Source organism: Lycium ferocissimum, chromosome 9, assembly GCF_029784015.1.
Source record: "Lycium ferocissimum isolate CSIRO_LF1 chromosome 9, AGI_CSIRO_Lferr_CH_V1, whole genome shotgun sequence".
NCBI classification, from domain to species: domain Eukaryota; kingdom Viridiplantae; phylum Streptophyta; class Magnoliopsida; order Solanales; family Solanaceae; genus Lycium; species Lycium ferocissimum.
In genome coordinates, this window is record NC_081350.1 from 17828278 (window position 1) to 17972260 (window position 143983).

Below are 143983 nucleotides of genomic sequence, written 5' to 3' on the forward strand. Positions count from 1 at the left end.
TGTAAAAGGGCAATTTAGGTATTACCTGTACAATTTTCGGACACAAAATCCCAGAACAAGAACAACTTAATTTGCTTTTGAGAATCAATTACACCATTTACTATCACAAATTGTTTTTCATATCTTATAAAGCTTCTGCTAGTTTCAATTCAGAATACTTGTTTGTAGTTGAGAAAATGAATTTTATGCATATATTGATAGAGAATATTACAACAACAACAACATACCCAGTGTAATCCCATAATGTGGGGTCTCGGGGGTAGAGTGTACGCAGACCTTACTCCCACCTTAAAAAGTAGGGATATTGATAGAAAATATTGCAGAATAAAATTTGAAGGAACCATTGAAATATTTGGTATCTAACGTTGGACTCCAAAATTTCATATTTTTTGCTATTTTGCTAGTAACATAATTAGATTCTTTCTCAAATGTTTCTATATATTTTTGGCTACCCAGGAAGTGACAATAAAAAAAAATGAATATCAAAAACAATGAAGGGGACAACACATTGCAACCAGGGGCGGAGGTACATGGTGGTGAGGGTGTTCACCCGAACACCCTCGGCAAAAAATTACAGTGTATATATACGGTAAATTTTTCGTGTTTATGTACATATATTAGCTTTTGAACACCTTGAACAAATGCAAAAGGTCAGCTCAAGCGGTCTAGAGAGTTCAAAATTGTCTCTAGTGTCCTAGGTTCGATCCCCAAAGACAACATATTTTTTCATATTTAGCTTTTGTTATTTTTTTCGATCCCCCTGAGTGAACATCCTGGATCCGCCACTGATTGCAACCCCAAAACTACAAAGAAATGAAAGAAAAAACAGAATTGGCATTGGGTGGAGACTGGAGAGGAGGGCATGCCTTCTCTAGTGGAAAGAATCGAATTGAGAGAACTTCTATTCATAGATTATGGATACAGATGCAACTAATTTAGTTGTGTATATCACGCTTCGAAAATCAAGCTGAAAACTTAAATTCCCGAATTACCCTTCTCAATAGTTAACTATATGTTTGTTTATTTGTGTTTTGTTTTAGTAATTGGACCAAAATCACTCACATCATTAAATTGAAGGTTAAATGTGCTTAGTCGAATATCACGGGGACTAAAACTGGAATATGGTAATAACACAGGGACTAAAAGTGCTATTTCCGCTTTCTTTATTCTTCATATTTTTAATTTTCACTCTTCTCTTTACTCCGATGACCCATTTCCGCCATGTATCCCCAAATGAAATCAGTGCCTACTATTGAAAATCATCCTCAAGATTTGAACATATTATAAATGAAATCACTACCAACAAAGACAATAAATATACATTGCAAGTAAAGCATGGTAACACTGAAAACTAATAACTGCTCACGGAAGACAAAATATTTAGTCATGTTTTTTCCCGTCTTCCGTAAAGTTAGTCCCACGGTTTTGCACTTATGGGGGTACATGGACTACACATCTTTTCTGGATCCTGTAACTCTAGCAATCACTACCGACTGAGAGTATTTTCGTGCCGGATAGTGTATGCACTATTTGACATAATGATAAAGCATGCTAAACAACTTATAAGCAGATATCACATAAGGTACGACGTGCTTTTGTGAACTAAATAAATGACAAGGCAAGCTAATTAAACAGCTGATGAGACCATATCAAGATTTTCATAAACTCATCGAAGCTGAAAGGACGATAAAGCACGCTAAACAACTAAGCAATATCATATTATAACACTGAATCAACTCCAAGTATCTAGTCATGTGAAAGTACACTTTAATTAAGACCCTCATGGTCAACTCTTATATACTTCAAAAATACTCAACCTAGCTCACGCCTGCCCTCTCACGCAGACTAGATGTTTTAAATGCATACAAACAATCACATAATATGCTTCCAAAGAAAAACAAGCAATCTGAGAGGTAACGTCTCACTTGCCTGAAATTCGATAATCAAACCTTACTTGAATCGTCAAAATCAACTAACCAAACTCCAATGACCTCAATATATTCAAATACATTAATGACTGGTCCAAATTAGTCAAACCAATTCCATAATTTTAGGATGCCTACGGGTCAAAACCAACTCTTGATCAATTCAAACCCACCCCTCGAATCAACGGTCCGATATCCGAAATTGATTGCATGAATGCGTAACCCATAAAATAAGAAATTCAATAAAATAATCAAAATTCTATTTTGATATAAAATAGTCAAATCGATAATTTTTCATTTAAAGAGTTAGGGGAAAAAATTCCAAATTAGGCCTCTTAAATCAACACGATTTCATGGTTCAAAATGGTAATTAACATATAAACTAAACTAGTACAAGAAATTATTACTTGCGATCCCGTTGCATATCCCACTAGTGCTTCGCGGCGCGACTGGTGACCTCGCGATCCCGAAGAAGGAACCAGTACCAAAATCTGCTATTTCAAAAGAGGTTTTCATGGTGCCGAAACACTTCTGATCCCCTCGGGTCCAATAAGTCCAAGAACATAATATATATACCTATGTAAAGCTTCAAATCGCATAATGACATACAAACATGCTAAAAGAGTGGTTGCTAAATTAGACCTTAACCTTCCAAAAGAAGATAGTGTTCCAACACCTACTCAAACCCTTCAAGTCTCGATCCGAATCATCCTATGAATTCTCAAAAGGTAAAAACAACATGTCCAAGATATCAAAAAATAAAATAAAGCGCAAATACTCAAAATGAGGGGTTGGATCGTTACATTCTCCCCCACTATAAATAACGTTCATTCTCGAACATGTCTAAATTGTACATGCGGTCTAAAGCATCTACTAGTATCTATCTGGTATGTCCTGCTTTATCTCCCAAATAACTTTCTCGCTTGGATGGTTCCTTCACAACACTTTGACCAAAAAGATGCTTTTTATCTCAACTGGTAGACCTGCCTGTCCAACATAGCTATCGGTGCCTCCACATAGGCCAACTTTAGATCGAGTTGATCCGACTCATAGTCAAGTACCACATTTGCTTTGCCTGAATGATACAATATCATAGTCTTTCAACAACTCAAATCATTTGTGTTGCTCATATTCAGGTGCCTTTGATTGAATATGCATTGCAAACTCTTATGATTTGTGTAAATCCCACATTGCTCACAGTAATTCCGCCATATGTTCAATGGCAAAACCAGCATCACCAACTTCAAATAATGTGTAGCGTATTTCTTTTCATGATTTTTCAATTGTCTCGAAACATAATCTATCACTTTATCATTTTGCATTGATCTTGAGAACTTGTGTCGGCAGCTTTGCACGATTTAGATTAGGTTTTCAAGTCTACTCAATATGCTGCCATCATGTTGTATATATAATGGGAGCATGTGGGATGAATAGAGACCACCCTTCAATTTTGACCTAAAGCATGGGCCAACTCACATTTGTACTTGTGTGTGACAAGTGGCTAACCTAGTTTCTACCGATCTCAAAGCAGTGCAAGGTGCCTGAGTGATTATAAACAGTCTCTATGCGGTTCGAAATGTTTCGACAATCATCAAAACACGAATGCACTTGGGACTATCAGTTTTTTACCTTGTTCATGGATGCATTTATTTTAAAAGACTTGCTCCAAGGGCTATGACAGAGGATTTAGGTCCTTTTGGCTCTTCATATATTATTTTGCGTAAATTCATTTTGTTATCACAGTGCGGATCTTGTATGAGCTATTTATTGTGGAGATTCAATTGAGGTGAACTGACTACACCTGTTATGGTGATATTTTACCTTACTTCCTTATATTTTCATTTGATTTCGGGCCGTATCCCTAAAATCTTGTACTAAACTTAGAGTTGTAACTAGATTGACTCATAAGGAAGTCTAGTTTTAGTGGACAAATGATTGTGACACAAGCCTCCCAGAGTCCCTTGACTATAACTCTAGTTTTGAGACTTCCTGCCAAGCTAGAAGGTTATGTGGTATATTTTGATACTTATCGTATTGGCTTGGGTTGAGAACAAAGTCACCTACAAGTTGAAGAACCTGATCCAGACACAAGTTTTAGTCTAAGTTATTTATCTTTGTGGAGTCTTTGTTCTTTTGTGCTTAAACTGTAAACCTACTCTTACATAAAAAGAAGTTGTTTGTAGGTGTTCTAAATTCTCAAGGTTGCTTCCACAAGCTCTTGAGTGATACACTAGGCTAAAGTTAGCTTAGTTGTATTAGTTTGTGGCTAGAGTTAGTCACTGTGGTGAATTCTCAAAGGATGCCTTTGAGTGATACACTAGGCTGGGGTGAGTCTAGGTGTATTAGTGTGCTTGGCTAGGGGTAGTCAAGTGTAAAGGTTGCATAAGAGTTATTATAAGGGTGAGGGGTTATGGGAGTTAACTTCTAGCTTGTAATAGAGTTGTAACCTGAGTTGCTCAGTTAGTGGAGTTGAAATCCTACTGGGGTAGGTCGTAGTTTTTAATCCCTTCAGCAAGGAGTTTTCCAAGTAAAGAATCTTGTGTTGATTCTTGTACTACATTGCATATGGGAACTGGTACACAATCAGGTCCCTAATATACTGTTTGGTGGACGCACAACCTATATCAATTGGTATCAGAGCGAGTTCTTTCTAAAAGGTTAATTCCTGGTCCCTGAACTGTTTTCAAAGATAAATACACCAAGCAACTAAGGCAAGATATTTATATGGAAAACTCCTTGCTCAAGGGATTAAAAATCACGACCTACCTCAGTAGGATTTCCAACTTCACTAAACGGAACAATGCTTCAGATTATAAGCTTTTGCAACCTAGGAATCAAACCACTAATCCCTGCCCTTACAATAACTATATTGCAAGTACCTTCTTGACTAACTCTAGTCAAGCACCAAACTGATTCAACTAACTATAGCTGAACCTTAACACCACTATGACTAACTCTAGCCAAGTGTTTACAACAAAAGCTTGATAAAAACAAAATACCTACAAAACCCTTCTTGAAGAAGTGTAGGTTTACGATGTGTAGATCAAAGATAAAGACTAGATAACTAGGACTCAAAACATCTTCCATTGTTGAGATCTGGTCCTTGAACTTGTCTTAGCTTTGTTCTTAAAAGCACCAAGAGAACTGTGGCGGCTGCACTTATAACGATCTGGATATTAAGGTTTTCAAGTGATAGGTTAAACAATGCCAACATGTTGTTTAAATATGAACCCAAATGAGAGCATGTGAGGATCATGTGAGATGCATGTGACCTCAATAGAGACATTACACTGGTCTTTAGCTTTTAGCGCATAAATAGGTTCGTATTCATCGTCTTCTGACCGTTATAGCCCGTATTTCGTACGTCAGGACATAGCGAGACAATGGTGAGAAATTAAGGTCAAGACTATGTTCTAAAATAATTTTAATGTCGAGTTATTAGGAATATTATTTATGAATATTGGTATTGTGGGAATATTGAGAAAGGTTGAGGGCGAAAAGGAAATTGGCAAAGTGGCACCATGGTAATATTGTGGAAGTCAAGGGCAAAATGGTAATTTTATAAAAGTTCAAGAAAATTCTTGAAGGGGCCAGAAACTTGCATAAGAAGGAATTTGGTCTTCTTTGCAAATTTTCAAGAAAAGGAAGAAAGTTCTAGAGAAAGAAAGAAAAAGGGCAAAGTGTAAATATAGAGGGACTAAAGTGTACAAAAAGAAGACACTTGGTCTTCTTTGACCAAGTAAGGAAATTCAAGAAAAGAAAAGAAAAATCAAGAAAAAGGAAGAAAAGTCTAGAAGAAAGAAGAAAAGGAACATGAGTCCATACTTGAGGGACTAAGATGTAAATATGGAAAGGTGGTGGAATATATATATATATATATATATATATATATATAAGTTCATCTTTTAATTCAAGATGAATTGGAGAGAAAGACTTGAAGAAAAAAAAAAAGAGAAAGAGCAAGACAAAGGGGCCTATTCGGCCAAGGGGTGGAGAAAAAAAGAGGATCAAAAATCTTGCCCCAAAAAATTGTTTCTCATAGTATTCCCACTAATTCAAGGGTCCTCGTTAACGTGGTATAATTGTTAGAGTGAGGAAACTACTAGTTGTCACAAAGTCATGACCCAAGCCAAGTGAAGAGTTGAAGGAAAAAGGTAAGAATTCATCACCCTTTATATGTTTTGGATGTTTGTATGTGATGTGGTATATGAAAATGGATGGAATTCATGAAAATATGGGTGATTGATTGTAGCCATGCAAAAGTAGTAGTTGGCCGTGTATGAATAGGTGTGTGTAGGGATCATGATTTAATTAATTTTATGTAGTGTGTTGGTTGTTGTTGTAATGTATGGGAAAAGATGAAAAATTCATGAAATATGTTGTTGTTGTGGTGTGGCCGAATGGGGTGTGGTTTGACAAACCATGGTGATTTAATTCTATTTGGTATTTTATTTGTTGTTATTATGGATTCCATGATGAAGAATGTAAGTTTGGTGGTTTGGAACAAAAAGGTAATTGGTATGAGAATGTTGAAGAAGTTAATACAATATTAGTTGGAATTCTTACATTGCATGAATGGTGTAGTTAATGCATGGTTGTTGATATGGTTTATGAATCTAGAATAAGAGGAATGTGTGGCTAATACTTTTGTTGAGATTGAAGGTTTCGGATAAAGTAGTATGTTGTTTGAGTTGTTGGAAGATTATGTGAATTGAATTGAATTGAATTGGATTGAATTGAATATTGAAGCATTGCTAGAATAATTGTTGGTATTGTTGATAATTTCGGGTTGAATTCCCGGATTGTTGTTGATTGAAATTGGCCAAGTTGAACTTGGTGGGATGGAGTATTTACTGGGGAAGTGCTGCCGAAATTTCGGTAGACAGATGTTACTTTAAGGTTCCACTTCTAAATGCTCTAATTAAGGTTTGGTAAATGTGACCAATTTGTAGATTTTGGTGGATTTGGAACTTGAATTTGGAGGAGCGTAAGAAGCGGAAAAAGGTATGTAAGACTTCACTTTCCTTCTTTGGCATGTCTTAGACGTCATAGGCTTGAATACGTGCCTCGGGGACAATTCCTTTCCTAGAAATCCGAGATTGAAATTAGTTACTATTCATTCAGTAGAATTGAATTAAATGCTCATGAATGGTTAAAAAGAATTGTCTAAACACCTAGAACTTGCATGAATAGGATCCGTTTACCCTAAAACTCTCATAAGTCATGTCATGAAACGTATTATATGTAAATTATATACGCCACCTCATTTGACTCGAGGTGGGCCCGCTATTCCCTAATTCCTCCTGTGGCTCCATTTGGCTTATTTCCGTACTACAGTTAAAGGAAACTTTTGGATATCATTCCAAGGCTTGATTTTCTTCCTAAAGGTTCATAAATGTTTTCCAAAATATTCATTTTTCTCCAAATCCAAGTTTTACAAATTTTTGAAAGTTGTTATGACTAAAACCATGACCATGATTCTATGATGACAATGAAGATGTCAGATATGAGAAAATGACTATGACACGACATGATATGCTATGATATGACACGACATGATATGACATGATACGAAATGACATGTTCTACGTTCTCTTAATGTTATTCTCCGTTGGTAGTCTCGCCTTATGATTATCGATCCTTGAGTGAGGCAAAGCGGCCATGATTACTCCCGTAATGCGATCGGAGGTTTCCGACCATTCGTCACTCCGATGGGTACATGACTTTCTTTGGGCTCTCATGCATGCCATACCTGTATATGGGTTGGGGGAATGGGATACATGTATATGTGGGGAATGGGAAGGGAAACATGTCTCATTGCCACACTGGTCGGTGGCGTTATCATCCCGGACGCGGGATGCCGGACGCGGGATATATGGGCGAGCGACGTATTTCGGCGCTATGTGGGTGGCCGGCTTGTTCGGCGCTATGATACCATATGACCGGACAAGCATGCATGGCATCCGCCCCCGGGGGCACTCATATGCACGAGTCACGTTTTACATGATATGATCCATATGTACGGGTTGCGGCTTTACACATGACATGTTCCGTATGCGCGCCTTACTCACTTATACGTGATATGTCTCGTATGTACGGGATATGCTCTACATCTCCATCTTGTTGTTGCACATGATTATGTCTCTTTCTATGTTACCATACATGTCTTACATACTCGGTACATTGCTCGTGACCCTCTTCTTCGGGGGGCGTTTCGTACGCCGCCGCGAGTGAACCCGGATAGATGAGAAAGCTAGCATAGAAGATGTCCGGCGGGGTTGTTAGGCTCCACTTGTCGGAGTCTTTGCCGAGTCGGAGTATATGTGCCATGATGATTTGTTCGAGTTAGAGACTTTGCGAGACGAGTCGTGGGTAATGGGTTGTCGATGCGTAAGCGGCTCAACGACCCGATATGTTATCGCGTCTCGCCTACGAGTTTTATATGATGTCAGACCTTACTTATGGAAAAAAAAATTTCTATGTATTCATTTCTAACTGATTCATAAGTTTATATGTGTAATAAGAGTCAGCGGGTTCGCTCGGCTCCAAATATGGGGTCGGGTGCCCATCACACCCTAGTGAGATCGGGGTGTGACACTGACGGAACAGTGCACACAGCTTTACAGTTGTCATGTGATGTACAGTATTCAGGGGACCTGGCCCTTGGCATGTTTGTCAAATCGTCAAAACTATGAAATGTCATAACTCATCAATTTCCCTCTTTTTAATCATGATAAACTTGTAATTGATGTTCCTTCGGAGAACCAGGTTTCCTCTTCACAGTAAACTCCAGCAGCATAAGAGTATGCAATTTTCATTTGTACCTGTGGGACCAGGTTCCCCCTGCTGATTAGACCCTCAACTTCATGTTGACATTTTTACCTGTTATATAATCAAAACAGCTATCCAACATTCAGCCAACTATATCAAGTTCATTTGGGACTTACTTCCCCCTGAGAATATGGCCCTCAGCATGAACCATATCAATCTCATTTGGGGGACCAGGGTTCCCTTAGTGGATGTGACCGCAGCATTATAGACGAGAAACTTTCATTTGCATCAAACATCAATCATCAAAACTATTTCCCCCTTTTAGCATCATCGAAAAGAGTCACAAGTTTAGCACAAGCTTAAAGAAGTTCAAAGACATTAACTCAGGCCACTTGGGCAGACTCAGAATGAGCACTAACAGAAGCAACCAAAACAATACAAAGGAAAAGCATATGCACAAAACAGAGAGAGTACCATTGAAGTAATTTTAAACAAAAGAACTTAGCAGCCAATTGGTACCACAAACATACAAAATAAAATTGCCATAGTGCCAATGTCATCATTCAGACCAAAAGAATTATTTGCAAAAACAAGGACAGAGTTAGATAGTGAACTAAGAGAATTGAGTCATGGGTTTCCAGGTTTGGTGGGGTTGAGAGCTTTGAACATCATGTCCAGTCTGGCATCTGCAGCTTTGTGGGTATCCAAGTTCTGCTCCTGAATTTTTTCAACCTTTTTCTTCAGCTGAGCATTATCTTCTCTCAACTCAAGAACCTCTTGCCTGCACCCCTTTGACGGAACCGGTCCTTTCTAGCTTTAACTTGGCAATTTCAGCTTTCAACAGAGCATTTTCAACCCGTAGCCCCTCCACTTCAGTCAAGATCTTCTCTTTTGCCTCAATGAGGCTAGATATAGTAGAGGTACATCCTGTTATCCCTTTCTTTTGCACAATATCACACTCCTCTAGGGTGCACACGGAAAACATTTATTTTTTAATTCCTTTGGTGACCTTTCCAGAGGTTACCTTGAAGTGATCAAAGACTTTAGCCAAAAGGAAGCCGTAGGGGAGACCATGCCTGCCATCCTTTGTGTCCACAACTTTCATCATGTTCTCGATCATAATAGAGGGTAAGCTGACCAAATATCCGTCATCCAGTATCTCTATTAGAAACAGGTCCTTCTTAGATGCAATGCACCTCTTTTCAGTCTTAGGCAATACCACTTTGTTGACTAGCTCGAATAGAAGCTACTATTGTGGCTTTATCTATTTCTTGTACAGAGTTTCAGTGGTCAGCCACTCTCCTATTCGGACTATGATACTCTTAAATTCGTCTGAGGCCTTGATGTCCTTGTTATTTCCCAGTTTTTTAATTCCTTCAGTTGGGACATTCAGAATTTCTCCCAACTGAGCTTCATCCAATGTAAAAGCAATTTTTCCAACCTTGCATACCGTAAAAATCCCAAAATATTCGCAAACATGATACTCTGGAACCTTCAGTTCACTAAGTATTTCCGACGTACATCTAGCTTAGCGAGGCCCATTGTGTAGGAAGGAATCAAAACATCAAAATTCGGGTCGGGGACCCAGTCAGACCGCCCCAGCGGTCACGCTCCAGCGATGATGACCTCGCTGAAGTGCAGTTTGGGTGTAGCTTCAGGCCGCTATAGCAGCATGGATAGCGCTGAAGCGGCAGGCTGACCGCTGCAGCGGTGACACACAGTAAAATTCCCTATTTAAGTGTCATTTCGGGATTTGACCTCATTTTCCCAAACCCTATAGAGTCCAGCCGCCTTTGGAGCATTTATGGAGCTAAAAATTATATCTTATTGGAAAAGGTAATCCTTCTAACTTCTCCCATTCATTCTTCACATTAGCGATTCTTATTAAAAGTCCCTAAATCTAGAAACCACAAGAATGGGTATCACAATTTCCTAGACTTAAAAAGAGGATTGGTTATTTGTTCTTAACATGGATTTCATTGAATTTTTCCTTCTTGTTCATCACCCTAGAATGGTTACTAACTTAGTTTCTCATTTCCTTATGAGATTATAAATGGGTCTCTTCCATCCATCTTGAAAATGGATTTCTCAAAGATAAGCTTAAAAATGGTAACTTTACCTAGCTAATAGCTTAAAATAGTTGACCTTATTCATGAAAGGAGGTTGATAAATCACCTAGTATTGTTGTGAATAAAATCTAGAGGTAGGCTAAGTTCCAAATTTACCTTATCAAATTCGAAGCGTTTTTATAAGAATTCTAACAGTGATTCCTATTTTGGGTCTCACGATGGTATCGAGTTACTTCATGCGGATTACGACATGGTGAAGTAATTAAAGGATCAACGGATGCTCGTGGCACCCGCTCGGCCTTGAGGTAGGTTACGGCTTTTCTTTTTGGTAAACTCCGATTAGTTTTCCATATTCATGTATTAGAAGGAACGGAGAATACATATGTAGGAGTTGGAGATTTTGAATGGATCCATAGGATGGTATTGTTACGTGATTTGTGTGTTCGGGCTTGTGGCCTGTAGATTCGTTAGGATGTTTGAATTGGTTTCCTTGAGTATCGTTGGTTCTATTAACTTGGAAAGAGTGGTTGATTCATACTTTTTGATGGTTTGAGTGAGAATTTCTATAAGATGTGCCTAGATTGTGCTATGCTATCATAGTGGACCTAATCGGTATTGGGTCGTGACACATACCAAGGTATGATCATTATTATACTGCATATTCATAAAGAATTCTGCTAGTTCCTTCTCATAGGACAATGCAGCCCTTTAAGAAGATGATCCCAACTTTGAGCTCTCAAGATCTCCATTAAATTGTTGAATCCTTGGTGCCCAATTGCCTCCGGATCAAACACTCTACCAAGCAACACTTTTTGACCTCTCAGATTCTCTTGTCTCAAATTTTCTTCATCCCTTCAGATTTTCCCTTTTTACGGGAACCGAGTCCCTCGAAGAGGTTACTTTTCTTTTCTTAGAGGAGCACGCTTCCAACCTGCGTAGCTCTTTCTTTCTTAGGAGAGGGTGTCACCTCCTTCACCTTTCTTATTTTTCTGTGACTTTCTCCGTTTCTACCTCACCCACATTTTTCCTTTCATCAATCACAGATTTCCTTTTTCCTTTTGAATTTTTTCTTTCTTGAGGAGCATCATCTTCTTCTTCTTCTTCTTCTTCTTCTTCTTCTTCTTCTTCTCCTTTATTAGACACAGTCACAACTTCCTCGTCATCTATCAAACGTCTTAAGTTGGCTGTCTTTGCCAACTTTCTTTTCGTTTCAGTACTCTTCTCTTTGTTACCTTGAAGAGCAGAGTTGAGTTGTGTTATGGCCCTTTGTCTAGTGGTAGGTGGTCCTTTTCCTCGAGCGAATGTGGGTTTACCTTTGCTTTTATTTCCTTTTGACTTAGCATTTCCAGTTCTACGCTTAAAGAAAGTCCCCAGAGCTATATCCTCATCAGATTTTATCTCTTCTCTTTCAAGATTTTCCCTTTTAGATGGTTTTGGGAAACCAGGTTCCTTTTTTGAGGAGCCTTCCCAAGGAATAACAACGGTGGATAAAAATACAAGATCCCAACAATCTTCTTCGAGACCAAGTTCTTTATTCATTACCTTTGTTCCGCTAGAATTTCCCTGTTCCCTTTCACTCTCCACAATTTCCTTCTCAAACTCTTCTTCAATAGAAATTTTCTTAGATTCTCCATCAGCAACATCATTTACAACCTTTCTGACAATGTTATCAAGGTATTCACCAACATTTTCCAAACCAACACTCACATTATCACTTTCCATTAGCAATTCCTGTCCAAAGTCATAATTGATTCCCACATTTTCAACATTTTCTTCTCTTAATTTCTCTATGTTTTCAACCACTACAGAACCCCTTTGTCTTTCTTCACACTCAGCAACTACAACATCCACAGTCTCTTCATTAACAGGAGCACTCAAATTCTCTTCACACCCAGTATTTAGAGGTTCTCTATTAACACATTTCTCTACAACTTTCTCACTATCCAGAGAATTTGAGTTACCTGAGTTTGGAGATGTTTTCTTTGAAACCCCTGATTCCTTTTTGAGTAGGTCCTCTTTCACTCTTGAGTGGTCTTCAGTGATACCCCTGTTTGTCACCTCCATTCTATCATCCTTCTCAACGATTTCCTCAGAGAGATCAAGGTATTGAGAGCTTGACATACTCCCTTATGAGTCAAGCTTTTCTGAAGATTTTGGGGTTATGGCTGAGGAGGTATTTTTCTCATGAGTTAAGCACTGATCAGTAGTAGAGGGACCAGGAACATCTGTTATAGGGGAAGAAGAGATAGGGTTTTGGTCGGACGAGTTTTGAGATGTTGTGGGAGAAGGGATTGACTTTGGGTCTGACGAAATAGACAGTTTGATAGAAGAGGGTGTAGAGTTGGCTTTAGTGGAGGTGGGAGATGAAGATTGTAGGTTAGACATAGTTGATTTTGTGCTAAGAGAGGAGAGATGGAGCGGAACGGGAAGAGGGTTTGAAGGCTTGAATTAGTGAGGAGAGAGAGTGACTTTTTGGCTTAAAGAGAAGAAGAGAAATTAGGTTCTTATTGGTTTTAAAAAAAAATCATTTCAAGCGAGTCGGTTCTAAGAAGATGAAGCAATTTCTCTCATTTTAAAAGAGGCAGGAACTAATAGTGACATGGCACTCAGGCAAAATTAAAAAGTATGTAAATGCTTGAAAAGACTACTAACCTGAGTCATAGGGACTTGGTCCCTTGACACTTTTGACAACAGCTTAGGTAAAAAATTCTGATGAGTGTTATGTCTCCAATGTTAGGTTGTCCTGAGATTTCTATGTGAGCATACCTGTAATGGTATAGGAGTGAGTTAGATATCTCCAAAAAAAACTTCACGCATTGTACCTTTTCTCTTATCATAGCCAGTCACTAAGGAACCATTAGATGATCTTGAACAAAACCAACTCCAACTGATTTTTTTCGATATGCACCCAACTCAAAGCCTTGATGAAGAAGCGTGCAAACTGGTATATGGTGCAGACCCTCATGTAGAATGTCATTCTCTTCACATTATCCCTCAGAAACTGATATTCCACATCATCAAGATTGTTGCCTCTCTTTTGCTCAAATTCTGTAGATTACATACCATTTCAAGGTTTGGTGACATCTCTGATTGCATATTCAACTCATGTCATTTACTTATTTATATCTAAAGGGCCATCCATATTCACTCAAGGTATCTCATTTTATGAGTACTCTTCAAATTCATAAGGGATCTCGTTCAAAAGGCTTCAGCATATCCAACAGGCTGATGTTATCTCTTGAGGAAGAGTAGGGACTAGGTCCTTCCTTCTTTTAAGATATTATTGTCCCCTCTTAGCTATTATCAACGAGAACCCTTTTGAACTTGGTTAAATTTTACCATCCATCTCAGCACTTAGTGCAGGGTTAGAGGTTTCTGGCTGTTTGCATGCAACAGAGATTCACTTGACACTTCAGTGGTCTTAACATCCTTCATCCTGTCCCTTTGAGAAAATCCTTGATTGCACTTGAGTTAACTGATCAAAGTACCTTTCGATGACTACTAATGGCAAACCCAGGAGAAGATTTTTCTTATTTGCCATTCCTTCTTCAGAATTACTGTCCATGAGCTAGATACCCTTCTCTTTTCTCCTCCCATGTCAATTTTAAGAGGAATTTTTTTATGCCCAAAGTGCATTAGAAGTAACATCTTCAGACTTAAGTGGAGCTCAGCTGCAAATCTTTGAAAGAAGCAGGTTCTTTTACATCTTCTGGACACTTTGCTATACCTTCTTCATTTGCTATCCTCAGCTTGAGTCATCATTTCAACTTTTCACTCTGTCCTCCTCTATCATGATGAAAATACCATCTTTCATCAGCAACATCTTGACATATTTTCGGAGTCCTGTCTTTCTTTTCTTAGACACAAACTGTTGTTATTTGCTATTGATCTCATAAGGACTGGGTTCTTCATCATAAGTTGATTTACCATAAGAGAACTTGCATATCTCAGTTCTGGTGATATGCCTTCAGAGCCAGTATCCTTCTCATTTACATTACTAAGAAAGATCAAGTATCTATCTGTTGACAAAATGAGTCTTATCATATTGAACTCCCTGCGGCTGACATAACTCAGCATACTTGTAGTTCAAAACATTAACTTGGTACACACATTCAATTCTATAGGAGAGTGTCTTACCAATTTTTGCTCATTCAAAGAGTACATTATCTTTTCATGATAATACTTGACACGCTCCCACTTTTTAAGGCTTTGAGTGAGAGAAGATTCTCCATTTCTTCAATCATTTGCTCAGAGCAGTCACCATGTACCAACCACTGTTGACTACCCCTCTCTCACTCCAGCTTTTATACATGATCACTTGTTGGACTTAGGAACCCAAACTAACTTGGGTCCCAAGTAATGATAGTCTGTTCTCAACATCCTCTATGTTTCTCTGTACCGACTGAGCTTTTGCTTTACTCAAGTCCTCATAATGAGCCTCATGATCATAATGAGTACACCGCCAGTTTTGAGTCATAGAGGAACATTCACCCTGCATATTGTAGGGATTCTTGACCTTTTTAGCACTAAACTTTATTTTCTATCATCACCATTGTGCGTAGCAGCAGTTTTATCCAAGGACAAGGTCCAAAGGAGTGACTTCTCAAGTTCAGTTTTGACTTGTTTCAACTCCTTTTAAAGTAGTCTATTCTTATCTACTTCATCAGTGAGACTCATCCTGGCCTTTTCAAGTTTGCTTTCAATCTCAAGATGAGTCTCACTGCCCTCCCCCTCTTGTTTTCTCCAAGGCGTGTTTATCCATTTTTTCATTTGGTCATTTTAACGAGCATTATCTCTAGACAATTCCTCAACTTGTTCCCTTAGATCCACTATAGTGACTGCCATAGCATCTCTTGCTTGTTCTAAAACATCAGCTTCCTTATTTAGAGTGTTTTTCTCATTTACAAAGCTATATATGCATCAATCAATACATTTGCAAGAGATATTAACTTCTTTTGAGAGTAGTTTTTTAGATTACTTTGAACATCAACAAGATTTACCTCATTGTCATCCTCATCTTAAGATTTTTCTACAAGTGCAAGGATGGAGTCATATCGTGAAGCTTCACCATTAATATCCATCGTGGATGCCTCCCCAGTATCATTTGCATCTTTAGATTTGTCTGAGGTATCTTCCCAAGCAGCCAGAGCCTCTTCTACCATGATGTCAGCAGCAGTTTTTGAATTGAGTTTGTCGACCGGGACCTAGTTCTTTTCCTTTCCTTCTTGAGCATTTCTTCGTTAAAGATCATATCTTCGACAGTTCTTCAGTAATGAGAGTTAATTCAGACTCCTCATTTCCTGGATTACTTTTGTCCTCATCCTTGGTAACTTTCCTCTTCTTTCTTCTTCGCTTCTTATTTTTCTTCATATTTTTTTTTAGCTCATAGATCCTGAGATCGTGTATAAGCTCATCAAGAGTTATATTTACCAAATCTTCAGATTCAACGATGGTACACACTTTTTTTCCCCATGATATTAGCAATGCCCACAGTAGTTTGTTGTTAAGGGACTCTTCCATATATACTTTACCCAGAGAACGAAGCTCATCAATGATTAAGGAGAATCTAGCATACATATCAAAAATTGACACATCATCCTTCATTTTGAAGAACTCATATTCAGTAGTAAGCATCTCAATCCTGGACTGTTTTGCTCTATTGATTCCTTCATAAGTATTTTGGAGAGCCTTCCAGATGTCTTTAGCATTTTTGTAATGGGAAATAAAATTGTATTCTTATGATCCCAGACTGCTAATAAGTATGTTTTTGGCTTTGATATCCTTTTGAACTACCTCCCTGCCAGCATCATTTTGTTTGTCATTTATCTTTGGATCTGTTACAGCACTAGTCACACAAACATCCATAGGAGAGTGAAAACCATCACAGATGATGTCCCACAGCTCTGAGTCATGTCCTATGATGAAATCTTGTATTCTTGCCTTCCACCATTCATAATGTTGTCCATTGAATCTTGGTGGCCTATTGATATATTCTCCTTTCTCAAGACTTGGTGGATCAGACATAATGAGAGATCATTTCTAGGTATTACCCTTTTAGAAAGCACCCGTTCTGATACCAATTGATATAATCGATGAATCCACCAAAACAGTCTAAGGGGCCTGATCCCTGAACTGTTTTCACAGATAAATACACAAAGTAACTAAGGCAAGATATTTATGTGGAAAACTCCTTGCTCAAGGGATTAAAAATTATAACCTACCTCAGTAAGATTTTCAACTTCACTAAACTGAGCAATGCTTCAAATTATAAGCTTTTGCAACCAAGGAATTAGACCACCAATCTCTGCCCTTACAATAACTCTATTGCAAGTACCTTCTTGACTAACTCTAGTCAAGCACCAAACTGATTCAACTAACTATAGCTGACCTTAACACCACTATGAATAACTCTAGCCAAGTGTTTACAACAAAAGCTTGATAAAAACAAAATACCTACAAAATCCTTCTTGAAGAAGTGTAGGTTTAAAATGTATAGATCATAAAGATAAAGACTAAACAACTTTAGACTCAAAACATCTTCCGTTGTTGAGATCTAGTCCTTGAACTTGTCTTAGCTTTGTTCTTGAAAGCACCAAGAGAACTGTGGCGGCTGCACTTGTAAAGATCTGGATATTAAGGTTGTCAAGTGATAGGTTAAACAATGCCAACATGTTGTTTAAATAGGAACACAAATGAGAGCATGTGAGGATCATGTGAGATGCATGTGACCTCAATAAAGGTGTTACACTGGTTTTTAGCTTTTAATATGCATACGGTACATCTTGTTGTAGTATTAACTTAACGAGAACACGCACACATGCTTTATTTGTCATATGATGTGCAGTCTTCAGGGGACTTCATCAAGGACCTCGTCCTTGGCATGTTTGTCAAATAATCAAAACTATGAAATGTCATAACTCATCAACTATGACTGGTAGAAGGCTAAAATAGAAGAAGTCATCACTGTTGAGGATCCAGAACTGTGGAACATCATTTGTCATGGTCCTTGTGCTTTTGCTCACCAAATCCATACTCTGCGACAAGATCAGAGAGCTAAGCACATTCTTCTTTGAAGCCTTAGATCAAAAGAGCACAATCTGGTTTTTTCCTGTAAAACAACAAAGGGAATCTGGGAAGCTCTTAAAAGAACATATGTTGGAATAAACAAAATCAGCACAAAGCTTAGTTCTATTAGGATGAAGGATGGCAAGGCCACTCAAGATTCAAAAAGAAGAAATAGTCTTAATGATTAGAGCAGAAGTGAGTCAAGTGATGATGACTTAGAAATCGCATATCTCACTCACAGATTTCAAAAAATCGTTCGGAAAAATGCTGAATCTTTGAAGAAAAGGAGTAACAATAAAGATCTCAAGGATAACTCCCATAAGACAGCTACAGGAAGTCAGACATCTATCAAAAAGGTTACGAGATAGAAGGGCGGAGAAATGATGAGTGAGGCCCTAACTCGCATGGAGAGATTCAATGAGGGAATCTAAAGATGAAGTTGACTCAAGTAATACACCTAAGGGTGGAGTCAATTATGAAGCCTCAACGAGTAACTTGAATCCCTATCTCCTAAAAGAATCTAGGACCTATAATGAAGCCAACGAAAAGGAGGCAGATCCTCTTAAAGATCAGGCAGAACTGGAAGGTCACTCTCACAAAAGGTTGATCTCAGTGGTAAAAGGATTGATAAGTGAGCTTCATAGACTCGCTAAAGAAAAGGAGTTAACTGAGAAGCTTGACAGTGCCGAACAAGAGAGTTATCATATGGTTGTCAGCATTGTAGATCTACAAGAACAAGTGGAAGAAATTACCAGGGAGAATCGTATACTTAACAGCCAGATCAAAGAGATGATGAATGTGAATCATGGAAAGAAGGAGATAGCAAAAGGAGATCAGGTGGGGCATAAAGGTAGACAAAATGTGAAACCCAAAAGATCAGCAGTCTCAATCATCCTCAAAATGAAGATACTGCCAAATAAAGGTCAAGAGAGGAGGAATCTGCTCCGCATCAGAAACGTATCAATAATGTACCTGGTTTAGAAAGAGAAAGCTCAATCTTCACTGGTCATCATCCTAAGGGACCCGATCGATACGGTTCCTGGGCAAGCAGCCGTAGTTCGCCTGAGACTCCGGGTGAGAAAAGGACAGTCAAAAGGTAGCAAATGAAATACTATTGCTCAAAATCCTTTTGAAAAAACTTGAAGAATGTTATCTCACTCAAGGAACTCTGAGGAGAGTATGCGTTTTTGAAAAACGCTCTCCTGTTATATTAAATCTGCTTGCTGCTGAAGAAAATGCTACAAGGTTAAGAAAACTCAGGGTGAAGTTGTTTTTTCATGGATGCTTAGTGGGGCAAGCACAAAGGGACCTGGTCCCCTTGACTCAGGTTAGTAGTTTTTTTAATGCTTATATATGCTAAATTGTTGAAATGCCATGTCATTAAAACTCCTCTCGCCCTCTTTTCAAAACTTAAGACCAAGCATTACATCTTCTCCTGAACCAAACCGGTTTGCAAGAAAACCTTGGTGATCCCTCATCTTCCACAAAATCTTGCCCTTATGAATCATGTCTATCAAACGAATTAGCCTCTCAAGCTGTCCCGGACATGAACAGTTCTTCCTGACTCTTCAAGAACGCATTCCCTTTGGAACCCCAGTCACCAAAACTCTCCACACCATCTCTATCTTTGAAAGACCAAAATTTGCCCTTTGTACGCTTAGATTCCCTCATGACTGGTCCCTCTACAACTCAAAATAACCAAACTCATGAAGTGTCAATCCTTAAATCATGTTCCATTTGGTAAACCTGACTCTGACTAGAGCGATCAAACACTCTCTACTTCCAAATTCTTCCAAACCACTGAGATAATCAATGCAAGGGATGATGGAGCAAAGACATCTAGCAAAATAAGGGATTCTGAATATGTAACTACTAAGGTGCAAAGCTCTGCTGCTGAAAAGTCAAGCTGGTAGGGCATGGGTGACTCTAAAAATGCCTCTGCACCACCGAGGGAAACAAAGTTACGGCGGGGAATTTGTGTAACCCCATCTCCTTCTGATTGGGATAAAGACACAAAGGACTCTGTCTAAAATGTAGATGGTAACTTGGCTGAAAAAGGAGTGGGACTGTCAAATATCTTAGAGAGTGAAGTGGAAATTGTGGCTCTGTGTGTTAATGCCTTGCTGGCTGCAAGGGATGATGAAAAGGTTACGAGGGAAAGAATCAAAATTGGAAATGTATAAGAGAGACCTGGTTTCTAAACTCCAGGAGTGTTCGAAATCATTCATTCGTCGGACAACTTCTACCTCAATTGAAACTCCAAACCCCTCTAGGGTGATAAAAGATAGCATCCCTGTGTCTGTGCTCTTAAAAAAACCTTCCTCGGAAAAGGCAAGTGAGTCTAACAACTCCGTTCTTGAAATAGATTATGATGAGAATGTACAGAGTGAACAAGCAGTCAAGGAGAAGAGCATGGGTCGACCTCCTACAAGGTAATTAAAGGAAGCAAAGCAAGCGAGTAACCTTGTTTCCTCTAAAAAGAAGAGAAAGATACAGGACTTGAATAATGAAAAGCAAGTCTCTCTGAGGAATCAAAGGTGCTGTTTGGTAGAGTATTTGACCTAGACATCTCTGAAAAAATTTGACATGAAAGAGCCTCTGGAGATTGTCAAATTTCAAAAGTGGGAACATCTGCTTGTTGGTCCTGCTCCCAGTGTATTTGAACAAGAAGTAGCTGAGCTCCATGACGAACCTGACTTATACTGAGAACTCTACCTCGGCTCTGACAAATCATTCAGAGGAATTTGAGATCACTGAGACAAAGCTTGGATAAAATGTGACAGTCCCAACCTGTGGATTGAAAACTATGAAAAGAAAAGCCTCAGAAGCTTTCAGAAATTCAACTGTCCAGAAGGGTCCTGCGTCTTCTGAAAGATTCCATAAGAAGCAGCTGAGGCCGCAATATCCACTTATGTTTGAATTCGTTAACAAAGTGTTTCTTCCTAAAGTTGAAGGGAGATGCACGACTTCGATTTCAGACCTGGCTATAAATATCAAAGACAGCAAGCATGGGCTTCCTTATGGTCTATTCTCGTCCAGGGTGTTTGAGCAATTCAGTGTCAAGACTGAAAGGCTACTGGGGGGAACAAGGAAGCAGATGATCACTCTAGGGATCTTAGAAGAGTGTGAATGCATACCCAAAAGGAAGGTATGGAGAGCAGCCATGCTATCTCTGACCTAATCAAAACACAGCAGCACGTAACCTTTGACATCAGCAGGGCTGAAGCATGATAGTCTGAGAGCTGAATTTCATAAATTTGGTCCCAACAGTGAGCTTGTCCGTGCAAATGCTGAGCACCAAGCTGAAAATGCTTGCTTAAAGGAGAAAGAGGATAAGCTTAATGCTTGCTTAAAGGAGAAAGAGGATAAGCTTCGTAACCAGTTGATCGAGAATCAGTGTGTTGCTAGAATTAGTCACTAAGGTGAATTCTCAAAGGGTGCCTTTGAGTGGTACACTAGACTGGGGTGAGTCTAGGTGTATTAATGTGCTTGGCTAGGGGTAGTCAAGTGTGAGGATTGCATAAGCGTTATTGTAAGGGTGAGGGGTTATGGGAGTTAACTTCTAACTTGCAATAGAGTTGTAACCTGAGTTGCTCGGTTAGTGGAGTTGAAATCCTACTGGCGTAAGTCGTGGTTTTTAATCCCTTGAGCAAGGACTTTTCCACGTAAAAAATCTTGTGTTGACGCTTGTACTGCATTGCATAAGGAAACTGGTACACAACCAGGTCCCTCATATACTGTTTTGTGAACGCACAGCCTATATCAAACACACATGCATCAAAACACCATAACATGTAAAAATATAAACAAGCAACTCAATATTCTCAATCAATAATCACATCATGGGCCCCTGTAGAGGAACCACTAAACCTACTCATGCGCCCTCGTAGATAGAACTACTAGACTTAAATAATGGGCTTTCGCAATGGTAACTGTTAGACCTAAAATAATGAGCCCTCGCAGACAAATCTTTAGAATTAAAGCATCGTGGCACCGATATCAACTCATGATATCAACTCAATAGCACGTAACACATAAGACACTGCAATTTTAAAAACATCAACAAAGACATAATAAGTCATGTGATTAATCTCAATTACGTATAAAAATGACTGCAATTCATGACATGATCCTCTATTAATGCAAACTAGCATGCCATGTCCAGTTTATCAAATTATAAGTAGAACCTGCTTCAAAATTATTGAACTATCAAATTATGGTCATAAATGAGTATAGCATCAACCCGGCCAAACATCTTAATACTTGGTGTAGGCAAAATTTAGTATCAATGTCCTTATACCCGCTCACTCCACAACGTACTAGGTAGGTCAAATGCATTTATTGAAAATATGCTTTAAGAAAAATAAGGACTTGAGAGGTTTAATGTCTCACTTACCTCGTAACACACAAGCTTCCTAAACCTGAATGTCCATTTCGACCTCCAATGACCTCAACTTATGAAAATATCGATTAACTAGAGAGATGCTATACAAGAAGGAAGAAATAAATGCCCAAGAAAAGAAATAAGAAGACTTAGTCTTATTGCCTGTGGATTTAACGATGTCAATTATACTAGTCGGAGTCAATTTCGTACTTTTAGGTCGAGCCTAGATCAAAGTCAATAGAAAGTTAACCCACATTCAAACTAGTCAAACCCAGGACAAATTATAAAACTAGAATATGCATAAGCTTGATATCCCAATTTTATAATCAAGTATTGACTTTAACTTAGATTGCCAGATCAAAATTAATTAAGCAACTAGGTAAAAAATCTCCAATTTAGATACTTAAATCTTGTGATTTCGTGTTTCAAATTCGCTCAAAACTTAATATAATCATCGTATGGTGTTAGATAGTCATTTTTCAGTGATCTAGGCCAAAATTAATCCAATGGATCATCACCCATGAGCTTCTCTTTTCTCAGATTGCACAAACTAGGTCCGAGGTTCATCAGCATTCATATGTACACCGTTTAGATACTTAGCGCTATCGTGATCCATTTGCACTATCGTAAAGAGGAAAAATTGTCAACCACTAACACGATCCTTCGGCGTCATTGGTGTTGTCCACTGACTTTGTTCAACGTCATTAATTAGCAGTGCCACCAACAAGTCCCGAACATAATATATATTAACTTACTCAAAGTCTCAAACTAAGACTTGAAATAGAAATAATCAAAATGAGGGATCGAGTTGTTACATTTGAAATCTCAGCTACGCAATATATGTCGGATCTCACCATTTATAATCGCTGAGCTTAGTCGGAAAACTTTCAACCATTTATTATCGTTGAGCTTAGTCGGAAATCTATTGAAAAGTTTTCGAAAGAGTCCGTAGAAAAAAATTCTGACATCATAACTACTGGTGATTCTAAAAAATCAATTAAACGTTATGAAATTATTAAACTATAAAATGATCGAATTTCTAGTTGTGCTTATCATAACTACTGGTCATTCTAAACAATCAATTAAACGTTAGGAAATTATTAAACTATAAAGAACCTGGAATATGAGTCAAAACATACAATTGAAAGATCTCTTTACAAAACAACTTGATTTAATATTTGCCCAAACATAAATTGGTCTCATGAACATTGAGCAACTTCCCTAATTCAATAAACACATGTAAGTTATCTTGCACGACTAAAAAGTAAAAGGAAAAAAGAAGAAGTATTATTACTATAATTTTTGAAAAGTGCCTAAGATTATTGGCTGAGGTGGCAAAATTAGCTCATGAAATCATAAATGTTCAAGTTTGGGCTAGTTATTGATCCGCCCATTATCTCAATCCATTTCAGCCTAACCCATTTTAGCTCATCAAAAGTTAGCCGGATATCTAGCCCAAATTGATTCATGAGAAATCTTGTCACAATATTTTCAAAAATACATTTTTTATTCGATATGTTATATATAGTCATAATAAGGAAAAATAATAATTTTATTAGGTACTAAAAAATTAGAAAAGAACAAATAAAGCAATTAAAACTTAGTAAGAATTTGGGAGGTCGGGTTTTGAACCGCTTTTTAGCCTATTTCAACATAAGTAACTTTCATTTTTTTTTTGCATGGATTGCCCTTCAAAGGCACTGGTCTTTAATTTTGTCCCTCAAATTGTTGGTCTAATTTTGCCTTTCGCTTAAAAAAGTGGCCAAATACCCTGAGGTTTCAGGTTCGAGCTCCCGCTCAGTCAAAAATTTAAAAAAAAAAAAAAATCTCAAAGCAGAGTTTGGATTCGCAAGGCAGAGTTTGTCTTGGCAAACTCTGCCTTATAAGGGAGAGTTTCATGCATATTCTGTCTTAAGTTAGAGTTTGCTACCTCAAGAAAAACTTTGTCTCATAAGGTAGAGTTTGCAGGCAACTACTTGCAAAGGTAGTTTGAAAGCAAACTCTATCTTGCGAATTTTTAATTTTTTACCAAGCGGGGTTTGAACCCGGAACCCGGGAGTTTTTAGGCGAAGGGAAAAAATTAAAGACCAGCAATTTGAGGGCCAAAAATTAAAGACCACCCCCGAATAAGGGTAATCGCGCAAATTGCCCAGTAACTTTTGGACAGGTCTCTAACCCCGCCCATTTATTAACTTTTTGTTGCGCAGATTTCCCTTCATTTTGGGTGATCTTTAATTTTTGCCCTTCAAATTGGTGGTCTTTAATTTTCGCCCTTCGCCTGATACCCCAAGGTTCTGGGTTCGAACCCCAGCTCAGTAAAAAAAAAAAAAAAAAGGAATTATCGCAAGGCAAAGTTTTGCCTTAAGGCAGAATTTTGCAAAATTGCATGCAAAATTCTGCCTCCTTCAAAACTCTACCTTGCGAATTTTTTTAAAATTTTTGACTGAGTCGGGGTTCCAACCTGAAACCAAAGGATTTTTAGCAAAGGGCAAAAATTAAAGACCACCCCAGCGAAGGGTAATCCTGCAAATTGCTCGAGTAAATAACTCAGCCTATTTTGACCTTCTCAAATTCAATCCAACCGCCATTTGGCACCTCTAATTACTGAGTGAACTTCCAATTAAAACATCTTAGGAAACAAATTTAACATAAAACTTACATAGGATTCCAAAGCTTTTTGAGCTACCCTCCTTTTCTAAGTTGCGTTCATTGACCTCATGGGGTTGCTCGATAGATGGTACACATTAATATATTGGTCAAAAAGTAACTAGACATTTTTTTCCTTTTTAATCTTTTAAAAAAAGTAACTAAACATTTTTCCTTTTTTTATATCTTTTAAAAAAAGTAGCTAGACATTCATTTGAGTCTCCTACTGTTCTCCATTATTTAGCTTTTAGCAAGATTCTTGTCCCTCTTTAAGCAGGCTTTACGTGCCTTATGTGATTTCTTGATTTATCGTTAAGTTCCCCCACCTCACGTACTGTCATTTCCACCAACATGGGACAATGGTTAAATTTGCTTACTGAAAGAGATTTTCATCTTCTAATTTGTTTCTCATCAATAATTAGAACATTAATTATTTCTACACATGATTCTTTGGTCATAAACATATGTGGTGGACCAAGGAAATCATCATTTATCAGTTTTGCTTGAAATGTGAGGATTAATTAAGGTATGCTCTTTTATTATTCGTCATCCATTATGTTAGTGATCATTTCCAATTATTATTATTTGGTTATAAATAAACAACTGGACCTTGGAAATGACAACCATGTTTTTCAGTTTTCATATGTTCAAATTATACCTCTATCATTCTAAAGACAAGTGATGGACTCCTCTAGTGTCCCATTGAAATTAACTACAGAAAATTTGAATATTTGATCATGACCTTACAGGTATAGAGTACATATGGGACCATAACTCCATGAAAAATATGGTCAAAATTCATTGGATTTAAGTGAAAGCTTTTTGGGAATTTTAATAAGCACTGTGATGGTCAATGATAGCAAAAACAACCTAGCTTTTATCCAATTCTCAGTGCAAGCAAAAGATTGCCTTTAATCCCTTTTGTAGTCTTTGCTCTTCAATCTATCTTTGATGCTTGGAGACACTTTTCGTCTTTTGATGGGCCACGTTGACAATGGCTAAGCGCTCTACCTGGTTGGACCCAATTAAAGTTTGAAATGCCTTAAAGAGTTCATAGCTAAATTAGATGTCTAAAAATCTTTTGATTTCTTTTTGCTATGTACTTTCTTTCCTCACCCCCCCCCCCCCCAAATCCCCTGGCTATATACTAGGAGCAGGGGTGAATCTATGTATTAAAAATGGGTCACGTGAATTCATAGCCACCCGATTAAATTCGGTATATTATGTATATAATCTTTAAAACATATCTAATATTAATTGAAGGAACACATGGTTAAACTAGATCGAGTGGAACACTGGTTAAGTGTTAGATTTAATCCCTTAAAGTTGTGGTATCGAGCCCTACTAAATACACTTTTGCATCTTTTTTAAAATTAAAAAAAAAATCTAAAATGAACTTATCCTCTTGAAATCCTGAATTCGCCTCCGACTAGGAGTACCTTTTTCTTTTTTTGATCTGTTCTTACCTAGGCATGGTAGGGAATAGAGCACTTTCGAAAGGATATCCGTTCTAACTTACACGGAGGAAAGGCCCATATCTTAGCCCACAGAATTGCTAGGACACCCTACTATAACGGGTGATTTACAAGAATGGCCTCAGAAGTCATTGGTCTTGAACTTTTGATTTTGATTGCCTATGGACAAATTCTCAAGTTTAACAAGTTTTGCCCTTTGACATTGAAAGTTTGCGCATGGCGTAATCGCAAGTCAAAAGTTCAAGGCCATCCATTTCCAAGGGCATTGGAGATAATTTTAAATAATTAACGTCATAATTAAACGGAAGGAGTGAACAGATGACCAATTTCAGGACCGCAATTTAAATGATTAGCTTAAGTTTATACATTTTTTTAAGTTAAGAACTTTAAAATAAAATTCAGATTTGCAAGTTCGAAGTTTTAAGAACTTATGAAATAAGAGTCTGAAGTTCACTTGCCAAAGCCTTAACATTTTTCTCCTTTTTTTTTCTATTTTTTAAGGTTGTTTTTTTAGATCCTACCATATTCCTTGACAGTCAAATCTAGATTTAGCTTAAAAATGGAAGTTCAAAACTCTTTTTGAGATAGCATTCTATGCAGTTCTTTTGCTATCTTTTGTTGTGTTTACCTAACTTAGTGAGTGCAAGTGGGACTAATATAAGCCAATTATGTTGTGAGAATAATCTGAAGAAAATATAGTAGAGCTAACAAGGTAAATTTTAGAGAATCAAGCATGCCTAAAGCATCTAAGTTCTACTCTCTCAAATCATACATTTTCTCCCGCTCCATAAAATATTTTCAACATATAGAAGATATTTTGAGGTTATCCAATCCACTCCCACAACTGTCCAAGTTCTTCCTGGGGACGTTTCGGTACCTATCTTCACAATTTTGGTCCATTACATTTATACACCAATGGTGTCAAATGATTTTATCAGTTGGTGAGGAGACAAATTTGAAGATCTCAACTAGCAACATGGAGAGTCATAATAACACTCAAGTCTTATGTATTTAGTACTACAGAATAATCTGTACAAAAAGAGAAGATTGTATAGTGCTTTTTCTCTCCAAACTTGGACAAACTATAGATAAGATAGATGCACATCATCAGAAAAGTTGGAAATGGTTCTTACTGCAGACAATCTCTGTGGTAGGCTTCGTAAGACCTCTATCACCCAATCAGAGATTGTGGACATCTAGTCTGAATCCTCCGATGAACCATTTAGCCTTTGCCTCTTAAAGCAGGGCAAGAAAATCATGACAATCTTCCAACAATCATACTCGAAAATGTTGGTACACTCACTAGCATACCAGTCATCTAGCATTCATGTTACTCAACCATATCATCAACAAAAAATGTGCCCGTCTGATATCTGAACGGTACACTTGTCAAGAAATTAGAAGAGTTTCTAAAAGTTCAGGCAATCGGAAAGCCACATCTATTATACCTTCACTGCCTTTATATCACAATCAATGTCCGCACAGATCTTTGATGACAATGCTTCTAATGGGGCATGAACAGCGAAGCTGTTGTGTGTGCAATGATAGAAAACGGCTTTGCTAGCTGCCTGTGATAGGAAAAAGAAAACGTAATCAGATAGTTCCTGAGGGCAACCCCAATTGGATTAAGAAACCTCTTTCGCCCTATAAATAGATGGGAACCTCCCAGTTTTAATAGAAAAGGCAGAGAGGATAGCAGGCAAACTCAATCATGCTTAAGGTAGAGCGTCTCAGGTAATTCAGAATTACTCCTTCCCCATTTAGATCTCTAAGAGCATAAGAAGGTAATATGCTTCTTCTTCTTTTTTGTGTAGAACGAGGAGATAAATGTCCAATAGACAACACAGGTAAGGGTTATTCCCCACAAAAATAAATAAATAAAATTGTTTTTCTTGTACAACAACTGAACAGCACGCCAGATGTTACACCCAACTTCCAGTTATGCCATTGTCTCTCAATTTTCCAGTTGAGCACAGAATATAGAAGATTTCTTTCTCTAGTTTTAATCACAAGAAATTATTAGCTAATTTTCCTTGTTCTTAAAACGAAGCAATACTCTTCAGAACTGAAGAAAACCGCAAACCCTACCGAAGAAAACCGCAAACCCTCAACAACAACAACATACCCAGTTGAATCCCACAATGTGGGGTCTGGGGAGGGTAAAGTGTACGCAGACCTTACCCCCACCTTGGAAGGTAGGGAGGCTGTTTCCGAAAGACCCTCGGCTCAAAAGAAAACAAGGAAAACAAGGGAAAAGAGTCAGATACGGACAAGCAAATCAAAACAATGCGAAAATGAGAAATAGCAAGAAAACCGCAAACCCTCATTTAACCTAAATAGTACAAGCTAGAACATTGTAGTCATCTCAACTTAATTTTTCCTTCTGCTAGCACAACTCTTTTCCATTTAATACGATGACTTTCGAATCGTAAATTCCTACTTGCAGTAAGAGTTTTAGTTTCAAATTTACGCAGTTACGAAATTATCCTAATGATAAGTAGCTGTGATAAGTAGCTGCAGCCTGCAAGAAGACGAATAATCACTCACCGAAGGCATATTTATGTAAAATATTGGTTTCTTAGCAACATTATTGAAGACGATCTTCAATATCAGATCTTTCAAGAGCAGTGATGTGTTTCCTAAATGAACTAGCTGCTTCTTCTCTGTGGTCCAGCTGTCCCAGCTTGTCATATACAATGGCCATCAAGTAAAAAGCTTCTGCAGCCAATTTATGATACTGCATATGAAAAAGTCATTGTCATGTCAGAATGTATCTTCTACACAAGTGGGAATTAGATTCGTTGTGGAGATAGTTCTGTTCCGATATTATGGTAGTCAATCAAACTTATGTATGCCAAGAACTGGATTCTTCAAGCAGTAAAGTAGGATGAGAACTGATTCTTCAACCATGATTTTCAATTATGACCTGACCCATAGTCCTTAAAAAAGGAATTAAAGAAATGAATGGACCGACCTCACCTATTTGAATCACAAAGAAGGTTCAGTTGAGCTGATCATGTGCCAATTTCAAATTGTTTTCCCTCATTGCTCAAAAAATCAAGTCAGCGCTCAGATGAATAGGTACAAAAGATACATGAAACATGCTCAAAAATCATTGATACCTAATCTCTTTCTTTATTGATTGTTAGGTTAGGCTGCTCATATTCAAATATGATAGTAGAAAAGTCAAGGAACTCCCATTGTTTAATCTGATGAGAATCAACAGTACATAAATCCAGAATATAGCCAAAAAGATGTACCCAAATGATGTATTAGCTCATGTAGACTGGCAATACCTATTATTAAGATAAATAACTTAGAACCTAGCACGCCATTAAAACTGGAAACAATCATGTGTTTAGCAATTTCGTAGCACTCGTCCACTTCAGCCACCAATTGAATTTCTTTTTATATTTTATAATGGTATAAATTAAAATGAAACAGGCATTAGCCACTTATTTTAATTCTTTTTTAGTTTTTAATGGTATAAATTATAATGAAACAGGCATTAGCCCCCTATTTTAATTCTACGTATTACATCTTCATTTATCATGCCATTCTCCTGAAAAACCAACCTAGATACTTGAAATGTATACATTTAGGAAGATGGGAAGAAATCACCTAGTGTTTTTTTGCTTCTGCTTGAATTCGAACCCGAGACCTCATGCTTCTCCTTCCACTTCATTAACCACCAGGCGACACCTTTGGGTGCCATTTAATTCACCTAATTGAATCCTAATCTTAGAGAATTGTTACTTTCCACAGTCACTCCTTTGTTTTCTTTCCACTAACCTCACATAATTGGTAACTACTCCCTCCGGATCAAAAAAAGAGTCCACTTAGCCATTTGCACACCCCTTAAGAAACTACTCACTCCAAGAAAAAAAAATATGTAAATTGACTAAACTACCCCTAATTAAATAGACATTGGGATTTGATCATATAACACTTAATAGAGGCAAATCTGGAAAGATAAGGTTAATTGTTTCTTGATTTAATAAGTGAACACTTTTTTTGACCTAAGAAAAAAAGGCTAAGTGGACACTTTTTTTGATCCGGAGGGAGTACTGTTTAGAGAATTTTACCTTCATTTTCTTCTCTACATTCTCTTTCTAATTTTCCTTCACATCATCCAATTGAAAATTTTAGATAGCTACGCCTTTACTTTTCTCATGTATATTCTACCTTTAACCTATGCCGCTACAACTCTTCAATAATGTCGAACAGTGCATGTCGGATCATCCAGAAGTAGTGCATTTTTAAGGATCCGACACGGGTGCGGCAGCCTTTTTAGAGAGTCCAAGCAATATAGCTTTTAACATGTTATAATTTGGTATAGCAAGTTTGTATCTATTTGTCCATATGCCTAAATGCAGACACCCCCAGTCTAACACATAAGCACGCGCGGACCCACACACACATACTTTTTCTTAGAGTTAAGGTCTTTTTAAACGGTAAAGAGGAAGAAAATTGAATGAAAAAAGGGGAACTGGATGCCATGAAATACAACTTCTGTTTTTTCAAATTATTTCACTGAGCTATAGATGTATATCATTCCCCACAAAGGAATCCAATATACTTCTTTTAGCACATTGATACACTAAAGAATTTCGAATTTCTTGGATTTGTTTCTTTTCCCTTAATTTTTCTTTTCTACACAGGAAAATGTCTTCATATGGAACTTAGAAACAAAACTGAAGTTCTTTAATTATTGTGTAAATGTCACTACTTTGAATACTAAATTGTTCCCGTATTGACTAACCTCTAGAAGTTCCAGGTCTTCGGAAGCCTGCCTTAACGGTTCAAGTACCATCTCTGGTTCTTCAGATACTGAGAACAATAAGGTATCATTAAGTACAGGTTAAGAGCTCAAGAATATAAGAAAACAGCACCAACAAGAAAATCCCCTAGCAAGTTAGCTGTCAATTTTTAAATGATTAGCATGCCTCTGTGCGTGTGCATTAATTGAAGGTAGAGTCTGAAATGAGGTACATGGTAAATCATATCCAAAGAGCGACAAATTAATCATCAAAGAATCTCAAGGTCAAAGGATGTATAAACCCATAGGAAGTGGGAATGGAGCAGCAGCTTGATTGGAAAAGTAAATGGCAAGTCGTGGCTGGATATGAGAGGTTCTCCTGTTCCATTCTGATTCATAAAAATCTTAGGCGTCCACAAGAGCTATAATTTCTACATAAGAAGTCTCACTCAAACAAGTTACCCAAATTTCTCTTAATCTTTTGGCTCTAACTTATGATGGGACAAGAGGAGGTTGCTCAGGTAGTAAGCACCCTCCAGCTCCAACACAAAGGTAGTGGGCGAGCCAAAAAGGGGGGAGCTCCTGGGGGGAGGGGTTAAAAAAATAAAAAAAATAAAAAAACTTATGATGGGTCGTTCAAATCCAGACAAGGGTATCCAATCCTTAAAAAATGAAGTTTGTAAAAAATTAAGGTGTTTGCATCATTTGGGGAATTGGGGGACATGGAGAAGGATTATATCTGAGGTTGAGAACACAGGATGTAGTTATAACTCAAAAACATAATATGATTATACACACACTACTGAAAAGTCCTGTTTAAATAAGTATAGCAATCAGTTGAGCATTGAAATTCTGATAAGGCACCTGAAAAACTTGAGTCAGCAAGATAGCATTTTGCTTCGGTGATAAAGGCCCGAGCTCGAAGCTCCAAACCACCATGACCAAGAAGTACAGGAAATGCTCCATGTATGAGATCCAAAGCTCTTTTTGCATGACTTGATCCAAGTGAGAGCCAAAGCTCCGCAAGCGTCAGTGTAGCAGATGCTTTGAGAAGGTCTAAATTGAAAGATTTACAAAAGGAAAGGCTTGCCAATGCGTACGGAATACCTAAAACAGCATTTCCTGATCTCTGGAATAGAGGAAGAAAGTTCTATTACATCTTGATCATGTCAGGGAAAGGAAGAAGTGTGGGCCTTAATAAGTTCAAGTGTAACAACCCGCTGGTGAAGATGCATAAATTGAAAAAGAAGTTCCATTTCTTCTGACAACGTGATACCTTGTACTCCCTCCGGACCAAAAAGAGTGTCCACTTAGCCTTTTTTTCGTGGGTCAAAAAGAGTGTCCACTTATCAAATCAAGAAAGAATTAACCTTGTTTTTCCAGATTTGCTCCTGTTAAGTGTTATGGGATCAAATCCCAATACCTATTTAATGAGGGGCATTTTAGTCAAATTACCTATTATTTTCTAGGAGTTAGTATTTTCTTAAGGGGTGTGCAAATGGCTAAGTGGACACTCTTTTTGATCCAGAGGGAGTATAAGAAAGTACTTGCGAACAAAAATATTGATTCAACTCTCACTAATCCAATGTAACAGTAAATCACTACCTTGTGTATCTCTGCAAGTAAAAGAAGAACAGTGGCATTCTCGACTTGCAAACTGAATTTGTAGCACATACAGAAGAGAGAGTGTGCAACAGCTGCTGCCTAGGCACATGAATAAGACGGGAAATTAGAGTAACTAATTACCTACACCTTAGGAAATCAGAAGATAATGATAAATACTTCGGCAGCACACCACAATATCAAGTTACTAGATGTAAGAGAAACAAAATACTCCGAGAACTTGGGGTAAAGGGATTCAGACTGGACTTGTCCATATAAACAAATTTGATATTCAAATATCTTAAGGTAACAAGTAGCAACTCATTCAGAATAGTCCCACAGAATGAACATTAATTACCACGTTGGCTGCAAAACCAGAGAGTAGAATGGATGTGGTTATAATCCTTCCCATCACAGGCACAAGCAAACCTGCAAGCGAACTACTCATACTCGGAAAGCATGCTTAATTGGGTGCTTCTTATCCCCAAAGTCAATAAATAGAAGAATGAGGAGGGATTTCGCACTCAAAGGTAGGGCATTTCCCATCTTATAGGAACTTCTACACCAAAAACAATACACTGAATCAAGCAAGATCAAATATTACTCGACTTAAGACCAAGACCAGCTTACTGGTTCAGCCACTTTGAACTAGACCATGGCCTCGTGGTTTTCACAAGAAAAACTGCTCACGCAAAAAACCATGCCAATTTTCAAGAAAATGACCTACTGGCGTAAAGCATAAAGGCAATGAACTAAAGAAAATATATGATCATCAGCACAACCATATTAGGATTTGCTTACACCAACAGCCAAAGCCTTAAAAGTTTAGATAGATAAATAACAAAACCTAAATCATTTCCTGACTAAAGAGCAAACATACAGTGAACTCAGGTGTCCAATTTTCTAAAACAGTTGTATTTCAGGCATCATCAGTTTAGGATGTAATTGATCATATTCCTTTTCATTATTTATTTACCTTCTTTTGGGAGCAAGCGGGAACATTCTCCTATTGATTAAATATGATAGTACATGAGCAAGAAAATCCAATCAATTGCATTATTGTATCATACCCTTTTGTTCAAAGTTCAAAAAATAGAAATAGAACAATCAAAAACGTTAGCAGGTCATGTAGAAATCAGAACATCATCTCCAATATCTACCTTATTGAGTCACCTAGAAAGAGGTCTAATTTAAGGAAAACAGGTTACCTGGCTAAATTGGTTTGCTGCAATCAGTATTCGAGCATGGCGGAGGCTAGCTTCAACCTTTATCTCTATGTCTACACCAGTTACTGAAGAGGCTAAAACACCAAGCTCATCACACAACTGTTGTGCTAATTTTAAATTTCCCCTGAACAGCAACCGACATCCAATTAGACAAGGAAAAAGAAGTTTAAAACCAAGTAAATATTAGAGATGTCGCCTTACGTATGTAAAGCATGATCATGGAGCAATTGTAGTTTTACAAGCTGAATTTGTGACTTTGAAAGAGATAAAAACTTCTCCTCTGCAAGTTCCAGAGCAGCAAAAGCTTCTGAAGGTACATATATAAGCAGCCATTATTGAGTATAAGTAAGAAAAACAAAATTAAAATATAAACTGTATAAATTCATTTTTCCTCTTTGCTTTCCTTTTATTTTCCGAGGTATGTAGGAGAAAAAAGGATAAGTGTTTTTAACAGTAGAAAAGAAAGAAATAGATCTGGCTTTCCAACTCTTGCATATGTATCAACGAAGTCTGAGGCATTATATACAGTTTTGGGCACAGTACACTAAAGCCCAGCTTAAGACTGAAACAATCACGGATCCCTTCCAGGCCATGAGATTGATCAGAATTTACCTGAGAACACTTTGGACATAATTCAGTAGCTACAAGAAAAAGCTAATTAGTTCTGAAATTTTTCCTGCACTACTGCCACAAATGCTTATTGTATATGATCTACATGAGGTTTGTCTGGTATTTACCTAAGAACACTTTGGCCACAACCCATTACCTATAACAATCATAATTCTACTCGACCTACTGCTAAGTTCTATCCTTCTTCTGACCAAATTACACATAAATTTTATCCGCCTCTGGGGAAAAGGAAAAAGAAAAAGCCAATCACTGCCTGTTTCTGTCAAAACACCATTTTTTACATGAGCCGACCTGTATGTCATATGGCTGTCTTCAGTTTTGGCAAATTCTATGGTAAATTTGAAATATCTGGGAGGGAATAGGCTGATGTTCCGACAATTTTTACCATGTCTCCTTCAATGATTTTAAGCAATTTTCACCGCATGAGCTAACTTTCGAGATCGAGTTAGGCCCAAGGTCCACTTTCTTAACATGGTATCATATTCAAATCCATCCCTACTCTTGGTTGGGCTCCTATATTATGTTGTTCATGCTCCACATGTCTAGTTCTGATCATGCAGGGGGAAGGGTGTGCTAGAGTGTCCCAAATAGGTTGAGGGAATAGGTTGTTGTCTTCTCATATGACCTTGGGCAATCCTCACCTAGTGAGCTAACATTTAGAGTTTTGTTGGGCCTAAGGTCCATTTTCTTCGTAGGTACTTTAGGGCTACAGAAAAATTGCAGAGATTAAAGACAGTACCAATACCAAATGGCAATTATGTGTAAAAGCAAGCATTACCTAAAGAGGCGTGGGTTTACCTTACGGGTGTAATAAAAAAATTATATACATCCACTGAGTAAACAAAAAGAATCAAGTAAACAATGCATCAGCAAATAGCTGAAGTATAGTACCGCTCCATGACAATTATTTATGTATCCTAATGCGACGAGCCTATGAATGCATGTAAGCATAGCTATGCCAATTCAAGAATACTTAAGAAGTATTCAGATATTTGTGCAAACCTTTGTATCCCTTAAATACTGCTAGATGCTGGATAAGTTTGCCATGTGCTAACGCCACATCATCCAAACTGCAAGCAGAAAAGGAAGGAAATTTCTGTCAGATGAATATGAAGGCACAATTTCAGACAGCTCAACTACTTAAGAATTCATACAAGTATTACCTGGATGAGTCAGCAAAGCATGTTGCATAAAGAAGTGCATTCATTCGAGCAAGAGGTGCACTAAATTAGCACACACAAGGAGAAGATAAAATCAGTAAAGACATTTGAATTAGAATTGAGTTCATGTAATAAGTAGGCCAGTTAAAGTAAAGGATGTTATGAGAAATACAAGGATTAGAAAAAGCATGTAGTCCAGATGTTAAAGTAGTATGTCTTACCAAGCTATTTAATGCTATACTAAGAAGTCCTACGATGCTTAACAAGTAAATAAAGAGTAGCTTCATTCCAATATATAAGAACAAAGGAAATATTCAAATATGTGTCATATATCGTGGCACTAAACTTATGAGTCATATTATGAAACTTTGGGGAAGAGTGATGGACCATAGACATTTTTCGATCAAAATAAGGCATAGACATATAGATACTACAACATACAGAGAACCAGTTTAGATTTATGCCTAGTAGATCTGCAGCAGAGGTTATAGTCTTGCTATGAAGATTGATGAATATTTAACACCAAAGAAAGAAAGATTTACTTGTTGTGTTCATTGACCTTGAGAAAGCGTATGATAGAGTGCCAAGAAAAGCCCCCTAGTGGGTTTTGGAGAATAAAAAAATTGGTGTTGGAAAATAAACAAGTTCATATTAAACATTAAATGCAATAAAGGATATGTACGAGAGAGCTTCCCCTTTGTGTGAAACTGTGGTGAGTTCCCCATGATCATGGATCTACACCAAGGATTGACTTTGAGCCTATACTTGTTTACCCTAATTATGCTATTTACAGACAATGTTGTGTTATTTGATGGAACTAGTGAAAGTTCCAACCAAAAGTTTGAATTATGGGGAAGTACTCCAGAGAATAATAGGTCATTTGGTTTGAATGAAAGAAAAATTGATCTGAATAAAAATTGTGTTACTTATACAACATTTGGTTTCTGGCTTAAAATCTTGTGGAACTAATCTCAGTATAACCAATACAACATTTTCTCCAATCAGAAGAGTACCAAGTGCCACGTTAGTACTTAAATTTTTGAAATTATTTAATAGGCAAATCCCTTACTTGCGAACCACCTAAAGGGCAGCCCGGTGCACAAAGCATCCCGTGTTAGCAGGGTCCAGGGAAGGGCCGCGCCACAAGGGGTGTGATGTAGACAGCCTAAAATGCTTGAACTATTGAGGTTTAAGGCCTTAATACCTGTCCAGTCAAGGTGAAAACCCTTGAATTCAGAACGAGGGAGTAGTACTTATTATCTGCATTTGAAAGTAGACACTTAGGTATCTTTCTAATTAAGCAGCAACGCAGATTTGTTGCTCTTCCTTAATAACCCTTCCCTGAACATTTATCACAAGTAGTGGCATAGTTTGACTAACCATGCAGTTAGAAAATTTTAACATTGGTAGTGGTCACCCAGGCAGAATATTTTCATGCTTCTGAAACAGCACTTTATCGAAAATTGCACAAGGAACGTATCTCACATAGAAAACAGAGGGGTACTGTATGCAGAAAAAGAATGAGAACCAAGACACCACATCACCTGCCATATACCTCCCAGGCAGTAGCACGGAACAAATATGAAGAGCCTAAAAGTTGCAGCACAGATCCAGGGATGGAACATGGCTGCCCACAGAACTGGAACGCATCGGTATTACTCCTACAATCATTCTCCTGGGAAAAGATAACAGAACCTTTTGGCTTCTTTAAATTCTTAATCCATTGAGTACAGAAAGCCCCATCCGAGATCATCAGTGAAGCCTCATCAGCATATTCATTAATCAGATGAGAACTCAACCTCAGTTCCTGCAAGAATGAATACAATCAGGTCAAAGAAATGGACAACTCAAAATATACTTTACACTTTAAAATATTAAGCAAACATCTAGGATGAATATAACCTTGCAGACATTGCTTGGGCATGTTGCAAGTTTCATGGAAGCCTTTGGACCAAATGAAAGCAAAGGTCGTTGCACTTGCTGCACATTAAATGTCATAAGTTCAGTTTCATTGTAAAACACATATTAAGACATCAACCATATAAAAAGAGCGAAAAGCCTTCTAAGAATACAATGTTCAGCAGCGACTCCCCATGATCAGAGGAATTAACATTCCTAGTGTTAGTGTTAACAAGAAAGTATGGAGAAAATATTCTGGCGCTATATTGCAAATATCCCAGGTAAAACTGTTAAGCATTTACAGCTGGGCAAAGGAATCATATATGTGCAGAACACAGTAAGCGGACTTCTAAAATTGTAGCAGATGACAATTGAGCTCATATCTAGCCAGGTCTTCAAATGGAAAGTGAAGTAGTGACACTTAACCTGCTTCAAAAGCATTTCAGAGAATCACTTAATTCTAAGAAAGCAGGAAATGGATTTGAAAGATTATTTCAATTAAACACTCTCGCTTTATTTCTATAAAATTGAAAGGTATCTTTGATTTGTGGCATCACAGAAACTCTATTATCAGGTCAACATTTGTTCCTCGTATTAAGCCAGTTTTTACTCATGTGAAGTTCAATGTAATCTCCTGGGACAATTCTGTTCATTGATGTTGTGTGAAGGCAACTTTCGTGTTTGGAATGAAGTAAAGTGCAAGAATATGCTGAGAAATGAACACATCCGTAAGGACCAGAACATGAACAACTTTAGCTCTTTGAAGAAGATAATTTCCTAAAAATTAAGCATGAGCCACGCATAAGTTCGATCACTCACATACCCTAAATGTGAAACAGGGGCAACATGACCCTGGCAATTTGGATTCCACTTAGTTTAGAGATTTGAACTTTTCTTCAAACAAACACGAAATGAATTGTAGTTTTTTTCTTGTATAACTTTTCTTCAAACAGATACGAAATGAATTGTAGTTTTTTTTCTTTTATAACAACAAATCCACTAATTCCAGCTCCAAAACTCAGTGCATAATGGGCATGGCCCTATACTTTTCTCCACTTAAATAACAAACCGGGTTCACTAGATGGGATTCGAACTTATGACGCGCACCTATCATATAAACCACATTGTATTAGGTCTACTCTTGAACCAAAGCCTGATGTGTCTCACATTTTAGATATCTCAGATAGGAGAAATAAATCGGATGATGAGAGTTAAAAGTATCCATAGTCTGATTACTTTTTAGAAGGCATAGTCTGATTATTTTTGAGAAGGCATAGTCTGAATGTATGAAGTAAGAGATGCTAATATTATTGCATATTAGAACTATTAAGTTCATGAATTAAACCTGGCACTGGCTATTCTACACACTCTCCAAATCTCAAAAGTTCACCATCCCCCCATTGGATTATCCAGTATCCTATAGAAAAATATCTACGTTACAATTTAAATTTAATAATGAGCACCCAAAAGCAACAAATTCAATTGAGTAATTCGTGCTACATATTCAAAGACACAAACATGAGTAACACCATGCAACATGAATAAGCGAGAATGGGTTCCGCTTCTCTTTCTTGCTGCCTTTACATTTCACCTTTATATAAACACACTGTACTCGTGCAAATGGACTTTTCCCGTGGTGTATGCTATGACTGAAATCACCTTAGGTTATTAGGTCACTGTAATGAATAACAAGAGAGTATTAAAGCACTTACAGTGAGGTCAAATTTAGCCATGGCAAGATGATTAGATGCAACCAGCCGTTTCAGCTTTAGACTTTCTGCTCGCTTTAAGGATCTTCTCAAGAGAACATATAAGAGTTGTTGAGTGGATAATGAAGTTCCTATACTGGTAACTGGTGAATAGGATGAACCGATAAGTCCCCTCATGTTTGAGATTCCAAATTCAGACAACAACTTGCAAATTGCTGCTAACGTGTAAGCAAGACAACTGTCATTATTTTGCTGCACATGTGGAGAGGAGAAATATTAGATCTCCCAGTAAGAAATGTACATAAATTAAATAAAGAGGCAACTCCACCAAGGAAAGTTATTAAAGGCACATCAGGCCTGTTGATGTCTTGAAACGAACTGATATCTGGGAGGACTGAATATCCATATTTCTTGCTCTCTCCACGAGAAGTAAAAATCTTTCTACCAGAGTTTTGATCAATACAGTGAAAGACAAGCCAAAATCATTGAGGACATAGACACTTCAACTGAGTTTTTATTTGTACCTTTTCATCAGCGGGTTTCACATTTTTAGCAATTAAACGGTTCAGGATGAGTAGCTGATAGTGAAGAGAGGTTTCCATTTTCTGGGCAGCTCCTTGGCCACTTACAGTTAATGCATCGGTCACAAGGGTTCTACTGTAACAGAGATGGATGCTATTTTGGAGATTTGTAATGGCAGGATCTTTTCAAATCTCTCTATTCAGAGGTTGCACTTTTTGGAAGTCAGCTAAACATGTAATGCAATTTGTTAAAAATTATTAAAGCTCCCCTCCAGATGGAGTCTTCTTTTGATTTAGATGATTGTTTAAACAACAGTTGAAGTTGGAAAATGCAACAGCTAAAAGTTACTTTGCGACATTTAAGAAAATAGAAGTGAAAAGTTGTATCGGAAAGTGTAAAAAGACAGGATCCATGTAACTTTTGTTACAATATGGGCTGTGATAGGAAATTTCTAGGAGACTGAAATCATTTGCAGATAGACCAGAAGAAGGAAATAGATGCAGTATCTTTTATGTATAGTATATTTCTTATTCTGATTTTTTTATTTTAAAGAGCATAACACGCTAATTTCCCGGGTATCCAATCATGAAATGCTTGATACACTTTTATAAATATAATATTCTAAGCACTCTCAGTTCATTTGATAATTCTAACCATTTAAAAAATTCAAATTCAAATTCAAACAATGACAATTTGTGTTTCCCATCACACTAACTTATCAACTAATAATAATACACCCTCCGTTTCACTTTGCTGGTCTTACTTTCCTTTTCAGTCCGCTTCGAAAAGAATGTCTCTTCCTTTTTTGGCAACTCTTTAATTCCAACTTTTCACGTGGCATGTTTAAGCCCACAAGATTAAAGGGCATTTTGGTACACTCTACATATCTTTAATTTAAGACCACAAGATTGAAAAGTCTTCATTTCTTTCCTAAACTCCATGCCAAGTAAAAACCAACAACAACAACATACCCAGTGTGATCCCACAAGTGGGGTCTGGGGAGGGTAGGATGTACGCAGACCTTACCTCTGCCTTTGTGGGGCAGAAAGGTTGTTTTTGAAAGACCCTCGGCTCAAGAAAGGAAAAGAGAAAGAAAGAAGAGAAAAGAAAGTGGAAGGAACAAAAAGTACTTTGAAGCAGATATAAAAAGTATAGTAGTAAAATAGCAAGATACACCACAAATGTTCAACTGATGTTAATGCACATCGAAGAGTAAGAACTACGTGAGTACTCATACCCAGTGTAAACCCACGAGTGGGGAGGATAAGATGTACGCAGACCTTACCTCAACCTTTATGGGGTAGAGAGCCTGTTTCCGATAGACCCTCGACTCAAAAGAAACAAAATCAATGCAGGAGGCAAAAAAAGAGGCAAAACAAATGCAGCAACAAATAGTAATACACATCAAAAGCATAAAAAACTACGCGATAACTGGATTCCACTACCAACTAACCTTCCATCCTAATCTTCGACCTCCATACCTTCCTATCTAAGGTCATGTCCTCAGTCAGCTGAAGTTGTGTCATGTCTTGTCTAATTACCTCTCCCCAATTCTTCTTTAGCCTATCCTTACCTCTCCTAACTCCTGCTACTGCTAACCTCTCGCACCTCCTTACTGGCGCATCCTCACCTCTCCTCCTCACATGACCGAACCATCTCAGGCTCTCAGCCTCGCTTCCCTCATCTTGTCCGCCACTGATATCACTCCCACGTTGTCCTGTATAACTTCATTCTTAATCATATCTCTCCGGGTATGCCCACACATCCATCTGAGCATCCTCACCTCCGCTACCTTCATCTTCTGAACATGAATGTTCTTCACTGGCCAGCACTCCACCCCATAACTTCAAAACCAGACAACTAAATTGAAACGGATGGAGTAATAATTTGTTCTACTACTACTAATACAATAAGAAGTCAAATTACATTTTTAAAATGCAATAGTCATTCATGCTACAATGAACAAAATGAGAAGGAAAAAGTATTATGCTTGAATTTTTGATGATAATTGAGTGGCTGAAAAAAGGTTAATTTAATATGGATCCAGCCACTAAGAGCTTCTTCCTCTTATAAAACACAAATAACTGACTATATTTCTCTCCTAAAATGACAGACATAGCAAGGCAAAAGAGGGAGGCCAACCAACCAAACCGTCAATATTGGAGGTTTGGAGACAGACCGTGGAGTCTAAAGGGTTCAGGTTGAGTAGGACCAAAACAGAGTACTTGGAGTGCAAGTTCACTAACATCACGCATGAGGCTGGCGTGGAAGTGAGATTTGGTACTCAGGTCATTCAAAATAAAGGAAGTTTCAAGTATTGGGTATTCTACCTACTACTTATCTGGGTCTACCTTTGGGTGCTTCTAACAAATACCTAGCAGTGTGGAATCTAGTGATCGAGAAAGTAAAGAAATGGCTAGTGGAATGGCAAAAAAGGTATTTGTCGAAAGGGGGAAGGAAGTGTTGATCAAAAGTACACTGTCCAGCATTCCTACGCATTTCATGTCCCTTTTGCAGCCTCCCGGCGAAGTGTATGACAGTTTGGAAACACTTTAGCATAACTTTTTATGAGACACAACGGAATGCATAAGGAAACATCATCTTGCAAATTGGGAAGTTGTCACTTCTCCAAAGGAATGGGGAGGACTTGGTGTGAAAGATCTCCAGGTGCAACAAAGCTCTGTTAGGGAAGTGGATATGGAGATTTAGGGTGCAGGAGAATGCTTTTTGGAGGAGGGTGGTAGCGGATAAGTATGGAATTATGGAAGGGAAATGGAGAACTAAAAACATCACAACTCCGTTTGGGTGAGGTTTGTGGAGGCGTGGGATGAGTTTTGGGGACATATTTCCTTTAAGGTTGGCGATGGAAGCAGGATCAGTTTTTAGGCATATAAATGGTGTGGGGAGAACGTGTTGAAAGGAGTTTCCCTAACATATATCGGGTATCTAGCCAAAGAAAGATGACAGTCCAACAAATCCGTGGGTTTCATGAAAGGATTATTCATTGGACTTAAGATTTAGAAGGAAACTACAAGATTGGAAGATCGAAATATATCACAATCTTATTGAGTTTTTGTATGGGCTTGCCTCTCCTAATATTCCTTCAGACGTGTGGAGATGGTTTATTTTCTGTTGTTTCTTTTTACAAGAGGTTACTAGTGAGAGAGGATTGCACTTTCCCCATGACTCTATCTGGATCCCTGGAGCACCGAGCAAGGTGTGTTACTTTGTATGGTTGGCAGCAAGTTGCTATTTTAATGCCAAAACCTGAGGAAGAGGAGGATTACTTGTGTCAGTTGGTGGTTTATGTGTAAGGTTCTTAAGCAAAAATGTTGATCACCTTCTACTGCATTGCAAGGTGGCTAGTCGTTGGTGGGGAGTGGCTGCCGGGCATAGTGAAGGAGGTTTTGCATAGTTGGAATCAGAGAAGAGGGAAGAGAAAATCAAGGGAATGGAGTGTCGTCCCTTTAGCAATTATGTAAGTCATTGGAAAGAGAGAAAATAGGAGGGCATTTGAAGGGGTGGAGCAAGATCTTTTAAAGTTGCAAGTAGTGTTTCATCTCTACTTTTCTTTTGGTGTACTTATGAGGTCCCTATTTGTATAGAGAATTTGGTCATTTGTTGAGAATCATATTTTGGTATAGATTCACTCCTTTTGGTATACGGCTTGTATACGAGGATTTCCCCATTTGTTAATAAAAATATTTACCTTATAAAAGAATGGAGAGATTGATGAGAATGTTACACATCGTATTGGTGTAGGGTGGCTGAAATGGAGGCTCGCATCCAGAGTCTTGTATGATAAGAAGGCGCCACCAAAACTTAAAGGCAAGTTCTACAGAGTGGTGGTTAGAACTACTATGTTGTATGGGACAAAGTGCTGGCCAGTCAAGAACTCTCACGTGTAGAAGATGAAATTTGCGTTAAATGAGAACGTTGTGATGGATGTGTAGGCGGAGAGATAAGATTAGATATGAAGATATCCGGGACAAAGGTGGGAGTAGCCTCCGTGGAGGATAAGATGCGGGAAGCGAGGCTCAAATGGTTTGGGTATGTGCAGAGGAGATGCGCGGATGCTCCAGTGTGAGGGTGTGAGAGGTTGGCTATGGACGATTTCAGGAGAGACAGAAGTAGGCTGAAGAAGTATTGGGGAGAGGTGATTAGACATGATATGGCGCACGTCCAGCTTACGAGGACATGACCTTAGATAGGTGGTTATGGAGGACACGGATTAGGGTAAAAGGTTAGTAGGTAGTTGAGCATTGTCCTACTTATCCTTTCATACTAGTAGTCGTAGTATTATGCTGGTAGTTTCATGTCCTTCGATTTCTGCTACAATCTGATGAATCTTGTACTTCGATTATCGTATTATTTGGTGGTAGCTACGGCTCCTTGTTTTTAGATAGCTTTATCATGCTTTTTTATAGTATTTTGCCATGACATTTTATACTGCTTTGAACTGTTTGTCCTTGTGCCAAGGTCTACCAGAAACAGCCTCTCTACCTCCCAAGGTAGGGGTAAGGTTTGCGTACACTCTACCCTCCCCAGTCCTCACTTTGTGGGATTTCACTGGGTATGTCGTAGTAAGTACTACTCTATCAATCACAAAATTGCCACTGCAAGTGATTAATAAAGCAAGTTTTTAACATGTTATCAACACTAGATGTATCATTGCAGAGAAATCATTTTCAATTACTAATATTTACTACTACTATTATTTATATATCATTAACTTATTTTTCATTTTTATTTTTCCTGGTATGAAGATGACATGAGTTGAACTTGAATGAGAAAACATGGACAATAAGGGCAGCCGACTCCAATTTGTTTGGGACAGAGGCATAGTTGTTATTGTTGGTTGTGTCACTGCAGATGCGTATGTTGATTGCCATTAGGATCACGTGATTTTAATCTTGGTTGCCTTTCATCTGAAAGATACTCATATGACACACTTGTATTGATGCAAGCCTTACAAAGAATATGCTATGCCACTTTAGTGCACAAAAGAATGAAATATAAAATGATGTAAGAGAAAAGGGAAGCCATAGCCGAAAGAAAGAGAAGGAACAAAAGGCCACCTGTTGAGACACGCGGACTGCTTCTGTCAACACCTGAAATGTTAAGCAAATAATTGTTATGTCGAAATGCAACACCAAAGATCCTAAGACCATTCCTATGCCCATCCTCACCTTCACCACACGAATAACGGGGGGATGACCTACATCAAAATCAATAAAGTAGCATAACCATGGACAATGAAGGTAGGAAATGACATTCGATATGCCTACCTCCAAAGCTTGCTTCGGGTGCCCAAAATGAAAATGCATCATCCCCAAGCATAATAAAGCAATTTCATATCTCCCAAAGCTATTGCAGCCTGTTGAAGAAGATACAAAATCACATCCTTCTGTCCCTGCACTTCGATAAAAATATTTCTCAGATCTATTTGCAAGGTGTTAGAATATCATGTAAATACGTTATCCAAAGCTATGGTTGGCCTAAAGGGATAGCTCCAGACGAATTCTCGATCATCAAAAAAAATTCACATAAATATGTGTCTAAATTTATACATGTCTAAATTAATTGTACTTAAATAAGGATAAAATTATAGAATATTCTATTGGATACTGTAGGATATTCTATATTCAATCATGGAATATTTATTTACCTTAATAGCATGGACACTGATTACCTAACATCTTGTATGTAGCCTAAGACTCCTATATAAGGAGTGCCTCTTGTAATAAATTATGTTAAAATCAAGTTAATGAGAAGTTTTTCTTCTTTTCATATGGTATTAAAGCATCTGTGATCTTGGTAAAGACTCAAAGTATACCGCCCGCCCAGCCATTGTTTATTTTTTCCTTCTTCATTTCGATGTTCCGCACGCTCCGCTCTTCGACAATCGGTGTCACACTGTCACTATTCTCCGAATGACCATTCAAGCGTTGCTCCTCTCTCCGACGGCAGTTGAGGTACCACTCCTCTCTTTAGGATCGTTCAGGGCGATTATTCTGGTGCAATGAATCATCCTAGCAACTGACAATTTTATTTTCGACGCAATTAGTGCCCTTCTCTAAACGTTGAATTGTTATCATTGTGTTGAGATTCAAGTTACGCTGATAGTGTCTTAAAAATTTACACCACCATGTCTCTGCTTGGTGATTGAGAATAGAGACCTCTTTGTGAAGGGGGATTCAATGCTTACTCTCAAAATCTTGGTTTACACAATCTTGCAAGAAGCACTTTCTTTTATCATTCACTTACCGATGACTCCCCAGGGGAAAGAATTCTAGCACTTCTTTTATGTGATTGTGCACTATTCTAACGAGATTTCAGCTTCAAATTTCTATTGACTCAAAATAAGTAAACTCAAGTTAGTATTCCTACTTTAAGTTTGAGGGGGTCTGTTAAAATAATAGGTCTAGATTCATTCTACTTGTATAAGGAAAAAATTTATAAAATATTTCATAGGATACTGTTACCATTTTCAAAAAAAAAAATCATAGGATATTCTTATTTGATTATGGAATATTTACTTACCATATTAGCATAGAGATTGATTACCTACCATACTGTATGTAACCTAAGACTCCTAAATTAGGAGCACCTCTTTTTTTTTATATAATCGTGGTGTCCGGGCCACCTTGCGCACACCTCGACTAATTCCACGGGATACCTGCCACCTCCCACCAACAATAGGTACCAGGTAATTCTGTCCACCTAGGCTTAGAACAGATGGGAAGAAATCACCTAGCTGAGAATTGAACCTGAGACCTCACGGTACTCAACCCACTTCATTGACCACTAGGCCATACCCTTGGGTGCTAAATTAGGAGCACCTCTTTGTAAATTGGTAAAAGATATCAATCAAATCAATGAGAAGTTTTAATTAATTTCACACTAGTAATAATGATTTTTGAGCCGATGGTCTATTGGAAACGGTCTCTCTACCTCTAAAGGTCGGGGTAAGGTCTGCGTGCATCCTACCCTCCCCAAACCCCACTTGTGGGATTACACTGGGTATTTGGGCATGTTGTTGTTGTTGTAATAATGATTGGCGCGCTTACACCACACCATACTTCCCCCTCTTCTAGTTCTCTCACTCTATTCCATTTATTTTACTTACAAATATACCATTTCAAGCACAATTTGGAAACCTACCTCTTAAATTAGCATTGCTTCTATTAAGTACCATATCGGTAGGTAGGAGGCAAATATTCTACTTATATGGCCTTGGGCAATCATTACCTTTTGAGCTAGCTTTTGGGGTTGAGTAAGGCCCAAGATCTATTTCTGTATCATGGTAACAGAGTCAGGCCCAATCAAGTATTGATTTACCCAATGGTGGACCCCTATCATATATTGTCCATGCTACAGATGTCGAGTGTTAAGTCCCACATCGATGGTTGGGAGGCAAAAATTTTCTCCTTATATGGTATGGTCTTTGGGCAACCTCATCTCTTGAGCTAGCTTTTGCGGTTGAGTTAGGCCCAAGGTCTATTTCTTTATCAGCTTAAGTAAGCTATGGGAGAAATTCTTAATTTTCAATAAATGGGCACAACAAAACCTATAAAAGGCTTTGAGAATTTTATGCATTGTTGTGTTATACCTTAAAATATCTCTTTGTCAATATACCGTCTTAAACATAATTGTACCTGATTTTTCACCCCTTGCTCTAGTAACTGCTTTTACAAAAAACTTATTGAACCTAGGAATCAACCATCTAAATGAGCACAGGAATCGACCATTTCACCCGAAGATATAACTGAATCATCAACACCCCAAGGCCTATTTAATCCACGTTCATAAGCATGATAAGATCATCATAAGCAATAAGATTCTCAAGTAGAAATTAGCTTGTTTCGCCAAAGTCTAATCATTGAGGAAGCTCGTAGAATTGCAAGGGTAAGCTCAGGCAGTGGCAGGCAATGGCTAACCTACGTTCATTGATGGAGGTTCAATTAAATCCCCTTCATTGGAAAATTTTGTTGAGCTAATAGGATAGAAACATTTTTGTACAAATAAAATTTTATTCTCGTTGATATAAGGGATGTTTTAATGTAGTGTTAATAGGGATTCAAAAATTGTTCAAGATCACAAGTTTGAATCCAAAATGCGGCATTTTTTTATAACTATGGTGTTGGGGCCAACTTCCATGCACTTCGACTAACTCCACGAGATACCTACCACCTCCTACCAGCAACAGGTAACAGGTAACTTTCTCCACCAAGGTTAGTATAGATGGGAAGAAATCACCTAGTGTTTTTTCTCTGCTGGGATTTGAACTTGAGATCTCATAGTTCCCAACCCACTTCATTGACCACTAGGCCACATCCTTGGGTGTTAAATTTGGCATTTTTTTTGGGTCCACACACTAAGCCCAAGGACACATTATGGTAGCCTAGAATGCTTAGACAGCATATCTTCTTGAAACCAAATGTCTAGTTTTCTGGCTGATTGCTGGTATCTTTGAGTAAACAAGCACTGGGAACTATTATACTAAATCGAGCATCATGCAAAGATTCTGCGAGTATTTATTAATGCAAACATGAAGGAAGTTTGAAATGTAAGAGACAACATGATAGATGATATAAGTATACCTGTAATCAAAATATCGGTGAATATTTTCTAGAGCAGTATGATAGTCCTGATGATAAAGGCTATTCAAGTAACGCAAGAAGTGAACCTTCAATACACAAAAAATTACTTTAGAGACAGATAACACAGAATCAACTCAAATCCCCAAAACACCTCACTCCATAGAATCTTACACGATGTAGTTCAGGAGCTAATTTAAGAAGATCCTTCAATACAGACTCAAAAGCATTCAGAGGGAAGGAGCTTCCCTGCCTGAAAAAGAAATAAATTATTCAAGTAAGTGATTCACAAGTGTCTCTGACAAACATGATGTGCTGAATAGTAGTATCGATAAAACTCCAGTCACCTTTCAATTGTATCAGCTTGCTCCAATAGATAACCTTGTATTTGCCAGTTTGTACGTAAGAAAGCCCCAGATGGAGAATCAACAGAATCCGATACATCACAAGAAGAAGATGTGCATGCGCTAACTTCTCTAGGCTTATTGATTTTTCTAACTTGTGGCCCGGGAGAAAAATCACGATCTGCAAGCCATGAGTAACTAACATTAGGCACTTAAAAAGCACATGTATCTTTTGTCTGGGCTTATTCATTTCTAAAATCATTTATTAAGCAAGAACCAAAGACAGTTAAAAGATGAACATGATACTCGGATTACTTAACAGATATCAACACATCTTATCTTAGGCAGGTAAATAAGACTATTACAGCAATCAGTAAGGGTCGGTAATAGCTTCGACAGCTTCTGTTGATTTTAATTTTTGGAATTCCCTTAATATTTTGTACTGCATGAGAGGGAAATGTCTATAGATCCTTTATACTTCTATTTTACAGGCTTCAAAACAAGTGTTTTATCTACACAGTCATCATATAAGGGCAGGTAAACAAGGCTGCTACAGTTATTAGCAAGGGTCTGTAATAGCTGCAGCAGCTTTTTCATGTTATTTTTGGGAATTGTCTTAAAAATTTGTGCGGCATAAGTGTGAAATTCCCATAGATTTATTCCTTCGATTGACCTCCAAATAAGTCATCTACACAGCAGAAGAAGCAAACTACAAGACCTGAAGAAGCTCTGTATCCAACTGGATCTGGAGTTCATAGAATATCAACTAAACTCAACATGACTATATCATCTGTAAAAATACTTATCAAAAAATATCATCTGAAATTAGAATACTGGTTGTGTTCGCTGTTCACACATTAAATCTGAATTGTGCTCTAAATTGTTTGACTACCTATATGATGTACTTAAACCTTATTCTTGTTGGAATGAGTCAAAGGAATGCTTATCCTTGCAAAAAATAGCGACAAAATGTTTTCGAAAGGAGCATAACTCTACTCTTCCTCTACTTTCTTTTAACCCACAAAGCCCTTTCTCATGGAGTGATAGTAGCAGAATTCTCAACTGAACTATTGAATGAAAACTTTGCAACATACAGGAATCATGCAAACTTTGCAACATACAGGAATCAATCTTTCCCAATGCATATGAATATGGTTTTACGTTTAAGGAAATCTACCAAAGAAAAATACCTTCAATTGCTCTAACTAGAGCTTTAGGTGCATGATTGTGGAAAGAAAGTCTTTCATCAACCACATTTCTTGATTCAATTTCTTTGTTGACTTTCTCGACAACAAAATTCTCCAAATCCATGTTCTCATAGTGCCTTGGTGCTTCAGTATCGCTATCAGAATCGTTGAAATGTGATAACTCATAAGTAGAGAGAGACTCTTTGCAATATGTTGCTATATTTGTTAAAAGATGACAGACAGCCTACTCACAGAAAAACAATCCAGAGATACATGTTATTAACTTTTAAAATGAGTGGAATTACTCTATGCATGATCCAAGCAAAAATAAGTAACATATAGCAAGTCAATTTGGAAAAGTAGAACCAAACATCAAACTGTTCAATAAATGGCAATGAGTGCACAACAAAACTTTGTGTTTCACTGGTGCCCTTGTCTTGACAGAGCCAAGTCGCCCTTGTCTTGACAGAGCCAAGTCTTTCTGACAAGATAATGAATAGCTTGATAGTACCTCAAATGACAAAAGATTAAACGCAAGTAAGCAACGACGAACAAAGACTCCAAGATTGCTGCTAGGATCCAAAATGATTTGATCGTCATCCATGACATTTGAATCAGAACCCCCAAGTATGCCTACTCATTATAACAACATAAAACTGGGTAAATAAAATGTTAAGCAGGTTACAAACTTAGAGCAACAATGAATTCAATTACCTCGCAAGTCATTGAAAAAGTTAAACAAATCATCTGGTGAGGCTAATGATGATAATTTGCGAGCTAAATGGTCACTCAACCAATGATTCAGTACACCTCCAATTTCCTTAAGTTGTGCGACAAGTTCATCCAGCTTTGGCTCAAAAATATCCTCAGACGACTGTTCCAGGAAAAGAAGACAAATTTGCTTTGTTCAAACAGCATTCTCTACACTCTACTTGGAGATTTAGACCCCAACCATTTTACCCACAAAACGATTGATATATAATCATAAAACACATTCTCCAAACCAGGAAAAAATGACCAGTAAAATTCAAATCAGCATAATCCATATCAAACACCACAGTAAAATTTCCAGGTAAGAAAAATAAGCTCAAATCAGAAATTTTAACCCTATCAACATAAACCCAGTTCTAACACCGTATACAGTAGAATTCTGAATCTTCTGATGTCAAAGGTACAACAAGCGCAGCACATAGCACCGACCTTGAGGAGCTGTTCCGTGTGCTTCCTTTATCTGATTAAATAACTAGCTCGGACTAAATCGGTTTCACTAACCATAATCAGTGCTTAATTATCACAACAAAGAATCACTTTTTCACAAAAGGTTACAGTATTACTTTTAAACACTTGTTCAACAATTAATTATATAAATAAGCAAGATATATATCTAAAGTAATTAAATCACTATGCTTCATTTATGTGTCTTACTTTTTTTAAGTGTGTCTTTCGAGCTGAGGGTCTATCGGAAACAGCCTCTCTACCCCACAAAGGTGGGGGTAAGGTCTGCCTACACCCCAGCCCCCACTTGTGGGACTATATTAGGTGTGTTGTTGTTGTTGTTGATTAAATCAATATATTGTATCAAAACAGTTTCATTACGGATACTCACTTATTCAACCAAATACCCTCATTTTTTTCATTATTTTTATTTGGTCTGAAAACTCTTTTTACAATATTTAACCAGCATCAAACTTTTACTGAATCAGTTTCAGAGTCAAAATCAGTGCTTAGTGTTCAACCCAAAAAAAAAAAAAAAAGTTTCAGCATTAAAATGAAACTGCATAATTTCCAATTGACTATTTAATAATCACTCAAAGCAAAACTGAATAAATCACTATATTTATATCAAAACAGTTTTCATTCTGCATTAGTGTTCTACCCAAAAAAAAAAAAAGTAAGTAAAATAACACTTATCAGCACAAAATAGAAACTGAATAATTTGTAATCGACAACCTAATATATTATCTAAATGATTAAAACACTATTATTGAATCAAAACACTTTAATTCTGAAGACTGACTTTTCCAACCAAATACCCTCATTTTGCTCATTAATTTTGTTCGGTCCGAAAACTGTTTTTTACAAGAATTAACCAGCATCAAAAGGCACTCATCAGCAGTAAAATTGCAACAGAATAGTAATTTCTAGTGAAAGAGTAAAAATGCAGAATATGAAAAGGGGTACCTTAGTGAGAGATAGTAAGAAGGAGGAGAGAAGATTGTGTTGAGAGAGGGAAGAGAAAGGGAAAGGAAGTGAGGTTTGAGAAGGAGGAGCGTAGACTTGTATCAGTATGCAAATGGAGAGTTTGTGTGGTGTAATGGTGAATGCCTTCGATAACCCTCCCATTGCGCCCATGGACTGACTGCAACTGAGCGCGCCGATGTATTCCGATGGAGGCAAGTTTTCTAATTTTGAGTTTCAAGTTTGAACTTTTTGGTGCTTCTTGGACAAAATGTGTACTAATACGCTAGGGGAGTAGTAATTTTTTGAAAAAGAAGAAACATGTTCTGCCATTAATAATGACGTCAAGGGTGTTTTTGGTCATACCAAACACATCCTAAATTTCACTATTTCAAAACAAAACATGCTTAATGCGTATTTGTTGACTTAAAAGTGTGTGTGTTTTGATGATTGACAAAGTAAATGAACAAGGATAGTAAATCAATTGTAGAAACAATTGGTTGAGATAAAGCAAATGGACTAGACACAGAAAATGATGGGACAAGGCTACTGAGCAAGAGTGAATGAGTCAGGTATGCAGACATGTTCTATCCCAGATATAGGTGGACGAGCTAGAAGAGAAAAAGTCAAAGACTGTTGCAGGACAAGAATGAATAAAACAGGTTTATGGACATGTTTTCAGAGGTGAAAGAACTAGGCGCTTGAAACGGGTCCAAGAACGTGTTACAGCTCAGATTCCTACTGTGAATGGGATTCGTGTTTTATGGCAAAGACTTGACGGACAAGTTTATAGGATTTCTTGTCATAATTACCAAGATACTTCAGACTCCTACAAGAACACTAAAGTTGCGTTGAAAGCAAGAATTCCAAGTCAACTCAAAAAATAACTCTCTTAATGGGCCTCATCACGCAAGGATTGAGTTCAGCTGATTTGTTGCAGAGCAAAAGCTATATATATATTCAAGCCATGCCATGAAGAAAGTTTGCGCACCTATAAAGAGAGAAAATCAAAATTTAAGTAAACCCTGTCAAAGCAAATTGAGAGAATTCTGATTACAAAAGCGTTACCCCGATACTACGAATAAGATTTAATAATCTGTTATACAGAGTTTATGTTTTATGGTCTTGAGTCTAGATTCGCGTATTAGGTTTGTTTATCGAGTTGTACCTTTATCCGCTTTCTTAAAAGCAATTATTATAGGTATAAACTGTTAGTCAAATTTAACTTCAAGTTGGGATAAAAAGTGGGCTTACTAGTCTAGGGAGATTAGTGAGATAGGAATTAGAGTTTAGTTCTTAGGTTACAGAGTTTGTAGCTTGAATTTGCATAGGTTCACAGTTGTAGTGAAGTTTGGGAAAAATCCTACAGAGGGGTAGGTTGTGGTTTTTTCCACCCTTATAAGTCATGCGAAAATAGGGTACTGCTTAGGATAGATAGTCTAGGAGCTTCTCACGTAGTGCTTTAATTGTGGTGGGTTTGATTCTAGTGGTGATGTTGACGGGTGTTTTTGGGTTGTTTTAGGTGGCGAAGTTGACGGGTGTTTTGGGGTGGAAACCGGGTTGGCTATGGGTGGAGAAACGGTGGATTAATTGTGAGAAAGAAAGGCAAATGATGGAGCTCAATTGTGATTTGGTTGTCGTGCTCTCAACGGAGAGGATCAAGGAGATGGCCTCTCCGGTGGCTAAAGCGGTAAAAAAATATTCAATGGCCAATACGGATAATTATTTTGTCCTAATTAACATAAAGTGTAAAAATCCCATTAAAATTTAGGGGAAAGAACTTCGCTGTCCCTGAAAAACAAAAATAATTTCCGCCCTTACCCCTCTTACTTTCATGCTCTCAAACTATTTATCCGAAATGGCCCAAAAAATTATTTTGTATGGTTTTCCCTAAAATTTAAGTCGAGTTTGGTATGAACATGATTTTTTATTTGTCTTTACATGCCCCTTAAAACTTTTTTCATGCTTACAACAATCCTTTTTCATGCTTACAACACATATGAAGGACAAGGATTAGATATAAAATTCAAAGAAGGATAACGCTATCATCGGGGTCGTTTGATGCACAGTATAAGATGGGATATCCCATCACTAATTTTGAAATAAATTTTGTATCATATTTGGTAGAAGGTATAAATTTATTCTGAGATTAATTTATACCTTCTACCAAATAGAGTATAAAATGAAATCCAAACTTAATGATGGGATATTCCACCTTATCTCATTGACCTTGGGATTCTTTTATCCCACTTCTCCGATGGGTCTCAAAATTATAATCCTGGAATTATAATTCCAAAATAATTCAGTCTGCGTACCAAACGTCCCGTAAGGGGTTCTGATCTGTTGATTATAGTATTAGCAGAGAAGTAGAGGGAAACTGGTGCTAGAATTTAACATCGAACACGAAAATCTACCAACTAGTTCTGTTCTCACCAAGTATTGTACTTTAAATCCACTTTAAACAGAGTCTCACTAGATACATATCAAAAAAAGTAAAAAAAAGAAAAAGAAAAAGAAAAATAGTCTCTTATCTACGTGGCAATTGTTTATTGGACAGTGCTTCCCACTCTCTTCACTCTAGAGTGGAATTGTTTATCACCTGTCACATTATTCCCAAAGTCCCAAGGGTTTTCGAGCTTGGGAGCATGATAAGCACGTGTACGTCACCCCATTTTTTAACACTCGTTATAATGTGAAACTTATCAAATATTTTAAGTTTAACCTCAATATTCTAGTACAATTAACAATTATTTTATACATTATACGAATTTATAATACTATTTTTTATTTATAATAAATAGTGGAGTTTCATTAATGACAATGATAGTTGACAAATGTCATATACGATGTGACTTGTTAATAATAAAAATATAATAAAATAATTTCGAATGATACATAATCAAATATTATCTTTTCCCTATTTTCAATTTGGTGTATAAAAAAAAAATACAACATTTAACATGGAACAAAAAAAAAAGTATAATTGTGATATAATAATTGTTCAAATTAATTAGCAAATCTCCCATTTTTGTAATTCTGATCAACCAATAATAATTGAGGCATATTTATTCGGAAAAATCACATAAGTACAAGTTTTTTAAAAATAATTTAAAGGCATTATAACTAATTTTAAAAAATTATATAAATACAATTTACTTCAATTTATTTACCTAGTTTAAAGCGTTTTAGATTCTGTAACAACTGCTTTCACACAATAACAAGTAGTTTTATTGGGCCGAGAATCTCCAAGTGTACTATTTTGATTCTTCACACTTTTGGCATTGGTGTTGAGACTTTCCAGTTTCTCTCTTTGAGTAGCAAACATGGAGGACAATCAAGAAAACCCTTTGAAGAGAAACTTTCAAGATTTTACTAGTCAAGTTGAAAAAATGGATGTACAGAAGAACAAGAAGAAGAAAGAGGAGTTTATTCCTAGAGAGTATGCTAAAAAATTCAGTTCTTGATTTTTTTTTTTTTTAAATAAAGCTAGTAGTTGAAATTTGATTAAATTGCATGTTGGTGTTTTGTGTTTTTTCAGATACCAGTTGGAGGTATTTAAAGTTGCAATGAAGAGGAACACCATTGCTGTTTTGGATACTGGGGCTGGTAAGACAAACATAGCTGTAATGATGATCAGGGAAATTGGGAAAACATTGAGGAATGCTGATGAAAAGAAGTTCATTGTGTTCTTGGCACCCACTGTTCATCTTGTTCATCAGGCATGTCTCTCTTTTTTTATTTTATTTTATTTTCTTAAGATTGATTTTTTCATAATTTTGGTTGAATAAGAGAATGTGGTTCAGAAATTCTTGATTATGGAGTGTTGGTATATGTACTGAGTACCCTTTTCCCCCTTTTGTTATAAATGCACCACTTTTCTCTGAAAAAAAAAAAAAAAAGAAAAAAAAGAAGAAGAAAGAGTCCCATAATACTTGATGAACTTACAGTTTCCTTGTATATGACATACTTCCTTAATGATGAAGGTTTTGATTGTTCTTTGATCATTTTTTTTTGGTTATTAGTAGATTCTTTTGTGTTATGTGTTAAGTAATGGGATATATAATTTTTGTTCCAAAAAACAAAAATAAATCAGTACTTAAAAATAAAGCTAGTCAAAAGGAGTAAACTGGACTAGGTAAAGTTTTATTGTTGGTTTCTAAGCATATGATCACGCAATACTCAATCTTTTTTTTGTCCGTCAATCAGTACTCAATCTCGTAGGTGGATTTTCAAGCATTCCGTTCACTTACACTGTAAGATTAATGTGCATTTCTAACTTTTGCCTTATCCAAAAAAAAAAAAAAAATAAGAAGTGCATTTCTGTGTCAAACAATCTTTGTTGTTGTTGGAGAAGTTCTTTTTTCTTTTTTAATTTTTATTATCTAACAGAAGTTACTTTGATGTCTGCCTAGAACTAGAATCATCAAAAGTTGTTTGCTTTTGGTAATGGTTTTGTTACTGTGTATGTATTTTCACTCTTGAGCTTGAGAAGCCTGGCTAATAACTGAGGAGTCCATTTCCAAAAAGAGAAAGAATAATGACTGTTTATTTTTCTTAGCGAGCATGTCTCTCAATGGAGTTCTTACCAATGTTGACCAGTTTTGCCTTAGAGTTTGTATTGATTTTTTCTTTCGTTCTTTATTTCCTTTTGCTTAAACTTGTAGTGTGAAATATCTAAAGCAATTGTCTTATTAATGGCTAATCGGAAATGTAAAATTAGTAATGAATTTTCTCCAAACTTTAGAGCTTCCACTGGCTGTATTCGTTGAACTCCTGAACGAGCATGTTTATTCCAAAATTATAACCATTAAAAGGGCTTTGATCATATAATTTTTTTGCAACCAACTTAAAAGTTTGAGTTTGAGCTTATTTGGTAGTTTGGAATGTGTCGAATCGTTGATGATACTAATCCTTGTTTAGTTACAACCTTAATTGCAGCAATATGAGGTTATACAAAATCACACACACCTTGCTGTTCAAGAATACTATGGGGCCAAAGGAGTGGATGAATGGACTGCAGAATCCTGGAAAATAGAAACTGATGATAATGATGTAAGTGGTTCCCTTTTCTTGGTTTTCTGTACTAAAGGTGTTTGTGCTGAAATAATTGTATGGTGATCAATAAACCTGACATCTAGGGTAATACAATCTATGCCAAGGTGAAGGTTACTTCTCCGATCTCTAGATGACTAGCTGAACTGTGGTTGTGTAGTCAAGATATTATCGTTTGATGAATAGTCATATTTAAGAATCAAAGAGCTTCCCTTGATCATTAAAGTAAATCCCTTAAACAGGTCAAGTTACACTATGCGTAAAGCTTCATATTCTTGATCCATAAATTATATGTAGAAGATATTTGATTGCCTTATTGAGGTTAGAAACTGCACTAACATGTTGATGAATGGTGAAAAAATTGTCAAATGATCAGCCTTTTTGTGAATCTGGCACACATTCCTTCTCATGTTATCCATAAAAACGATTTTGTAGGGCTCCTAAGTGGGTTGGGTTAGAATGAAACAAGATTTTTATGTGCTTGTTGGAGATAGCTTTGGGGTGAGAGTGATCCTATTTCTAAGTCTAGATCCAACTAGAAATATGTCGACTCTATCAAGCCCAACATTGGACTCCGTCATACTACTTTGACTTGAAACCTTTGCGATCTTTTTCTTTATGTTGACTTCTTATTGAGTAAGGCTACCACATACTTTTTTAACTAACTTTCCTAAAGAGTTTAATATTACAGAAATCTTTTAAATTCTCCATTTATGGATGGGCTTTAACTATTAATTGATATGCAATTGCTATAGGTTTTGGTTATGACACCCCAAATTTTATTGGATGCACTGAGAAAGGGTTACATAAAATTTGAAAGAGTGTGCTTTCTGATACTAGACGAGTGCCATCGTGCCAGCGGTAACCATCCCTATACTAGGATTATGATGGTAAGCCTCACTTCTTTCATGTGACTTTTCCTTAATTCCCTTCTTAAACTTTTCTCATCTTCTTGTTATCCTGTTGGACATGCTACCGCGCACTCTCTATAACCAACAAAGGAATTCTATCATCGATCCGGAAAAACATCGAAGGTTTTTGGGATGACCGCTTCCCCTGTGATTAGAAAAGGTAACTTATGGCCTTCCTCGTGCTCTGCCTACTTCTCTTTGCCCAAATCGCACATCAATAAATAAATAACTAAAACATGGAAAAAGAGGTTTTGAGGCAAAAGAAATTCCATAATTGCTTATGACCAAAAGGGTATAGTAACCTCCCCTCCGCTCCAATCTTTTCTTCTTTCCTGTGATCTAACCTGTGGAATTCACTGTTTTCTTATTATCAATGTGTCACATGATGACTTGTACTGACAAATATTTATGTTGCTGGTGACTGGTGTTATCTGAAAAATTATAGAAGAGTTCTTTGTCTGAAAAATTATAGAAGAGTTCTTTGTTCTCCTTTGCACACCATTTTCTAGTTTGAAACAATTTTTCTTATGTGTATCAATGTGAATATTGCAGAAGCGAAATTAGATGCTTGAAATCCCTTTTTTTTTTTTTTTTTGGGTGTAAGTGCAGTAGAGTGGAAGAGTTTTGCTGTTCTTCACCACTTCTTACATGCCATAGCTTTGCTACTTTGCCATCTATTCCCTCTTCGCTTACCCATTAGTTTTTGTGGCTTTACTCTATCTTTTATTATAGAAGAATTGTTGCCTTTCCCCTGCCATCTGTTGATTATTCTTGTTTTGTTGATTCACTATATTTATTCTTTTATTTTGTTTTTTCTTCCATGAAAAAATGAAAAGAAAATTACCTACTGAAAAAATACACATGCCTGCACGTGCACAAAAATACCATAGAAGGTGGCTTGCTTTACATGGCTAATTTTAAGGAAGTATGTTTAACACATGGTAAATTGAAGAGAGGGGAACGCGGCTATGATATATTTAAAAAAGGGGGAGTTTGGCTATGATCAAGATGTTATCTATGTGGAAGGATTCATAAACCATTTAGTTCTATACTTTGAAGTTCAGATCAGCTGTGACAATTACTTTTAAACATGAAATAGATCAATTGGGACATGCCAACGGCTACTGGAGAACTGTTAAAATGTTGGAAAATCATGGGAGGGATTTTGAGACAGAAAAAATGGTGGAAAATAATTCCTGCAGGTATCTGGTGGAAGATATGGAAGGAAAGGAGCTTGAGATGTTTTGAAGGAAGAAGTAGTTCTATCCCTGAAATTAAGATGAACTGCCTGTCTACTTTTCATTTTTGGTGTATAGAAGAATTCTTACAAGATGTAGATTCCCTGTTAGACATTATTGTGTGGATGTACATTTTCGCTTGTTTTGAACTTGTAAATATGGCTTCTGTGCTGAAGATTTATATAGAGTTACCTTTCTTAAAGAAGAGAGCGACAAAATGATTTTAAAAAGACTATCCAGGACCCATTATCATTTAATGGGTTTAAGAGTTTTTTAAACCCATTTTAGAGTTTCTTTATTGACTTTTTTCTTTCTCAACATATTTATCCTACTCACTGTTTTTTCAGTTGGACTACACCTAAGCTTTGGTTAGCCATCCTTTCAATTGTTGTTATGGATACATGTTAATACTCCTTATTTCAGTTGTCTTAGTTTATTCGAGTGTGATACATATTGGTTTAGATAGTTTCAAAAATAAAAATAAAAATATGGGTTTAGATCTTTGTGGATTTACTTAGCATACCCTCTCGATCAGGCGTTTCATCTTCAACAGACTGCGAGGAGCAAATATCAGAACTTGAAAGTCTTCTTGATTCCCAGGTAATCTTCTGGCAAACCCTGTCACTTTGTTGGAGCTTGTGAACGGTTTTCAAACCATAATATTTCCTAATGCATGAGTATATGGTTTCTTCTTGATAGACATATGCACTGGAGAACAGGACTGAGCTGGATGAATTTGTTCCCTCCGCAAAAGAGACTTGTAAATTCTATGGTCCAATAGTGTCTTCAAATACAGAATTAAAGGCAAAATTGGAATTCTCAAGGTCAAAGGTAAATGCCCATATGCAGATATCATATCAAATAAGACAGTTAAATAAACGATATGTCCCTTATAAAAAATAAAGCCCTTATAAAAAATAAACGATATGTCCCGTACATTTTGATCTATCTCCATTTAGTTCTTGATGCTTATTTCTTTCTTTCATGTCCCCAATCTCTTTAGATTTTGAAATCAAGGGCGACCTCTTCCCTTTGTTCATTAAGATTATTTTGAGTGAGAAATGAATGTTTAGTACTGTGAGAAATGACAGAAATAGGAAAGAAAATTGAGAGGATGCGTAAACACAACTCTCCTACATCTAAAAGCATTTATATGCACATTTTACAATATATACATCCAACAGGAGACTTCACGTGTTGTTACTTATGTACATATCTAAATAGCTAACAGCTCTTCTCAAATTCGTGCATATAGATCGTATGTACATAACTTGTCATATATATAATTGGTTCATGGACCAGCGTGGAACTTGGTGAATATTTTGCAAGTTTGTCATTTGACTTTGCAAACTTAGTGATAGTGTATCGTGACAATAAATTTTCTTTGGTAAAATGATAGTTAATTTCAATGTGCTTCGTCCTCTCTTAAAGCACAAGATCGATGCAATATGAAGCACAACTTGATTATGAGACACAAGTTTTGTATGACACGTCTCTCCAAACATCAGTTCTTGTGGTGGTTTTCCATATAAGTTCATAAGTTGCCAGTACTAGGACTCGCTATTCTGCTCCTACATTAGATAAAACAATAACATTTATGTCCTACTTTTCCAAGATCCGGAAATCACTTGTGGGATTTCACTGGGTATGTTTTTGTTGTTCCGAGACACCAGATTACTTCCAACTAGAATAAAACCTAATGTGGAGAATCTATCTAGCCAAATCTGCATCTAGACAACCTACAAATTACTTATGTCATCTGTTCTCGTAGAGAAATCCTTTCTTATTTTATGTATCAAAGACTACTTTATACCAATGAGTATTGCTTGGAGAATCGAGAAATTGACCCAAAAAACGTACTGACATGACAGTATTAGATCGAGTCACGGTGAGTCAACTTACCAACCATATCTCCTTGGATCATTTGGGGTTTCCTTCTGAACAAGTAGAAGCTTGCCATTCGGATTCTTTAGAGTATCAATAGGCTTACGATCGACTATTAGTGTCTTTTCAAGAATGTTGAGAGCATATAATTCCGCAGTCATATGAACATATCCGATTTGGATTGGGCAATCTCAATTCCTAGGAAATACTGTAACCTGCATAGGGGCACCTGCCTAGGGGCTTTTGTTTGGAAGTGCTGAAAATGTCCTTTTTTAAGAATTAAGGTGTTTATGATTGAGGTTGCTTAGTCTAGATCAGGACCATCAGGTATTATCATCTCACAGCTAAGTACGTCATTGTTGAGTAGACATGAAAGACATATTGTAGAATTACTAGCACTCATATATATCCGAATGTTAAGCTTTTTACCAAGTTAGAGGACCATCTAAGTGATCCCAGGAGTTACGGCCAGTGGTTGACAATTTAAACTATTTCACAATGACTCGACCTGAGGTTGTCTTTTAGGTGAGTGTTGTAGAGAAACTCAAGATAATTTGAAGATAGAAGTAATCCCATCCAGAAAGTGAAAATTAACTTCCTCAGGCTTCTTTATTCTTGGTGTAAACAGAATTTAATGGGGAGAAACAGGAGATTTGGTAGATTTTATAGTCAAAGTGTAAAGAATGTAACTAGTCAGATTCTTCCCCTTTTCCTTTTCTTTTTGGAATCTACGATTGTAAAGGTTTTCATAAGCACTGTTGAATGCTGATTTTTGATATGAATACATGTTACCATCATAAGGAAAAGTAAGTTTATTGAAAATTTGTGCCATACTTTTCTGGATGCAGTGGTTTGCATCCCTCGATATGTAAAAGCTACCCCATATAAGGTTTGCTCTATAAGGATTGAGAATTTGAGCAGATTGTTGAATTGATTGAGTAAGGTCACCTTCTGATAGACGCTGGACTTTCCTGTACTGCTATCTAATTGGAGGCACTTTCATGTCTTTGAAGAGTAAGAAACAAATTAAGTCTCAGCAGATATTAAAATACTGAAAAGTTGAATGCCTTCAAGAAATGCCCCTGTAAACTCACTGGAAAATTCTTAAAATCAGTTTGTTAGGTTATACTTGAATCAACTCTCTGGTTACTGGAAATAATGGGTATCCAGTAGGAAAGCTCCACGTGAAAATCAACTGAAGTGCTTGGATTAGGGTTCTACTAGTTGGCGGTGCTCTCAACTTGGATGGGTTGACTAGGAATGATGAGTCAGCCCCCAGCAAGGATCTCGGGGGGAAGTGCTTGGAAGGTCACGAGTACGAGCTTGATGCTTCCGATTTTGGTCGAGCTTGTCGTGTTTTGCTTGGGGGCGAGAAATTTCTAGTCTGGTGGTGGTATTGGTTGATGAGGCATTCATTGAAACAGACACAACCTGAATAGACAATATGATTACCGCAAAATGCATGATGACCGTGTTTTCTCCTTGTGGATATCGCTCGTAAAAGTACAACGAGTTGCTCTTTACTAAAACCTTGATTGCTTGAGAAATAAGAGAAACAAGAGGGAGCATTGAGACTATGTGCGAAGACAATCGTCTTATACCTAGAGACTTTATTAGCATACTTTGCAATGAATATTATAACATTTATCTAATGTGGGATTTCAGTATGTGTGTTGTGATGCATTTACATGTCTAAGAAACTATCTAGCAAGAACTAAATTAGTAGAGATAACAAAAAGTAGGGATCACTGTGACACTTTACTTGACATGTTACAGTAGCAAACAACCTGCAAAGGAAAAAAATTAAAAAAAAACACAATTTCTTTGTGAGTTGGGTTTAATTTTTGGGAAGGTCAAGATGCCTGTAGGTTTATTTTGACATCCCCTGATGGGGTCTTATTGCAGACCTACTAGATGGTTTTGAGCGCCTGAAGATTATTGAACAGTAAGGCTCCTCCATATCCTGAATTTTCATGTGTGCTTGCATAGTTCTCTCTATGCTTTCAATAGGTTTCAACGGTGGTGTTTTCAAAAACTTAAATGACATCTTTTTCTGCTGAACTCCTGGAATGTTTTTCTTTGAAAAGGTTATAAAAATTACCTGCAACAGGAATGTTAAGCTTATATCCATGTACTTTAAACTTCTTCCTTACTCTTTTTCTGCTCGTTTCCTGGAGTGGATAGGGGATCAAATGTAGCCATGTGCTCGCTTATGTACTTAGATGTTGGGAAAGATACATTGCTTACTTGGTAATCTTCAGTGCTTTTTTGGATGTTGATTATGTAGTGCTTGTTGACCCAGTTCAACAAATGAATAATATGTTTCTTGGGAACATGTTGTGATACGATTTGTTCAAAACTGATGCCCTTATACTTGATTCTTCACATTTTCATGAGCAGTTTGATGCTGCATTAGCTGAATTGCAACTGTTACTGCCAAATCACTACAAAGATACAGATGATGTGTATAAGAAGCTCCAGAAGAGATTGTCCAATAGTTGTGCAAAGATGGTGTCTTGCCTTGAAAATCTAGGCATCATTTGTGCTTATGAGGTATGATTACAGTTTCACGTTCTGTTATTTGTTTCTTGGTAATATATACAAATTAATTGAAGGGCAGGCGTGCAGCTAGCTACACCAATGGTGGAATTACTTTCATGTTCTGTTTCTATTTAATGAAGCATACACATTCATACGTACAAATAATAAAAAAAGGGCAGCCTGGTGTACTAAGCTCCCGCTATGCGCTGGGTCCGGGGAAGGGCCACAAGGGTCTATTGTACGCAGCCTTACCCTGCATTTCTGCAAGAGGCTGCACATGGATACAAATACATATGCATAATAATTCTTACCTTTCTGTTAGCGTAAAAGATGCTTAGGCCTCTCTTACATGAAATGATGAGAAACACTTCATTAGTAAGGGGTGTGAAGCCGGCTAATATTAATTCGTCTATCTGGACTTTCAAATTGCATTATTTTGAACTAGAGAACATGCTAAACTTTTGGTTAGCTGGTTGTATCTATTATGAAAGTTGAACTTCCAGATGGGATTGGTCTTTGCCCAACTGACCATCTTCTCTACCTAACCTATGCGAGAATGTCCATTTCATGAAATATTGATCTTACTACCTGCAACTTTACTGGACACTGAGAGAAATAGAACACGAGAAAAAAAATGAAAAATATTTTCAGTTGATTATTCTCCCAAGTATTGGGTGTTAAATAGTACATGCACCTATTCTAAATTAGGAAAGAAATCGAGGCTACATAGTTATGATAAAAGTTATCTCCCTAATTGATTCTAAGTATTATAAATGAGCATCCTTCTTCTCTCACTATCATCTATCTCTAACAAAACATCGTTGTCTATCCAAAAGCAGAATTGGAGTTCTCTTCCTAGATAGTTTAGGAAACCTGTTGGAAGTTTTATTTTCCAAAATAGCAAATCAAAGTAAGTAATTAGGAAAGTCTAAAAGAATTAAGTCCTCACTGAATGAATTGTAATGCGGTCAACAGTGACCATATGAAAGGTGTTCTTTTTGTCTGAGTAATGTACTTGAATTCTTTTCACTGTTTCAAGAATGTGCTTGGTTGGTCTCTATTCAATTGATGAACTCAGCATACCTGCGTTTTGTGGCTACCTATGGCACATTAGTTGGTTCTAAGCTTGGTTCTATTCTGGACTATGGGGACTTTATATTCTAAGCTGTGGGTATCTGTACCAGTGTCTATGTTTTCTTCAAGAATTCTGCATCTCATATCTGTTGCTCTTTTTAAATCTATATAATATTGTGTTGGAGTTTTCTTAATTCTGGACTTCTGGCTGTTTTTTCATTTCTCATATTGTAGGCTGTTAAAATCTGTTTGGAAAATGTCCCTGATGACAAAGAGGAAAATGAGATTCTTAGGAAAAGCTCTCTACAACCTAGATACTTCTTGGAGGACGCATTATCAATTATCCAGGAATCAATGCCACAAGGTACCCGAGTTTGTTCAATCTATTACTTATTCAGATATGTGGCCTTTGCTGACATGTTTGTTGTTATCTTTATCACGATTGTTTCGACGTTTCTTTTTTGGGTTCTTCAATTGCACACAAGCATATTTGAGCATTTCTGACTCAAACTTCTTGTCAAGAATCTTTTTCTTTTTATCTGAAATATTGAGAGTATTCATTCAGCTCCTTCTTGTTCCCTCAGTTTGCCTTGCAAATGTTACACATTACTTCTTAGTATCAGGAGCTCATAAGGCTCTTCTATTGACTGTATTGTAATTGTTCTCTTTTTCTTTTTCCTTTTTTTTTTTCAAAATAAAACCACCTTTTCTGAGATCATTTCCTGCTCACTCTATTTTACCATGCCATAAGTTACATTTTTCTTTCTATTTACATGCAGATCTTTTGTCACTATATGCTATGTCATTTCCCTATACCTGTGAACATCATTGGATCAAGATCATTCTGTTTTTTCCATGGAAGCTTCTCCTCTATCAAATAATCGATCAAGCTAGGACAGCTATATATGCCATATTCATTCTTTCGATATCTTTTTGTCGTTAGTCATTCCTGAAAGACAGAACAGTAGTTAAAACTGACTTTGCTCCTTTTGTGGTGTATTTGGACATTGGGGAACTAAATTATTATCCATAAGATTAGTTTCTTCATCAAAAAAACTTAATAATTCCCTGTATAAGTATCATTGTGTTACAATTTATTCTGAGCTATGACAAAATTGTAACTTGGTCTGTTGTCTGTTATGTGTGGTCTTCTGTTGATTGGTTATGCTTGTTTATGGAACAATTAGTATGAACACCGCTAGAATGGCATCTGGTTCAACTTCTTGGTTCTTGTCTGTTATGCAGTAAATAACGATTGAATTTTCCGTCAATCCTGCTGAATTGACTTTGACCATATTAACACTAAAAAGTCCAAGTTTTGGGTTCTTTGCAAGTGTTGATTTATTCTCATTTCCTCAGACTACGAGAGTCTTTTGGATATTGGATATGACTCGTCAGCAACTCTGTCAATGGGCCATATATCTTCAAAACTGCATGTGCTTCTTGAAATTTTTGAATCCCTTAGGTATGAACTCAACATCCGATTCTATTACCAAAGTTATAACTGTCCTTAGATGCATCTTCTTGTGTTCTCTTTCCACAAACTTACGGTTTTGATTCATGGGTGCAGGAAAGCTACACAACTACGCTGTCTCATTTTTGTTGAAAGAATTATAACAGCAAAAGTAATTGAAAGAGTTCTGAAGAAAATGACCTGGTTTTCACATTTCACAATAGCATATGTGACGGGAACCAACACATCTATCGATGCACTGACGCCAAAAGTGCAAAAAGAAACCCTGGAATCTTTTCGCTCTGGAAAGGTACTTACATGTATACATCTCATTAGATTGACATAAATACTTTCTTGTGAGGCCCATTTAACTAGTTTGATCTTAATCTTATGTTTTCCCCGTATTCCTTTATCATCACAGGTCAATTTATTATTTGCCACTGATGTGGTTGAGGAGGGGATTGATGTACCCCACTGTTCCTCGGTAATTCGGTTTGATCTACCAAAAACAGTTCGTAGTTATGTGCAATCTAGGGGACGAGCTCGTCAGACTGAGTCTCAGTATATACTAATGCTTGAGAGGTGAAGGAAATTGCATATCTGACCCGCTTTTGGCTTTCATAAATCTATTTATTTCAAGTATCTTGATATTGATTTCAGGGGAAACATGAAGCAGAGGGAACAGATGTTTAATATCATTAGGAGTGAATATTCTATGGCTGATACAGCTATAAAGAGAGACCCTGATTCTTGTGTGCTGAAACCTTGTCTAGTGAAGGAAACTAATGCATATTATGTGGAGGCAACTGGAGCATCAGTAACTGCAGATTCCAGTGTCAGTCTCTTGACTAAATACTGTGAAATGCTCCCTGGAGATAAGTATGGATTCTCATGTCTTCAACTCAAATAATGATTTTAGTCTTTACTAGTGCATTTTTATTGTTATGCATACAGACCAACTTATGGTTAACACCGGAACCCAGGATCCCCTATTAGATTAAAACTAATTTTGATGTTTTACCTGCTAAGAGCCGTTTGGGGAATGAACAGATCGTTTTGGAAGGACATAGAAATCAATCCTAGAACAGATGGGGTTATATGATGTGATTGTTTTATATTCTTGAGTGCAAGCAGGATCGAGACTTAAACACTATTATTATTATTATTAATTATGTCAACTTTCAAATTCCTCATTCTATTGTTTGCTGCTTTGCTTCAAATTTTTGTAGTAGATAGTTGTTGCCTTCCAATATCTGGCACAGTGCTTTCTTCTTCACACATGAACTAAGCTTAGTAAGTTATGCATAGGCCTGTCATATACAAACTCCTATCAACTTAGTCAGTGTACAGGCACACGAATTATAGGAGGTGTGTGTATGGGACTTAAAGTTGGATATAGTCTATTTACATCTCATATTGGACCATCATCTGGTGATATTAGTGTTTTCATTTTTTACAAGACTTCCTGAATTCAAGGTGTCATATGCAACAGTAGCATCTATAGGTAATCCAAAAAGAAGAGAATACAAAATGAAACAAGAAAATACAACAACAACATACCCAGTGAAATCCCACAAAGTGGGGTCAGGGGAGGGTAGAGTGTACACAGACCTTACCTCTGCCTTGGTAGAGAGGCTTTTTCTGGTAGACCCTCGGCACAAGAACCAGCAATTCAAAGCAGTATAAAAGGCATGACAAAATACTACAGAAAGCAGGATAAAGCTGACTGAACGGAAAGGAGTCGTACGGAAAGGAGTCGTATGGAAAGGAGTCGTAACTACCACAAAATAAGGGTAGCGGCTGCGGTTTCCCATGTCATCAAAAAAAAATAATATGCTAATCAAAGTTCAAGCAACAACAAATAGTAGCAGAAATCAAACGACAAGGAACTACAAGTATAATACTACGACTACTAGTATGAAATGATAAGTAGGAGAAATAGAACTGAAAAGAAAATAACAGTATCAGTGGCGATTGCAGAATGAAAAAGACAGCTTGTGTGCAAAAAACAAGTTTTCTGCTCTTCATAATCTACAACCATTAGGCTTCTTTAAGATGCTTATTACTATTTTGAAAAAAGAAAAAAGAAACGAGAAAGTAACTTAACAGAAAATTATATCAGTAAATCAGTGGCTGTGTCATAATGAAAAAGCGAGCTCTCGTGCAAAGCACGTGTTTCCTGCTCTTCATTCTCTCTTTTTTCTTTTTGATAACCGTGGTGTTCGGGCCAGCTTGCGCTCACCTCGACTAATTCCACGGGACACCTGCAACCTCCTACCAGCAACAAGTACTAGGTAACTCTGTCCACCAAGGCTAGGACAAATGGGAAGAAATCACCTAGTGTTTTTGTCTCAGCTGGGATTTGAACCTGAGACCTCATGGTTCTCAACCCACTTCGTTGACCACTAGGCCACACCCTTGGGTGCCCTGCTCTTTATTCTCTACAACCATTAGGGTTTTTTAAGAAAACAGCAAGAGAAATGATAAGTTTCTTTTGTGTTGTAGCTCCAGACTACTATGTACTATTAACATTCTACCACTTACTTTAACCAGAATATAATTTTTATCGTCATATTTGATGTACTAAATTATTTATCAGATTTCTGTGTCTTGTTCATACCCTTTGATGGGTTCTGAATTTCCTGAACGTAAGGGTCAAGGTGAATCAGACCTTGGAGTCATATCCACTTACAGAATGCCAACAAAAGTCTAGTGCAGATTCACCCGCTTCCAGTGTCTGTCTCCTCTCGTTGCTTTGCTGAATTTTTTCCGCGTACCACTTCAAACTTTAATTACTGGATCCTCTCCAAATAAATTTATGGGTGTACATTATGTAGACACTTCTTCACCAACAAGTTGTTATATTTTCAGACAATCGGTGGCACAGTTGCTCTCCCAACTTAAGCATACAGCACAAATATGTTTCATATTTGACTGTGCAAGGGGCAATCCGTGCTTCAGTAAATGATTATTTCATTGGAGTCATCAGGTTTAGATGCTCCGTGCTGATGAAAACGTTGCTCTTGGCTTTAAGTTCTCCCCTTACATTTAGCAAATTTGTTACTTTTCCACATGCCCCTTTTTTCTCTCATATTCCAGTTCAAAAGTATATATAAAACAAAAGGATGGTATCTTTATCTGTTTGTTGTCTAAATATTATCGTTATTTTTCTCGACAGGTTCTTCTCTCCGAAGCCAATGTTTCAGTACATTTTGTCGGGGGACTTGTACCAGTGTAATTTGACACTACCTCCAAATGCAGCCTTCCAAACAATTAGTGGTCCACAATGCAGGAGTACTCAATTATCAAGACAGCTTGTCTGCTTGGATGCATGTAAGAAGCTGCACCAGATAGGTGCTCTCAACGATCATCTTCTTCCTTTCAATGAAAAGCCTCCCCAAAGTGATTCTGATGTGCAGCAGAGTAAATTAGGGGCAGGTAAACTGGAACAAGCTTTTAACTTTGACCCCTGTCTTCTCTGCTTTTGAATTCATCATATTACGCTGTAGCAGCATTTAACGGGACTATGGGCTATCTGAAGATGCACTTGACATGATTTTTTTTTAAGCCTTCCTTATCAAGTTATTAAACATAAGTTGAGAAATCTATTCCTTGTTGAAATGTGGGCGAACTTCCGCCAATCTGTTGAGAGACATTATAATAGAATAGCAATTTCAGTGACGACAGCTCTTCGGTTCTTGTAGTATTTGTAATAAAGGGAGACGTATTAATGACTTGATGATACAGAATACAAGACACCCCTTTTATAGGTTTCAAAAACAATAGACATGATATTTGTCCAATTGTGGGCAGTTTAAAAAAAAAAAAGTCCAATTGTGGGACAATATCTTAAAAACAGCTTAACTCTTTTAATATCCTAAACACTAATACTTAACGTTCCAACACGTCCCTCGAAACTCAATTTGTCAACCCTACAACCCAAAATTTCACTATCGATTGGAAGCTTTAAGGATAATTTGCTGTCAATTCCATGAATCTTAAGGGTGCTGTGGAATTTTATATTGATGTGAAGTCATCACAAAAGTTGCTTTTTATAAAATTCATCCAGCAAACTTTCATGCCTTCTAGAATAAAAATTCACATATCATTGGAGACTTTCTTTATGAATTCTTGGGGAAAAAATTTGATTTATTCTCTTCTTTTATGAATAAGTAGGATATCTTGCAAGAAATCTAAGAACAAGAAAGTAAGTTTTTACCCTTAAGGAGACTCTAAAATTTAGACCACCGAGAAGCTGCACCTGTTGTCATGCCTGGTAGATGCTCAACGTGGATTTTATTTACTTATTTTGATTGAAGAATAATTTTCTTATTAATATGTTTCTAGGAACAACAAAGTTGAAAGAATTACATGGGACAGCTTGTGTTAGTGCATTATCTGGGACATGGGGAGATAGCCCTAATGGAGAAGTATATCAGGTGTATAAAATGGACTTCCCTTGCAATATCATGGAAGTGAAGTATTCCAGTTTTGTCCTTTTGCTTCAATCAGAACTAGATGATGATGTGGGAAATGTGGAAGTGGAGCTCTTCTTAGTTTCCAAGTTTGTCAAATCCTCTGTGGCGCATTGTGGGAAAGTACACTTGGATGCCCAACAGGTTGAACCTAGTCACATTATATTTGAGTTTTAAAAATTCGATCATGTTAGCATTTCATATCTGATAAGCAGTTTTCATTGTCAGGTGGCAAAAGCAAAAATCTTCCAAGAACTATTCTTTAATGGTTTGTTTGGTAAGTTATTCATTAAATCATCGGATGGAAGGAAATTTCTGCTTGAGACAGAAGAAACTTTATGGAAGCCATCGAACATGTACTTGCTTCTACCGCTGGATCCTTTATATTCCGGTTGTGAACCGTACAGAGTTGATTGGGGAGGAATTGAATCTTCCGCTTCAGTTGTGGAATTTTTGAAAAGAAACGCGTGGTTAAGCGCTGAGAAATCTGAAGCTAAACGGCAGAATTCCTTAGTTGATAGGACTGCATCATTTGAGGTACAAACAGATTTAATTCACTTCGCCAATATATCAATCTGTAGAAGCAAGCTTAAGAACATGGTTGTTGTGGCCATTCATACCGGAAGAATCTACTCTGTTCTGGACGCTGTTGCCAATTCTTCCTCTGAGAGCCCCTTCGAAGTAAATTCAGAAGCTACAGGATCACCCTTTTCATCATATGCTGACTACTTCCATAAAAAGTAGGAAATTTCTAACTAAATCACTGTTTCTTATTTAATGTTTGAAAGTAATGTACGTATTTTTCTGTTTACTAGGTATGGGATTGTTTTAGTGTATCCTGGACAGCCTATGCTGCTAATGAAGCAAAGCCATAACGCATTCAATCTTCTCGTGGATTTTAAAAAAGAAGGTTTGTCAAATTATTGCCGATTCTTAGTTATTCTAAGTATTTCCCTATAAGCCATCTCTTTTGGAAATTTATATCATTTTTAGAAGTTTATGAAGCGTTCGCATGTGTAAAACGTGACAATTACAATTTTTTAGGTGGTTTTGTTTTTGTAAACAAGGAAAGAAACTAGCAAACAGAATTACAGTATATAGCTTCGTGTGTCATTTAAGTTTGTTTTATGTGTTATAGTTTTTAGATCTAATTGAGTTTCTCACAATAGTTTTCTTAAAATATTCTCTATACATCCCCATTTATAATGGAGTGATCCACATCTTTACCCCTAGTTAGGTTCTAAACAAGTTTGGGATAGATTTGCAGAGTATGACATAGTTCGACAAAGTTGTTCTACACACTGAAAAACCATGTGTACTTGTATTTTGTGTCAACTTTTTCGGAACAAATGATATAGTTTGAGAAATGCGTAGTGCCTTTAGCATAAGTAAGTGTGTTCTCTGACAGAAGCAGATAGCAGTTCTGGCTTGTGCTGATGATAGGATCGTAGGATGGCCTTTGGAGCAATTAAACCCCACACAAAATCTGCAAATAGGCTAATTGATGTCAGCAATTGCAAAAGCATTAGCATGCATCCTTCATAATCTCTTTATATATCATTTGAATTAAAGTAGTTCTTGTAGTATTTCCAACTGAATTCACTTATCCAGCTGTGGGCTTTCTACTGAAAAGTCCTGCGTGATTAGTAATTTGTGAACATCTGCTACAAAACTTTGATCCGACACACATACACTCATCTATAGATGCATGTAATTGCAAAAGAACTTTTTGTGGCAACATCTCTATAATAATACATTTTGAATTGGGAGTAATGGTTGACCACTTGAAGATAACCTTTGAAGTTCGACTTGATAAAGTTCTACCTGAGTTCTCTAGAAAGAATTAAATCTATATTGAACTTGTCACTTCTACCTAGTAGGTGCACTAGGCTTAGTGTTTCAGATTACATAAGTCTGATGTTCGGAGATTATTTAAGCAGGCATATCATGTGGAAAGGTAGCAAAAGATAGTACAAGGGTGGTTCAAAAGCCACAAAATAATGTGCACATGCCACCAGAACTTCTGGTCTGTATTGACATTCGGATAGACATCTTGAAATCCTTCTACTTGCTACCGTCATTAATGCACCGCCTGGAGTCCCTGATGTTGGCTAGCCAGTTGAGGAAAGAGATAACAAGTCATTCAGGCGACTTACATATATCAAGCTCATTGGTTGGTCCTATCATTTGCTCAGCTGAATTAGCTGAATTACACTTGACATATATCTAACTAAATAATGTCTTTCATGTTCAGATTCTGGAAGCTCTTACAACGCTAAGATGCAATGAGAGTTTCTCCATGGAACGTCTGGAGTTGCTTGGAGACTCAGTTCTGAAGTACGCTGTTAGTTGTCACCTCTTTCTTAAATATCCCAAGAAGCATGAAGGGCAGCTAACTGGTCAGCGTTCACAGGCTGTTAGTAACTCAGCCCTCCATAAATTGGGAACTAATCAACATTTGCAGGTATGTAAGGCTTTGTCTCCGTACTTCAGGAATAAGAGGAACTACCTGAAGACCATTTCTTGAATCCAGTCAAGAATGTAAATATATAATATATTAACCAGTTCATTTTTTAAATTTATTCTGAAGGTAAAAATGAAACTAGCTATTGTATATTCCTTTCTCCAGCTAAAATGGTAACTGTTGTATTGTATGAGGATAAGATATTGATATGGGAAATGAGAATGACAATATTGCGTGGTAGTGCAAACAAACTTTCTGAAAGCAGGTTTATTTGAGATGGGTTTTTTTTTTTTTCTGGGGGGTGGGGGTTTAACATTTTTTATTTGGTTCAGTTGGTCCAAATTCAATGTGGATGGATGGCAACGTTTCATTCTTTCAGACCATGAGTCTTCAACAGCAATTTTTTTAATTTGCGTTATTGGAATTCTTCTTGTTTGTTAATTCTTCAAAGAAACGTGGATTATTCTATCCTTTCCACCTGACTGAAGCTTAGCTTTTACATTCACTTCTGCTTTTAATCATGCTTTACATGTCTAATTACAGAGCTATATACGGGATGGCGCATTTGATCCAGGCCGATGGACTGCTCCTGGACAGCTTTCCATACGGAGCTGTCCTTGTGAACATGGGGTTGAAACTCCAGAAGTGCCTTTGGGCAAGAAATTTCTGACTGAAGCCAAAGTTATAGTTGGGAAGCACTGTGATAGAGGACATAGATGGATGGGCTCAAAAACAATATCTGACTGTGTTGAAGCACTGATAGGTGCATATTATGTTGGTGGTGGGTTTATTGCTGCCCTCAAATTGATGAAATGGCTTGGTGTTAAAGCTGAGCTTGAACATTCATTAGTAGAGGATGCGATCAATACTGCATCTCTTTATTCCTATACCCCTAAAGCTAAAGATATTGAAGACCTTGAGTTGAAGCTTGACTACAAATTTTCTGTTAAGGGATTGCTACTAGAAGCTATAACACATGCTACTGTGCAAGAGCTAGACGTTGCTTACAGTTATCAGGTTGGTTAAAGAGTAGTTCCTGATTTAGATATAAATATTAATGGGTAAAAATCATTTTCACCCAACTTTAAAAATCAAACTCCCCCCTCAACTATGAATAATAGACATTCTCCCCCCTTTATCCTAGACAATGTGTATTTTACCCTTGGCATTTTCAATCCTCCATCTATGTAATACCTTTTTATATTATAGAAAATTTATTTTTTAACCTAGGTATTTTATCCATTTTTATCTAAATTCATATTATATGTAGAATAATCCATTTTGAATTTATCACAAAATCAAATATTACTTTTATGATTGATATTTTAATATTACATGCATTAAGAGTAAACACACACACACACGCACACATATTACCTTTTAATTTTACATATATTTGTATGTGTATGTGCGTGCGGGCGTCTCTCTCTCTCTCTCTCTCTCTCTCTCTCTCTCTCTCTCTCTCTCTCTCTCTCTATATATATATATATATATATATATATTTGTCCACACATTTGTAGTAAAATTTTGCTAACTTTAGACTTTTGAATTTATTAGTTAATACTCGTACTTGTGGCTTGGCTTAGTGATGGTAGACTAGGGTCATGTTCTCGTTTGGGGACGGGGGCGAGGGTTAGGAGGGGTAAGTGGGTTGAAGGAGCGTCTAGGCCGAGAGTAGGTTCTTGGAATATTGGGACGTTAACGGGGGAAGTCCATAGAGCTAGTTAAGATTCTTAAGAAAGGAGGATTAATATAGCTTGTATCCAAGAGACCAAATGGGTAGGTACTAAAGCTAAGGAGGTAGACGGGTATAAGTCGTGGTTCTCCGGTAGGTCGAAGTATAGAAATGGGGTGGGCATTTTAGTGGATAGCGAATTAAGGGATCGGTGGTAGAGGTTAGGAGGCCACCGATAGGATGATGTCGATTAAGGTGGTCGTTGAAGGATTCACTTTGAACGTTATTAGTGCGTATGCGCGCGGCGGGCTTAGGCGAGGAGGAGAAGAGGCGTTTTTTGGGAGGATTTGGACGAGTTAGTGGGAGGCATACCGCCTACTGAGAAGCTATTCGTGGGAGGTGATTTCAATGGACACATCGGGCCTATTTCGGAAGGTTATGATGATGTGCATGGAGGCTTTGGCTTCGGGGACAGAAATGGAGGAGGAGTCTCACTTTTGGATTTTGCAAGAGCCTTTGGGTTGGTGATAGCCAATTCGAATTTCCCAAAGAAGGAGGAACACTTGGTAACCTTCGTAGTTCGGTGGCCAAAACTCGGATAGACTTTTTACTCGCTTCGGAAGGATGATAAAGGTACGTACCAAAGATTGTAGGGTCATTAGAAGCGACTATCTTACAACCCGCCATAAGCTTCGGGTGATGGTTAGGGATCGAGAGGACGACGAAGAAGAGGGTCGTGGATGACCGACCTAGGATCAGATGGGGTAGTTTGACCATGACTAGTGCACTGGAGATGGGAGAGAAATTGAAGGATATGGGGGCCTGGGATAGTAGTGGGGATGCGACCAGTATGTGGGATAAGACGGCTAGTTGCATTAGGGTGGTAGCAAGAGAAGTGTTGGGGGTCTCGACAGGTAGACGTGGCCAGCATAAAGGAGACTGGTGGTGGAATGGAGAAGTTCAAGGGAAAGTGGAAGCAAAGAAGGTGGCGTATGCGAGAAGTTGATAGAAAGCAAGGATGAGGTGGAGAAGTGGACAAACACGGAGCTTTATAAGATGGCGAGGAAGGAGGCGAAGTTGGCGGTTTCGACGGCAAAAGCGGCGGCTCTTTGAACGCGTGTATCTTTCGAACTAGAAGAGCGAGAGGGGACGAGAAATGGTTCGGGCTAGCCAAGGCGAGGGAGAGAGAAAAAGCACGTGATGTGGATCAAGCAAAGTGCATCAAGGACGAGCATGGCAAAGTATTGGTAGAGGAGACTCGTTAGACGGAGATGGCGATCATCTTCTACAAACTCTTGAATGAAGAAGGGACGAGAGACATTGTGTTGGGAGATTTAGAACATACGGGAAGGCGGCGTAATTTTGGGTATTGCGGGGTATTAAGGTTGAGGAGGTTAGGAGTCCTGTTCGTAGGATGCGCAGGGGAAGAGCGATCGGACCAGACGGGATCCCTGGGGAATTTTGGAAGAGCGCGGGGCCGGCAGGTTTGGAGTGGCTGACTAGGTTGTTTAATGTCATCTTTAAGACGGCATTGATGCCCGAAGAATGGAGGGCGAGTGAAATGATCCCTCTGTACAAGAATAAGGGAGATATCCTGAGTTGTACCAACTATAGAGGTATCAGCGCTAAGCCATACTATGAAACTATGGGAAAGGGTGGTGGAGATGAGGGTGAGGGAGGTGTGTTTCGAGAGAACCGGTTCGGATTTATCGGGACGCTCAACTACCGAAGCCATCCATCTTGTGAGAAGATTGGTGGAAAGATAGGGAGAGGAAGAGAGACTTACACATACGGTATTCATCGACCTAGAAAAGGCTTATGATAAAGTTCCAAGAGAGATCTATGGAAATGCTTGGAGGCTCGAAAGTGTACTGTGGCGTACATTAGGGTGATCAAGGACATGTATGAGGAGGCAAAACCAAAGTAAGGACAGTAGGAGGAGACTCAGACCACTTTCCAGTTGTGATGGGGTTGCATCAAGGATCAGCTCTTAGTCCGTTTCTATTTGCCTTAGTGATGGATGGATTGACACGGCAAATTCAAGGTGAGGTGCCATGGTGTATGCTTTTCGCGGACGATATAGTCTTGATTGACGAGACTCGTAGCGGAGTTAACGCTGTGGAGGATTGGAGACATACTTTGGAGACTAAAGGGTTTAAGCCGAGTAAGACCAAGACAGTACTTGGAGTGTAAGTTCGGTGAAGCCCTCGGGAGGGGGCGTGGAAGTGAGGCTTGGTACCCGGGTCATCAGAAGAAAAATAGTTTTAAGTACCTTGGGTCTATTGTGCGGCGGGGAGATTGACGAGGATGTCACACATCGTATTGGGTGGGTGGATGAAATGGAGGCTTGCTTCCGAGTGCTATGTGACAGAAGGTGCCACCAAAACTTAAGGGCAAGTTACAAAGCGGTGGTTAGACCGACTATGTTGTATGGGGGCGAGTCTTTGGCGGTTAAGATCTCTCACGTTCGAAAGATGAAAGTAGCGAGATGAGAATGTTGAGATGGATGTGTGGCCACGCCGGGAGCGACGAGATTAGGAATGAGGATATTCGGGATAAGGTGGGGGTGGCCTCGGTGGAAGACAAGTTGCGAGAGCGAGATTGAGATGGTTTGGGCATGTGAAGAGGAGAGACACAGATGCCCCAGTGCGGAGGTGTGAGAGGTTGGCCATGGATGGTTTCAGACGAGGTAGGGGTAGGCCGAAGAAGTATTGGGGGGAGGTAATTAGACACGACATGGCACGATTACGACTACCGAGGACATGACCTTAGATAGGAGGGTTTGGAGGACCCAAATTAGGGTAGAAGGCTAGTAGATAGTCCCGTTACCCGTTCTTATTAGTAATCGATGTATCGCAATATAATTTCTTATGCTCCAATTTATGCTATTATCTACTATTTCCCGTGCTTTCATTACTGTGGTATTTTGTGCGATTGCATTATTTTATTTTATATTATTGCTTTTACATGTCGCTTTGAATTTCTTAGCATTATCGACTTGTTTATGCTTTTATGCTTTTCTTGAGCCGAGGGTCTTTCGGAATGTGACCGTCTACCTTGGTAGGAGTAAGGTCCGCGTACACTCTACCCTCCCCGCACCTACGATGTGGGATTATCTTGGGTTGTTGTTTGTTGTTTGTTGTTATATATATATATATATATATATATATATGAGTTTTTCACTTCTCTTTTATTCTCTATTGTCAATATATAAACGATTTTTGGTTATCATTAATGGAATATTTTAAATTAAAATTTAAAATTCATTTACAATATAAATAGATAATTTTTTAGGAATTTGTTATAGAATATACCTCTATTTTTATTAATTATTTTATATTACCTTCATTGAAATATATTTATAAAATTATTATTACATGTTATTTTTACTTGTATAATTAGATATCAGAGTTTTGATTATTATTAATAAAATTCTTATTCTTCTCATTTATTTCATTATAGAACGGCATTAAGTTATATAGTCAACTAGTATTTCTCACTTTTCTTTTTCTGTCTCGAAAATAATATTTATTTTTTTTATAGGAAATTTGTTACATAGATTAAAGAGAGAAAAAAAATCATGATTTTAAAGAGGTAAAGAAAAAAAGACAAGTTAATAATGTAAGGGTAAAATAGGAAATTTAAAAAGCCAATTAGGATTAAGGGGGGAGAATGACTATTGTTCAAAGTTGAGGGGGGAGTTTGATTTTTAAACCAAATATTAATTAATACTGATTATACATCATATTAAACATGTTTTTTATTAAGATATTGCATTGTTGTCAGCTCAGACTCTTATCTTCTTGTCAAATCTGTGACAGAGGCTTGAATTTCTTGGCGACTCAGTACTGGACATTCTCATTACCTGGTACCTTTACCAGAAGCATAAAGATATTGATCCGGGGGAACTGACAGATCTGCGTTCTGCTTCTGTCAATAATGATAATTTCGCTTATGCTGCTGTGAAAAGAGAGCTTCATGTCCACCTTCAACATCGTTCTGGATATCTTGAAAGTGAAATATCGTCATTTGTGAAGTCAGTCTCTAATTCTTGTTCACTCCAAGGAAACAAAGCCCCAAAGGTTCGATTACTGTTGCTTCACTGACATGTCACCGTAGCTATATGTTATTGATCTCATTAATCCACTACTATATATCAAGTATATAGAGCAGGCTGCTTGTATTCATGGAATATTAATTTGTCATAGGTACTTGGAGACTTGGTGGAGAGTATTGCTGGAGCTATACTTATTGATACTAAGCTTAATCTGGATGAAGTTTGGAAGATCTTCGAGCCACTATTATCTCCCATCGTGACTCCTGATAAGCTTGAACTACCTCCGTTGCGTGAGCTCATAGAATTATGTGACTCGCTTGGCTACTTCTTGAAAGACCAGTGCATGGTGAATGAGGATACCGTGCACGCAGAGCTTAGGTTACAGCTGAAAGATGAACTGCTGGTCGCTGAGGGATCTGCACAAACTAGAAAAACTGCGAAGGGGCAAGCAGCTATGAAGTTGTTGAAGGACTTAGAGGTATGTCTTGCCAGGAAGATGGTTCATATCCTATGTTTGATCCTTTTTTCTGCCATTAGATGGGCCGTAATTCGCGTGATAGGAACATCCTTAGGTAATATAGAAAGAAAGATGAGAAGAAAGAAAATCATGCTGGGCATTGTCTTACTTTTGTTCGTGAAAGTTACGATTGTAACTACTAATGTTGTAATGTTAAACTTTCTTGTCAGCAGGCCGTTCTTTTTGTTCTTTCATTTTGTTTCTGAAATTGATTCTTATTTTTCTGGGTTCAAGTGGAGAAAAATGAGTTGGCTGCTTTCCAAGTTGCCTGATGTCTATCGAAGCACTTTAACTGGAAAGAGAATGCGGAAATAACTAGGTGTTTATTTATTTTAATCAGAATTAGCTTATGTAAGTCAGTCTCTGTGGCTTTTCCGAATTTGGAACAGAACTTTCTGATGTTAATGAAATCCCTGAAGATGCTAACAAATTTGTTGATAAGATATTTATGTGCTTGCATGTATATACATTGTCGAAAGATCAGTGACTAACTCACCATAGATCTGTATTACATGGTGTAATAAGTTGGAGCAAGAACCCCACTTGCTTGATAAGACAACTTTATTCTCTGCTATTACCATGGCAATTTATGTTGAACCAGATGTCTGTTTCCATCTAGAATTGACCGAGTAAATTCTTCAATTATGGATTGCCAATTATCCAAGCTTTGGATTAAGTTATTTCTCACATTGTTTGACTCTTGTATTCTAACAACAGAAAAGAGGAATTTCATCCAAGAAGAAAAAAGAAGAGACCAGCCTTGTTGATGTGCCACATTCTTTAGGCTCTCATGGTGACATCTGCAGCCAAGCAAATACTACTGGTCCTGAAATGCCTTCACGCAAAAAGCAAAAGACAATATGTTTGGATTTAAAGCCAGACGAAGCTCAATCTGTTCAGAGTGACTGCTCCAGCAGTGCCTGTTATTCAAATAAGAACATCCAAGGTATGCGCTCAAAGTTACTTTAGCGAAAGGAAAATTCTTATTTCTTCTAGGAATATTGAATCACCCAAGCCTTAGGAAGCTTTCAGGATACCAGTTTAAGAAAAATAAACTTATCAAGAAATGGCCATCTTCTACCAGCACCAACATACCTGTCCAACATTTATCACTTTATTTGATTTTTTACTTGGGCATAGCTGTTTAGGATGTAGCATAAACGTATCTAGAGTTCAATCAGAATAAATATTGTTTTTATCGTATGTTTTGTTAGATATATATTCCTCTATATTATGATAGATGACTTTGTTGGATTCCTCGGGAAGTTTAAAGGAGGATTGCATACATTGTTAACTGGAGCAAGATAGAGAAGTTTTTCAGATTACAGTCAAAATTTTAAAAATATAGTTAGTTGGAAGTATGTCCGTTGAGATTGTATGATTGAAGTAAACTTAGGTTCTGAAGGTATCTATTTGAGGAGAAGGGGCCAAACATTTTGGAAAGGCTTATATGTAATTAAGTCAAATATTTTAGGATGGCAAAGTACATTGTATTCTATAGTTACATTTAATTACTCCCATTTTGAAAGGGGAATAAACTACCATCCTAATATGGTGGGGAGGTGATACTTCGCAAACATCAATTGATATTCCAGAAAAGGTCCATCAGATTTGAGATTAAATATGATGAAGCATTGTATAGGCAGCCTAATAGTCGCAGCTCTGCCCTGTATATATAGGTGTTGTGTTCAAATCCTACCCAAGGTCGTCCCTCTTGTTCAACACTCCCAAAAGTAATATAACACGAATTTAGCAAAGGAAACCTTTTCTGGGTGCATAGTAGAGAAAGTATTGTGTAGAGAGTGATCATGCTTTCTTTTACATTCTTTGTCACAACTGAATATATATTAAATGTTGAGGATTTATAGCTTAGCCAATAGAAGTCAAGTGTTAATTCCTTTAGTTCCATTACAACTTGCTATTCAACTCCCAGTGAATCCCATAACGTGGGGTCTGGGGAGGGTAGAGTGTACGCAGACCTTACCCCTACCTTAGGTAGGGAGGCTGTTTCCGGTCCATTACAACTTGCTATATTTGGGGTAATTCTGTTTAGATTATATGCTGAAAAGTGACCTTCTCTGAATATGCTAAGATGCTAACTATGCATTACTTATATTTATAAGGTAATAAGACTTATTGATTAAAAAGAGAATTTCCTGCATACAGGATGCACAAAGAAGTAGAGAATATATGTACGCGATTCTCTGCAAAAGGTTACCAAACATCTATATTAACTAGATTAGCATAAGTGCTTCAAACCATTTGCTAATACCTTTTCCTGACATTTCACTCCCCTTTCCATCTTGTCTCTCCCGTCACTACCCTCGCTTGTCTTCCTTGCTATTCTTTTGCATGGATATCAAAAGTCAGCTCATTTGTCATGGGTCAATTTCTGCTTCCCAGGATTATTTTTCCTCTCATTTCTATACTTGCCTTGGTCCTCCCATCCCTGGGGTGATTTTAGGTGCTAAATTTGGGGCACGTGAACAGATGGTCTCTCCGTAAAACGAGGTATTTTATGTATATATTTTTCAAAATTAGTATAATACTATCTGCTTGAACCCATGCTACAGAAAGACTAAATGGTGCACTTGGTTGAAGGTTTGAGCTATTTACCTAGAGGACTAAGGATCAATTCCCACTTAATACATTTTTTCCTACTTTTTTTTAGTGGTGAACCCATGTTCCAGAAATCTTAGATTCGCCACCCGTCCCCAGCTTTCTCATCAATTTCTCGAAATCCTTCATCCTTTCATAATTCTACCTTGTGCACTCTTACCTCTCAATATGTCCTCTTCGTGAGATTCGTCAAATGAGCCCCCCTTCCCAAAGTGTCACGATATGATCCACATGGTATAGGTACCAATTCCCATCTGCTCCTCCGAGCAGCAGAACTATGAAGAAAGAAGGCTCAAAGTCTTGCCCTTAACCATCTCTAGAGCTGCCTGTTTGTCAGCAATATATCAATTCTTTTCTGTTACAATGTGAGAAGCTCCAGCATGCGACCTTCGTGGTGAATCTCGCATCTGTCTCTTTGTGTAAAAATAATGGTTATCTATCTTGGAGATCTAAATCTTAATGGTAACCATGCATACTCTATTGTGGCCTTTATTTTTCCTTCTTTTCATTTCTTTATGTCACTCTTTGGTAAAATAATCAGTGCTACACCAGGAAAGTGTTGCATAATCGAGAGAAAGTAAGTCCTAGAAGTAGAAGAAATTCGAAGAAATGTGACTAACTAGTTCAGTAAGTTTCAGTAATACATAATGGGGGCTTCTGAGTCTGTTAAACCTTGAATATCTACATTGCTTTGCCTCCTCAATCTCATTTCCTACAGAAAATAAGAGGGATCCTGTGAAACTGGATCAGGAATGACCTGAGTTTCCACTCCTGAATTTTACCCCTTTCTTTAACAGTGTATATAGCTTTCTGAACATGAAAACTCACAAGCATGTTTATAAACCAGTGTAAACAAGTTCCCCGCCCTTTGATTTGACAGAATATTTCCCAAAGTTAGATGATTAAAGAAAAATCAGTTTCCGAAAGGTCTGCTGATGTGCATCACCTTAAACTTTTGGATTAATGCTCCTCTCTTTTGCTTGGCAGTAATTGGGCCAATCAATATGAAAAGGGGTGGACCTCGCATATCACTTTTTGAACTTTGCAAGAAGCTGCAGTGGCCAATGCCTAGTTTTCAGTCAGTAGAGCGTAAATCCAAGTATGTAAAACCAGTTTATCTGCTAATCAGTTCTTTCCTTCTTGTTTTTATCGAACTGTTTCCTAGATTGTTGCTTATTGAGTGTGAATTCCGGCCTGGACAGGTCACTTATTGAATGTGGTGAAGGCCCCGATAAAAGGAAGGTTTACAACACTTTTGCATCTCAAATCTCATTGACAATACCTGACTATGGTTTAATAGAGCTCACCGGGGATGAAAGAGCTGATAAGAAAAGTTCACTTGATTCGGCTTCACTTCTCATGCTGTATGAGCTTGAACGACGGGGAAAAATAGTAATTGGAAAGTAATGAATTGTCGTTAGTTTAAATTCTCACATTCTTGCACTAACGCGTAGAACTTTTTGCATATAGCATTTTAGGACTACCTATTAGGTAGGGAAAAACGAGGAAGTCTGGTGTATATTTGCATTGAGAGTAGTAACAATCTTAATTCTGGCATATCAGGAGGGCATAGTTCCCGCTCCGGCCATTATTGGAAATCCGATTGAAAATAGGGATGAACTTGCTGAAGTGTATAAGAGGCTGAGGCGGATCTAGGATTTGAATTTGATGGGTTTAACATTGTGATTTTTAGCATTGAACTCGTTGCAACATTAAAATTGGTTCAGGTCTAACATTTGTTGAGATTTTTAGTAGGTTCTTACATATATATATATATTTATACTCTTTTGTCGAAATTATGGGTTCCAGCATGCAAAAGGCTACATCCGTCCCCGATAAGAGGGATCGTTCTTGTGGCCGGCTATTTAATGCTTGGTTTCACAAATTTATCGGGACTCCCTTTTTCTTTTAACGCCCATATGTAGCACTTTTGTTACAAGTGAAGCTTCAGGATCGTGTCCTAGAGTTCAAAACCTGTACAACTGAACTCTAGGACAGTTCGAAGTTCAGTTCTTAAATTGTCCTGAAGTTGGATTCTTGCATTTCTGTATTTTACTTTGTTGCCACTTTTTTAAGTTGTGGCTGTTTTTCAATTATTTTGCCAACGTTGGTATATTCTAATTAGCAGCCCTAAGAGTTTAATTTGTCAAAATCATCCTTACAAACAGGCTAATTGCAACCTAATGATTGCCTTTACAGGGCATAACTAGTTTATTTGATCTTTAGTCTTTTACTGTGTCTCTCATGAGTTATGAAGAACTGATTTGAATGGTATAATATTTGTTCTTGGTCACTGGGTATGTTGTAATATTTTTCTTGGTAGGCACGTTGGATTTTTATTCAGAAGAAAAAGGGAAGAGTATAATACTGTTGCATGAAATTCAAATTAACATAGTTATGTATCTTAAATTTTTTTTCTTGAAGACTGGACTCTGCTAGACTAAAAATTAAGTTATTTTTGGACTGAAGAAAAAAAAAATCATATAAAACAAAATAGAAGTATTTCCTCAGATTGCCGTTATCTTTCAACTTTCATCGTAATTAAGATGCATTTGTTGCAGTTTTTCTCCCAACTGATTCGTTTACAGTGAAGAAGTTTGATATTAGAAATGACAGGAGTTTTATTTTGTGCACACAACTCAAGAGGGGGTCAAATTTTGTCGTGTGAAATTTTCGCGGTCTCATAAAATTGCCTACTTTCAGTTCTTATACTTCACATATTTTCTTGTTAGCACAATCAGAAAACTGCAAAATGCAGATAAAGTATGAACAATAGAATTATAAGTTAACCCATCGCACTCAAAAGTATGTAAAACCACGATCTATCCCTGTAGAATTTAACTCCAAACCCGCTAAAATAAATGAGCCAAAATTTGGGTTACAACCTTTGCAACAAGACTTAATCCTAAGCCTTTGCCCCTGCAACAATCACTTAATTGTTGTACCCCTTTCCAACTTGAAGAAAAAAATAATCTCAAAGTTAATGCAATCTATCAATGCTTTTAAGTAAACAGATAGATTATAACTCAGGAACATAATGCAGTTGAACTTGGATTAGACTCAATGAATCAAATAACAAAACAAGGACCAAATCTCCTGTCTGGTTCATCACACTCCTTGAAAATAGCTTTGAACTGGAAGATCTCTCAGTACAATGTGTGTATCTTCCCGCAAAATACCACTTGAACTATTACTATATATGAAAAACGCATCAGTTAGATAAGAATGTATATGTAATGTTATACAAAGCATATACATTATTTATTCGTTATATATAGCATATAAGAAAGTAATGTATAATAGTGTATAAGGATGATATAGTGGGTACATCATATCAGCTGCAAACTAGATGCGTGGTTGTATATATGAGTTATTTCGCCTGAAATCTTTTCCTAATATGACTAAGACACTTCTCTAAGTACTTGGTTCTTGCCACAATCAACCTAATCACTCTACTAGCCCAATAAGTCATATTTGGACCAACACAATCAGTTATTGTACAAGCCCCTATTTCCTACGTTAATCATCAAAACATGTGCTTGTATTACAAGTAAAAAATTCAAAGATTGAAAAAAATGTGATAGACCCACCAAAGGACAAACTCAAGTAAACAAGCACACACATACAACTAATGGTAGAAAACTAGAAATTGGTTCCTCACAAGCACACACTAGCCCTTTTTTCCTTTTGACATCATCGAGAATTGACATAACACATAGGCGAAACAAATAGCCTAGATATCATATTAATTTATAGTATAAGTTAATATTTATCTGCCAACAACTAAATAAACCTAAAACACGAGTAAACATATTATATTATAAGTTCATAAATATATAACAAAAATTGCTTCATTTATGCATTAAATTATTAATTACAGACTCTTGTATATCATTGTACAGTATTTAAGTTACTTTTTGTAATTAATTTAATGTACGAGTTCAAACTAACTTACAATTAAATTAGACTACAATCAACACATTTTTCATCAGAAAGCTCTGCCGACATTGTTTGTTGGTAATTGTCTCAAATGCGAATTCAAGATTTTAAGTTTGTGAGTTTCAGTAAAATAAACTAATACGCAATACTAATCGGACAAGAAGACTCCAAGGGAAATCGATTCCGCTAAGCCAACAACTCCATTTAATAATGGGTTTGTTATATAATTAACGGACTCTCAATATAAATATAGGAAACGCACACCCGATGCCCCGGATCCGCCCCATTGTCTGTTGGAAATGACCATGTTTTTAGTAGTGAAAGACTTAAACCGTGGTCATATTTGACATTTTTAAGTCTTAACTTCTCGCATCACATTACTTGTACAATTATAGTCCCATACTCGTTCATATGCTTTAATTTATTTGGTGACTAGTGATTGAGAAGGTTGTGACTTTTGACCATTATATTGATTTGATTTGACGGTTGAGATTTGATTTAAAACTCCAACTCCCTATTTTCCATTAATCAAAGATGTACGGGCCTTTTTCCTTAGGCTTTATGAATTTTGAAATTAAAAGCAACAAAACAGGAATATTTTTAGGTTTAGACCGAAGAAGAGCCGTAAATAGTTTTAAAGATATAATTATAGTACTTACTTCTAAAGTACTAACAGATACTTCTTAATTCGTTTGCCATTTAAAGAGCTGTACTTGAACGTTCAAAATTCAACAATTCTTTATTTGAAGAAATACAATGTGAGTTGCGTGTAAACTGTAGAAGCAATGTGACATTTCGTGTTAATTTATTAAGAGTGTTGATTTTAGTGAGAAAAAAAAATCAAGACTTTTCACTCGGAGGTAAAATGAACCTATTTTATTTATCCGTTTCAATGTAATATGATATTACTATTTGAATTAATAAGAAGTTTAAGAAATAAATGAATATTTTTAAAACTTGCGGTTTTAAATATGTTATAACATTTGTGTTGCTACAATTTTTTTAAAATTTGTGACCTTACATATATACTATAGTATTTGTGTAGCTATAAAAACTTCTCATTAAAGGTAAAATACGAAGCGTAAGGTTAATTTTTTCTAAATATTAAGATGTGTTGTTCTTTTTTTGAAGAAATTAATAAGAAAATTATGTCACAGAAATTGAAACGGATGAAATACAGCCGAATATATGCATCTAATAACAAAGGAATATACTTCTCTTCCACAAGAAAGAAATTCGAACTATCATCTCACTGGATTCCAATCAGTAGACATAACGAAAAAGCTGAGAAATAAAACCCAACTAAAATATCATCTCTCCGAATCCCTTTCAACAGACAATTCGAAAAAATAAGAAATGGGGATAGTAGGATGGATAAACAATATAGTATCTGTTTTTTTCTAAAATAATGTTATCCAATTAAATTATTTTTCCAATGTGACCGCTTTAAACAGTGAAGAGTTTAAGTTTTACGTGTCATACATTCCTTTTTGATTTGTCCCAAGAAAATATCATACTTCATTATTTAGAACAATTTACTACTTACAATCATTTTACCCGAATGAATTGATTTATATAGCCACCTGAATGCTTGTCTTGTTTTAGACCAAAAATTTCAAAAGTTCATTTTTTTTTCTTAAACTTCGTGTCTAGTCAAACATCACCACATATATTAAAATGACTTTCATTTCTACTTACAAAAGAAGATGACAACACCTAATAACTTTGGTTGCAATATTGTACGCAATATATTTTTTGTACTCGATCGATTTGTTTCATTTTATATATATATATGTTACTCTTTCCGTATTAGTATGTTTGAAGAAAGAGCATCTTCTATTTAAAAAAATATTTTAGCTTTAAACTTTTCATTTTATTCTTAATGAAATGCTCTTATAATCATAAAATTATCATGACATATTTGAAACCATAAGTTCTTTCGGTACATTTGATATGTGCCAACAGTATTTTCTTTTCAAAGTCTTTGGTCCGGTTAAACACTATCATATAATTAAAACAAATCGATGCAATATATTTTGTGTAGTTTCCAATTCTCAAAATATTACTATTTTTAAGTTAAGAATTTTCTTTAGATCAATTTCAACCCAAAATTGCGTCAAACATTGTCTCTCGAAAATGTAGTAAGTAGACCACAATATGGGACATACGTAGCATATAATTTACGCGTGATGTTTCGTAAGCTGAAACTCATTATTTCAGTTATTTAGCAAGAAATAACTCAAATTAAAATACCATAGTTTATGTTTGTTTAGTGTTAATGTTTTGTCGAACGTAAGTTTTATAAAACATTAGAGCTAATATCGTAGAAAAGCATCCATAAGACAAGACGTTAATTAAAAAAAATAAGCAAGCAAAACACACACACATATATATACGTACATAAAATTGTGTACATTGACCGTTTAAACTTTTAAATAAAATGGTCATTTACTTCGTCTTGGTATAGGAGCAGGCTTAGGTCTTGAATTCTAGTTTCACAGTTATCAACTATATATCAAAATAAACTTTTAGTACTTATAATTAACTTCTTAGTAATTAACTTCTTAATCACACAATTCTCAACAAGAGAGATGAACATGGAATAAAACCAAAGGATAAGAAGGTGCAAGAAAGGGTTAAGAGAAGGGCTAAGTTAAAAGTAAAAATACAGATGGATTGGCATTGTCAAATTCCTTAAAAAATACCAACTTTTTCTGAAACTATAGAAAGTTGATTGTCTGTCAATCCCTTAATAGATAATCCCATTCATTATATACTTACTTCATTCATCTAAAGGAAAATAATTATAGAGAGGCAAACAAAAATGGGGAGAGGAAAGATAGAGATAAAGAGAATAGAAAACTCAAGCAACAGGCAAGTAACATACTCAAAGAGAAGAAATGGGATCTTGAAAAAAGCTAAGGAAATAAGTGTTCTTTGTGATGCTCGTGTTTCTGTTATCATTTTTGCTACTTCTGGCAAGATGCATGAGTTCTCCTCGACTTCGTATGTTTCTTTAATTTATTTATTATCTTCCTTTGATTATTCTTTTTTCTCTAAATATTAAATTTGGTGTGATATATTATTTTGAAGGTTGGTTGATATTTTGGATCAATACCACAAGCTTACTGGGAGAAGATTGTGGGATGCTAAGCATGAGGTAAATTATAAAGTACCCTTTGGATTATATTCAATCTTTTCTTTTACCTATTCTTGAAAAAGGGAAAAAAAAAATTCAAAGAAACCCTTGGATCAGGTTCCATGTTTTCTTTTACTACCTGTTATTGAAAAAAAAAAAAAAAAAAAAAGCAGCATGTGTTTTTTGCTAAAACAACGTTAGTACACTTGAAACATGAAATCTTTGAACAGATCTAGAAAAAGCAAGTAGTTTTTTTTTTTTTTTTTTTTTTTTAATTTCTTTTTTTGGCATCCGTTTTGAGATTTTTTTTAGGGTTTTCCACTTTGACATGAAAGTTCTATCCTTTAACTGGTTTTTGACTCATCCCTTTTGGGAAAAAGGGATGATTTTGTTGCTAGAATTTTGAAACATGAATTCTATGAAGAGATCTAAAAATAGGATGTACTTTTATAGCTATATCCCTAGACCAAATTGTTAACAGGAGTGATGGTTATATTCTTCCAGTCAAGAAACAGATCTGGTAAAGGAAATGAAATCTTAATTAATTCCTCCCTTCCTTGCTTTTGTTTACAAGTCTTTTCATTGCTTTTAACACCCAAAAGTTCAACCTAGCTAGCTACATGGTTGAAATATATATATATATATATATATATATATGGCCCATCAATGTTGATATAAACTAGGTGGTTTCAATGTTCTTTTTGTTTTATCTTTTCAGTTTTTAATTAGATTGATTGGATTGTAAACAGAATTTGGACAATGAAATCAACAAAGTCAAGAAAGACAATGACAACATGCAAATAGAACTCAGGTAAAATAAACAGAACTTCATTAGTATATATGGCTTCTCACTTATACTATGGAAAGAAAGCAAAAAAGGAAGGAGTTTGGTTAATGTTTATATTTGTTGAGTTATTAATTTCAGGCACCTAAAGGGTGAAGACATTTCATCTTTGAACTATAGAGAGCTCATGATATTGGAAGATGCACTTGAAAATGGAGCCACTAGTATCCGTAACAAACAGGTACAATTTTCTTTAAATATTTTGTAATGTTCAACTGATTTAATTGAGAATTTAATGTCTTCTGATATATTTATCACCTTGTGTTACAGAATGAGTTTATGAGGATGATGAGGAAAAAGGTATGATCAACACTCATGTGCCTGTTTTCTCATGTTTCCATTTCATTTTTTTTTTTTTTACTTTGTGCTTTATTTTCCCTAAAATTATAAAGTGCTAGATCTCTCAATTCGACCAAACAAAAATGACCTACTTACTTTTTGGAAATTCAAGCATGTTTTTCTTCTATTGTGGTGTTTTTCTTTTGAAATTTTGAGTAAATATGAAGTCCAGTAACATGTTTGATGTACTTTATAGCTTTTAATGCGTAAGTACATAAAATCCTCCCTAAACTATCATTATGTTTGAAATTATATTTAAACTATCAGGTGTTTCTATTTAGGGGTAACAGATGCACGGATAGTTAAGTATGAAACTTGCAAACTAGTAATAGTTTTACGGGCGTGTTTATGTACTAACTCTTTCTAAATCTGTAAATTTTATTTTCAAAAATAACTAAACTTATTCAGAACAAAATTAACTTTTGTTTAAAGAAATAATTATTGGTGTTAACTTTACTATGGTGTTCAATTATATATATATGTGTTGTTTATTTTCTTTCCCATTTTTTAATTTGTTGTGGTCTTTGGATGGAATTACTCAGACTGAAAGTATGGAGGAGGAGCAAGAACATCTTAATTGCCAATTGGTATGGTTATCTCATTGACTAAACATATTTGCTCTTTTTTTTTCTTCTTTTTTTAACAGTTCTATTAGCACGTTCCTTGTCTCAAAAATATAATTCACATGCATTATACTTCTGTTAGAAGATTTTTGAATATCAGTAGTAAAGAAACATTTTTAGCAAAAAGTAGATGGCTAGTAAAAATGTTTTTTTTTTCTTTTTGTAATTTATAAAACTGCTTCAACTTGTTAATTTGGGACTGAGATATAGTTGTTACTATTGTTTATAAAACTAAATAGGATGTTGATGTCATTTTTCAAGAACCTTACCCTTAGTAAAAGGACAACTTTTGATTCATAATTAAGAGTTTAGATAAGTATAAATTAACTAGCCAGCTTTCTCCAAATCTTCAGGTTTAGTTGGAAATACTACTTCGCTAATTATTTAGATATTTTTTCTTGGTTATAAAGATAAAATATGATATATAACTATGCATCATCTAAAAAGAGTGTACAGTTAGATTCTTTTTATTTTTTTAGATATGCTCCTTAAACTTTTTGGGATTAAACGTCCCTAGAGTTGTACAGTAATTTTTTCATTCACTTTTTAAAAATTCCTAACGTAATTCCAAAAAGAATTAATTATGGTGACTTAATATATTTTATTTTCACTAATGGCAGCGTCAGCTGGAGATAGCAAGCATGAATAGGAATATGGGAGAAATAGGGGAAGTATTTCAGCAGAGGGAAAATGAATACCAAAATCTGCCTTTTTCCTTTCGAGTGCAACCAATGCAGCCTAATTTGCAGGAGAGGTTTTAAAAGAAATTAAACCTCCATCAAATATTTGCTTAATGAAAGACTTTTTAATGTTTTCTGTATTTTAATTTGTGCTATCAAAGAACTTGGTGTGTAATATCAATACTTATCTACCTTATGGTTTAAGTAACGTTATATATCTATCTATAGCCATTGTATTCTGCATACTTTGAGGGGGCTCATGTGCATGTTTGGGTAAGACGCTTGTCACAGGTTCAGCTTATTTTGCTGATAAAAGTCGGGTATATAAGTGGACCATCATCTGCTAGGGCGATTTCGGTTGAATTTACGCAAATATCTCTTTTTTAATCAGTATTTAGATTTTGTCTTTTTTTTTTTTTTTCTAAAGTTGTGTAAATGTGGCTCTTGAAAAATTATCCTTTCGGACAAGTTAGGCTCGGATCTATGTTTGCTCATATATTGGCTCTAACTTTACAGACAAAATACTAGATTGTCGTCGAATGTTTGCAATAACTTATAAAAGTTTTAGACCGTTACATATCTAACGTATTCTCATAAAATTTTCAATTTGCTCAAAAAGAATTTTTAGATCACGGTGTAAAAGGTCTGTGTCTATAAGTTGCAACAAAAATAAAAAGATGATCATTTACTAGCAGTTATCCCAAAAAGGGACAACAATCGAAAGTTACGATTTCTCTACCATTAAAAAAAATTCTTTCTATCCATATGAAGGAATAATATTGTCTCACTTGTATCATGCACTCCCTCAGTTTCATAATAAGTGGTTTTTTTAGCTTATGCGCACACCTTAAGAAAGTGCCTTAAAAAATTTGGAATGTTTTTACTAACTTATCCCTAATTAAATTCCTAGAAAAAAAAAGCTACTTAATGATTTTTGATGATGTAATTATGTATGTAAGAGTAATTTTGGAAGAATAAGAACAATATCTTCTTGAAATCCTAAAACACCACTTATTTTGAAACAAAATGAAAAACCTAAAATACCGTTTATTTTGGAAACGGAGGAAGTATTTAGTAAGCCAAAATATACTACTCCCTCTGTTTCAATTTATGTGAACCTATTACTATTTGGGGAGTTTACGAGGTGGTTGTTTGACCACGTTTACCTTACATTTTTTCTTAAAGTATTTGAATTATATATTGCCATGACTTATACTACTTTTTATGTATATAAATTTTATTTTTACAAACTTGAAAAATCTATGTCAAAATTTATGGTCAAAGTTATAAAGTTTGACTCTCATACTCTGAAAAGGTTCACGTAAATTGAAACGGAGGGAGTACTATGTAACAGAATATACGTATTATTGTAACTGTTGGGAAAGAATAAAAATTTAAGAATAGGGAGGTCAATTAGTTACTTTGAACTTTAATGTTCCCGTAGACCGTAGTACCTCAGCAGTACTGTACCGTCGGTAAATAGAGGTTAGATTTCTACTTAATATCCAAATATTTGGTGAGTCAAATATGAATAGATTTGTGACACTTGGAATCAATTTATTTTAGAGTGAATACCTTGAAAGAAAACCTAAATTATTATGTTTGTCAGTTTAATACTTAAATTATGGGTGTTGTTGTTACTTGAACTATAATATTTCCTATCTAAAATCTCATGCGCAGTGCCAAGTGACATAAAGAGTGGTCTTATTCTTTTGGTAGTGTGTGAGAGCTAGAAAATAAGTCAAGAAAAGCATCGTATGACATTTTACATTCATTTTAATGGAAGTGAGCTAATGAAAATATTCGCCCAACAAATTTTTCTAAGTTGAGGTCATTTAAAAAATTGTTAAGTGGGGGCAAAATTTCAAGACCATCTCTCAGGATATCTTATTTCTGCAATTTTCTCATGTTTTATTGTAAAAGTAGTGGAATAAATTTAAAAAGATACTCCCTCCAGCTTTTTTACCCGTACTTTAGAATATGAAGAAAATATTAATTGTTTAGTTTTCAATTTCGTGACTACTATTCCAAAGAGGCCTAGTGTCATTAATTACTCATTTAAGAAGAGATATAGGTAATTTGGTCAGATATTGTTATGACTAGTATTATTAAAATAATTCTTTTATTGTATGTCAAAATTTTGAACGACAAATAAAAAAGACAACATGAGAATTATGAAAAAGAATTTTTTAAAAAAAAACTATGATATTGTGAAGTTTGTCCTTGTAACTATCATCACTCATCGTATATAAATTGCACGCCTCGTGGTCACAGTAAAATTCCGAATTATCTACTATTTCCTCTTTTGATGAATAATGTAAACATCGTAAACATCCTCATCTAATACTTGGGTGCCTTTCACCATTAAAGTAGGACAAAATGATCCAGTTGATAAAGTTGAGTTAATTCCATGAATGATTACTTATTGAGGTTGTAGACCTGTAACTTATCCCCCACGCAATTGATGTGTAACAGTCAAGTTTCCTTGCATAATGCGTCTAATAACAAGAAAACTGTACATGCATATAGGAATTGACTACCACCTTGTATGGAAAAGCTAGCGTCTAAAGATACGTAACAAATCAGGTCACGAAAATTCGAGAATTGACACATATGTAACAAGTTTAGAGCATATGATTTGCATACTCCAACTTCTTAAAAATGTCATTAGTCAGTTGGATCAGGTATACTGTTCCATTAGAAATTGGAGCATATTCATTGGAACCCGAAATAATAACAAATTAAAAGAAGACGACGAAGACGGCCAAGGATCAGAATCCATCTGATTAGTACAATCAAACATTTCTATAACGGTTTCATTTGTTCCAATATTCTTTGGCTGCTATAGAGAAATGTTATTATAGAAAACATATAATGCAACATAACATGAAAAATTGGTTCCAAACAATGTTTGGTTGTTATAGTGAAATGTTGTTATAAACAATGAATGTTGTTATAGAGAGGTATGACTATATAGCTTTTCTATACAAATATACAAAACATCACATTGCAAAAAAGATTTTTGATGATGAATATGTACAGTTTCTCTTGCAGTCTTCACCACCTTCTTCATCATCCAAGTCTGCACTTGGAAGGCCAGTTGTATGTTACCAGCCAAATCAAAACCAAAGTAAAAATGTCATCAGATTTTTTCCTATGAACTTATGCTCTGATCAATAACTCATAGACATTACAGTTGTTATCACCAGAAACACGCTTCAACATTTCAAAACTTTTACGGCTACCAAGAAATTCTATTCGTTTGAACTCTACACAACCACGCTCGCTACTCTCTTTACTGCAATAAACTGATCTTAGTCGGTCAGCATGCCTTGAATCTGTGTGAATCGCTACCTCTACCTCGCCAACGGACATGTTTTCCTATACATATCACAAAAGTAATGTTTTAGGAATAAGAATTCAATTAGAGAGTGCATTTCAAACTTGCCTCAGTAAAAATAAAGTGTAAAAAGAATCAATTCATTTGAAGAAGTGAAATCTTTCTGTTTCAGAATCCAATACCTGATAAAATGCATATATGTAATCCAAGACCTGTAAACAAGTGAACCCTTTTTCACTAAAAATGGTCCTGGAACATGGACCCATCTCCGAAAATCGATCAACTGGAAACAGTATGGTAAGGAAGTTGGTTTTCAATATCAGCTCAGCTTTCTCACTGCAATCAAACAAACACAAAAAAGCAATCAAAGGATGAACATTACAAGTGTTTTACATGATACAAGGCAAACGCAAAAGCCAAAACAAAGAGCAAATCATGTCTACACTCCTCAATAATTGAGCTAAGTTCAATTCTGGCCCTGGTGCATCTGTTGTAAATAGTAGCCCAATAGTTTGGTATTGGTCTTTGAATTGTCCTATGCTAAATTCTAACAAGTACCCATGTGCACATGACTTCCATCAATTTCCATTTCAGAAAAAAATTGCTCATTCATTGCCCACAAAAAGAACCAACATGATATGCTCAGCAAAGTAATTATATATGCAATAATGTGCATACAAATATCAAGCTCCTGTTTGACAACAGCTAAAAGACATATTGCAAGATATCGTCACAGTATCAAGTATTGCCTCGGCGTCAAGGTGAAAGAAATGCTATATTTGAAAAGTTTTAAGTCTGATAGTTGAAACTGTAAGCGTCAACGTGAAAGAAATGCTATATTTCAAAAGTTTTAAGTCTGATAGTTGAAACTGTAACAGTCACTGAAAGTAAGAGATCTGATAAACCTTTCTGAAAGCGGTCGGGATAGGTTCACAAATGAAGCTTCAGATGCTTTGTGATCCTCCTTTGCGTCAAAGAACACAGATGTGTTCTGTTGGTTTGTATCTTCAACGCTAGAAGAGTCCATGTAAATAGAAGCAGTCGAAGTTGGTTCAGATATCGACCAGCAGATGGAATCTAGAAGGCTGCTCGGAGATAGGTGACGCAAAGGGGTTTGACATGTCTGCAAATCAAATTGACAAGTAAAATTAAATTTTTCATTGAAAATAATAATAATAATAATAATAATAATAATAATATATATATATATACGAGATCATTATTAAATGTTGGTTGACCGAGATACACAAACAAGGGAAGAAAAGGAGTCAAAAGAACTAACTAGGTTAAAGCTGTCATGACTCCCGGCAGTTCTTAATTCACTAAGAAGGAGCAATCTACCAGTGAACAATAATTTCTCAAATAAACCAAAACCATGCCAAGACTGTGAGAATTAATGTACACGATTCCTGTTCTCTTCTAAAGTATTTTGGAATGGCAGGTTGGGATCAACACTAAGTGCCTCAACCTTGGGCCAAACCATCCTGAAATTCATGACAATGAAACTTGACAACTTGAACTAAGATGTTAAATCCAAACTAGTTAGACTATATTGCCAAGTGACATATTAGCCATAACAGAAATGAGAAAACAGTATTATAAGCCTAAACCATCCGTGCATCTATTTGTATTTGGTGGCATCATTGAAACAAAAGAAATGAGCTGTATGATAAAGTTGAAGTGCATTTACCTGCATACGCCGACCACGACGTTTCCTAACTCCCTCTTTGGCCACATTGGCAACATTTTGCCTTTCTTCCTGGCTCACTCTAGGTATAGAACTTGTTGCATCTCGAAGATAAGCACCACCATCGATTTCCTATATTCATAAAAATATTAAAATTGAACTATAGCAAGAAAATCAGCAAAAGATGGTACTACAACGCAAAACATGTAATTTTCTTTGAGATTTGTGGGAAAACCAAAAAAATCAAGTATTACTTCTAAACAGTTAAAAATCCTAGCATAACGTTCAAATTACAAAATGCTAGGCCAGGATCCTTGAACCAATGTTAGACTAGTTTTCTCTGGACCACCAATAGTGGCCCTTATGAGAAAAGATGTGACAGAAATGATACCAGCCATAGGCATATCTGCTACTTATCTAGGATCAAGGGCTTACTAGTACAAGTCATATGGGATACTATATAAGCTTTCACTAAAGACAATGCATAAATTTACTGCCTAACAGGAGGGAATTTTATCATTTCACATCTATCAGCTGTGCTAAATATTCTTCATGCAAATACATCCATATGTACTCATTGATCCAGCACCAAAGTCTACTACAGAGAATATACTGCACCATGGACCCACGTCAAAAGAAATATTAACCAGATCCCTCAATTTGTATGTTCTTGTACGAGAAAGAAAAAGTCAAATATGCCTTGTCTGATGATATATATATATATATCAATTTGCTTTCTAATGGAGTATTGTCATAGAGACCACAAAGCTAACATCCTTGGATTTAAACAACAGGAAGATATTCTAAAACAAATGACAGAGAAAGCACCTTAGAAAGTTCATCAATAACCATAGAACACAGGGATAGTTAAACTGCGAAAGAGGAGAGAAGAGGGCAAACGGAAGAAACATGAATACATACCTTGCTATAAATCGTATTCTGAATGCCATCAAGTAATATTCCAGTTTGCCTAGCCAAATCAGCAGACATATGAACAAGCCTTTGCAGGTGCTTTTCCTTCGCACTCTTCAGAACCCAGAGCGGCTGGCGAAAAGGTGCATTTGTTTGTAAAAGCAATTCAAATGAAAAAAATGAATCAGGGGAATGATACAACAGTCCTCGAGGAGATACTAATAGAAGGACTCATCAGAAAAATGTAATTCATCGAACTTGAACTTTCACTTGCGATTGAGTTGTGAACATGAGAAAGCGTTCAGGCATACTTGCTAAAAAGATGAAGTAACACTTACTGTAACAATGTTAGAGGAATGGCCAAGGTATTTCCGAATTGAGTTTCCTTCGCATACTACATGACTCGCACCACAACCAACAAACCACTGGTTGACCAAACTAGCACCTTCTGCTGCTGCTGACTCGATGACCTAAATTTTACAACAAAAGGTCAGAGAAAATAGTGCGAAGCACCTTTAATAATTTGAAGTGATTCAGATGGCATAAGCTTCATAATATGATGCAATATAATAGGCATTTGTATTGTTGTAACAAACAAAGAAAATGCCAAGTGGCATAGCACTGATTTTCAGTGAAACAAAAGACATAAACATATAAAGACTTAGATAAGCAGTACTACTGCAGAAAAACAATCCTGTATATGTTGAATAAAATAGGGATAATTACATTTTTGGATCGCTCAAAAGAATAATAGCCAAAAAATGTACAGGTTTTATATATTAAGTATAAATATGCATATAGTATATTTATTGCATGCAAAAAATATACATATAATATACATAATCAGTGTATAGGTTTTGTATATTTTGGCTAGCGTCCGTAATTAATTTCGGCAGACGGGCCAAAAATGAAAAAAACCAAATAAAATATTCAATTTTGAGCCTTTTCAAAACAACCTCAACCTACCTTACTACGCAGCTCATCAGAAACATCTGCATCAACATAAAAGGTATGACCAAACAGAGTTCTTCGCTTAGGTTCCCTTTCAGCATGAATTAGTGGCTCTTCAATCATGTCAGGTGGTTTGCTATGTTCCGGCAATGCAACTGGAAGACATGAATTCTGTTTGCTGTCTTTCTGAACAAGCCTGTCGATATTGTCTAGAGAGGAAGCACCTTGTCCAACGCCTTTAACACTATAAAGTGATTCAGTCAGCCTCACTGGAGCAAACATAAGCAATAATGTCTTAGTCATAGAAAAAATAAGACAAATCAAAAAACATAAATCCCTTAACCTTTTGTAAACGAAGCTACACAAATATGGGTTGCGCCTTGATAACAAATGAGAAGTTAAAGGTTTATTTATTACAGAAGGAAACAATTTCTAGTTAACCATCAATTTTTGGAACTCCTTCAATTGACAATCCATGTAGATACATCTTAAACAGAAGAATGACAATTCAACTTCAAGAGATTAAAGAAGCAGCTTATTTCTTTCTAAATAAAAACATGATGACTAATGCTTAAAGTTCCTCAACCATTTTAACATTAAGTGGACATGCATTAAATTTAGGTAATTCAAGCAAGCCTATACATTTTTTCTGCTTAAACAATGTATAAGTAGCTTCTCTGCACTCACTGACTTAAAATCTTGTATCCTCTTTTGCTGGAAAGAATCTATTAAGAACCACAATTGACTAATTATTCAAATTGAAAGAAACAAAGGTTACCAAAACCAAAAGAAGGGTCAGCACATTTAACAGTCCACTCCAAAGGAAAAAGAAATAATAAAATTAATGAATTGAACAAGAACATAAAACCTGCAATACAAGAGTAATATAGAAAGCAAGTAATGAAGCTTACTGCATCAGCCCTAATAAAATTACAAACAGAATACTTCTTACCATTCCTTCTCACACTATCCACAAACCATGCCAATGAAACAACAAGGAGACCATTTTTTAACCCATGTTTCGAGGCGTGCTCAAACTTTCGTCCAGAAAAACTGTAGCAGACATTAAGGGATGCAAATACAAGCAAAATATTTTGACCAAACAATACTACCATCAGACCAGAATCACCTAATAACATGGATCTAGCAAGCAAATTATAAACATTTAACTATATCCATCTATCCGATTTTCATTTCTCCATCTTGTTATGAAAAAGATAAGTAGTTAACTGGAAAAAAATACTACGTACTATTCCCTCCGTCCCAAATTAGTTGTCGTGTTTCGCTTCTCGAGAGTCAATATTGACTGATCTTTAAAGCTAAATCGAATTAGATCAATTCAATATTTTAAAATTAAAAATTTAGATATTAAAAATCTATAGGAAAAGTACTGCAAGTTGCAACTTTTCTCATGTCAACTTGATGAAAAATACATTTTAAAATGCAAGTCAAATTTTATAATAAATTTACTCTCGAAGCGAATCATGACAACTAATTTGGGACGGAGGGAGTATCTTTTACCAGAGTTGGAAACAAAAAGTGGGTATAGAAAAATAATGATCAAGAAAAGAGAAAATACAGAAAGAAAAGGATATCTGAACCACCAGATGGGTACATTGAGGGTGCAAATGTGGGCTGTATTTACCACCTAATCTCTCTGTTGCTTCCATCACTTGCTTCCTAGCTTCTGGTATAACATATTCAAGAAACAAAAAATTAAGAACAGAAAATATTAAAGGTGTGTTTGGTACAGAGGAAATCATTTTCTCTAGGAAAATAAATTCTTAAAAAATAAGGAAAATGACTTCCCCGATGAAAATAGGGAAAACAAATTCCATAAATGACATTTCAAGTTCATTGTTTCCTCCCTACCCACCCCCTAATCATCCCACCCCCGAACCACCACTCCCCACCCCATTCCACCCTCGTAGTGTTTTCCGAGATTACATATATGCTCTTAGAATAAATTTTTTTTTTTTTGCTTACTTACCAAACACTATAAAATAAGTAAGAAACTCACTAGTTTCCCAAGAAAACATTTTCCTTCATACCAAACACACCCCAAAAGTAGAAGCAATAGAACATACCAATATCAACTTCAACAACAACATATGCAGTGTAATCCCACAAGTGGGGGCTGGAGAGGGTAAGATGTATGTAGACCTTACATCTACCTTTATGGGTTAGAGAGGTTGTTTCCGATAGACCCTCGGCTCAAAAGAAACGTAGTCAATGCAGGATTGCAAGAGAAATAAGACAGCAACAATATCAACTTCATATTAACAAAAAAATAATCTTTCATGTCCTGTTTCAATTCAGAGCACTTTTAGCTAAAAAATATTGCAAAATGATACCTTTAGAAAGTCCTGTGACACAGATAACAAGTCCAGAAAATGGACTATTTGTGAGCATTGATTCAGACATACTAACAGAGGAAGCAGGTGAAATAAGGGGTTCCAATGAATAAGATGCAATCCCTCTAAATGAAGATGATAAATCCACTAACATCTTTGAACATCCTTTGCTACTTACCACCTCCACTCTTCCTCCCCCACCCATTTCAAATAAAGCACAAAACTTTAATAAAATGGTTCAAAGGGAGGGAAAAACAAAAGCAAAAGACTAATTGGAGTGGAATATACTACAAGGAAATGGTGTAAAAAGAGAGGAAAATATATAAAGTGAGGATTTTGGATCAGTGGGTGTTAAGAATGAAGAGACAAATGGAACATTTTTATGTTTTTTAAAAAGAATCAGCCTTTTCTTTATCACATTGAGTCATAGGGAAGTGAGGAAAAAGGGTGTTTGGAATGATGGGTATTTGGAGACTAGAAAGAAAATAAAGAACTGAGTGAAAGAAAGAATGAAGGATTTGAAAGTTGACTGAAATAGAATCTCAAGAATTTAACTTTATTCAAAAATGGTGGGTTTTGTTCTGATTCTTTAACTTTTGCTTTATGAAGGGATGGAAGGAAGAGAAAGGAGGGGTAAGGGGTCCTTTTTTGGAAGTTCAAACGGAAATTCATCAAGCTCTCTCTTGCATCCTTCACACTTTGCAGAAAAATGGCAAAAAAGAATTCAAAATTTTGTTAATTATAGATATATAGACGGTTTCTTCTCCCTTATTACTTTCATATGCCCTTGTCTCTGTTTTTGTCAAAATATTGTAAAAGATACCTTCTTGGTTGTGTGCATCTTGCGTCTACTACAATTTTTAGAATAGGAAATACGGTTGAATTGATTAAATGACCTTCTATATAAAATATAAAGATCGTCTATGGGTTATGTTAGAATCGCTACTCATGTACATAAAGGGTCATATACTTCTATTCATTTTTTAATTAATATCCTCTAAAAAAGACCAATAAAGAGTGTTTGGTATGGAGAATAAAAATTTCAAAAAATACTTTAAATTTTTTTAATATTTGATTGGTCAAAATATTTTCTTTAAAAAAATAAGTTTCTCAAAAATGAGGAAAATAATTTCCCTAGTTAGATTAGAAAACAAGTTCAATAGATGGCATTTCAAGTTCATTGACTCCTACTCACCCCAAATTTCAACCCTTGACCATCCTGTCCGCCCACCGACCACCACTCTCGGGCACCCCCTCATTGTGTTTTGTTATATTACATATAAAACGTTCTTGTAATGAACTTTTTTTTTTTTTTTTTGCATATTTACCAAATACCAGGGAATCAACCAGAAAATCACTTATTCTCTACAAAACATTTTCAAGAAAAATATTTCTCTCATACAAAACACACCATTAAGCTATATTACCATTTTGTACACTAATTCTCGATTATTGTATTATCTTGTTGTTGTTTCTGCTTGTGATACTGCCTTCTTTTTCATTTTTCTTTGAGCTGAGAGTCTATCAGAAACAACCTCTCAACCTTCTCAAGGTAGGGGTAAGGTCTGCGCGTCCTTTCAAGAACCCACTTGTGAGATTACACTAGATTTTTTTGTTGTTGTAATCAAAAGGAGTTCAATAGACCAGTGGATTTTTTCATTGAGGGCAATCAAAATTAGAAGTTCATAAAGAATAGGCTATCCTGTTAAAGTAGATAGCAGAGGCATATGTATTGATTTTGCGTATACTGAGTATGTTTATCGGAAACAACCTCTCTACCCTACCTTCTGCATACACCGCATCTTCCTCGGATCCTCTTGTGGGGCTATTTTGGGTATGTTGCATATATTGGGTGCACACACTTTGTTATAGCAAAGGGTGTCTTTGTTTTGATAGTAGAAAATTTTGTAGGGTCAAAGTCAGAGAATTCCGAAATTTTATGTGGATAGTGTATTAATTAAATGGGCATTGGAAGTACAAGAATGAGAAAATTAACATATTTACTCTAGGTTTAAGTGCATTCAACCGTCGGATTCAAGCTAAACATCACATGGTTGAGCTGTGCAATGGAAGGTTGTTTTACTAGGTTTCCAAGAATGATGAATCTCCGCACGTCAGTTTTCAGCCATATTAAAACTTTCTATTATTATTTAATTTATTTGATATTCAAGATTTAAAAGTCTAATTAATTTGATTCACGCTATAAATAGCACTATTTATTAAAGAAACTTTATCCCCAGAGACCAGAGCTACATAAGATATACTCCCTCCGTCCCATATTAGTTATTCACATTACTATAAATATATGTCTCAAAATACTTATCCATTTACATAATCAATAGAGAGTTAATTATGTTTTTCCTACTTTGTTCTTAATATTAATTGTTTTTTTAAGTAACCAGTATTGATTAGAGTGCAATTAATTGAAGAGAGGTAAGGTAATGTAGTAAAAATACACTTTTATTTATGAATTCTTAAATGTGTGTAAAGGGAAAAATGGACAAGTAATTTGAGCCGGAAGGAGTATAACACGTATAATTAAGATAATAACTACATCTCCTTTCATCGTTTATTAATTTATATTGGCCTATTGGGATATGGATCCTCGCACCTTCCCTCCTCCATTCCAGACTAGTTGACTTAATCCTAATTTGATTAAACAATAGAGGAAAATGGCAAACTAACTCTTGTCACTCTTGATTGGGTTGAAGGATGTAGTATTCACGTCTTAGATTTGTAGGTTTTATTTCCTCAAAATAATACAAGGATGTGTCTGGCATGTCACCAAATTTTTCCATGATTGCATGTCATATATACAATCACACTCTCTGATGTTAATAATTCAAGGACCAACTCTAATTCGTTGTTTTATATTAGAAAGATCATTAGTCAAAAACCAAAAATTGAGAACCTTTTACATGACTATTTGCCAGGCTTCCCTACGCCATAAGAGTCTCTGAAATTTACAATGCCCCGTGACATTGTTTTACTTGTAGATAAAATGTATTCGAAATACAAAAGGGAAAAATTAAGTAACATGATTACTGAATTGACAACCTCTAATTAGTCATATAGAGTTTAATCTCTTATTTGTGTTATAAAACTTGCAAAACTAACAGGTAGCAATGCGATGTTTAATTGAGAGGTTTTACTGGTATTATCGCAAACTAGAATTATTGAATCAACTGCATTCTACATCCATATCCTTATGCATTTGACCATCCAACGCAAAGAACAATTTACGAAAATATTTGAATTGGGTGTCTTTGAACTTTATATTACGTCAGAGGGTAAAGTTATACTTTCTTGGGTTTTAAGACCACGCATATCAAAATGTATCACTTTAAATTTGGAGTTTGGACCATTTTGACCATTGGCATTTGATAAAGATCTAAAGGTGACAGTCTACGATCCAAAATACTCATTTTAGGAAAAGAAAAGAAGAACAAGCATCTGAACACATTCCTTTTTTTTTTTTTAGACAGAAATATAGTTAAATGTTATATTCAGAAATTCCCTTTTTTAGGTCAGTGAAAAGTCTTTTATATTGCAAAACTGAAAAATACTCATATAGATGGGATAAGTTTCATTCGTAGTCTAATGACTAGGTATATATTAACAACATTCGATCAGGTTCTCTCTAATATTTTTTTTCATTGATCGTCCAAAAAGGTCCCAGATCCCACTTGTGGAGTTACACTGGGTAGGGGTGGGCGTTCGGTTGTTCGGTTCGGTATTTCGGTTTCGATTTTTTTAAAGTGCATACCGAACACCGCACCGAATTAGTTCGGTTCGGTTCGATTTTGGTTTTCTAATTCGGTTTTTTTGGCATTGGTTAAGCAATACTCACCCGTTAATAATATTCAAACTTTTCCAGCTAATCGAAGAATACAGACTACAGCATATCTATTCCATTTGCCAAACAAATGGGACAATTGTTTGTTCGTCATCTAGCATAACCAAAGAATTGCAAAGAAACTAGCAAGCTGCAGAAGAAGATTAAAGAATCGCGGCAAGAACAAGAATGCATCAAGAAAGCAACAAGAATGCAAAGAACGGCCCTACCACTCTAATGTCGTGTTATATTATCTTGACTTTGTAAGATGTCTGGGAGAAAACGATTTTTTAGCTACTAGTAAATCGGTCTGCATCGTTAAATAAGTGAAAAGGTCCAACCAAACGATTTCTTTGTAGTCCAACAACTACGATCTGCAAGAACAAAACGATATGAGCAAAAATTTGGTTAAATCGAAAAACCGGTGATCCGAAATTGAACACCGAACCGAATACCGAATTTGTTATTTAAAAAAACCGGAACCGAACCGAAACACGAAAAACCGAAAAAACCGAAAAACCGAATGCATTCGGTTCGGTTTCGTTTTTTCGATTTTCGGTATCTATGCCCACCCCTAACACTGGGTACGTTGTTGTTGTTGCATTGTCCAAAAAAGTGGCGACTATGAAAAGTATTGATTGCTTTCCTCCACCACATAGTATATATGATTGTATACTACTGGGTGTTCACGGATTAAATAAATCGGTATTTATTGTAGACAACTTTTCGAGAATTTTTGTTTACTTGTTAGATTAAGGAAAAGCGGCCTCTCGAAATTCTGTCAAGTAACGCATATTCAACATTACTTGTGTTACCCTGCCGAAAGGGCCTCTACCGCAAGCCTTACCAATGACCTTTCTCATCAATCTTCTTAGAAAATTCAAGAGCTATTAAATGTTCTCACTTTTAAGTGCTGAGCTGAGTCTGGTATGTGTGTCTTTCACAAAATGAAGGGCAATTTCAGGATAACCATTATGCTGCAAAGATGGAGTTAAAAGGAGGTTTTTTTTTTTCTTGGTTAAATAGATACTACTGATATATATTAAGTTATATCTACATCAAAACTAGAGTTTATGGCATTAGAGCCATGCTGTTGTCCCAAACTATCACCCTTATGGGTGTTACAAACCAAAACATTACATTCAAAAGTAGTTTGTAGCGAATCTGCTTAAAAAACAGGTCTAACAAAAGCTGGTGGAGCTGCTAGGGTCTTAACTTCATCAAAAAGCATTTGCTTCCCGCCTTCCTTAGCTAACATATCCGCAACTCCATTTTGCTCCCTGTAGCTATGCTTTAGCAACAGTTGTCCCAGCCTTATCATCAAGCATCTGCATTTAAGTAATAGAGTTGTAAGGCAAATGACCCTCATTAATCATTTTTATTACCTCAGTTGAATTTGTGTTGATCTCTAGAGGCATAAGATTGTGTTCCACTCCAATTCTGAGGCCCTGCATAATAGTTGTTAGTTCAGCAAGGTTGTTAGTGGTATGTGGGAGGCCTTTATGTAACCCAAAATCCAGTTAAAAGGAGTTAATATCTCAGATAATCACTCAACTATGAGTGTTTCACTCAGAAAGTCACTCAACTTTGTCTTCTAACCAGAAAGTCATTCAATTATAGGTGTTTCACTCAGAAAGTAACTCAACTATGGGTGTTTCACTCAGAAAGTCATTCAACTTTGTTTTCTGACCAGAAAGTCACTCAACTATTGGTGTTTCAATCAGAAAGTCACTCAACCTATTTAAGTTATTTTTTAATTACATTTTGCTGATTTTTACTGAAAGCCAAAATTGTAAGAAATAAACAAGTACCCATTTTAATCATTTTACTGACCCGCCCACTTGATCCGACCCACTAAAAATATATTGACGAAAGCTTTATATTTAAATTCTAGTATAACTGGTTTAAGTTTATAAAAATATAATGCGGTTAATAAATTTTTTATTCATGTGCTGAGATATCTTACCAGATTTTACAAAAGCAGAGAAAAATCTCAGAGATATTACACATTTAATTGAAGTCCTAATATAGGGTAGAATTGTCTGTTTATTTAAAACTCTAATAATAATAATAATAATTAATTATTACACTACAGAAAAAGAAAGAGGAAAAGCCCAAATATGAAGGAAATGTTTTATACATTTAAGCCTCATTTGTTTGCATTTATTGGAGGTCTGAATCTGATTGGTTCAGACCTTAAGTCATTAAGTGCATTTTTTTGTATTAAGATCTAAGCACTTATTGAGTTATTGGGTCTGAATAGGTTTTAATCATTAGGATCTTGAACTAAGTCTTAATATCATTAAGAAGTATTTTTGTATGAAACTTTTTTATCACTAGCTCCAACCCCAACCCCAACCCCAACCCTCCACCTCAACTCCACCCCCACCCACTCTCCACTCCAACCCCACCCCGCCGCCCACCCACCCTCTACTCCAACCCTTCACTACCCACGACCCCCACCCCACCACTAACCCCCTACCCCACACCACCCACCCTCACTCCCCACTACCAATCCCTACCCCACACTACCCATCCCACTCCCACTACCAACCCCCTACCCCACACCACCCACCCCCACTCCCCACTACCGCCACCTCCCACCACTAACCCCACCCTACTCCCCACCAACCACACCCCTACTCCCCACTAACCCCACCCCCACTACCTCCCACCCCTCACCCCAACCACCCACTCACCCCTCCACCCCCACTTACCGCCCACCACGACTAAAAAATATCTCCACTATTACTAGTGAACATAAATGTTTCATTTTTTAAAATTAAATAATATTTTATTTTATTAAATTTGTATTTACTTTCTACTATTTAGTTACTTTTTAATTTGAATTGTATATTTATTATGTTTAAATAAATACATTATGCACATTCAGATATTGAAAAATAAATAGTCTTAATCATTCAGTGTACAGACCTAGAGACAACATCTTAATTATTCAGATGTGCATTCAGATTCAGACGTCTTAATCTCAATGAAAACAAATGAGGTCTTAAAGTTCTATAACGTAAGGTAGAGTGGTATGTTTTTTAAAAGTCCAATTATGCATTGAACATAATTGTCATTTAATAAGTTTTTTTAATGTTTAGGACTTCAAATTAATTAAAAAATTGATTGTCAGGATTTTGCCTGATATAACTTTCAAACTTACCACAATTTTGTCCACGTAAATCATGAATGGTAAAAGAAGGATTCTAATTTGCAATGGAATATGATAGAATCTATATATGATGTTCTTTATGAAAAACTTGAATGAGAATAAATTGTGGTTTTACATGAACTCGATTTCTGCCAAACAATATTGAGCTTTTTCCTCTTTTTTATTTTTTTCATTTTATATCTCAAGTCATTTATTTTTCTTCCAGTATTGAGTTGGTTTTATAAATATCTGAAATCATTTACCTTGGTCAATATATGTTTAGTGGGTTAGGTCAACAATTAGTTTAATGGGTACTTGTTTATTTCTTACAATTTTGGCTTTAAATAAAAATTAGTAAAATGTAATTAAAAAATCACTTAAATAGGTTGAGTGACTTTGTAGGTGAAACACCAATAGTTGAGTGATTTTCTGGTTAGAAAATAAAGTTGAGTAACTTTCTGAGTGAAACACCCATAGTTGAGTGACAATCTGAGATATTAACTCGAGTTAAAAGCTTATATGATCGCTCAACTTTAGCTAATTGGCTACCATAGTCACTCAATTTTGTTTGACATTCCAACCCTGGCAAAAAAGAACTACCTATATAGCTAACTCACAAAAAAGTTTGCCTTGTCATATTTTAGCCTTATAGAAGATAGCTGGGCAACTGACTCTTGTCCAGAAAGAAAGGACCTTTAGCCCCCATAGGAAGTTACTGATTGGAATCATAGAAGGACTCATTCTGATTGTTTAAGGAAAGTTTGGCTAGATGATCTGAGGCATTATTAGCCTCTCTGTAACAGTGTTCTACCTTGATATTACCTAAGTTTCATCAGCTATTGTATCTCCTCTATGATCAAACTCAACTTGTGTTGGTGAGATTTGTCGTCATTAGCCGTCTGAGCTATAGCAAGTGAGTCCACCTCCAAAGTGAAATTTCTAAGATTCAACTGTAAGCATTTCTTCAGACCAAATTATCTTTGCCAAAGCTTCTACCTCCAGGTTGTTGTCACGATGTATAGGAGAGGAGAAGGCTATGATAAGTTGACCCTTATTATCTCTCAAAACCCCTCCTATACCTGCATTAACACTAGATGAGATAAAACTCCCATATGTATTAAGCTTCAAACAACCCACATTAGGAAGGTTCCAACTAACAATTATTCTCTTCGGGCAAGGTTTCAACCTAGTGAGAATATCACAACATAAGATCCAAGGTAATGTCAATCTAACTGAAGGGAAAGCCTGTAAGATTAAAGTCAAGATATTCCTTTCAGCTTGTTGAATCATTATGTACATACTAAATGTTCTTCTGTCTCCATATTTGTATTCACAATATTGTTTCCAAATTTCCCAACATATAAATAGTGGAACAATTTGAGCCACCTTTTTGTGAACATCATTAGTAGTGGATTGAGTCCACCAGAGGTTGATCAAGTGTCTGATTGTGACTGATACCCAAGGATCTGCCAAAGAGATTCCAAATCTGTTATACGGCTTATCCTTTGATGAAGACATGATGCATTGCCTTTGAGTAGGAGTCTAAAGGACTTGTAAATTTGTACGTGTATTTCACCAACATACACTAGTTTTTTCCTTTAAAACAAGAGGTGCTAAAAAAGATTTCTCTTCAAGAATTAGGGTATCAAAACCCTCTTCCTTGGCCTCTTTCTTTCTTCTCCTTTTTCACAAAAGTAAATTTAAGCAGTAATTAAACAATGTCGGAAGAGGCATACATTGAGAAGAAAAGAATAGAAATATACCATTACAAAACTAAGCTAATTATAGATCACATTGCCGAAAAAATATAGGTCACGTTAGGGAGACCATCAAGTATCTTTAATTCTAGTTTGCAGTTAGGATTGAGGTTTTTAGAGACCAGGATGTTGATACTAATTCTAGAACTAGAAGGGTTGATATCATGGGTACTCCAGACCAAATAGCTAAGGCTGAGCAGTTGATTAAAGATGTTCTTGCTAAAATACTAATCGTAGTTTCGTCTGACCGAGTTTTTTGGAAGTTAGCTGGACCACAATCTAGAGCAGAACAATCATACAGTTTGACGAAAAAAATAGACAATGATAAAGTTGACCTAATTATGAGCGACTTAGGGGAGACCATCAAGTATCTTCAACTCCAGTCTGGAGCCAGGATTGAGGTTGCAAAGGCATATTGATCCTAATTCTCTAACTAGAACAGTTGAATTCATTGGTACTCGAGATCAAATAGCTTAAACTGAGAAGTTAATAAGGGGTGTAGTTCTTTGAGACCGTCAGAGATGATTCTGGCAACCTAGTTTCCCAAAGAGAAGAATGTGATTAGCATGTCCCTAAAAACATGATTTATATTGCTATCCAAGATTTAGTTAATGCTAAACCTGAGGCGATGATTTCTGTGTACTTGCCTCCAGGAGAATATCCTCGACAAGTTTATTTGGGCACATTGGGACTCCTACAAGTCAGTGGCGGATCCAAGATTTTAAGCTTGTGGGTGCTCACTTTTTTAATATAAAGTTAGTACAAATCATATGGTATAAGTGCACAACTATTTAAACACGGTAGTTTTAAAAAAGTGAATGAGAAAACGCGATTTATATTATTATTCCAAAAAAAAAAAAACTCTTCATTTCTTAGAAAAAAATGAAATAACTTTAAGTATTTTCTTAGCCACCCAACATTTCTCAAGAAAAACAAGAGGATGATTTTTTCCTCTTTCTTTGTCACAAGAAATTACATATAAAAAAAAAAATCTAACAAAACTAAACTTAAAGTACATAAATAAAGTATAAACGGAGGAGGAGGAATCGCTAAGTTGAGACCAAAACAAAACGGAGGAGGAGGAATCACTAAGTTGAGACCAAAACTAAAAGAAAAGCCATAAATCAAATATAAAAAAAGGAATGAAGAACCTGTATCGAAGAGAAAGAAGGAAAACATTTGACTTCAAAGCAAGAAAAAATGACAGTGATGTAGCAGTGAGGTATCGAACCCTCGTCCATCTCCTCGGAGCCTTTATTTCAGCGCCCCAACCATAGCACCCAACACCCACTTTGTTCATTGGGTGCTGATGATTTAATATAACCAAATTTTAAAAAGTTTCTATACAGATGTACGTGATTTACGTCGGGGTTAATGGGTGCTCGAGCATCGATATTTTGTACGTGGGTCCGCCCCTGCTACAAGTTGGGCTCTTCCGATGCAACAACATGGTTATAGATACCCCAGTCCATCCCCCACCTAAAAGTTGGGCTCCTTCATGAAACAATACGGTTAGATACTTAGGTCCACCCTGCCCCTCGTCACGCCTCGAACCATGGCCTAGACGTAACACAACACTAGACGCCTTACTCATTGTGATCGAGCTAACCATATGTAGGGCTGTTCACAGTTTTGGTTAAAACCAAAACCAAACCGAAAATTTAACCAAACCGAATAAAAAAATCGACATTTGGTTTGGTTTGGTTTTAAATTTGAAAAGCGATAATATTTGGTTTGGTTATGGTTATAGTAAAAAATAACAGAATAAATAACCGAACCAAACCGATAATTATATACATAAAATTTATAATTATTTATATGTATAATATTAACTTTTCATAAATAATTAAAGATATTTTATACCTTTTAATTATTAATTTAATTTTGGTCTACTTATTTTTAAGGCCATGTCTTAAAAGAATATGTCCAAGTCCAACAATTCAAGCCCAACTCTCTAATAAGTCGTAAGCATAAGGGTAAAAGTAAAATCTACTATCTCTTTTCATTTTACATTGCCATCGAGCGTATCTTTCTCTCGATATGCAGCAAAGTTAAATACTTGTGGGCGTGAGGAAAAAAGAGCTTCATAAGAAATTTGAAGAATGTAGAGAGAGAATATTTGAATTGTCACGGCTAGTCATAAATTGAAAAACCGAACCAAATAGAACCAAGCTGACAATAACCAAACCGGTGGTTATTATTTTACTTGGTTTGGTTATGGTTTTAGACATTTAAAAACCGACTAAATTGGTTTGGTTATGGTTTTAACCAATAACCGACCCAAACCGAACCATGAACTCCCCTAACCATATGGCTTGTTGAGTCAACATGAGACGGGAACTAATGCGAAATATGACTTAACTCATGAAAGTTTAAATAAGTATGAAATATCATAATAAATCTGAAAAATATTTATATTAAACATAAGTGCGGGACATTATGAATATGCAGCCAAAATGGGCTAACCAAAACTACATGCTAAACTAGTCAAGTCAAATTAGGCTATTTAAGCATTCTTTGGAACAAGGTCCCCTGCATACCTTAACTGCATAATGACATGCATATAAATAAAGATAAAACCCCAAATGAGATGGGGCTCACCAAAAGCTGATACAGGCAATATCCTAATGAGCTGATCCGTTGTCCTGTAACTCAATACCTGCATCGTGAAATGCAGGAGTACGTGGCGTCTGATCTCTGCCCGATCAACTAAGCCATCTCATACCTTTGTCGGGGTACAGGACATGAACATGACATGAATGGATCCAATAACCCGGAATGGGTAAACAAGAAGGAATCGTCCTAACTGGCCGGAGCGATCCTTATCCTACGCTGGCATACATAGTTTCAGGTTGTCTGAGCCTTCTCGGTAATCTATGCAACTCTCAAGAACATGAACATGGATATAATTGGCTTAGAATCCCATGAATTACAAAAACCTGATTGTAAACATAATTCGTAATGTGATATAACATGGATATAGATATATGATATAACTTATATGAAAACATGGAAGCATGTAGGATTTTCATGAAAATAAGCATAATGGTTCGTATCTTGTATTTAAGAACCCATGGAATGCAAAGCATGGGTATTCTTGGATCACGGACGGATCTCAAATAACCAAAATGGAATATCAAGAATATAATAACGACTTATTAATACGAACATGGTATTTCATGATACATGTAACTTAGGGTCATCATGAATTAGAGTAAAAACCCTAGTTTTGGTGAAACTTCATAATTTCATGGAAGAACGTGGCGTGGGGAAGAACAATGATGTTCTCGCCGTGGATAGAAACCTACATACCTTAATCGCTCCAAACTTGTAATAAAGTTTGTATCTTTGAAGAAGAATTCCAAAAGCTTCAATCTTGAATCCTTGAGATAGGTTTAATTGAAAACCCTAGATTAGAGACAATGAATTTCTACAAATCATGTGTATATGTTAGAATTCACTTGAAAGGCTTGAAATAGGCTTACCTTGGTGTATTGGATTGATGGGAGGATAGAACTTCATTCTAGGGCTTGAGAGAATGAAAATAACATAAAAGACTGAACATCACGTATTTATACTTTTCAGTGCGTCGACACTTATAAGGTCGTGTTATACGGCCCGTACATAATTGTACGGTCCATATAAGTCGACCATAATTCAATTGACATATTCTAGAAGCTGACATTTTTCCCATGCGGGATACGGGCTGAAAGTATGGCCCGTAAAATTTTATACGATGGGAAGTATGGCCCGTGTAATTTTATACGGTCTGTATCTCCTACCGTACTTCTTAAACTGGGAGTTGAATATTCTGGGGGAAAATGTACGGGCATCTGTACTTATTTTGTATAACTTTATATTGTTCATATAACTGGGCTTAAAATTAATAAATCACTGAACTGAAATGAATTTAATTCTAACACTCCCCGTCTGGTTTTCTAGGTTCTGAATTATGAACATAGCTTAGTTTAACGGTACGAGGTGTTACAATATCTCCCCATTGGAATCATTCATCCTCGAACGATGGGTCATGGTTAAGAATGCAACTGGACATGGCTTGAATACATGAACGTGAGGAAACATGACATGGAACATTGGGACTGAGTGTAACATGACATGGTTTCATGGAAACATGAACATTGGGATGTGAGACATAAGTAGAGAATACATGAATGTGAAATGTGAGGCATGAATAAGTAAGGGACATGACATGGGTACGGAAGGCATTTACCTTGAATATTCTCTGCTTGCTCCTCAAACAAATACGCATATCTGGATTTCATGTCTTCTTCGGCTTCCCATGTAGCCTCTTCGACTTTTGGACTCCTCCATAGCACTTTTACTAAGGCTACTTCCTTATTTCTCAACTTACGAATTTGACAATCAAGAATTGCCACAGGGATCTCCTCATAGGTTAAACAATCCTTAACTGTTATAGTGTCAGCATGAACAACCAATGACGGGTCTTCCACACACTTTCGTAACATGGATGCATAAAACACTGGTGTATAACAGCCGATTCTTGTGGCAATTCAAGATCATAAGCCACTTGACCAACCCTTCGCAGGATTTTATATGGTCCAATATATCTGAGACTAAGTTTCCCTTTCTTGCCAAATCTCATTATACCTTTCATAGGTGAAACCTTTAAGAACACCCAATTATTAACTTGAAACTCTAAGTCTTTTTGCCTCACATCCTTATAGGACTTTTGGATACTCTGAGCCGTTCTCAAATGCTCCTAAATCAATTTTACTTTCTCCATAGCCTGATAGACCAAATCTGCTCCTAAAAATTCTGCTTCACTAACTTCAAACTAACCGATGGGTGATCTACACCTTCACCCATACAGAGCTTCAAATGGTGCCATCTTGATACTAGTATGATAACTGTTATTATAAGTAAATTCAATGAGAGGCAAATGATCATCCCACTTACCTTTAAAGTCTAGGACACACGCCCTCAACATGTCCTCAAGAGTCTAAATAGTACACTCTGCCTGGCCATCTGTCTGAGGATGAAAAGCTGTACTGAGGTTTACCTTAGTACCTAATCCTTTCTGAAAGGATTTCCAGAAGTTCCATGTGAACTGAGCACCACGATCTGAAATAATTGACACTAGGGTCCCAAGCAATTTGACAATTTCATGAATATATAACTTGGCATAATCTTCTGCTGAATTTGTGGTCTTGACTGGTAAAGTGTGCTGATTTGGTAAGTCGGTTCACCATCACCCAAATAGAGTGCGATGAGCGAGGTAGACCTGTTATAAAATTCATATTTATCATCTCCTATTTCTAAACAGAACTATCAATATTTTGATTAAGCCACCAGGCCTCTGGTGTTCAGCTTTTACTTGTTGACAATTTGGACACTTAACCCTGAAAATTTGCAATATTCTTTTTCATATCATTCCACCAATAAATTTCCTTAAGGTCATGGTACATTTTCGTAGAGCCTGGACGGATGGAATAACTGGAATTGTGAGCTTCTGACATAATCTACTCCCTGAGCTCATCAACATCTGGAACACAAAGTCTACCTCGGTACCTTAAGGTACCATCATCTCCCCTTGCTCGAATGCCGTTGTCTTATGCTTGTGAATCCCGTCTTTCAGCTGTAGTAAAAAGGGATCATTAAAGTATTTCTCCTTCACTTTGTCCACTAAGGAGGAATACGCCCTATTCTGAACAACAACTCCACCATCTTCGGAGTCCAAGAGTTGAATTCCTGGCCTTGCCAAGCGGTGTACTTCCCTTGTCATAATTCTCTTATCTGACTTAACGTGAGCTAAACTTCCCATGGATTACCGACTAAAAGCATCGGCTATAACATTTGCCTTCCCTGGATGATAAAGGATATCTACATCATAATCCTTGAGCAATTCGATCCATCTTCTCTGTCTAAGATTCAGCTCGCTTTTCTTGAAAATATACTGTAGGATTTTGTGATTGGTGAAAATATCAACGTGCACCCTATACAAATAATGACGCCATATCTTAAGTGCAAAACCACGAAATTTTGTGATTCAATTCCAAGTCATGGGTCGGATAATTCTTTTCATGAACCTTAAGCTGCCGAGATGCATAAGATCTAACCTTACATGCTGCATTAAGACACATCCGAGACCAATTCCCGAAGCATCACAATATATTACGAACCCTTCGGTTCCTTCTAGTATCGTCAAAACTGGAGCAGAAGTCAACCTCATCTTCAACTCTTCAAAACTTTGCTCACATAAATCTGACCATTGAAATTTGACCTTTTTCTATGTTAGCTTTGGTCAATAGGGCCTAGATAGAGGAAAATCCCTCTACAAAATGTCTATAATAGCCTGCCAGACCCAAAAAACTTCTTATATCGACTACTGAGATAGGTCTGGGCCAATTCTCTACGACATCTATTTTATGAGAATCAACCTTCACACCTTCACTTGAAATTACATGGCCTAAAAAGGCCACTGACTTAAGCTAAAATTCACACTTAGAAAATTTGGCATAAAGCTCACGGTCGTGAAGTGTCTACAGCACTACTCTGAGATGTTCTACATGATCAGTTTCACTGTGGGAATACACCAGAATTTCATCAATGAAGACGATAACAAATAAATCAAGATAAGGCTTGAAGAACTTGTTCATAAGATCCATGAAAGCAGCTGGTGCATTTGTCAACCCAAATGGCATGACAATAAATCAAAATGGCCATAACGGGTCTTGAAGGAGGTCTTTAGAATATCAACTTCCTTAACATTCAACTGATAGTAGCCTGATCTAAGGTCAATCTTGGAAAAAAAACTGGGCACCATAAAGTTGGTCAAATAAGTCATCGATTCTGGGGAGAGGGTACTTGTTCTTTGTGGTGGCTTTGTTCAACTGATGGTAGTCAATACACATGCTGAACCATCTTTCTTTCAGACAAATAGGACTGGTGCGCCCCAAGGTGAAACACTTGGCCTAATAAATCCCTTGTCAAGAAGATCTTTCAATCCCAGGCTTTAACTCTTTCAAGCTCCCACTCGGAGCCATTTTTTATGGCGGAATAGATATCGGCTTAGTGCGGAAAGTAGATCGATTCAAAGTCTATCTCCTTGTCGGGAGGAACTCGGGGAAGATCTTAGAAAGACTTACGGAAACTTCATTGACGAGCGGTAACGGTGGTGAGTTGGGTTACGATTATCTGTATCCCTTACTCGGACTAAGTGATATATATATGTTTACCTCTTGAAAATCATCTTTCTGGCTTTGAGACAGGAAATAAACCTACCCCTGGGTACTACTAAATTGCCTTTCCATTTTATGATTGGTTCATTAGGAAACTCGAATCTTACTATTTTGGTTCTACAACCTACTGTGGCATAACATGAAGCCAAAAAATTCATACCTATGATTATATCAAAGTCTACCATTTTCAACTCTGCTAAGTCGGCTATGGTTCTACGATAATATACTAAAATTGGGCAACCTCTATAAGTGCGTCTAGCTATATCTGACTCTCCAATTGGAGTGGACACTTCAAAGGGTTCAGGTAACTTCTCTGGTTCTATCTCAAATTTCTTGGCAATAAATGGGGTTATATAAGATAAGGTGGATCCTGGGTCAATAAGGGCATAAACATCGATATTGAAAACTGTTAATGTACTTGTAACAACATCTGCACGTGCCTCTGTATCTTGGACGTTCTTTAGGTGCGCATACAAGAGGTTTCGACCTCCTGCATTACCGAGACTTAGGCACGCGATGCCACGCTCGGCTGGCTTGAGAATTACGAAGAGATGTTGAATTTGTGGATCGAGCCACATTACCTCCTGTACCCTGTCACGCTGATGGACAGTCCTCTGAAAATGGTCCCGTTGGCTACACCTATAACATATATCCATACCCATGCGACATTCCCATGGGTGTCTCTTACCATATTTGTTGCAAACCTAATTATCATAAGTCTTCTGGCCCACACTAGCTTGGGAATAGGAGTCCGTTGGTCTGAAATTCTGTCTCTTCTGATCATTCCACAACTTTGGGGCTGGGGCACTGGCTGTCGATGGAGCGGGTCCTGATGACCAGTTCTTGAAGAATTTTCTACCTCCACCTCCCCCATGACTGAAATTACCTGCAAAGTTAGCCCTTTTGTTGAATTCCCTGTTCTTTTCTTTCTGAAGTACTTCTTCTTCCTGCATTCGGTCCTCATTACCCTGAACAAAAGCAACCATCTTGGTGATGGTCATTTCTCTATTCTGAGCAGCAATATTTGTATCACCATACAAGTCGGGTATAGCCCAACACAAATTGCCTAACTTTGGCCCTCATATCAGGGACCATGTGTGGAGCATACTTGACTAAAGAAACGAACTTAATGTAATAATCATTCACACTCATAAAAAACTTGAGGTAATAATCATTCACACTCATATCATTCTATCTGAGTCTCTCAAATTCGTAGGCCTTTTCCTCCATGACCTCAAGCGGCTGGAAGTGATCAATGAAAGCATCTACAAACTCATCCTAAGTGTTACACCCCTCGTTTTTGTAGTGGTAGAACCTATGGCTTCCTAGCTGGGTATGCCTTGGGAACAGGGACCCGAGCCAGAGTTTGGAGGTATAAAATGTCCTATCCTGTGTACAAGGGTACCAGCAGATATTCCTGGCAATTTATAGAGTTAAAAGTTGAGCGAATCGAATCGACGCGATCTGAACTGAATAAAAAAAATCTGCAGAACACCAGTCATCGTCGACGGACCGTCATTGTGCGGCGTCAACAGGGTCCCGTAGCCTTGCATCTGCAGCGCAGGTCTACGGAGCAAATCGATGGACCGTCGATATTTCGACGGGCCGTCGATATTTCGACGGGCCGTCGACCTGTTTGTCGAACCGGACCGCTGTAGCTTTTTGGCTTCCAAGTATAGATATAGGAGCCACGACCTTATTTCTTATTTTCCTTCATTCCAAATCAAAAAAATCCTAATATATTCTCTCCCAATATTTTTCATCATATTAGTGAAGATTTGACAAGACCCGGACCTCGTAAACCCGAGCTTGTGAAGAAGAGGGTTGCTTCTAGGGTTTCTTTAAGGTTGTAAAGCTTAGGGAGTTGAAGTTGAAGTGATTCTTGGGATTTTTGACCCCTCAAGGTATGTAAATGATTTCTACCCTTGTATTTGAGTTTATTATCAAGAGTTTTAGTGATTTAAGTAAAGAGAGGGTATTTGTGGGAGTGGTAAGTTGATGAAGGACAAGATAGTGACTTGGGGTTATTTTAAGAGATGATTGGGAATAGATTTAAGTATATCCTGGTGTATATATGTGTGTCATCGTGTTGTGGGTATTGTGGTTGATGTTGGATCGAATGAGAAGTTGAAGAGTTGTTAAGCCTATAAGGAAAATGTTGCCCATAAATTGTTAGGCTCTATATGTATTTAAAGATGGTTAGTAAGCGAGGCAAATAGCCTAATTAAGCCCTATGTTATCTTGATTGTAGACTTGCAAGTTCGAGAGGTAGAAGTTGGACGATTGAGTATACTTCAAGGTATGTTAAGGCTATTCTTTCCTTCTTTTGGCATGATCCTATGATATTATCCAACAAGCGATTAAGCGAGCTTATATTACTACTACTCTTAGAAGCATTAGAAGTACTTCGGTCGTTGATGTTCATGTACCGTTTATGAGTGATCCTACGTTCATGGGTCCGGTCTTATGTAGCTAGTTCTATGCATACAGTGATTCATGCATTACATTCATTATATATTTATGTACATTGACCCATGACCAGACGGTGTTATATACGCGAATATTATATATATGTGTGTGTGTGTGTGTGTGTGTGTGTGTGGTATGGGAAGAGGGATAGGCGTTATACACGCATTACCACCTGATCAGCTGGTGCACATTGATGATGATATTGATTATGGCCGCAGAGGTGACGATATGATATGATGAGATGCCATAGAGGCTTTACAGGCGTTATATACGCACATCTATCATGCGTTATATACATATGTAAATGTATAACCCTCACCGATAGGCATGAGCATGCATATTATGTACCCGAAGGCATTGTCAGTTATACGGATTTATGCAGATACAGACATATACTAGTTCATACAAGTACATGCAGTCAGTCATTTCAATTTAGGAGTTCAGATCTTTCTATGATTCTTATGTATATCTGTGGTTCTTATGCCTTACATACTCGGTACATTATCCGTACTGACTCGCTGTTGCTCGGGGGGCTGCGTTCATGCTCGCAGGTACATGTGACGAACGGGTAGTCTAGCTCGATGGGACCTCTAGATCTAGCGTGGTCGGTGGGCTCCGTTTGATCGGAGGCTGCGATCGGTTTGGTATGCCACCCTTTTGAGATGTGTACGCATATGGGTATGACGGGGCCTGTCCCGTCCTTTCTCGACTTTCATTCTAGTAGAGGTACCGCTGGCTTGGTTGTGTGTAGTAGCCGAGATGATGTGCCTTGTCGGCTTATATTTTTTTGTGTACGGTATGTGTGACCCTAGCTAGCTTGCACTGTTCTTCCGCATGTTGTGTATATATGCAGATTGTACAAAGTTTTGATGTTTCCCTTTTATGAGATCAGTTATGCCATTATGGGCCCTGGATGTGTAGTAAGATTCATATATGAGTATAGGGGTGTTTGGTCGCTAGAGGTCAGACGCTCGTCACGACTCATCGGTTTGGGTCGTGACACCAAGTTGCAGGAGAAACATCCTCACCGCGAGACTGTTCCCACGACTCATAAGCTCCCAACTTTCTTTGCCTCCGTTTTTGAAACACGCATGACACCAAAAACCTTTTGGAGCCCATCAATGAAATTCTGAGGATTTTCCCCTTAACAGTCCCTGTGAACACTGGAGGCTTCATATGTAGGAGTTCCTTGGTCCTAGAACTATTCGACCCTCCACTAGCACTTACGCTAGGAGCCATTTCCTGATGTTATGATTGGGTAGCAACAATTTGGGTGAGTAGCGGAATAGCTCCCCTGATATCCATATCTGAGGCCTACGTAGGACAGACCTCATAAGGCCTCTTGGCAGGTGGGGGTGCAGAATCTGATGCAACCCTCTGAGTTTGAGGCTTCACTTCTGGAGCAACATTAGTAGTAGCTCTCTGGCTAGTAGTTGAAGTCCTCTTGGTGTACTTCCTTTTCGCAGACATTTTCTCAAATAAGTAATACGCACGAGTTAGAAGGATTTCGGAGAGCATAGTTCTAACTGCACGATCTAAAGTATGAAAGAAGCAAGACAATCCTATATGTCTTGGTAGTAAACTATTCATATGTGTGGCCGACACACACATATAAAGAAAACTCCACTGAACACGGTTTCATAGACTTCCTAGGACACTTGAACCTAGGCTATGATACCAAGCTTTGTCACGCCTCAAACCATGGCCTGGAGTAACACGGTACTCGGCGTCTTGCTGTTTGTGACCGAGCGAACCACATGGCTTGCTGAGTCAACAAGAGATGGGAACTAATGCGGAATATAATTTAACTCATGAAAGTTTAAATAAGTATGAAATATCATAATAAATCTGAAATACTTGTATTAAACATAAGTGCGAAACATTCTGAATATGTAGCCAAAATAGGCTAACCAAAACTGAGAATCTGACATGACATGCTAAACTAGTCAATGAAACCTCTGACATGAGTACATTTGCTAAACTTTTTTTCGGGACAATGCTGACATACCTTAACCGCATATCGACATAAATAGAAATAAAGATAAAACCGAATGAGATGGGGCTCACCAAAAAGCCGATCGGCAATATCCTAACGAGCTGTCCCTTGTCCTGTAAATCAATACATGCATCGTGAAATGCAGGCCCCCTGCAATAAAAGGGGACGTCAGTGCATTTGAATTGTATTGGTATGTAAAGCAACTGAACGAAATAAACATGGCATAAGAAACAGTAAGAGCTGAAACTGAAACTGAAACTGTAAGATGAACATGAACATGAGCATCATCTGACATGAATGTATATATAACACGAGTAAAACATTTTAAATGGGAGAGCCTTAGCATAATCGACATGTAACCACCACGTGAGTACGTGGCGTACGATCTCTCTACCCGATTAGTTAAGCCATCTCATACCTTGCGGGGGAACGAGACATGAACGTGATATGAATGGATCCAATAACCCGCAATGGGTAAACATGAAGGAATCGTCCTAGCGCCGGAGCGATCCTTATCCTACGCTGGCATACACAGTTTCAGGTTGTCTGAGCCTTCTCAGTAATTTATGCAACTCTTAAAAACATGAACATGGATATAATTGTCTTAGAAGCCCATGAATTACATAAACTTGATTGTAAACATGATTCGTAAATGTGATATAACATGGATATAAATATATGATATAACTTGTATGAAAGCATGGAAGCATGTAGGATTTTCATGAAAATAAGCATAATGGTTCATATCTTGCATTTAAGAATCCATGGACTGCAAAGCATGGGTATTCTTGGATCACGGACGAATTTTCAATAACCAAAATGGAATATCAAGAATACAATAACCACTTATTAATATCATGATACATGTAACTTAGGGTCATCATGAATTAGAGTAGAAACCCTAGTTTTGGTGAAACTTCATAATTTCATGGAAGAACGTGGCGTGGGGAAGAACAATGATGTTCCCACACGTGGATAGAAACCATACATACCTTAATCGCTCCAAAACTTGTAAAAGAGTTTGTATCTTTGAAGAAGAATTCCAAAAGCTTCATTCTTAAATCCTTGAGATGGGTTTTCTTGAAAACCCTAGGTTAGAGACAATGAATTTCTATGAATCATGTGTATATGTTAGAATTCACTTGAAAGACTTGGAATAGGCTTATCTTGGTGTATTGGATTGATGGGAGGAGAGAACTTCATTCTAGGGCTTGAGAGAATGAAAATAACATAAAAAGACCGAACATCGCATATTTATACTTTTCAGTGCGTCGGCACTTATACGGTCGTGTTATACGAGCCTGTACATAATTGTGCAGTCCATATAAGTCGACCGTACTTCGGTTGACACATTCCAGAAGCTGAGATTTTTCCCATGCGGGATACAGGCTGAAATTACGGCCCATATAATTTTATACGGTCCGTATCTCCTACCATACGTCCTAAACTAGGAGTTGAATTTTCTGGCGAAAATGTATGGCATTTGTATGGCCCGTAAATTTATAGGGTCCGTATAATTGGGTGTAAAATTGAGAATTCACTGAACTAACGAATTTAATTGTAACACTCCCCGTCTGGTTTTCTAGGTCCTGAATCATGAACATAGCTTAGTTTGAAGGTACGAGGTGTTACACCTCCAATATGACGTGTCTCAACAAACTAATAATTACCCTTCTCGTTGTGGATGTGCCAATTGTTATAGTCAGACAACTAATGAATACATTGCCGAGCCTCCCCAAGTGCAACAAGGTTATATTCAGCTGCCTCCTTCAGCCTATGGTGCTTCAATATCACAGCTTGGTTATGGTGCCCCATCTTATGGGCTTCCACCTATGGTTCAACCTAGTTATGGGCCACCACTTATGGTTCAACCTAGTTATGATCCACAACTTTATAACAATATTGGCGATCTTTGGTAATTATTCCCTTGCTCAATCAAGACCTCCTTCTTTTGCCTGTGGTGTTCCCATATCACAGCCTGATTATAGTGACCATAGCTCACCTCCTCAGTACAAACTTTTGATGGCACGTTGACAATAGTGCTCGTGGAATATATTGATGCAACTCCAACTCCACTCAAAAGTTTCTTGCAGTAATATTTAGAGTTGATTATTTCTTATAAAGAGTAAAATAAGTTATTTTTTTTTTAACTTTAAAGTAGATTTCAATTATTCCGCCATACCATACTTATTGAATTAAAAAACAAAAATTCATCTCTAACTATAGTAAAATTCATTGCCCATGATATAAACTTGATATATTTATTTGCTGCTTAAGTTCAACAAATCTTTTTTCCCCTAAGGAATCATGATGCCCTTGGATTATGGCGTCCATGGATCAGCTAAACACTAGCCAAGATTTCATAATTAGACCCATAATCCATATTGATTACTGGAGGAATGTAATATAAGTATGGGTTGAAATTGTGTGGGACAAAAGGGGATATATAAGGGATATACACAATGGAGCCGTCTTTAACTTCAAGTTTTCAATTTAAAAAGAGCTCAAATCAGCTTCAAATAGTCTCCAAACAACTCCAAAATTGATACTTAAGCTCCTCAATATGTTTCCGACAAAACCCGATATAACCCAATTGAAAAAGTCATAGTAATATAGATTGAAAAAGTTTGACTCAAGCCTCAAATGATCATTAATGTTGTTTCAAGTCCTTCCTCAATCTCAAACAATGTCATATTCTATTTTTGTGTTTTGGATTTCACAACCATAGTGACAGTGCTTTTGAATCAAGAACTTGATGTAGTGTCAGCATTGAAAAAGGCAAATAATGGGGTGATTGAGCTTGGCTATAAGTTGCCAATTTTAAGACAGATTGGGTTAAATGTACAGCTAAAAAACAAGTGATCTATTTTGTGGCGATCTTTTACCCGGGGGCTTATATGTACGTAATATATGTCAATTTCTCATTAGCAATTTCTTCATTAAGATGAGTGACTTTATTTTCTTTTAAGAATGAAAATATTACTTGACGCGACAAATATTTAGACTGTATTTACGATACATAGCCATATTTTCAAAAAATTACGAACCGTAAGTACATTTTGAGTTTTGTAGCAAATACACAATACACATGCATAACTATACGCGCCGATACCAGTGGCGGAGCCACATAGAGCCGAGGGTGTTCATTCAAACCCCCTCGGCGAAAAAAAAAATACTATTTTTACAATGAAATTTTCTCCTTAATAATCGACACAAGTTAGGCCCACAGAGTTTTAAATTTCGGCGGTTCCCTCCATTTGTTTTGTACACCAATCTTCAATACATACAAATATACAAATGTGAAAGCACCACTCACCTACTACGTGAATCTCTTTCTCCGATCAATGGCCAACTCTTCCAACCCTAAAACCCTAAACAAAACCCAATCCCTCGACGACGACGATTTTCAAGATCCATCTCCTTCTCAGCTCCATTTTCCAAGAATTGCAGCCCTTAAGCCTCTTAGACCTTATAATAGTACCAAGAAGCCAAAACAACATTCATCACATGTTGGCAGTAAGGGCAAGGAGAACTTTGTTCTTCTTGGAAAGTGTGCTTTGAATTCGGGTCCGGGTTATCAGTTGGATAGTTCGCGTCCTACCAAGAAGCCGAAACAACAGCCAGCCGTTGTTAAAAAGGCTGATGGAAATGAAAAGAACATAGAATTTGAGGATTTGGATTTGGGTCATGAGTTGGATAGTTCTTGTCCTACAAAAAAGCCGAAACAACAGCCAGTAAGTGATGAAAAGGACTGTCTTGCCCCTGTTGTTGAAAAATCTGATGAAAATGGAAAGAAATCGGGGTCTGATTTTGAGGATTTGGATTTGTGTCATGGATTGGATAGCATAGAGTCAACTATAGATTGTTGTTCTGGGGCCCAAAAGACGACGAATAATGAGGAAGAATTAAAGAGGGGCTATTTGTTTAAGTCGATAGAGGCTAGGTTGCTTAATTCAAATGGTGGGTTCGAAGAGAAAAAGGAAGAGGAATTGGAGGAGGAATCGGAGCTTGATTTGTTGCTCAAGTTATGTGGTGAGGAGGATGAAGTGGATGTTGATTTGCATAGCCAAGAAGAGTGTTTGGGATTAGACGATGAATGTGGTCGCGTTTGTTGTCCGCTTTGTGGAGTCGATATTTCGGATTTGAGTGGTGAAATGAGACAGGTTCATACTAATGAGTGTCTTGACAAAGAGGAGACTCCAACTAATGTAAGATGCGCTTGCATAATACTATCTGTTTCGTGTTGTATGGAATGTAGAAACATAATTTGTGTATGACAGTGTAAAAAAATGAGAGTGTTGGAAGCTTTTTCCAAATGTTTTGTGTTGACATGAGAACTTCTTTGGTCACTATAATGTTGCCAATGTTATATGATATCTCGCAAATTGGTGAACATCCGTTCTACTTTTTGTTGTTTTTGGATACTACTGAAAAGTAATAGAACATAGATTTTGAATTGCTTTGAGCAAAAATATGATAGCTATATTGTACAATATAATGAATATTCATATTTGTGGTACGGAAACCGAATATGTGTAATTTTTAACAGCCATATGATTGCAATTCCAACTCCAAGTCTGCAAGCAGGCATGTGTTGCCTGCTGCATGTCTGTATGTGTATAATACTGCACCTTCCCCTGAGAAAAGCTTTAAGATGCTCTTTTCTAAATGGTGGTGTCAAATTCTTGTTTCTTGGAAATGCTTCAGAAATTGGGAATTGTGTTCGGTCACCTTCAGTTGCCAGCTGCATGTTTTTCTTCGGGCTGGACCTTTATAGGACTCAACAATTTGTGTAATTCCAAATTAAGAAAACTATGCTCATCATACTCTTAGGACTAGTGGTAATAAACCTGAGTTTCCAAGTCAAACATAACCACCAGAGCATTTACATGGAAGAAAACAGATAGACGTGATCTTTGTTATTGAAAGGTATAACTTCCCATCAATTTTGGGCCTAGTCCTAAAAGTATGATTGAACAAAGTTCTGCTAGTCTGAAATTTAGTAGTATTGAACAAACTAGTCCTAAAAGTATGATTGAACAAACTTTCCAACTAGTGAAAGATAGACATGATCTTTGTTACTGAAAGGTATAAAACTTTCCAAGTTTCCATCAATTTTGGAACTAGTTCAACACCTTACAAAATAATGTACTTCCACATCATGGTTTAAGTTGCATTCCCCGTTTATCATGTTCTTAATTCAAGTGCACTTGGAGACACTGCTGTTGTTATAGTTCATCAGAGAAGTTACACTTGGTTGCTGATTTTTAAAGAAGACATGGAAAGTTAAATTTGGTTTACCTCAATTCGATTTGATCATCTTGCAGGTGGTTACTACCAATAATGATGTATCTTTTCAGAGTCCTGGGCAAGTGCTCAATAATTCCCCATGTCAATCTCCTAAAGAGGTTGTCCACGTGTCTCCTGTCGTTGAATGGTTACGAAATCTTGGACTTGCTAAATATGAAGAAATCTTTGTTCGGGAAGAGATTGATTGGGACACTTTAAAATCCTTGACAGAAGAGGTTTGCTTATTGTTCTTCATTGCTATATCTTTGTACACATAAAACTAACAAGATTTCTAGTCACTCTACTTTTTTTGATATTCTCCTTGTAGATTTCTGGTAATAAAACGGAGCATAGAAGGAAGAATAGGTTTTGTGTTTATTTTTGGCTGTTGCTTGTGGAATTCTTTGCTTTCGGAAGTGCGTTTGTTCCTGTGAGACTGATTATGTCCAGATTTCATGCACAAATGCACCTGTAATGAAGGGTTTTGCATTTTTTTTCTTTTTGCGGGAGGGGGGGCGGGGGTTAAGTGGCTATTATTCATGGTTATCTTTAAAGATTCTGTTGTAAGCATAAAGCTTTAAACTCGGAATTGGGCTGGTTAAAATGCATTAGAGCACATCAAAACTCGAACCAATCTGATGCATTTACGTGCCTAGTAATATGTGAAGGGCCATTATTTCTCTAATTGACTATATGGCAAATAAAGGTGGGATGTTCAGGGGCAGGGTGAGGCCATGGCCTCAAGGATTCTCCTTATGTTTTCCATCCTAGAAAGTGGTCTGTCGTTCCCTCCATTGAGTGCACCCATCAGACTAAAGAATCTATAACCTAACCATCAATCTCATTTTTTGTTTCATCTCATTACTTCTTCTGTTGGAGGTCCTACAATTACAAGTTTTGAAATACAAATTCTTATTTGGAGTTGGCCGTTGGGGGTTCAGAACAAGGCCGCAACAGTGAGAATTGGAAACAAGAGTAGTCTTGAAGAATCAGTTAAATAATAACTAAAGTGACAATTCTCCGGTTATTATTATTATTTGAGTATTGCTTGAACTTCTCTTTAAATTCTTGTGCCCAAATAGAATTTTCTTTAGGTTCAAGCCAAGAAGATCATGGTTAAAGTAAGACTCGAATTGTCTTCCCTAGAGGGAAATGAACCTGGCAAATTCACAAACCCTATAAAGCAAGACTTGTTTCTCTACCGTGTATTCATTGAGTATACTTCCAATAGTGATTTCTCTGCAGAAGTGATTAGCCCATTTTACCTTCCCTCGAATTCAATCCTTTCCACATTGGACTTGTGAAGGGAGGCTTAGCTGAGTTCTGCTTGCTATTTCCACTTTTATCTTATTTATGTGATTTGATGACAAACTATTAAAGCTGTTATTTCACTTGGTGCTCAAACTACTAAGCTTAAGTTGGTAGTCCTGTTGGTTGTATCTTTGCCCAACTAATTCACTATTTCAAGTTCCGTTGCAGGATTTATTTGGCATTGGTGTCACTGCTCTTGGTCCTAGGAAAAAGATTGTTAACTCTATTATGGAGCTAAGAAAGGAAACTGCCGAGGAAAAAGTAGCTCGACAAGATGTTACAAAAAATGTACCTGTTGATGCTGGTACTAAACCAAGCAAGTTGATAACAGATTATTTTATTTGTCCTGTTTCGGAAAGAAAGAAAGTTTGTGCTACTGGTAGGGAACAAACCGAGGTCGGAAAAACTTGTTCAATTGCTTCCCGTAAAAGAATTCAGAAGAAAAATCCAGCCAAGAGTGCAAAATCTAAAGATATTCCCGTATGGTGTTCTATACCAGGAACACCATTCCGAGTGGTAAATACCCTAAATACATAACCTACTTACATGGGGCTTTTGTATCATCTCAGTTCCTTGAAAAGTTGCATAATTTACTAATCAACAGCATCTGTTTTACCACTTTTAAGTTGGATGCTGAAAATGCACATATATTACTAGAAGGCTCTCAATAGTATATACACATTTGTTGGATTTCCCACAATGGAGACTGCAGGTGCTGGCTCAAAGCAATGCCAATGTGTATTTTGTACTGTATTAGTGGTCTAACTAGTTGTAAGATTTCCTGCATCTTAATGCTTGTGAAATTGTGTTATTGCTAACAAACATTATTGCAGTATGACAAAAAAGTACCAGGCTTTTTCCAACTGCTAAAATATAAGCTTGTTATTCTTTATACCTCTCTTTTGATATAAATTGCTAAAAATGTCTTGTCTACACTCTACATCATTGCAGGATGCTTTCAAGTACTTGAGAAGAGATTGTTCTCATTGGTTCCTCAGCCACTTCCATTTAGATCGTAAGACCTCTTCTAGTAACCATATTTTCAAATGTTTATAGCTGAATCAGCACAAATAGAAACAGGGAAATAGCATCATCTCGCGAGGAAGTCAGTCTCCTTTAACTCCGCTTGTAGGGGCATTTCCAAAATTGTGTTCACTTTAAAGGAAGCATAAATACACTTTGTATTTGTTCAAAAAAGTTTTGGACTTTCTTTTGATTCTCTATGATAAAACTTCTCTGCACCCCAAATACCCAAAACTCCTTTCTTTTTCCTTCCCGCAACAAATGCCAAATAATTAACATGTTTGACTCTTCTCTTAGTAATAACTATGTTAAGTGAAACTACAATAAAAATGAGATGGAGACAAGAATTGGTTTGACTTTGACCCTCTAATGAGGTTTAGAGCTTTCATCTATTTGCTTGCAGAAGTTTTGAAGTACACTATCAGTCAGTTGATTGAATGATTACATGTTTAACAATTACAAAGAAGCATATTTACTTTCACGCGCTTGCCAATAAATTGAAGCTGTCAAGGTCGCGTTATCTTCATTTTCTTTAAGCTTATCTCCATTTCATGTTATAGGACATGTTGGAATAAATTATTAGCTGGTTTTCTCTATGGTCACCACATATAAATTTATTTTTCTTTAGAAAATTGAATTACTTTTTGTATGTTCCTTTTTGCATAGGATTTCCTCTTTTATTCATGAAAGTCAATTGATAATTTTTTATATCTTTTAGTAAGAAGAGTTTTTTTTTTATAAATAAGGATGTACATATTCGTAATGTGGATATCATCATGTAGACATTATCAACCTTAAGCCCTACTTGATTGATTGCTGGCATGCCATTCATTCAGAACTGTTAGACGCATCCTTATAGGCGTATATGACAATCTAGTTTGATGATTATGTGATCAGCAGTTAGCTTATCAGTCCAGCTTTGAATTTTGTTATCTTATATCTCTGTAGATTATCAAGGCCTCACTAAGTCCTTCTGTCATGGAAAAATTTATTGTTCCTCAATTACGGCAAAGCTTGTTAATCTGAAGATCGGAATCCCATGGGACATGATACAAGTTTTACCCATCAACCAGAAGATCAACATTGCAGGGATTGATGTCACATGCTTTGATGCAAACCATTGCCCGGGTTCCCTAATAATCCTTTTTGAGCCACCCAATGGTAAGGTGTGGTACCAATTGGTTTGCCCTATGATTCTTCTGAGTTCTAGTTTGATTGCTCTTGTGATGGATTCCTTGTTTGTGTAATGTGATAGGCTGTCCTGCACACGGGGGATTTTCGATTTTGTGAAGAAATGACAAGGAATTCAATCTTGCAGACTTGTGGTGTCCACACTCTCATCTTAGATACTACATACTGTGACCCTCAGGTATTAGATTGTTAACTCATTCTTAGCCATGAAGTCAAATAACCTACCCACAATTATGTGCTTTGTCTGTATTTTAGGTTTAAACTTAATATATGTTTATGTATTTTGGGTGTCATGCCTGGCCATAGAAGCAAACACTTTGAAGAAATGCTCTAGTATGATTCATGTCACATGTATGTTAACTAATATTGAGATTTTCTCCTTACATATGACATAACAAGACATAATATAGATATATACAGATAGGAAACAATATTTAACTTTGTTATGTGTCAATTTCAAGAAGTAGCAAATACAATTTATAATTCAATACATTAGAAAAGACAAGGAACGTACCAGACTCATCCTTACACCAGGAACGTACGAAAGAGCAAGAATCTTGTATATACAGTTGCATACATTTCAGTATGTCATCAGCTGTTTCCATTAATAATTCAGATGCTGTAAAAGTTTGTTTGCCTTGCAGTATGACTTTCCCAAACAGGAGGCTGTTATTCAGTTTATTATTGAATCAATACAAGCTGAAACATTCAACTCGAAGACCTTGTTTCTCATTGGTAGCTATACTATAGGTAAACTTCATCTCCGACTTTTTACGTTGCCTGGTAATATTGTAGCCCAAAGCTCAAAAGGTACCTAGTATCTTGTGCTTAGAGCTTTAAGCAGAAGGCAATTTCTCATGGTTTCTGTCCTTATTGATTCAGGAAAAGAGAGGGTATTTGTTGAGGTTGCTCGTGCTCTGCAGAAGAAAGTCTATGTCAATGCATCAAAGCTACGCATTTTGGAGTGTCTGGGTTTTACTGAAGAAGAAATGCAGTTTTTCACATCAAATGAGCAGGAGAGCCAAATTCATGTTGTGCCTATGTGGACATTGGCTAGCTTCAAAAGGTTGAAGTATGTTTCTAATCAGTACGCGGTAAGTTTTTTGATATACAAGTGTTTGTGATGATTTAAATTCTGATGGGAAAAAGTTGGTGTTGATTTGATGATTTGTCCATATTTAATCAGTACTTATTTTGATTGAAAATAACAAAATTCCACCTAGTGGATTTCATCAACTTACACCAACTGTTGGGTTTAGAAGTTTTCTTTAGTCCTACATACTTGTTGTACTGTTGGGGTTAGAAGTTTTCTTTAGTCCAACATACTTGTACTGGACTACAAATATGTCAGGTATGTTGACATCAATTAGGTGCTTTCTTGGTGTTGTTGGGTTTTCTCGCAAGACCTAAGAAAGCTATCTAGCTAAAAGTTTGCACAAAATCTAGAGCTAAATTCTTATGTTGGCACACCTCTATGCATCTTGATTGGGCTCATTCAAACCCTTCAGCCATTCCCTATGTTTTTCAATAGTTGTGTTTAACTTCATCTCCTTATTCCTCTATGCCGTCATCCCTAAGTATATTACATATATGTTTTTTTCCTTTATAGTGCACGTAAGTAAATTACATATATGTCTTTCCTTCATAGTTACACCCCCAGTTTTAATTTATTTGACACACTTTCTGTTTCAAAATTTATCTCTCTACACAACTTACTACAACTTTCAAAAATTTGAAAGTATTGAACAACACACACTTAACTTTGATTGTGGTATTTACTTTCTTTTCAACCACTATTTACTATTTTCTTTCATCATCACTAATATATTATATAAGTCGATTAAAATCTTAGGCACCATCCTATAAAGTAAATAGGAAGGAGTATAAGTTATTGGTTTAGCATTTCTCTTGGAGGTCTTTACTTTCTTTTCCTTAGAATGGAACAAAACATTAAGATGGAGCATTTCTTGGGAAAAGTTTGTGTACTCGTGTCATTTTTCTACTAAAAGTGAAAATTTCCTGGCTGCTCTAGCTTTGTCATTGACCTCAGGAAAAAGTGTTGACTACTACCCTTAGGTAGAATGTGCCTTATCCAATTACGTCATACTTGGATCTCTCCAACCTATAGGTTTTTGCACCAACATATACAGAAAACAGAAAACTCGCTTTTATTTATTGATTCAAATTTGAGTGTTATGTAACAGTTAGTTACTACTTTCAGGGTCGGTACAGTCTAATAGTTGCTTTCTCTCCAACTGGTTGGTCATTTGGTAAAGGAAAGAAGAAGTCAACTGGAAGCAGGTGGCAGCAGGGGACCATCATCAGGTCATTATCTACTTTTTAACTTTGTTTATGAATCAAACTAGCTACATATGTAATTATAACTGAGTCAAGGTACTACATCAATGTATGGCGTTTAACTCCTGAACCAACATACATTTCTGATTTAGCAGCAGAACTGATTTGATGAAAAACATCATCTGTTTTGGTCAGGTATGAAGTACCATACAGCGAACATAGCAGCTTTTCAGAACTCAAAGAGTTCGTTAAGTTTGTATCTCCTGTTAACATCATCCCTAGTGTAAATAATCATGGACCTGAATCCAGCAGCGCAATGGTCTCACGCCTCGTGGACTGATGAATTCAACTTCAAATAGCAGTAATTCTTTGCTTCTTGCCTTGTTTTGTGATTGAGATTGCATTCGGTACTCTTGTAATTTAGTTTTCCATGTTATACCATTCTGTGGTCGGCCTGTTGTAGTTTGGACAATGTAACTGCTGATGTTTTTTTTCAAAGCATGTATATTCTTTACATGATGCCATAGTAATTAGTGTATTCAGTTCAGGGTGCATGGAAAGGCAAAAATAAACGAGAAGAAAAAGTAAGTGCAATTAGTTCCAACTCCTTTTTCAGGCCCTTTTGCTGGAGGTTTTGCATGCACATAAACCTCGTATCAAGCACCTGTCTATCTGAGTCTACGTAGAAGAGCACCTCAAAATTAGACATCAGAGTAGCCATGAGGCAGTCTCTTACTTTCGGGGCGGACATAGTTTATAAGTAATGGGTTCATCTGAATTGAATGGTTTCGGCTATAACTCTGTATGTTTGTTAAAAAATCACTAAATAAATATAAATAACAGATTTTGAACCTAGTAAGTTAAACGGGATGTGGTAAAGTTTTGAAATTGAACTTGTAAAGTTCTAATTTTGAATTTGTCTTGGCTTGGAAATTAATAGGAGGGTGTATGTATAGATAATTAATTGGAGTTCGGTGAAAATTTAGCTGACGGGCACCCCGTATTGATAGACAGACGAATAGTAATACACCAACAATACTTAGAACTGCATTTTGTACCATTTAATCATTCTTTAGTAGTTCTATATCTTGAGCTAAAATCATCTCGGGAATTAGAGAGTATATTAGAATCATTCATCTCAGAACATAATAATACTACTACCGCTCATACTACTATTATATATTATATTGCTACTCTTCCAACCATACTCATTTAGTGAAGGCAGTTGGTTGGTCAACGGTATAGTGAACGTCGTCTCAACTTGTATGACTTACGTCTCGTTTCTCAATCATAGGAGTATTGCTGATATATCATTTTTGCAAGTTGGATATATATTCAACTGTCTTCTGTAATGTTGATGTGAATTTATGATTTGTTTATAAGTCAAGACCACGGGCTTATGCTACGTATTCTTCAACTACTTTTTATATATTAATTTACTCTATCATCTGCTCGAGCATGCATTTATTCTTTGAACAATAATATGCATAGAGGCGTCAGTCTAACCCCACACTCAATTTATATTATACTATTATAATATTAGCAAATTACGCATGTGGAGGTTGAAAAGACATTGCTAAATACCCATATTTGTTCTTTTCACGCTCTAAAGTATTAGAGGGTAAACAAAATGTTATGCTGAAGTGGAAATGCAACCAAGCATGACGAAGAGTGCAAAACTTTTAAGAAGATAACCAACACAACTAAATCCAACCAACGTGTGTTTTTTTTTTTTTTTTTTTCACTTCTATTCCCTATTGATTAATGGTAAATATATTAAGTCCCTTCCAATCCCAAAAATAAGGGCTACGCTGTATTACAACCCATGTATTATTTTTCGGTCTTTCGACACCCATTAACCGTGGCAGATACTCTATGTAGGCATATAGAAAATATTGAAATTTTGGTATAAAATAATAAATAGCACCCAAGAAGTAATAAAAGATTTTGGTGTTCTGATTTAAAGTTTTTAGGCTTTAGGCTAAGCCATGGAGGAGCCAAGTTCAAATCCACCCAAAGCTTTCTCTATACATTTATTAATTTAATCAAGAATCATAATGAATAATAAATTATCACTAATGTAAGAATATTGCGATTTTGGAAAGCCAATTATCTTCTTGTTATTGTTTATATCTCATTATTAAAATAATTCTATTGTTTATATCTCATTATTACAAAAAAAAAAAAAAATGTTTGCAATCAGACTTCAATTTTAATGAGTTCATCGATCACCATTCATCAGTAAGCCCAGAACATCAAATATCAACTCATATCAAGAAGTTCTGTTTCAATTGAATTCCTTTTTGAACACATATCTATGTATGAATTCATATCAAGAATTTCTGTTTCATTCAAAGTATGAACCCCTGCTACAATAATGACATTTTTATCACAGACAAAGGTAATTTCATAGTAGCAAAAAAATTCTCATTATCGCCATTTTTTTTTTCTTGCTCCATTTATTTAGCTTAAAACTAAACTTCTTGATGCGTCTCGTCTTATCATACACTACAATAAAAAAAAAGAAAAAAAAAAAAGAACTGAAATTAGTGACGAACTTCGTTACTAAATTCCTCGTCGCTAATCCGTTGCCAAATAGAATTAACAACGAATTTTTCTATTTGGCAACAAAATTTATCCGTGCATGATCCTGCGTTTGGTAGTGATAATGGTGGGACAAGATTCACAGAGACACATATGAATGCATGACATTCATTTCTAAGTGAAAAGCGAGTAAACAAGTTCATAACCCATTTATCAAGATAAAATCACTTTATCTAGCTGCCAATACATACATATACACAAGCTACACTGCACAATCGAGTGTAGAGGCTAGCCAACTACGCATAAATGCCAACCAAGGCATAACAAGCTACACTCTTATCAACCAAGTCAATAGAGATGCAATAAGTTACATTACCCCTAATCAAGATGGGTAAATGCATTACAAGTGAACATAACTAATTTAGTTACATGATTTCAAGATAGAAGGGTCGTGCGTAAAACCGACTGTCTATGTCAATATTACCCTAGTGATGACTCACATATATATTTACAAAAAGGCAAAAGTCGAACAAAAATTGGGACAAAATGCAAACCAAACTCAAACTTACAAATTAAATTTAAAAATTTAAAATTATGTAAATTTGGAACTTAATTAAGCTAATAGTTTAAGAAAAAATACACTAACTTTCACATTCTTTTTCAAAATGCAAATAAAAAATCAAAGGAAGGGAAGGTTGGGTGATTTCGTGAATTAAATTTTGACCCATTTTCTGTATGACAAACTTTGGGAGAATTGACCTACAATGACCCATTAATTGATTTGACGTCCCTTTTAACCATTGATATTTTAAGGGAAAATTTCATGGACAGGTAATATTATAACTGTATTTACTTATAGTACCATTAAATTTGTTTTGACTAAAAATACCAATAGTTTGATTACTAACAACATGCTATAAAATAGGATAAATAAGAGAATGATACAAGTTTACCTTTAATAGAATTCTCTTTCAACAACGCACTAGTTTTAGGGAACTGCTGTTACCTTCTTTCACGTGAAAGAATCTTCCTTTCAATAAGAAATATTTAGAGGAAGAATTACCGGAAGAGGAAAAATATAAATCATACAATTTCAGCATCTCAAAAATACAATATAAATATCAAACGCGTCTATATACTAATCTGAACAATGAACAGAAGATCTTTAGAGGGAGAATTACTAGAAGAGGAAAAAACAAATCATACAATTTCAGCAACTGAAAAATACAATCTAAAAATTTAAAAAGGTATACTCTAATGTGAAAAAAATGAACCTATAATTAATACATACAAAAAAAAAAAAAACAATAAGAATACAAACACATATATACTCCAAAAAATGAGATAAAGAACTTGTATCAGTAGCTACAACATAAAATATAGTAAAATATACAAAACAAAAATTTGTATGTATATTCTAATGCCAAAGAAATGAACATGTTATTAATATATACCAAAAAATAAAATAAAAATACAAAATCAAATGGGAAAAAAATGAACATATAATTAATATATACAAAAAAAATACAGTAATGATCAAACATATATATACTACCAAAAATGAGATAAGGAACTTGTATCAAAGATACAATAAAAATACAAACTAAAATGTGAAAAAAACGAACCTATAATTAATATATACAAAAAATTACAGTAATAATACAAACAGAAGAATTTTGGGAGATAAGGGAAGTTACAGAGGGAAGTCACAAGAATTCTGGGAGAAGATGTAAGTTTCAAAATGAGGGAAATAGGTAAAGTTGTGGTCATGTTTAGACTTTAAAGGGTAATTAATGGGCATTAACAAAGAAAGTAAATACAATAAAATATAGCTGCAAATATTTTTTTCATTTAATTAGGCGCTAAAGGTGGGGATATGCGAAATTTCAATTTTTTTGGTATAATTGGTAAATATTGGTAATATTAGTAAATATTTAATAATGCTAGTAACAATAGTGTTATTAGTCCTATGGCATGGAGCCCACGTAATTTTCTCTTTAACTGTACAAGTTTAATCCGACCTAGAGTCAATTTGGATAGGCTTATCACTTTTGACTTATAAGCAATAAATGAGGAATTTTAGCTTATTATTTTTGATTTATTTTTGTCATTTTAGCTTAAAAACAAGTGCTTAAAAGCTATTTCGGCTTAAAAGCAACTAAAATAAGCCAATCCAAATAGGCTCCTACTCATTTACCATCCCCCCGGGCAATAATTTCTTTGTCCTTATTGGAATTGAGCTGGAAGCACCTAACTAAGAGCCTGTTTGGATTGGCTTATTTTAGGTGTCTTTAAGCCAAAATAGCTTTTAAGCACCTTTTGAAGTGTTTAGGTAAAATCAAAAAGTGCTTTTAAGCACTTATTTTTAAGCCAAAACAACAAAAATAAGTCAAAACCCATGTTTTTAATTTCTAACTAGTCATAAGTCCATCCAAAACTGCTCTAAGATACATACTGGAAAAGGAGTGGTGGTGAAGACGTTTCATGAAAGTATTTACTTCATTAGCCTAAAAGGAAATACCAGCAAAGATGTAAGCATAACAGAGCAAGTGTGCATGCAAAGCAATGAAGTCATGATTTGCATAACTTCGAACTGCTTTTTCGGCAGATTCAGAATTTAAACTATCGATTCAATCTTTAAAAAATTTCAATATTGAACCATTTGTATGTTTAAATTTATATATTCAGAACTATTATTTGTTGTAATTTAATAATTTTTTACATATAATTTTATGCTCCACATTAAAATAATGGGTTCAGATGAATTTGGTGTCAACACTCTACCTCCACCTCGGTTTGTCATAAATGTGTTACAAGAAATTTATGGCTAGTTGATAGCATCCAACTACACCTCTCTCAATTTGGTAGCCACATTAAATTTCTCTTCACCTAACTTCCCTTCCCTGCATTCTCCCAACCCTAAATTCCATAATGAATGCTCCTAGACTTTTTTCTCTTTTCATTATCTTATAAAAGAGATACTTTATCCCTATATTCTATCACCCTTTAGTTTTTCCAAAAAAAAAAAAAAAAAAAAAAAAAAAAAACAATAGTTACGTCTCAATTCCAAATATGGCTGGAGAAGAACATCTCCTATCGACGGAGATTGTGAACCGTGGGATATCGGACGGGGGATCTCAAACGTTCTCCATTAGGGTACGGAGGCGTTTGCCGGACTTTTTGCAGTCAGTGAACCTAAAATATGTGAAATTAGGGTACCATTACTTGATAAAACATGGGATATATTTGGCCATAGTGCCAATGTTGGTGTTGGTTTTCAGTGCTGAAGTTGGCAACCTAAGTAGAGAGGAGTTGGGGAGAAAATTTTGGGATACCACAACTGGTTATGATTTGGCTACGGTGTTATCATTTGTGGCACTTTTTGTGTTCACTCTCTCTCTTTACATGATGTCTAAGCCAAGACCTATTTACCTTCTTGATTTTGCATGTTACAAGCCAAGTGACGACCTTAAGGTAATTTTTATTACTCCTAACTTATGTGGCCTTCCTTTTCGATTTTGTGCTAATTTGTTTTTAGGCAAAATCATCTATAACTTTTTGTATTTAGAGTTAGTTAGCCATTTCTATGAATGAAGTAAGAAATATGATTAGTTGACTGCTTTTATTATAATAGAATTAAGTTGGATAGAATCTGAAAACTCTATGAAAGGTAAAATGGTAATTAGCGTATTAAAAAGATTTCGTCAAATTTCGTTTTGAAGCTTTATTTTTGTGTACGTTGGAGCTAGCTGACCCTTTTTCCACTCCTCCTCTCTGATTCGTAAAACATAAGGAAAAGAACCAAAGTTGTGTAGGACCTCGTGCCAAAGTTATAGTCCCTCTATTTTCAATTTACGCGTCCTAGTATTATTCGGAGAGTTAAATAATATTCTTTTATTATAATTTTCTCAAATATTTTGAATTGTTAACTATTGTAACTTATAATACTTTTTATTTGATTTTTAGATTTGAAAATTTATTTCAAACAAATTGAAGATGCTACATCCAAAATTGGTTAGTTTGACCTTTATACTTCAAATCAAGACATAAATTAAACCGAGGGAATACTATTTAAAAGTTTTTAAGTTCAATATCTGAGAGCATATGGAGTACTATTTTTATATCATCATACTAACTTACTTGCAATGGTAGAGAACTTTTTATAAAAGATGTTATGATCTAATAACTTGAAAATTATGTTAAATTATAGTGATAGTGTAAAACTTTTACACACCATCAGGGTATATAACTTAAACCTTATGAGTGATGCATGACATGCAAATATGAGCAGGTAACAAAGGAACAATTCATTGAACTAGCACGAAAATCAGGCAAATTCGACGAGCCAAGTCTCGAATTTCAAAAAAGAGTTCTAGAATCTTCTGGAATCGGCAACGAGACTTACGTCCCAAAATCCATTGGGTCCTCGGAAAACACCGCCACCATGAAAGAAGGCCGAGCCGAGGCATCAACTGTCATGTTCGGAGCACTCGACGAACTATTCGAGAAGACGAAAATTCGTCCAAAAGACGTCGGAGTATTGGTGGTGAATTGCAGCATTTTCAACCCAACACCATCACTTTCAGCCATGATAATAAATCACTATAAAATGAGAGGAAATATTCTTAGTTTTAACTTAGGTGGAATGGGTTGTAGTGCTGGGATTATAGCATTGGATTTGGCACGTGACATGTTACAAGCTAACCCGAATAATTATGCGGTGGTGGTTAGTGCTGAGATGGTGGGATATAACTGGTACCCCGGTAAAGAAAGGTCTATGCTTATCCCCAATTGCTTTTTTCGGATGGGTTGCTCCGCCCTTCTCCTCTCTAATCGCCGTCGCGACTACCACCGTGCTAAGTACAGCCTCGAGCACATCGTGAGGACACATAAAGCTTCCAATGATCGGGCATTCAGGTTAGTTTTAACACTTGAAAATTTTCATTTTTGTCGAATTATGATCATTTCATCTAAAAGATTTAACTGTTCAACAGATTATATGTTTATTGGAGTACTTTATTATATCATCAACACGTCCCCTTGCATGCGAGCATGATTTAGTTTACAGGCTAAGCATTTGAATTTTGTTTATTCTAAGTGATAATAACGATTGAATTAAGAATTTTTGCCTTCTCTAATACCAGTTCAAATTGTCCGAGCGCATTAATCTCATAAAATTAAGGGTTTGTTTGGAAATCCACCTGTTAATTGGAATTGGTGTAATTACTAGGGTAGTAATTACACAGCCTAGTAATTACACAGTATATTAATTACGATGACTTGTTTGTTTGTCACAATGTAATAACATTGTAATTACAAGCGTACTGTTTGGTTGCACAAGTGTAATTACACATTTAAATTAAATTTTAAATAAAGTAATTATCAAAACTTAAAAGTTAATATGATAAATAAGTTCCTTTATAAATGATATTCAATTTGGTATATAAGATACATATTTTTTCTTGAAAATATATTAAAATTAATAATAATATATTTATCGCTAACATTGTAAAAATAATTGATATATATTTTTCAAATTAATAATATTTTAGTTTAATTAATTATAAAAACTTAAAGCACACGTTTTGTAAGAATATCATGGACTGCATGTTTGATAAAATAGATTAATATTTATAAATATAATGTTGTAACATTATTCAAATGTTTGACAAAAAATAATCTTTCAGTGCTAAATGAAAAATGAACAACATGCAATGTGAACTAACAAGCCAATACCACTAAAACAAATAAATTGGAACCACGAATATAACATAAATTCACAATCCACAAAAAAAAAAAAAAAAAAAAGATTAACATAATACTCTTATGTCAAATTCCAACATAATATAAAATAAGTTTCAACATAACTTAAGTAAAAATAATTCAAAAGAAAAGAAAAACATAATAAGTTAATAACCTCATTCAACAACGAAATTCTGCTTTAATGACATCACTCATTATATGCTAAGTTTGTTAATGACTCATTGTTTCTAATATTAGGAGGTATATTTTCAAAAACCAGAATAATGATGCAATTATGCTAATTGAAGAAAATAAAACAAATAAAAAAATACGAACAATTACCTGGAATACAAGAAGTAAAGGTAGGGAAATGAAAGATAAATAATGTAAAAAGAAATATATTTAAAATTAAAACTTAAAAAGTAAAACTAAAAAAGAAATTAAAATAATTATAAAGAAAATAAATTACAATAAAAACAGAAAAGGAAACAAATTGAAAAGTAACCTTGTAATTACACAGTGTAATTACCGCCAATTCTCACCTCTCCTTTGAGAATTGGAGAGTGTAATTATACCCCTTCAATTACACTCAATTCCATGCTGACCAAGTTATTACTTAACCAGACAAACATGCCAAACTGTGTAATTACATCCAATTACACTCAAAATCAATTTCTAGGTGGCTTTCCTAACAGGCTCTAGTGTTATAGGGACTTGTCCTGCTAAAGTTTGACGGACAGCTAAGTGCAACTAGAAATTCTGCTGGCATGGAGAGCTAGATGCATTTAATGTTAGTTAGCTAGGAAATATAGTAATCAGTACTTGAAGATATGTATAGATTAATTTTCAAACTACTATGGTTGCGCCATTTATTACAACCAGATCATGTCCCAACTGTCTAATAAATGGCTTTAATTTCTGGGACCAACATACTACTTACTAATTAGCTTCACATTTGTGTTCTTAAAGATTTTGTCGAGATTTTATAATATAAGGCTGTTCATAAAATATTTTAATTAATTAATCATAGACTTAAATGAGGACTAGTCAGTTAGGCTAACCAAACAATGCACTTACAAGTTTTATATATTTATTTATTTATTTATCTATATTCATTTGTTGATTTTGATAGGCCATAAAATTTTTGTAGACAAATTTAAAAAGTTGGCCGGTTTAATCAGATTCAAAAAGTTCTGGTAAACTCGAGAGGTCATGTGACATGCACTGTTTTCCTCTTGTCATCTTAATTGGTGAAAAATGCGTTTTGCCTCTTTTTTGTTTACGTTGATCTAATCGTTATGTATGTATCTAATAAGTGAACAAGAGATCTCCATGAAGACGAAGAAAATGCAATATATTTATCTAATTTGTGTCAGTCGATTTCCTGAAAATTATGCCTGATTAAATAAGTTTTTTCCCATAATAATAAAGCAATTTGAAAAGATTATACACCACATAAACCTCATTATGCCTATGTCACGTGTAGGTTTGTATTAAAGATACAAATAGGACCATAGCACGTGAAACTCGACATTTTGGGATTTGATATAGAGTGTCTTTTGCAGGAGGGAAAATGACTTTTAGGAAAATGCTTTTCATGATAGGGTCATTTTCAATATCACATATAGTTTTCTCGACCGTATGTTACTCCTTGAAAAGAGCAAATGAATAAGAAATACTATGTTTTTGTATCAAAATTCAATTTAAGTGTAACTTGATCATCCTAGCCATTTTTTGTTCCCTTTATGACAGGCATCTAGGTTTTTGAATGAAAAACCCCAGCTGTCATAGGAAAATAAGAAAAGATGCATAGTTAATATTAGTAACCGCTAAAATTGTGATTTAAACACATCAAACACTTGGAATTTCAAACACGAACGTGCTTAATTTTCTTATTTTCATAGTTATATTGTGCATAACCACAAATTAGTTAGTAGTATGTATGTTTTTCATGCTTCATCCGTTCCGTTGTACCTTTTGGGTGCTCATCAATATCCTAGCTAACCGATGGTTAAACAATGTAAAAGAAAAAACATTATTTAGCAGAACCACAATTACCCTAGATTTAAGTTATATATATACGCTAATTTGATTCTTTTTACCCTATCACAGTAGTTCAATATCTGCGATAGCAAGTTAGTTAGATTTTCACTTGTTAATTACCGATTAATGCTTATCATAGAAATTTACCCGTAATTAGTAATTACTAATTACCATAGAACTAATCCGATTAATATATAAATATTTCATACCGTCAATACATAGTCTTTACCTAATTGCTAAAGTCTAAGTGCAAATTATACATTTCTCAGGTGCATTTATCAAGAAGAAGATAGCCAACGTTACAAGGGGCTAAAGATAAGCAAAGATTTAGTAGAAGTTGGAGGAGACGCATTGAAGACCAACATTACCACATTAGGCCCTTTGGTTCTACCTTTATCAGAACAACTCTTCTTCTTTGGAAACTTAGTTTGGAGGCACTTATTTGGCAATAAAAATGCCAAAGGAAATAATAATGACAATTCACAGCTAGCCAATAATAAGCCCTATATTCCAGACTACAAACTTGCCTTTGAGCACTTTTGTGTGTATGCAGCCAGCAAAACTGTTCTTGATGAGCTTCAAAGGAACTTAGAGTTGAGTGAGAAGAATATGGAAGCTTCTCGAGCCACACTTCATCGATTTGGTAATGTTGAATTGTGCGATTATCTCATCTAAAACATTAATTAGTTGTTAGAGTGAGCTCACATTTTAATTATTGGACTTAATTATATATTATGTCTCAACAGGTAATACATCTAGTAGCAGCATTTGGTACGAGTTGGCTTATTTGGAGGCGAAGGAGAAAATTACAAGAGGCGACCGTGTGTGGCAAATTGCTTTTGGATCGGGTTTTAAGTGTAACAGTGCTGTTTGGAAAGCCATTCGACGTGTTAAAAAGCCTTCAACAAATCCTTGGCTTGATTGCGTTGATAGGTACCCTCAGTCTCTCACACAATAAACATGGGTTTTCGTGGAAGATTTGAAATTAAAAGATGGGATGAATGACTATATAAATGTGTAGTCAAGAACATTGGTATTATTATAAATTAAGTTGATTGATGGAAGGGTACTTATTTAATTAGAATCTTGACCTTATCTATATTGTCACTAAATTGGTGGTCCAAGTTTAACAAGCATATATAGGTCCTTACCAAAACTGGGAGCAGTTCTTTCTTATTTTCGACAATTT

The 143983-nt window shown here is 36.3% G+C and overlaps 6 protein-coding genes across 9 annotated transcripts; 4 read left to right on the forward strand and 2 right to left on the reverse strand.

Annotated features, from left to right (window-relative positions):
• Positions 1-27082: 27082 nt before the first annotated feature.
• Positions 27083-52459, reverse strand: LOC132029762 (anaphase-promoting complex subunit 5). 2 transcript variants are annotated; one of them, XR_009407916.1, is made up of 22 exons: positions 52155-52459; positions 50688-50847; positions 50485-50606; positions 49977-50217; positions 48790-48967; positions 48617-48695; positions 48446-48531; positions 45131-45260; positions 44921-44953; positions 39324-39572; positions 37615-37692; positions 37257-37519; positions 35716-35775; positions 35555-35622; positions 34124-34229; positions 33905-34046; positions 32700-32798; positions 31959-32223; positions 31098-31165; positions 28883-29072; positions 27784-27903; positions 27083-27708 (listed from the first exon to the last, which is right to left on the reverse strand). XR_009407916.1 is itself a non-coding variant. In XM_059419112.1 (21 exons), the coding sequence occupies exons 1-20, from the start codon at positions 52323-52325 to the stop codon at positions 28923-28925; spliced, it is 2748 nt and encodes a 915-aa protein (XP_059275095.1). In that variant the 5' UTR covers positions 52326-52459; the 3' UTR covers positions 27083-27903; positions 28883-28922. The 2 variants fall into 2 exon arrangements, 1 of the variants encoding a protein (XP_059275095.1); XM_059419112.1 differs by having other exon boundaries at positions 27083-27903.
• A 2864-nt stretch (positions 52460-55323) lies between these two features.
• LOC132029763 (endoribonuclease Dicer homolog 3a) lies at positions 55324-83907 on the forward strand. The gene is made up of 25 exons (XM_059419113.1): positions 55324-55590; positions 55690-55870; positions 57090-57203; positions 57959-58093; positions 58205-58274; positions 59888-59952; positions 60052-60183; positions 63637-63789; positions 65086-65215; positions 66211-66316; positions 66422-66614; positions 66726-66886; positions 66965-67183; positions 69483-69742; positions 70652-70923; positions 71008-71519; positions 71595-71689; positions 72720-72952; positions 73034-73243; positions 73787-74260; positions 78740-79000; positions 79127-79453; positions 80210-80438; positions 83099-83210; positions 83314-83907. The coding sequence occupies exons 1-25, from the start codon at positions 55475-55477 to the stop codon at positions 83516-83518; spliced, it is 4965 nt and encodes a 1654-aa protein (XP_059275096.1). The 5' UTR covers positions 55324-55474; the 3' UTR covers positions 83519-83907.
• A 4824-nt stretch (positions 83908-88731) lies between these two features.
• On the forward strand, positions 88732-91920 carry LOC132069264 (floral homeotic protein GLOBOSA). Of its 2 annotated transcripts, none has more exons than XM_059462672.1 (7): positions 88732-89056; positions 89141-89210; positions 89939-90000; positions 90115-90214; positions 90304-90333; positions 90915-90959; positions 91616-91920. In XM_059462672.1, the coding sequence occupies exons 1-7, from the start codon at positions 88875-88877 to the stop codon at positions 91754-91756; spliced, it is 630 nt and encodes a 209-aa protein (XP_059318655.1). In that variant the 5' UTR covers positions 88732-88874; the 3' UTR covers positions 91757-91920. The 2 variants fall into 2 exon arrangements, with proteins under 2 accessions (XP_059318655.1, XP_059318656.1); XM_059462673.1 differs by having other exon boundaries at positions 88752-89056; positions 89144-89210.
• A 2613-nt stretch (positions 91921-94533) lies between these two features.
• LOC132029764 (uncharacterized) lies at positions 94534-101304 on the reverse strand. Of its 2 annotated transcripts, none has more exons than XM_059419115.1 (10): positions 100920-101304; positions 100160-100249; positions 99518-99619; positions 98581-98834; positions 97953-98084; positions 97624-97746; positions 96706-96834; positions 95921-96138; positions 95198-95351; positions 94534-95056 (listed from the first exon to the last, which is right to left on the reverse strand). In XM_059419115.1, exons 1-10 carry the CDS (start codon positions 101122-101124, stop codon positions 94838-94840), a joined length of 1626 nt encoding a protein of 541 aa, XP_059275098.1. In that variant the 5' UTR covers positions 101125-101304; the 3' UTR covers positions 94534-94837. The 2 variants fall into 2 exon arrangements, with proteins under 2 accessions (XP_059275098.1, XP_059275097.1); XM_059419114.1 differs by having other exon boundaries at positions 100160-100252.
• A 23393-nt stretch (positions 101305-124697) lies between these two features.
• Positions 124698-133034, forward strand: LOC132031633 (DNA cross-link repair protein PSO2/SNM1). The gene is made up of 10 exons (XM_059421596.1): positions 124698-125561; positions 126681-126878; positions 128122-128469; positions 128905-128968; positions 129925-130142; positions 130232-130345; positions 130812-130917; positions 131050-131261; positions 132389-132492; positions 132661-133034. Exons 1-10 carry the CDS (start codon positions 124698-124700, stop codon positions 132803-132805), a joined length of 2373 nt encoding a protein of 790 aa, XP_059277579.1. The 3' UTR covers positions 132806-133034.
• Positions 133035-138052: 5018 nt separating this feature from the next.
• Positions 138053-143952, forward strand: LOC132029765 (3-ketoacyl-CoA synthase 10). The gene is made up of 4 exons (XM_059419116.1): positions 138053-138483; positions 139301-139926; positions 143064-143437; positions 143541-143952. The coding sequence occupies exons 1-4, from the start codon at positions 138082-138084 to the stop codon at positions 143750-143752; spliced, it is 1614 nt and encodes a 537-aa protein (XP_059275099.1). The 5' UTR covers positions 138053-138081; the 3' UTR covers positions 143753-143952.
• Positions 143953-143983: the final 31 nt, after the last annotated feature.

What these genes read in the sequence shown, in the direction of transcription:
- LOC132029762 (XM_059419112.1), bottom strand. Translation starts at nt 52,325, where the DNA reads ATGGGCGCAATGGGAGGGTTATCGAAGGCATTCACCATTACACCACAC. An exon ending in CAGTCCGCGTGTCTCAACAG is followed by an intron (nt 39,573 to 44,920) that starts GTGGCCTTTTGT and finishes CCACATGTGCAG; the next exon opens with CAAAATAATGACAGTTGTCT. An exon ending in GCCTGGGAGGTATATGGCAG is followed by an intron (nt 35,776 to 37,256) that starts GTGATGTGGTGT and finishes GTGCTAATTTAG; the next exon opens with TGCACCTCTTGCTCGAATGA.
- LOC132029763 (XM_059419113.1), top strand. Translation starts at nt 55,475, where the DNA reads ATGGAGGACAATCAAGAAAACCCTTTGAAGAGAAACTTTCAAGATTTT. An exon ending in AATCTTTTCGCTCTGGAAAG is followed by an intron (nt 66,615 to 66,725) that starts GTACTTACATGT and finishes TTATCATCACAG; the next exon opens with GTCAATTTATTATTTGCCAC. An exon ending in TCAGTAGAGCGTAAATCCAA is followed by an intron (nt 83,211 to 83,313) that starts GTATGTAAAACC and finishes CGGCCTGGACAG; the next exon opens with GTCACTTATTGAATGTGGTG.
- LOC132069264 (XM_059462672.1), top strand. Translation starts at nt 88,875, where the DNA reads ATGGGGAGAGGAAAGATAGAGATAAAGAGAATAGAAAACTCAAGCAAC. An exon ending in CATGAGTTCTCCTCGACTTC is followed by an intron (nt 89,057 to 89,140) that starts GTATGTTTCTTT and finishes TATATTATTTTG; the next exon opens with AAGGTTGGTTGATATTTTGG. An exon ending in AACATGCAAATAGAACTCAG is followed by an intron (nt 90,001 to 90,114) that starts GTAAAATAAACA and finishes TATTAATTTCAG; the next exon opens with GCACCTAAAGGGTGAAGACA.
- LOC132029764 (XM_059419114.1), bottom strand. Translation starts at nt 101,124, where the DNA reads ATGGGTGGGGGAGGAAGAGTGGAGGTGGTAAGTAGCAAAGGATGTTCA. An exon ending in GTCGTGGTCGGCGTATGCAG is followed by an intron (nt 96,139 to 96,705) that starts GTAAATGCACTT and finishes TTTGATTTGCAG; the next exon opens with ACATGTCAAACCCCTTTGCG. An exon ending in ACATATATGCATTTTATCAG is followed by an intron (nt 95,057 to 95,197) that starts GTATTGGATTCT and finishes TGATATGTATAG; the next exon opens with GAAAACATGTCCGTTGGCGA.
- LOC132031633 (XM_059421596.1), top strand. Translation starts at nt 124,698, where the DNA reads ATGGCCAACTCTTCCAACCCTAAAACCCTAAACAAAACCCAATCCCTC. An exon ending in TAAAATCCTTGACAGAAGAG is followed by an intron (nt 126,879 to 128,121) that starts GTTTGCTTATTG and finishes GTTCCGTTGCAG; the next exon opens with GATTTATTTGGCATTGGTGT. An exon ending in CAGCAGGGGACCATCATCAG is followed by an intron (nt 132,493 to 132,660) that starts GTCATTATCTAC and finishes TGTTTTGGTCAG; the next exon opens with GTATGAAGTACCATACAGCG.
- LOC132029765 (XM_059419116.1), top strand. Translation starts at nt 138,082, where the DNA reads ATGGCTGGAGAAGAACATCTCCTATCGACGGAGATTGTGAACCGTGGG. An exon ending in AGCCAAGTGACGACCTTAAG is followed by an intron (nt 138,484 to 139,300) that starts GTAATTTTTATT and finishes AAATATGAGCAG; the next exon opens with GTAACAAAGGAACAATTCAT. An exon ending in TCCAATGATCGGGCATTCAG is followed by an intron (nt 139,927 to 143,063) that starts GTTAGTTTTAAC and finishes TACATTTCTCAG; the next exon opens with GTGCATTTATCAAGAAGAAG.